Source organism: Anolis carolinensis, chromosome 5 (assembly GCF_035594765.1).
Source record: "Anolis carolinensis isolate JA03-04 chromosome 5, rAnoCar3.1.pri, whole genome shotgun sequence".
NCBI classification, from domain to species: Eukaryota; Metazoa; Chordata; class Lepidosauria; order Squamata; family Dactyloidae; genus Anolis; species Anolis carolinensis.
Genome location: NC_085845.1, coordinates 30,718,013 through 30,862,191, shown reverse-complemented (window position 1 = coordinate 30,862,191; position 144,179 = coordinate 30,718,013). Strand labels below are relative to the sequence as shown.

The following is a 144,179-nucleotide window of genomic DNA, read 5'->3' as shown; positions in this document are numbered from 1 at the left end:
CTACTCACATTTGCATGTTTATGAACTACTAGTTTGGCAGGAGCTGGAGCTGACAGATGGAAGCTCACCCCATCTCGCGGATTCAAACTGTCAACCTTTAGGTCAGCTGTTCAGCCAACTTTCAGGTCAGCAGTTCAGCAGCACAAGGGTTTAACCCATTGCGCCATTTAGTTTCATGTCACTAAATTCAAGCTAGAATTGTACTGAATCCGAAAACTGCAGAATATAAAAAATATCTGAAATAATAGAGGACCATTACTCTTATGCCATTTATGCCTTTTTCTGTATTTCCCTTGGCATATCTCTAAAGCACAAGGATTCATAGAGATTGTCAATAAAAAATCACAACCTGCTCTGAATCTCTTTTAAGAGAGAAAAAGCAGGATTAAAATACAAATAATAATAATAATAATAATAATAATAATAATAATAATAATAATAATAATAATGTTCAATACCACTATGTACACATTATATGTTCATGCACTTCTTTCCTTGTGCCAAAGTGTTCCTGGGTTGAACTGTGAAAATGTGAAACCAACAGTGTATGATTGCATTATCAGTGACATCATATGACATCACATGAATGCTCCTTGTGTGTCCCACTAGTTTCCTTGGACAATATAGTGATCTAAGAAAGAATATTAAACAAAAAAAGGATAATTTATGGTACACCAGACATTAGGGCAACCCCTCCACAAACTATCACCCAGGCCAAGGCAAAACAATGTTCTTAGTATTCATACAAATGAAGGAGAGTATTATCCCTTGGACTACACTATACCATAAGAATTCCAATGATCAGTGTTTGTGTATAACTAAAAACAGCAGAAATAGTAACCTTTTAAATGTTTTATTGGCAGTACCTGAATTAAAACTCAAAAGACTGAAGATAGGCTTCTTACTTTGTTTGGAGGTATTGACTGTATTTTAAAAGGAAGACATCAATATAGTTGTTTTACAATGCAACTCTTTGATGTTTATATTAAAGTGGCTACATAAATATTCAGTTACTTTGTGCTCTAACCAGTTCACAAAAACAAACAAAATGGAAATGGTTACAATGACAAGACATCAACTTCCTGTCTTTATATTGGGAAATGAGAGCTGAAAACAAAGAGTGCATTGACACTGTAGAATTAATGCAATTTCCTACCACTTCAGTTGTCATGGCTCAATGCTAAGGAACGATGGAAAATGTAGTTTGATGTGGCACCAATGCTGTTTAGCAGAAACCTCATGAAACTGTAACTCCCATAGTTGATCCATAGCAGTTAAAATATCAGAATGCATTAATGCTACAAAATAAATGCACCCAAAAATAGCCAAACTTCCAAAGTCAGGAGCTTACTAGACTTCATATATATTCACACATGCACACACATAGCAGAGAACGTCAAAGAAATGATAAAAAGGAAAGTATTCAGACTTGTGTGTTGCACCTTAGCAGGAGTTCACCTTGCCCTTAACTCCAACCACAAATCCAAAAGTAATAGTAATAGTAAAAGTAAAAGTAAAACAGTTTATTGATAAAAACTCATGTAAAAAGGGAAAATCACCATAGAAAATAGGAAAGGCAAAATCCAATGAGGAAAAATAGTCATACAAGCAATAAGCCAGACCAAACCACCAAAAGGAAAACAATTCAAAGGTAATAATCCAAACAGTTCAAAGCTGTTTCAGGAAACAAGGTACAGAAATCTCAAAATCCAACATGAGAGTAAATCCAGAGAAACAACAACCAAAACATGAACATGAATCCCGCTCATTTCCTATTGTTAAGAACTCTCCTGAGCTTAAAATGGCCCAGGAAGACCCCAAAACATGGTGTAAATATCCTTATGAGTGCCTGGGGACAAAAAATATTCATTTTATGTGAAGTGTAGTATAGATGCAGCTCTCCAAGGTCTCAATCTTCCCAGCCTCTGACAGTCATTTTAGATAACATTTCAATTATGTAAGTAGGAGAAACCTTATTTATCAGAAAGCATTTTTGTACGCTTAATTTTTGTACATTAACCTAAAGTGACATAAACCATATTGTAAACAACACTTCTATCCATATGTCTATCCAAATATTTTGGGTCTCTTGCAAATGTTCCAGAAGTAACTGACTATGCCAATTTCGAAACACAGCTTAAAGGAAAAGGGGGGAAACTCAGCTGATACTGTTTTCATATAAGAATATTTTTTAGCATTTTTTAAAATGAAATATCTAATTTATCGCTTGACATATTGGCTCTAACATTATAACAATTCACCTCACAGCATCCAAAGAGTGGAAACTGTATCACGAAGCTCCCATGTCTGAAGATAAGTCCAAAGGGGCAATCAATAACTATAATGTGATTGAGACATTTAGATGGATAGGCTCCATGCCCAGTGTGCTGTAATAAGTCTGAAAAGCCTTTGGCTCAAACTGTGGACACATTAGCATTAACATGACTCTGCTGCTTTATTTATGCTACGTGAGATACCCACTTGTTCTTTCTGATGATACCGTGACCAGCCTGTCCTAGAACAGACTTCAAAAGCAAAGATGGAGAATATGCTGCTTTTTTGTTGTTAAAATGCCGAGTTGGCTTAGTTTTAATAATAATAATAATAAACAAAAAAAACCAAGAAAACTCATGACCATTCATCATTCACTGCACCCTCGCAGTGATGTTGACCGGCTATATCTGCCTAGAAGATCAGAGGGCAGAGGACTCTTACAAGTAAAACAAGCAGTCAAAGAAGAAGAACATGCCCTGGCAAAATATGTAAAGCAAAGTGAAGAACCTGCTTTGATTGAAGTCAAAAATCAGAAACTCCTAAAAGCACAGCAGACAAAAAACCAGTACAAGAAAACCACACTACAAACTAGAGCTGACAGCTGGCACAACAAAACATTGCATGGAAAGTTCCTTGACAAAATTGAAGGAAAGGATGATAAGGAGAAGACCTGGCTATGGCTCACAAATGGGACCCTGAAGAAGGAGACAGAAGACCTGATCCTTGCAGCCCAGGAACAAGCCATCAGAACAAATGCAATTAAGGCCAAGATCGAAAAATCAGCTGATGACCCAAAATGCAGACTGTGCAAGGAAGCTGACGAAACCATTGATCATATCCTCAGCTGCTGTAAGAAAATTGCACAGACAGACTACAAACAGAGGCACAACTCTGTGGCCCAAATGATTCATTGGAACTTATGCCTCAAGTACCACCTCCCTGCAGTAAAGAACTGGTGGGATCACAAACCTGCAAAAGTATTGGAAAATGAGCACGCAAAGATACTGTGGGACTTCCGAATCCAGACTGACAAAGTTCTGGAACACAACACACCAGACATCACAGTTGTGGAAAAGAAAAAGGTTTGGATCATTGATGTTGCCATCCCAGGTGACAGTCACATTGATGAAAAACAACAGGAAAAACTCAGCTGCTATCAGGACCTCAAGATTGAACTTCAAAGACTCTGGCAGAAACCAGTGCAGGTGGCCCCGGTGGTGATGGGCACACTGGGTGCCGTGCCAAAAGATCTCAGCCGGCATTTGTAAACAATAGACATTGACAAAATTATGATCTGCCAGCTGCAAAAGGCCACCCTACTGGGATCTGCGCGCATCATCCGAAAATACATCACACGGTCCTAGACACTTGGGAAGTGTTCGACTTGTGATTTTGTGAAATGAAATCCAGCATATCTATCTTGTTTGCTGTGTCATACAATAAAATAATAATAATAATTTTATTTCTTGCCCGCCTCTCCTCACAGCTCAAGGTGGGTTACAACATTACTAAAATACAAACAAACACATAATCATTTTAAAACATTCTGTAAAATATACATATAACATAAAAGACGTATCAGAATAAACAAAACAAAAACAAGGCATACAGTGGAGTTTAAAATTCACCATTAATTTTCCTTTATATGTGAGTATCTGAGTGTGCGACTTCCAAGTGGCCTGATGATTTATGACAGCCCATGAATTGTATATGGGTTTCTTTTGGCAATTAATACTTAGAAGGGGTTCTGCCAGTTCCTTTCTCCGGTATACAGCTCACACCACCTGATATTCATTAGCACTCTCCCACCAATATACTAACCAGGGCTGACTCTACTTTACTTCCAAGATCAGACAGCATCTGTTGCTTTAAGGGTATGTAGGCCATACATACACATACAGTCCACGCTCCACATGGATTTGACTTTTGCAGATTTGATTATCATGGATTTGATTAAAATGTTATCTCTAAGAATCTCTAGATCCTCCAGATTTCTAGAAAAAACTATCCCTAGAGAGGTGTTCTCTCAGATTAAAAAAAAACAAACCACAAATGTTATTATTTGCAGTTTTTTACTTTTGCAGGGATCTGATTCCTGTAAGGGGTTCAAATCAGCATGAAATTCGCTATTGTATAGAGGATGGGACTCTTCATTCCTGTTAGTAAGCCAAATACCTTATTGCAGGGAAGTGGTTTCCTCAGAAGCAAAAACATCATGCGCACACAAAGCTGTTTGTTCCAACCGGAAGGCTTTTCTTTCTTAAGTTGCAGTAATAGTACAAATAGTTTAAATACTAACACACTATTTACAGTATGTACAAACTTTCTCTTTTCTATCTTCATCCACCAACCTCCAACCCACATCAATATCTCATTGGGTTTCTTCTTCTTTATTCACTCAGTCGTTTCCAATTCTTTGTGACCTCATGGACCAGCCGACGCCATCGCTCCCTGTCGGCCATCGCTGCTGCCAGTTCCTTCAAGGTCAAGCCAGTCACTTCAAGGATACCATCCATCTATCTTGCCCTTGGTCGGCCTCTCTTCCTTTTTTCCTCCCATTTTCCCTAGCATCATGATCTTTTCCAAGCTTTCCTGTCCAAAATACTTCAGCTTTGTCTCTAATATCCTTCCCTCCAGTGAGCAGCTGGGCATTATTTCCAGGAGGATGGACTGGTTGGATCTTCTTGCGGTCCAAGGCACTCTCAGGATTTTGGGTTACTTACTACTACAAATGTATATACAACAGTCTCAGAACTCTGCTACCATATCCAAATTATAGTGAGACCTGTGTTATTCCTGAGACATTGATTCTGTTAGAACTTAAAATATACGCTGAGTCATTTACACATTCTGACAGTTCCCCCATTAAGTATAGAGGACATTCATGATCTTGTGGAAATATAGTTTTATTTTCTTTTAGAACTTTTACTCAGTTGCATCATAGAATTCATTCAGACCCTGCCCTAGGTGGTGGAATGCAAGGCGTAGTCAACAGAATCTATCTTGACTGAGAACTCTGGTGCAAGTTTCTCTAAAAAGCTTCACTCACTGCTCTTTGTCTGCAACAAATTCCTGCCAGCCAGAAAACAGCCAGTCTGTTCAGAGCAGAGTATTGGCTGGTATTGGGGACATATACCAGTTACTTTCCTGATCTGGCAATATTGCAGCATATGAACAGCTGGCAGACACCTCCACTGAGCTAGATAGCCCTCAAATGCCTCCTGTGAAAAGCCCAGTGATCTTCTGGGGACACTTACATGGCCCATATGGTCTCTTCCAACTTTATTATTCTATGATTTTTCAGAAAGTTTTTTCAGGAAGTCCAGGCTTGATTATTGTGAGGCAGAATGGGGGCTTGAGAGCTAATAGATTGGAACATGATTAAATGTCATAAGTAGTAGTTTCTTAAAAAATAATGTAGTAGAGAAGAGCTTGGTCCAGGAATCCAGGACAGTGAAAGTCTATAATGCCTCTACAGTTCCTCTAAGGCTTGAGCAGTGAGAGCCATTGTAATTGCAGACAGAAGAAAGCTCTGTTTTTTTCTTGAATGTGGGAGCAGCAGCCAAGCAATGGGAGGCAATGAGAAAATACCAGGAATCCCAAAGTAAGGCAACAAAACAATTCTGCCCGAATCCTTAACAACTGGTAAAATTGGATGGAGACATGGTTAAGGTGGCTTCCGTGTTCCAATAAGCTTTACACTGATTCAAGGGATCCACTCCAATTGAGATTAACAATTTGATGTATGCCACAGAATAACTACTCTTTCCAAAGATGGTGCCCTCCAGATGCGTTGGACTATATATCCCATAACCCATAGAAGACAGTTCTAGGGTATAGACCAGCACATTTAGAGAACATGAGGTTGACGAAATAGTTATCATGACAATGAGACCCACAGAGGACGCCACTCCCAGCATCAAGTAGGCACCCATATGACAGATAAATTAAAACATGTTTTCACAATACAATTATTTAATTTAGTTATGACACTTAGCAATGTGCCAGAAGGCATTCAAATAAGATTAAAGTCTCATTGTACCATTGAAAGCATCAGTATATAATAGGGTGCGGCAAGTGCTTCTACTGAGGAAGAAAGCAGGTTGCTCTTTACATTTTCTTTAAAAGTGAGAAGTTTCAAGGGTTCAGTTTCCTTGTGAAGACAAAGTACTGAGAAAGATATAGTTCCTTTTGCAACAAAATTACAATCCAAATGTTATTCTATTTTAGTATAACAAAACAGAATGGGGAAAAAAGAAATCTTCTGGAATCTTTAGCAACAAGTAGTTCATTTCAGCAAAAGATGAGCAAGGCGTATACAGTGTTGGACTCTTAGCCATAAAAACCTATGATTGAATCAATTAGTGAGTCATGAAGGTGTTTCATCTAGACCAGATCCAACTGCTAGCCCCATGTCTGCCTCCATCTTCATTCAGCCTGTATATTTGTGAAATGCATAGACTGATGTTAAAAGTCTTATTGATTCAGTGGATTTATTCTTTTTCAGAGTAGCAGCAGGATTTAAAGGTTGAACAAAAGGGAGATGACATATAATCATATTTATCTCCAAAGCAAAAGCGCTCTCCTTTGTACATTGGCTATGACATGTCAAATCTTTTCTTTCTGATTCATCTCTGTCCCCAACATAACACCAGTTTTAACAATAATCAGAACTGCATCCCCATTTCTTGTTACTGTGTGCCTTCAAGTAATTTCCAACTCAAGGCAACCCTAAACCAAACCAGTATGGGTTTTTCTTGGCAAGATTTATTCAAAGGGGTTTATCTTTGCTTTTTTTTCTGAGGCAGAGAGTGTGATTTCCCCAAAGTCATCCAATGGGTTTCCATGTCTGAATAAAGATTCAAATCCTGGTCTCCAGAGTTTTAATCAAGTATTCAAACCACTGTATCATGCTGCCTCTGACTACCCATTGGTCCAAATTAATTTCTAAGCTAATACACATATGGGCTATAAAAGCATAAAACCTATTACTTCAGTGCCCATGTAAAAAGGAAAGAAGTAATTATTAAGAAGTAGTTATTAATTCCTCAAACCCTTCTGTTACCTCATTCCTTCCTGCTTGTACTGCAGCATACACTGTGAGCAAAATCCCAAATACAGATTTTTTTTCCAAACAGAGGCAAAATTATCCCTTTAAAAACCCAAAAGTTAAAATCTGATTACAATCAGCTATTTCTACAACCAGAATAATCCATGGCACATCAGGTAGGTCTCGCGAAGTCTGCAAATGCACAAAGAAAAAAAGGACATAGACGTGATTTGTCATTACTCAGCATGAGACACATCTACCGAGTCCCCGAACTGCCAAGAATTTTAAAATAAAATATAGCTACTCACTGCCAGCCCTAGTCAGTTCTCCCTCCACAAGCCGTAGAAAAGCCCCCAGGCTCTCTTGCAAACTGATGTCGGAGAGATAGCAGATTTTCCTATTACAGCCCTCTTACTGTAATCCATGTGCTTGCTTCTGACCAGTCCCTGCTGGCCACATAGCTCTGCATGATCTCCCTTGAATATAGCAGTTTCTCCACAACACACCAGCAGCTTCTGGCAATAGGTGATTCTGGCTCTGATCAAATGCATTTACACTTGGCAGCTGAGAAGCAGCAGCTTGTCTGGCTGAGAAAGCAAGTAGGCTGTTCCTCTTTTTTTCAGTTTGTATTTTGGGAGAACAAATAATATTGTGTGTGTTGATCCTGAATATGTACTTTAAGGCAAAGGAATCTGGGGATGCCATCATCATTTCTATGGCTCTTTTTAATGGAAAATAACTCTTTAGCATCCATGCCTAATTTATCCTAAACACAACCCAGTAACAGCTAGACAATGGCTATGTAAGAGAAGCAAGCAGTAAATTGTACATTGAATCATGAAAATATTATCACAGAAAAGCTGAACTTGAGAGAAAACGTGGGAACTGGATGTCTGCAGCAGCATATAAAGGGGTGGCTCGCTCTATCTGAGTGTCTGAAAATTATACAAGTCCACTTGCAGACAGTCAAAGGCTGATAAATAAAGTAGAATGGAATAAAATCCCAATTGATGATGTTGCTGATATTGATGGCAGTCACACATTTTGCTTGAGCAAAAGCTCTTAGATGCATCTAGAGACTTAGCTGAAGCTTTAGAACCTAAGCTGAGGGAGATCCGGAATAGAATACATGCCCTGCAATACATAAGAAGGCATTTTTCACTATAGTGACTCAATACAACATACAATCCTGTGTTGTACAGCACTGCTATACTCTTCTGTAGCTAAAAGACAAACCTGGTACCTGGAGTATTTTGTGGTAATGTTCATCTAATAAACAATTCCATCTTATTAGTTGAATTTGAACATGTGCTGATTCTGTTATCTGTTAAGCACTGACTAGTCAGATTTGTAGCACACCATAGCAGATTTTATTCTGTTGTGTTGGCACTCTTCCATTTGGCAGTTGTGTAGACCAGGTTCACAGTAAGAAGGTAAGCCAAGTGGCAATAGAGGGAAAAGTGGTCTGAGACTCTATATCTCCATTTGATTTTTCTCACCAAGAAAATATGCCTATACCCCAAACCATGGCAATTGGACCAGTTTGATTTTTTTTTTTGAACTAGATTTTGACTGAAAATGATCCAGGTGCATCAGTGCAGCTTGTTTCAGTTGTCTGGCCCTGCAACCGATAGTGGTGGCAGTCTTGTGGAGAAGGTGGCCTTACTTAGGTTGGATCTACTCTGCCATGTAATACACTTCGAAGCTGCAAATGTATGTGTACCAGTTTTCTTACAAATTACAATTAATTTCCTTCTTATACACAGAAGACAGTGTTTGCTATAGTTATATTATCAGTAATGCCATCAACTTTGCTGAGCTGGCCATGTTGTCTGAATGTCCAATCACTGTCTCCCAAAGCAGTTACTATACTTTCAACCCAAGAATGGAAAATGGAATTTTCATGGACAGGAAAAGAGATTTAAAGATGGGTTTAAAGACAACCTTAAAAACTGTGGCATAAACACTGATAGAGAACTGGGAAGCCCTGGCTTTTCAGCATTTTAACTGGAGGTCACCTGTTACCAATAGTGCTGTGGAATTCGATGAGGCACGAATTGAGGGTGAAAGGGAGAAATATGTCAAGAGGAAAGCACCTCAAGCCAACCCTTGTCGGGGCCGCCTCCCATCTAGAAAATGATATCCTCACTGCAAAAGAACATGTGGATCAAGAATATGTCTTGACAGTCCCTTGCAGACTCACCACTAAAACCCTACACTTGGAAGGCAATCATACTTGGTCATGAGTGATAGCTAATGATGGTGATGATGATGATGATGATGATGATAATAATAATAGCAGATTATCAATAAAAGGATGGTATTTTAAGAGGTATAAGGAGGAAATCATACTCCCCCAATTGCGCACCTGTCAAGATTAAAACTGCAATTGTTTCCAGCCATTATGAATCTCGGTTACTAGTACTATACTATGTAGTCCAGTGGTTCTCAACCTGTGGGCTGTGGCCCAACAGTGGTTCGCGAGAATGAAAATCCAGTCTATGAACCTCCTTTCACTTTATTTATTTTATTTTATTTCCACTCCTTTCTGCAGAGCTGAACATTGCATTGGATAGACCACATCAGCTCTAGATTATTAAATATGGTTTTCAGTGGGCAAGCAGATTGTGACTACTGGATGGCACATGTTCTGTATCAGAGACTAGAGCTGATATTGTCTATCCAATGCAATTTTCTGAATCAGCACCCCAAATAACCAAACCAAATCTAAAGTTGACCAAAAACTGATTCGCAACCCTTTTAGTACTGATCAGTCTGTTTTGAATGTTTAGAATTAAAATGAAGGTTGTAGTGAAGCTTTCTACGAGAAAACAAAGCATTTTTCCAGTTTTCTCCAGTTACACGTGTTCTCCAAGTGTGCTGGGATGCAATTCCTATCATTTAATACTAGGATAAATATTAGAACTCTTTCTAGGTGCCATTTCAATTTATGTGGTGTTATGCCAAGTCCTAATAAACCCAAGGTGCATCTACATTGTAGAGTAAACGTCATTGGTACAATTTTCATGGCCATGACTCAATTCTATTGTAGTTTTACAAGGTCTTTAACATCCTCTATCAAAGAGTACTGGTCCCTCATCAAACTACAAATTCCAGAACTCATTAATCACAGAATTGGAAGAGACCTCGTGCACCATCTAGTCCAACCCTCTGCCAAGAAGCAGGAAAATCGCATTCAAAGCATCCCCCGACAGATGGCCATCCAGCCTCTGTTTAAAAGTCTCCAAAGGAGCCTCCACCACAGTCCAGGGGAGAGAGTTCCAGCTCTCACAGTTAGGAAATTCTTCCTAATTTTCAGGCAGAATCTCCTTTCCTATAATTTGAAGCCATTGCTCCACGGCCTAGTCTCCAGGACAGCAGAACACAAGCTTGCTCCCTCCTCCCTATGACTTCCCCTCACATCTTTATATATGACCATCATGTCTCCTCTCAGCCTTCTCTTCTGTAGGCTAAACATGTCCAGATCTTTAAGCCGCTCCTCATAGGGCTTGTTCTTCAGACCCTTCATTATTTTAGTTGCCCTCCTCTGGAAACCTTCGAGCTTGTCGACATCTCCTTTTAGTTGCGGTACACAGTATTCCAGGTGTGACCTGACCAAGGCAGAATAGAGGGATAGCATGACTTTCCTGGATCTAGACACTATACTCCTATTTATGCAGGCCAAAATCCCATTGGCTTTTTTTAGCCGCAGCATCACATTGTTGGCTCATGTTTAATTTGTTGTCCATGAAGACTCCAAAATCTTTTTCATATGTACTGCTGTTGAGCCAGGTGTCCCCCATTCTGTATCTTTGCATTTATTTTTTAATTCCTAAGTGGAATATATTGCATTTGTTCCTGTTGAACTTCATTTTGTTAGTTTCGACCCATCTCTTTAATCTGTTAAGATCGTTTTGAATTCTGCTCCTGTCTTCTGGAGTATTAGCTATCCCTCCCAATTTGGTGTCATCTGCAAACTTGATGATCATGCCTTCTAACCCTTCATCTAAGTCATTAATAAATATGTTGAACAGAACCAGGCCCAGGATGGAACCCTGTGGCACTCCACTTGTCACTTCCCTCCAAGATGAAGAGGAAGCATTGGTGAGAACCCGTTGGGTTCATTCACTCACTCAACCACAGATCCACCTAACCGTAGTCTTGGCCAGCCAGCATTTGACTAGTTTGTCTGCCAGAAGGTCATGAGGGACCTTGTTGAAGACCTACTGAAATCCAGATATGCTACATCCATGGTGGTCCCTGCAGCTACCCAACTTGTAACGCTGTTGAAAAAAGAGATCAGATTAGTCTGGCATGACTTGTTTTTGATAAATCCATGTTGACTATTAGCGATGACCGTATTCATTTCTGAGTGTTTGCAGACTACTTCCTTAATGACCTTTTCCAGAATCTTGCCTGATATCGACGTGAGGCTGTTTTTTCCCACTTTTTGAAGATAGGGATGACATTTGCCCTCCTCCAATCTGCTGAGACTTGTCCCGTTCTCCAAGAACTCTCAAAGATTCAAAAGCATTGAGGCACAGCAGTTAAAGTGGTGTCAAACTGCCATAATTTTACTGTATAGATGCACCCTTAGTAAATCTTACTCCTTGTATAATATGACATTGTTAGTCTACAATCTTATTTATGTTTTTTTTTTTTACTGAACTCAACAAAACAAAATTTACCACTGAATCGCTATATATATTAGGCTTCATATGTATTATTTAATTGTATATATTTAATATGTATCCATATATATTACAAAGGATTTTTTAGCCAAAATAAGTGTTTTAGTAGGAGGTTTATGGCTTCTTAGATGTAAATAAAGACTACCATGATTATGACAATTATGCTATTGAGTTTATTATGCAGTCTTGCACACAATGAATAGTTAATCACTAGTATACAAGTCATCCAGTCAGACTCTCCATATCGTTTTATTGCACCAACCAAATGTTCAAGAAAATGCAATGCTAACAGTAAAAAAAAGTGTTCCATTTTTCTCATAAGTGGAATTTTGGCTCACTCTTTAATGTCTTGTAGACTCAGACAACACAGGAGACAGGAATATAAATTTTATGCCAAGACCTTTATGGCAGGATTCCTACTGCTTCTATCTTTATTAAAATCTCTAGGGATGGTAAAGGCTGAACAATCCTATCTGTACAGATTTCAGTGAAATGTCCACTTCTCTGAATTCTACCTATTCCTGATATTAATAGTTTTATAAAACTTTGCCTTGTGAAACTTTAGATTAAAACCCCACAGTCTTATAACAACTTCACTTGATAGTGGAATATGCTGTCCTGGAGTGTCGTGGGGTCTTCATCTCTGGAGTTTTTTAAATAGAGGCTGGATGGTTATCTGTCGAGAATGATTTGTGTGTTCCTACATGGCAGCAGATTGGATTGGGTGACCCTTGTGGTCTCTTGCAATTCTATGATTCAAAGCTTTTTATGTATTTGGTGTCAATGAAAAAATAGCAGACTAATATTTTTTTACTAAAAGGGAAAGGAAACATATGTAGACTTAACACATGTGTGTTCCTCATACCTGCATTTTTAAAGTTTATAAAGGGCTCAGCAGCAACTTGTAATATGAGCTTTTTATGCTTGTACCAATAATACAAATAAAAACAACTCCAAAAAAGCCGCACCCAATCTCTTGCAAATCTTGGAGCCCTTAATGAGATTGTCCTTGCTGAGAGACATGGAAGCCAATTCATTTCCTGTTAGCCTGACTCATACTAATGTATTTTCAAAGTGCAGCCTTCCCACTAGTTCTTAATGACTTGTTGCAGTGGAGATGGGAGAGCAACACACAGCAATGGCATCTTCTGGCATAGTTCCGGTGAGAAAGAGAGTTTGCTGAATGCAGCTCAAAGAAAGCTCCTTTTCTTTGGAAAAAGAAACTCAAGCAGCCTCATAATAAATCTTGGAAGCTGCTTTCTCCCTAGTACAAATACGATTGGATTGTGATTGTTCAGAGAATGGTACCAAAATAAGGAGTGAGAACACACAGTCCCAAACTGGTACAGCTAACTCACTTGTGTGGATGAATTCAAACTAAACCTATTTGCAAGTGAGTAGAAGGCTGACAATTTATACACAAATGCTGTAGAGAAATTAAAAATCTTGCGAATGCAACCTTCCCACTCATTCCATGTTACCATCAACTCAGTACTGCTGCACAATTATTTTTAATGTCTGCAACAACAAAAGTCTCTGGGAATATGGTTGTTTAAATAAAATAGAATAGGTAGCCACAATCACTGTAAAAGGGGGAAAGGAGCATCAAAAACACATGATGTTGTTAAATTAGAAATGTTAATTTATATGCATACGTATGAAATTTCTATAGTATTAGAGTACACCTCATCCTTATAAAAGACTGGGAAGCATGTGAATAGGTTACTTGTAGGTCTGCTCAATTTTCTATCTATTGATGGTCTGGCCTCTTATTTTCTAGTTACTTAAAATTCTTTTTCTTGAAAATGGATTCAGATTGAACAGTCTTCTCTGAGATACTTTCAAACAGGAAATATCCTATGTAAAGGAAGAAGCATGGCCATACTAATTTAGCAGCGTAAGATTTATTTAGAGATTCATGTGGCCAAGTGGTCAAAAAGTAGTTACCAGTGACTGGAAGGAACTTCAACTGCTGAGAAAAGAACTTACTTCACCAAGTGGGGGAAACAGAGAATATAAGAAAAATAACAGCATCCAATTTTCACTTCCATGTTGAGAACTGTTTTCTAGAGTTATTGGGATTACTTGGTGAAAGCTTCCGATATTTGTGACTTCGTGACAGCCACCTTCAGTAAATGTTTTGCGTAGGCCTCTTGCACTAACCAAAAGTGGCCTTTGTAACACAGAGATCTGAACAGAAAATTATGAGGAAACTTTTCTTTCAGTATTAATACTGACCAAGATCCTACGTCCTCTATGTATTTATAAATGCACAAATAAGCATTGCTTCTTGCTCAGTTACCAAAAGTTATCTTAATAGACAGCAGCCACTCCAAGTAATGGAGGTCTGTTTTGCTAGAAATCAGGGAACAGCATAATGACACTTTCAGCTTCCCACCACCAGCAATTGGTTGTGTGATAAGAAATGGCAACAAGGCTCCTGCTTCTGACTGCCGTAGCCCCTCTCACTAGTGAGAGAAGACTGGAAACGTCATCCTGCTGTGCCCCTCTCACTAACAGAACAGACCGGCATCACTTGAAATATTTCCTTGGAGGTTAAAGTGGAATTTGGAGGGTATTCATGATCATGGGAGTATGTCGTGCTTGTGAATGTGTAGTAGACCTGAGAGAGCCAATGTGGCATAATAATGTGAATGTTGGCCTATGACTCTGGAGATCATGGTGAACCACTGCAATTGAACTGAAGTCTAACTGTATTAATTAGACAGTTTAAAAACATGCCTAGGATGCTGGAAGAAAAGGGTTCAAATCCCTACTTGGCCATGTGGTGACCATGGACATGTCACACATTCTCAGCCTCAGAGGAAGGCAAAGGCAAATGCCTCTGAACAAATTTTGCCAAGAAAAACCCGATATGGTTGCCATACATCAGAAATTACTCGAATGACTAACTGAATATGAAGCAGTTATGGATTTGTAACAACATAGCATGCGAAATGCTCTTTCCATCTGATGAGTAACCAGTACATATAGTCCTTCAACTGCCACGAAAGAGTAGCAAGGAGGGCACTATTCTCTGGTGAAGACGTTCTAAAGCTGGGAGCAGTCACAATGAGGCCTCATCCCATGTTCCTACAGACAATAGGGCCTCCTGAGACAATATCAAGTCACTGGGACTCTAATGTGAAGACTGGTGAGTCTGATGGGAAAGGGAGCTGCTTAGCTTTCTAGAGTGGCCTTATGCTGAATCACTCTTACTTGTAAATCTCACTTAGCTCATCCTCCTGGCAGAAATCACCATTAAGTTGTGACTTAGCAATTCCTGTTGGTTTGAAGAGCAGAGACACAAAAGAGTCTCAGAAGTCTACATGCTGACTAGAGTCCTTATTAATATGCAACATCCTTGCTAAGACTTTTGGAGCAAGATACTGCAGTTTTTTCCAAATCCTATAGCTAGCTGTCTTGCTGCCACCTACTGACTGAATTCTTTATTGTAACACATTCCACTTGCTGCTGATTGACCTACAACAATGCTGTTAAGATGACTCCCCTTTGAGAATCATATATGGGAGCCCCTCTGCATTAAATGCATTCCAGGACTATGGCACATCTTACCGGAGAGAGGAAAGAAGGGGTGGTAAGCACTAGAATAAAATATCTTGTAATCTCTGTGTTTCATATATTTTGCGATTTGTTAAAATGAATTACAAGTCAAGGAAAAATAATGACATTATATGCATTTTTGGGAACAGTGCCTTGCAACAAAAACAGTTAAAAAGCTAAGATCTGTGGTTGCTTACTGTGACATCTCAACCTGGGCATTGTCGGTGTTATTCTCCCAACAATCCAGAGAAAGAACCCTTAGTTTGTTCTATGAGTTCTTACTCTGGTTTGATAGAATAAGCCAGAGTAGTGGTTGCTGCCTGATGTGGACAACACAAACACAATTACTGTTTCTACTGCAAGCAGCAACCTTCAAGTTCCAGTTTCAGTACACTGTTAATCCCCATTAAACCAGGGTTCACTGGTTTGTTGTGTCAGCCCAATGTGATCTATGTTAATGGTTCGACACCATTATTTTTTTCTGTGACCAGTGTACAAACACCCATGTTTGTGATATGGTCATTCAATGTGGTGGGAGGGGGGGGACTAAATTTGTGTTTTTATTTCCTCACACTATGAGAACAATTTCCTTTACACAAAAAATATTGAGAGAATAACAGCCATACCGGGAGGAGTAAGTTTGGTGTAGTGTTTTGAGTGTTGCTTTTGACTCTGGAAATCCAGTCACACTATAAAATTATAGCACTGCCATGGTTCAATCCTATGGGATCCTGGGGTTTGTAGTTTGGCATCTCACTGGGGCTAAGAATTCAAAATAGCCTTCCTTCCACTGCGAATCCCAAAGGTCTGTGGGATGGTGCACTAGCAGTTAAAATGGGATGTAGCACTATTGTGTAAAATGAATGGGCCCCAGGAGGGTTCAAATCTCTGCACAGCCCTGGGCACCTCCCTGCTTATAGAATCATAGAGTTGGAAGAGACCTCGTGGGCCATCCAGTCCAATCACCTGCCAAGAAGCAAGAAAACTGCATTCAAAGCACCCCGACTGATGGCCATCTAGCCTCTGCTTAGAAGCCACCACCACACTCTGAGGCAGAGAATTCCACTGCTGAACAGCTCTCGCAGTTAGGAAGTTCTTCCTAATGTTCAGGTGGAATCTCCTTTCCTGTAGTTTGAAGCCATTGTTACGCGTCCTAGTCTCCAGGGCAGCAGAAAACAAGCTTGCTCCCTCCTCCCTATGACTTCTCCTCACATCTTTATATATGGCCATCATGTCTTCTCTCAGCATTCTCTTCTGTAGGCTAAACATGCCCAACTCTTTAAGCCACTCCTCACAGGGCTTGTTCTCCAGACCCTTCATCATTTTAGTTGCCCTCTTACAGACACACTCCAGCTTGTCAACATCTCCCTTCAATTGTGGTGCCCAGAATTGGACACAGTATTCCAGGTGTGGTCTGACCAAGGCAGAATAGAGGGGGAGCATGACTTCCCTGGATCTGGACACTATACTCCTATTGATGCAGGCCAAATTCCCATTGGCTTTTTTAGCCACCGCATCACATTGTTGGCTCATGTTTAACTTCTTGTCAATGAGGACTCCAAGATCTTTTTCACACGTACTGCTTCATCAAAGTCCACATAATTGGCTATATCTACAAATGGCATGTTGGAAAAGAAGGGCTGCTAGAACATTTTATGAACAGTTCTCATTTGCATTCTTAGATTGCAATCAATTAATTATCCACTATTTAGGGTGATTTTTCAGAGTTCCCACCTGAGATGTTTAGCATGATATATCTGATTTAGCAATCTTGTTTCACTGGTTCCCCAGCTTCCAGGTCTTTTAATCTTGTCATAGCTTTAGTACTGATCTTAGCTCTCAGGTTCTGTTCTTCACTCTGTTTTTGTCATTTATTTAAAGCTTTTTCTAATGCAGCACTACTTTTAAATTTAAAAAATTCATTCTTATGCCTGTTTTATTTGAGAAATGCCAACCGGCAATATTTTTTTTTGCAATAAAGTGACAATTATTGAAAAGAAATACATAAATTAAATGGTGAATAGGGAGTTCTTTTTCAAACACCCTGTATTTCAACACACCTCAGCTTTGGGGAAACTAACAAGGATAGCTTGTACAGAAATTGTCTCCTCACCTCCACACCCCAACAAAAGGAATTTGTGTCATTAATGCTAACATCTTTCTAAGCAATCTTAAGATTGTAGCAAATAGAGCCAAAACAGGTGTCTACAACTTCACCTGTTTTAAAGAAACTGGCAAGAGTTGTTTTACATGGCCATCAATTACAATTGCTTCTTAATTCAAACCCACACATACTTTTGGTGTGGAAAAATGGAAAGTAGCTTCAGTTTCTTGTTAACAATGATCACAACTGCAGTAGTTGTTACTCCTGATTTTTTTAAAAAAACATTATCTTAATTTGCCTAGGTTTTATCAAAATACACACATACTTGGTAAATATCATCAATCTATCCTCATAAACAAAAAATCACAACATTGTATGGATCATACAAGGTTTGAAAATGTCTTTATATTAACAGAAGTGGCTACATGCCTTTAGAATTTTATTTGAGCCTCTGAAATTGATATTCTTCATCCCCTTGCCTATTCTTCATCTCTCCTAACCCTACATCATTTCTTTCTCCACTCCTGTATACACATTTCTTCTTGTCCTACAATCATTTCTATCTCCATTGAAATTAAACATAAATGACAGCTTCTGTTGTGCCATTATAATGAATTTGGGAAAAAATAATCTTATCGTGCATTCAATAGAACCAGGCACCCTCTGGTGGCTCTCCTGGAAAGTACAAATTGAAATGATGCTACCTGCAACTTTCTGATTAATTCCTTGCCAAGAGATGAGTAAACGGAGCCAAAAGCCACTTCATGTTGTCCAAATTATTTATTGGTTTGGATGTAATGCCAGCTGGTCTGCAGAAACAATTAACATCTATAGACAAACCCACAGGCAAATTAATGCTGGAAGTTCTGCCCTTTGCATTTGCACCAATAACATCATGGTTCACTCAGAATAAGTTTCTATAATTGTGTATGTGACCTTGCCCAGCCAAATGCCCTCCAAACATGTTGGACAACAATTCCCAACAGGAACAACAATGACAGCCTGGCTTGAAGGATCTGTAGTCATATAATCACAGAGTTAGAAGATACCTCAAGAACCATCCAGTCTGGCCCCCTGCCAAGCAGGAACACCCAATCAAAACAACCCCGACAGATAACCATCCAGCCTCTTTTTAAAAAGGAGACTCTACCACACATATTCCACTGACGAACAGCTCTCACCACCAGGAAGTTCTCCCTAACTTTAGGTAGAGTCTTTTTTCCTGCAATTTGAATTCATTGCTCTATGTCCTGGGGAATCTGGTTGCTGCCACATTGCACTAAAGAAAATATCAGGAGTATCTTAAATTATTGTAGGTGTTTGTTCCATTTTCATCCTGTCCTTTTACCCTCTTATTCCATGTTATATATTTCCTGAATCATTTTTCTCTTCTTTTCCATTCCTCCTCTTTTTTCCCTTTCCCCTTCCCCTTACTTTCTTATATCTAATGTTATTTCCCACATGCATATTTTTTCAAGATATCTGGTACATACCATTCATTTAGAATAAGAGGAGTGAGGAAGAATAAATACTCACAAAATGTGCAAATACTAGTGGCTGATGTAAAAACAACAAAAAGTCTATACTAAGCCTATATGCAAATCTTTCATTTGAGGAAGTTTAAAAAATGCAAGTTGAAAGCAAAAGACAAAGGAATGACTAGCATTGTAGATGGACTACAGTGCATGAAAAAATGATGACTACAGGTATGGCCAATAGTCTGAAGATACACAACATTTGTTGTTAAATGGGTCTGTCTTGGCCCTTTTTCATGGGAGGAGAGTTCCATGTGTAAACTGTTCTGAAAAATTGAGAATAAAAAATGGGAAGTATGTGGAATAAATAAACAAGAGGAATCTAAACCTTATGTCATCACAGTGTTGCTTCTAGTGACTTCTTTCTACCCTTACATGAATTGTTTGTGAACCTCTCTAGGGATGGATTTACACTGTAGAAATACAATTTGATACCATTTTAATTGCTGTGGCTCAATGCTATGCAGTCATGGGAATTGTAGTTTGGTGAGGCACTAACACTTTTTGACAAAAAAGGTTAAGAGCTTTGTAAAACTATAACTTCTATGACTGCACAGTATTCTGCCATGTCAGTTAAAGTGGTATCAAAGTGTATTGATACTACAGTGCAGATTCATCCTCATTCTGCCATTTCTTTTATGGTATTCTTTTGTTCTAAGCGTACCCTAGAAAAACACTGGAGAGAGCCACAAATGGATGTGTTTGTGGCCTTCTCTAGGTCCTCCGGTCCTATTTTATGGTGGGCCAAGTTTAATCAAAATCTATGGTTTGTTATTATCCATGGTTTCAGGGGTGTGTGTGTGTGTGTGTGTTTGAGTGTATCCCAGCTGACATGAGAGGTCATAGTGTAGTGTATAGCAATGGGCATTACAGATATTTTCTGGTCTTCAAGAAAAAGTATACTATAATGTATTATTTGTTTTTTCACAATCCACAGGCCTGGAGTTTAGGAAGAAATGACAAAAAGCTTTGACCATCAATGGAAATCAAGGATATCTATAATCTTTGCTTTCAATTTCTCAGAACCAGAATGAATTTGCAGGCACATTAACCTTTACTGAGGGGATTACATTCCAAAATATTGAGAAATAGCAGAAGGCAACTTTCTGATAAATAGAACCTCCAACACCTTCTTAACAATTATTGGCGTAATTGGATGGAATTTTCAGAGACAGCTGCTAATTCTGAGAGAACTGATGCTTTCAAGTTTCTGGAGCATAGAAAGGATGGAAGATTTTAGAATAACGGGTACATAGGAGTTTTGCAAGAACCATTTGGAAGAGTAAACAGGACAAACATGCACCACCAGCTTTTCGATGGTCAGATAAAACAGAAGTAGTCCTAGTTTAAGGAATCTGCAAAATTTCAGAAGGATGGGAACAGAACTTTGGTAGAGTAATAATAAAATAATAATAAAACCTTATTTATATCTCCCTGGAGGGACTCAGGGTGAATTCCAAACATAAAAGGCAAACATTCAATGCCCGAAAACAACAACACCCACATAATAACGAATATTGACAACAGATAAAAACAAATTATGACTTAACAACTGAAATTAAATTAAAAACACAACCTATTATATCAGACATAAAACAAAACATCGAACAGAAGTCGTTCCAGTTCCTTGGGGGCAAATAGATTAGTCATTGCTCAATATGTCTATTGAGCTGGTGGGGCCAACAGGGCATGGATACAGATGGTAGCTAAAATCCTAGGAATAATGGTAATATTACCAACTATTCCTCCTCCTTCTCCTAAGCCAGTGAGCAAAGGTATGACTGCAGTGTCTGAGTTGGTCTATAGTAGGAGGACCCGAGCTGGGAGTAGGGAAGTTTAATGATGTAAGAGTGTTTTATTTCCTGATTTCCATCCCCATGATTTTGAGAATAGGAATATTTTTTCTGAAAACAGTATGTTTAATAGAACTAATCTTAGAAAAAAAATCAGACAGACAGATGCTTTGTATGCACAACCATGCCTTGAAATTGCCAATTTTACTGATGGAAACCTTATGATTTTCATAAGGGTTTCTTAAGCCAGGAATACTCAGAGATGGTTTTGACCATTTCTTCCTCTGAAATATAGCACACAGCACCTGGTATTCATTGGTGGTCTCCATCCAAATAATAATGAGGGATGGCCCTACTTAGCTTCCGAGATGAATCACAATTGAGTGCCTTTAGATTATTTATATTTAGTGAATGAATTATACGTTTTCTTTTGTTTCTGCCTCAGTTGGCACTCAAATAACAGAACATGCAATACATCAGAGGTGAATTATGAATATGGAGCATAAATTGGCAGAGGAAGAAATATTTGAACCCCCACCATTATCTAAGCAAACTTAAATCAAATGCTATATTTCCCCAAATCCCAGAGAATCCATCCAAACATATTCCAAATTCCTGGGAGAGAGAACAGGCAAAAAGCACTGCATTCTGGATCAGCCCAATGATACATACAATCAGCATTGTTCCCTAAAACACGGCAATTTCAAAACTCGCGATAAAACAATTCATTGTGGGTTTTTAAGAAAAGCATGACATTTTAGAGATCATGACCTTTTAGAAAAGAGTCAAAAACCTGTTTGAGTATAATCTTCTCAAATGGTATACAACCAAATGTCTTTATGCAAGGCAATTGGTTTTAGTTGTTAGACTAAATGACCTTTTGTCTCTGATCTGAAACAGAATATGCTGTGTTCGTAACCAGAGTAGATCATGTGGTCTGCAGCCCCTCCTACAACTTCTCAGGGAAAATATAGAGCAAGGAACAAAAGCTGCATACAGAGCATACAAATAATAAGAAATTATAGATAAACAATTTACTTGAAGAAGGTTGTAATTTCCAACAGATTGGAACCTAGACATGTCAGTCTCAAAACTATTTAAACCCTTTTCTGAATACCTCGGAGCCCCGGTGGAGAAGTGTGTTAAAGCACTGAGCTGCTGAACTTGCAGACCGAAAGGTCCCAGGTTCAAATCCTGGGAGCAGAGTGAGCGCAGCTTCTGCCAACCTAGCAGTTTGAAAACATGCCAATGTGAGTAGATCAATAGGTACCGCTCAGGAGGGAAGGTAACGGCGCTCCATGCAGTCATGCCAGCCACATGACCTTGGAGGTGTCTACGGACAACGCCGGCTCATTGGCTTAGAAATGGAGATGAGCACCAACCCCCAGAGTCAGGCATGACTGAACTTAACGTCAGGGGAAACCTTTACCTTTACCTCTACCTCTGAATACCTCAATAGAGCTTTTGTGTCCTTTCAAATCCCAATAATTAATTCTTTTTCAAGAGTGTTCAGATTCAAATTCTGTCTGCATCAGTGAAGTTATACTTCATTTCAGACAGACTTAAATCGGTTCGGGCCAGTTTGGTCTCATTTTGAATTCAGAGTTAATTAGAATCCAAAGCACATCCCTACTAATATAATACCATAATATAAATCATGGTGTAAAGCCTATTAAGTATGATGAAAATTAATTTGGAGGAAACTTACTTGTGACTAGACTGTAAACCAAAAGAAAATATATAATTAATATAATATAATGTAATATAATATAATAGGACCTAACACAAAACACCAGCTGGAGCCAAGGCATACAGAAGAAAGTTGCCATTTTGCAAAACTACACAGAAAGTGGAGGACTTAGACAAATGGAGTTCACGCAACAGAATGAAATAGTTGAAATCATGCTTCTGCAAAACCATTTGTTACTTGTGACCTACTGAAAATTAACTCCAAAGGAAGAGAAGCAACAAGAGACTCATCAAAGGAAATTTTTATTTTGAGTCACTTCCTTAGTAAATGTCGGAAATCAGTAGGATAATATCTCTTAGTGGAGTCAAATTGTTAGCATTTGTGAAGTTTGTATCAGGATGCATTTGTCTCCCTGCAGAGGATGCACTATAGCAAATGTCAGGTAAATAAGATTAAAAAGCACTTAGGAGAAGGCATAGCAGTTCCACAGACTGCTAGCAGAGCACCTTTCCCCCCAGTCTGAGTCATCTCTTCACAGACGTGAAAACAGGAAGACATCCTGCATGGATAAATAGATACAACATTAAACCTATGTCTAAAGCATTCCTCCAAAAACACGAAACTTACTTATATTACAGTTTGAGAAAGCAAAGGATACATTAATGTGTCAGAACCAATAATGTGTGCCTATAAATGTTGTACATGATGCAAATAACTATCAACATTTCAAAAACAATAAAAAGTATTAGTAAGTAAAAACTATATTAATTATTTTTGTGCTGAGAATAACAAAAAGCAATTTACTCCTTTTGTTATGAAGTTGCCAGTAAACGTCAAATATAATATGGCAAACTGACCCATGAATTCCAAGCGTTGCCTCCACAATTTGAAATGGTATGTTTTGGCTGAATAGTAACATAAAAGCCTTAAACTGTTTTATCCCATTTGCTTGATAGGCTGCTTTGATCCAGAGTAGTTTGCCTGGACATAAGAGGTCAGCTGCCAACTGCTCATATGTTTGCCAGTGAGGACCATCAGGTTGTCAAGAATTTAGGGAGTGGATTTTTCAGTCATGCCAACACAGATGAAAAACACATCACTATTTGGAGTATTTTTTTCTTTTCTTTTCCCCTTTTCCTAAAATAGTTTTTATGGGACATTAAAACGCATATTGTTTTAGTTACTGTTGTTGGCATATTTACTGCAGTTTTACATTTTCTGCACAATTTTTATTTTTTGCTACTTTTTATTTCAGTATAACTCAAAAAGAATATTGCTTTTTTATTGTGATACTCTGGGCCCCTGGTGGCACAGAGTGTTAAAGCGCTGAGCTGCTGAACTTGCAGACCAAAAGGTCCCAGGTTCAAATCCCAGGAGCGGAATGAGTGCCCGCTGTTAGCCCCAGCTCCTGCCAACCTAGCAGTTCGAAAACATGCAAATGTGAGTAGATCAATAGGTACCGCTCCGGTGGGAAGGTAACGGTGCTCCATGCAGTCATGCCGGCCATATGACCTTGGAGGTGTCTACGGACAACGCCGGCTCTTCGGCTTAGAAATGGAGATGAGCACCAACCCCCAGAGTCAGTCACGACTGGACTTAATGTCAGGGGAAAACCTTTACCTTTACCTACTATGTCACATTATTGAGAATACTTTTTCTTTAGGAACAGTATAAAAATATCTCACATGATTAATAATGAAGTAAATAAATAAAAATTTTATTTTTAAAAAAATTAAGCACTCAGTATACTCTAATTCGAAACATTTAATTGGGGCTCTAGCATTTAATGGACCTGTTGAATCATTTTAATTTCAAAACATATTGGTATGGCAAATCATGCATGTCTTCACAAAATAAGCCTCCTTAAGGTGGTGCAGCAGGTTAAACCGCTGAGCTGCTGAACTTGCTGACCAAAAGGTCAGCGGTTCAAATCCAGGGAGCAGGGTGAGCTTCCGTTGTTGGCAATCTTTTAGTTAATAGAAAGATGGAAATAGATCAAATTAAATTCACTGCACACCAGAAGAAGAAAAAACAAACTGGGGATTGTTGAAAAACAGAAGGTCTGTGGGAAAAACCAAGATATTAAATTTAAAACAAACCAGACCAGATACATCTTTCTGACTATATGTCTGAGTCTTAAACTTTAGTCTTAAACAGCACAAGATATTAAAGGCCAAAGAACAGGGCAAAATGTTAATAACTGTATCAACAAATTCATGATTCATTTTTGTCCTATAGTCAGCCCTCCACATCCATGCATTCTGCATCCATGGATTCCACCATGAAAAGAAGGAGCCCCAGGTGGTGCAATGGGTTAAACCCTTGTGCAGGCAGACTGTTGACCAAAAGGTCAGTGGTTCAAATTCAGGGAATGGGGTGAGCTCCTGTCTGTCAGTTCCAGCTCCCCATGCGGGGGACATGTGAAAAGCCTCCTACAGGATGGTAAAATATCAAACATCAGAGCATCCCCTGGACAACGTCCTTGCAGACGGCCAATTCTCTCACAACAGAAACAACGTGCAGTTTCTCGAGTCGCTCCAGACATGAAGAAAAAAAAAATGAAAAGAGTAAAAAAAATTCCAAAAAACAAATCTGCTGTTTTATATAAGGAAGAGCATTTTACTACACCACTGAGCATAATAAGATTTGAGCAACCACATATTTCATTATCCACAAGGGTCCTGGAACCAAACCTCAGCAGGTACCTAGGACCCACAATACCCTCCTAAATGTATTGTTGACTACTTGATGCCAGTAACAAAAAGATTTGATTCAAAGACCCAAGCTGTTTGCTGGGGAAAAGTCACAATAAACCCACTTGAACATATGTGTAATTTAAATTATGTATGATTTAGGTAAAGGCACAGGTTTTCCTCTCAATTAAATCTAGTCGTGTTCTCCTCTGGGGGTTGGTGCTCATCTCCATTTCTAAGCCAAAGGGCCGGCATTGTCTGTAGACACCTCCAAGGTCATATAGTCGACTTTACTGCATGGAGCATCCGGTCTTAATTTTTACTGTTTAATCATGTTGTAACTTTTGTATCTTGTGTATTGTAAGAAATGTAATTTTTTATTGTTAACTGCTTTAAAACATAATCTGGGTGGGAAGGGACAAATAACAGTAATAAACATGTATAAAATGACACTACTGATCATCAGATCACAGTAAATGCACACTGAGTCTTCAGTTGATAGATAGGATTGCAGAAAAATAAGGGGACAGTATTTGGGTTATCAGGAGTTCATACTTTTTAGGAACACAAGATAAGCTTGCATGCCATTGCTCAAATGATCTACAGTGAATTAAACGTATGTCAGATATCAAAGGATTAGAGAGCTGAAGAGGACTGTGCAGATCATCTAGTTCAATCTTCTGGTGAATTTAAGATCAGCAACTCAGAATGCAGATGGTTGCCCAGTCTGTATTTAAATACCTTCCACTACTCAAAGTAGTACTTTACACTTCGATGTCAAAAAGGTTTTCATAAAGTTCAGCTGAAATCCATTTACCTGCAATTTCAGCCCATTGATTTTAGTCCTGCCTTCCAGAAAAGGAATGGGCAACATTAGCATGTCTGAGGATCAAAGCTACCACAGTCCCACAGAACTGTGATGACATACAGAAAACACCTATTTTATTTTAAACAATGCCTTCTTGTTTTACAGGTTATTGTGGTGGGTATGTTTCACAAAATATCTCAAGCAATTGTGTCAACATGCCATGAAAATCCATTTACAATCAGCATTTCTTGCTTTTTCATATTCCATGCTGCCACATAATTTCAGCAATTGTTTTGCAGGTACTGTATAGGGATACATGCTTTACAGAAGCAACTCTGCCTTGGGGCAACAAAGAATAACAACCTATCATTTGCATGGCAGTCTAAAGACTATCATTATTTTTATTTCCTTAAGAAAAAAAATACCACATTCCTCAGATAACTTATTCTAGTGCCCCTTGTAGCTACAGTCAACTTTGATCATGTCCTTAAAATGTGGTTCTTGTGCTCCAGTTTTACAAAAGTGATTTGACTGATTCAGAAGGCCTCAGAACTATTACTTCCTGTGACCTGATCTCTATGTTTCTATTCATGAAGCCAAAAATGAAGCAAATGATTGCATTTGCTTTTTTAGCTGTCTATGAAGTGAAATTAATTCTGAGACAAATTTTTTGGTCCTATTCGTGTTCATTCAAAAGCAAGTCCTACCACTATTTCATGTTAACTGTACATGTGGTATGTTTAGTCACTGCTATTGTTTTAATGTTCTCCTAAGAATAAGGTTACTAATTCCCCAAAATGCCACCAGACTTTTTGTTTTACATAACACATAAACATTTTATTGCTTTCAAAATCTTTGTCTACTTCAATATTTTTATCTATACACATAATAAAAGTGAAAATCTGTATGTGTGTATGTGGCACAGGTGTCCGCTCACACAGACAGCCTCCGGCCTCCACAAACAGACTATAGTTCCCAGTGTTGGGGAGCCACCAAGTCACTCCCTCTCAGGACATTGCAGGTTACAGCGAGCATATCCCAGTGTTCCTTTCTCTTTCTATTTGCATGACCCCACCCACAGCCTCTCCCTTAACTCTTTCCTATGGCAACAGCAAACAGAGGAATTGATCGGCAACTGAACATAAGGGAGAAGTCTGGAGATAATTCAGCATGATTTATAGGAGGTGTAGGGACTGGGATGTATAGTTCACCTGCAATCTAAGAGAACTCTGAATCCCACTAAAGATGGACCTGGAACTAACTTGGCACACAGACCAAACATGGCCAACTGTAAATACTAGCAGGCTTTGTGGGTGATTGACCTTGGCATCAGAGAGTTACAGTTCACTCATATTCAGAGAACACTGAACTCAGCAAGTGATGGATCTGGACCACATTTGGCACACAGACCAAACATGGTCAACTGTGAATACTTGGGGAGTTTTGAGAAGTTGACTCAAGATTTTTGAGAATTGTAGTTCACTCACATCCTTATGCATTTTCTAATGGGAGCATTCAGAAAAAAACAAAAGCAAATGTTGAGTTCTTTTCTAAGACATAGCGTAACATATGACCAAACTGATATTATCTAACATACAAAAACAAACAGTGCCCTTTTCAAATAACCCGGGCATCGCCGGGTACCCAAGCTAGTTACTAATAAAAACATACTATCTCCTTCTCATCCGTGTTATAAATTAACATTACTCTTCCTTGTTGAAGATGTTGCAGTTGGCGATGTATTTGCTCCTGATTAGGTTTTCACCCACTCAAACATGTCCATCTCAAGGATATTCCCTCCCTTCCCTTTCTACGCTCTTATCTCCAATTTATAATTTTAACAGGGGTGACCCACAGTTTAGGTGAAGCAGGGGAAAAGTGAAATCTTATCTCAGAACATGAACTCAGTGAGTTGTTAGGCTTTATCTGTGTCATTGGACACTCTGAACTGTAAATTAAGTGCACAAATCTACTCTAAATAGTGAAACCTGAATAACTGTCCTCATGCCACCTCTGTGTTTTTCTTGGTAATTGTAACTGTAGTATACTATAGTGCTGCTAATTGCTATTAACATTCCTGATTTATTTATAATACAAGGATTGAATGTTTTGCATATATGTGTGTGATTGTATGTATGAATAAATGTAAGATCTTAACTACAGGGAGGAGCCCTCAGTGGCGCAGCAGATGAAACTGCTAAGCTGCTGAACTTGCTGACCGAAAGGTCGGTAGTTTGAATCCTGGAAGCGGGGTGAGCTCCTGTTGTTAACCCCAGTTTCTGCCAACCTAGCAGTTCAAAAATATGCAAATGAGAGTAGATCAACAGGTACCACTCCAGTGGGAAGGTAACGACACTTCATGCAGGCCACATGATCTTGGAGGTGCCTATGGACAACGCCGGCTCTTCAGCTTAAAATTGGTGATGAGCACCAATCCCCGGTCAGGCACGACTAGACTTAATGTCAGGAAAAAACCTTTACCTACCAACAGGGATGATCTGGTAAATGGGACACTGGGATACTTATAGTAGGGAATTGACATATTATCTTGAGATTTGTTAAAACAGAGGAAAGGGGAAGTCAAATGTGGTCAGACATTTGATCTGAACTTCAAGATAGCTGATTTTAGTAAACTTTTTGGATTTTTTTCTGGGCAGGGAGAGTATTTTCAAACTGGGATTGGTTGAATCCTTGTATGTGCATTCTTGTGGTTGTGGCCTCCACGTATCATTGCACTACTTGGTACAAACCAAGTATACTATAATCTACAGTTTCTTAGAGATGCCAAGAAGTTCATTCTTTCCCTATTTATTTCTTAGCCTAGGTCAAGAGAATTTCAATTTCAAAACATGCAGAGGCAAAGTTTGATTGCAATTTAACCCAGATCTGCAAAGCATTACCTGTTGATTACATCTATGCATACCATGCACACTTCCAATTAAGCTTATTAGCATAGGCAGCAAGCTGTTTGTACATCAGCTCCCAAAAATGAGAGTATTTCCTCTCCCCATTCTCGCTGTAGTGTACTTTCACCAAATATATGCAAAGGTAAGAATGAATGCCTTCTCATATGGAGTAATACTGGAACTAAGCTGGAATTTCTGAACAAGACACAAAGCAGGGGTCAGTCAGATTCCACCAAGGCTGCTAGCCTTTGCATAGCAGAAAACCTACATGCTGAATATTAAGGAGGTGGCAAACAAAAAAAAGACTCAAGGCAAGTCACAAAGAGGAAGCAGTGAGATGATGTCTATAAACCGCCACAACAAATATCAAAAAATCATATAAAATCAAATCAAAATCAAACAAATATTATAACAAAAAAGGTTGGAAAAGATTGTAAGGCCACTTATTTTTACCATTTCATCGGAAACATTTATCTACTACTAGGGCACACTATGACAAATAAAGACATGTAAAACATTAATTAGATCTACAGAAATAAAAGCATTCAGAAACAAACTAAAATGGCTTAACCATCTTCAGTTTAGAGGCTAAAGACAGATAAAACAATTAAACTCCCAACCCCAGCTTTTTAGTTCAGGAAAACTAATCTTAGGCCCCATCTACACTGCCATATAATCCAGTTTGAACTGCATTATAATGGGTGTTATAAACTCATATAAAGCAGACTGAACCGCACTGAACTGGATTATATGAGTCTACACTGCCATATAATCCCGTTAAATGCAGTTTAAGGACCTCATCACATGAGTTTGGATTCACTTTAAATCCACTTTAGGGAGGGGCCTTTAAACAGGATTATATGGCAGTATAGATGGGGCTTTAGAGGTCCACTGGAAGCTCAGATGGAAAGGAAGCCAAAATGAAACTGGAAGAAAATTCAACAAGGATGCTATTAACAGGGAAAGCCCCATAACATGTAAAATTAATACATGTGACATACTCCACATATTAACTCTTGCATGTATTAATATCTTCCAGTTTGTGTGCTAAGAACACAGAGTGTGCAGCAAGCAGCATACTTCCAAGTAAATCTGAAAGGAAGGAAGTAGAAGCTCAGTAAAACCTATCAAGATGCCTTTAAAATTTTAGCAAAGCCATATATCAAAGAATGTTGGGGGAGGATTCAAAATGGGCAGCCAGAGTTTCATTAAATTATGCAATGTTCAATTTGAGTTGGTATGAATGCTTAATAAGAAGAAATGAGAACCAAGAGGCCAAAGAGGACATCAGTAAGTGTTCTGTCTATCAAGTGTGGCCAAGGAAACATAACATGAAATTATGTCTTCCAGGTATACAAAGGGAACAAGCAAGACTATTGTACATTATTTCTGGAAGCAGCGGCATCTAACCCTCCCCTGTGTTCAAAGGGTTAAACACAGCAATCACTCATCTCAAATGTTTGGCAGGCTTTCTTTGATGAATGAATCTTTTGTTGCACAAACAATGATTCCTTTAGTATTGGGAAGTCTCAAGTTGTTGCTCCATTGTACTCTTCATACTCTAAAGGAGCAATTAAGGCATGTAGATAAGGCAGAATACTTCACAATTACACAGACTTCTTAAAAAGAGAGAGGAAACCATACAAGTGGGCAGAGTGAAAAAAATACTTCATAAAGTTAACAGACTGCACAATGTTGTTGTGGTCAGATTTTTTTCCCTTTCGTAGTGAGACTCTCAACTGTGATGTATGACTCAACCATAGCTTTGGTTTGATTACCCAGAAAAATGTGGAACAGTTATACATAATTGGTCCCAGCAGCTGGGAAGAAAACAAACACAACTATTATTTCACAGTGTTATCAGACTGTTAACTGAAAATCCATCTTCAAAAATTCCACAACCAGATTTTGCAAACAGCTTAGACTTTAAAGTCATGAACATAACACAGCAGCTGACAGTCAGTCACTATATTAAACCACATACTGCCTACCAATGGTGGTAGTTGTGGTTTTTTAAGGAAACCACGAATTGATATTTTGTTTTACCAGCAGTGTTGTCAAATGATATATACAAAACAGTAAAATCCATTTCATTACTTTTTAAGATGAATAACTGCAATCTTCTAAAATCTTTCTTGGAAGTTAGTTTCACTGAACCCAATGGGATTTATCTCCGATTAAAGATGCTTAAGCTTTAGCTGCAAGGAGGGCAGGAAAATTGTGTGTCTGGAGGGTGGGAAGAGTAGCTTTAGCTTACTGTGAAGGGGAAATTAGTCCAGAGAAAGTTTCTTGTGTTTCTACTATTTCTTCTATGTATTACTGTGCAAATTACAACTCAAGATACAAGAGTTAAAATTCTTTTTTTTTACTACAGTATGTATGGACTCATTGTCAACTTGCAAGAAGCAGACAGAAAATCACAAGCCAACCACCTGTACATAGACATAATTTGTTCCCATTACAGTTTCTACTCCCACTTTCAGCAAACTACACACTTATAATACTATTATTGCACTCTAATTGTCATAGTTCTATTCTATGGCACTTGATTTAAAAAAAAATCACTCTGAGCTATGTTCTTTTACTCTTTCACAAATGACCTATTTTTACTATCTATCCCAATCTACAAAAACAAGAAATGTGAGTTGTCAATCATTAGAAACATCAGTCACACAACATGATCATAGACTACATTCAGTTTGGTGAAGAAAGGGGGATGGGAATGGGTCTGCTATAAGGAATTTATGGCTGAATCATCCACACCTGGATTACTACTCGATCCAATAGCTCTCAGATCTTGCTGAACTATCTCTTCCCCACATTTGTACCAAACTGTATCACACACATGCACTCACAATAATGGCGCTCCATGCATCCTGCTGGCCACATGACCTTGGAGGTGTCTACAGACAATGCCAGCTCTTCGGCTTGGAAATGGAGATGAGCACCAACCCCCAGAGTCAGACTAGACTTTACCTTTACTCACAATAACCATAAGACCAACTACACAACTTAAGTAGTACATAATAAACATATCTATCTGTCTAATAAGAAAAATAAACATTTTCTATGCCTGGGAAGTTATTTTTCTCTGAAGGTCTGGAGAGATTCATTTTTGAAAGCCACTCATGTTGCTGGTCATATTATTTCTATTTCATTTTTAATGCTGCCTTGTAGGTGGTAGACAATACAATCTGAGGCCCTTACTTGAGTTGCCACAGTTTCATTTTCACCTCCAAATTTAGAAAAGAACAAAGTCACTAGTTAAATTTAGCACTCCAGGGACTGTTTCTGATTACAACCGGTTGTATCAGAGAGCCAACCAGTTATATTAGAAACTGCTCACAACCAAACCAGGTACGATACAGAGTTCCATATTACTTTTCCCCATAATCTTTAAGCCATGGTAAGCTGCCCTCATAAACAAGAGAGGGCAAGTAAGGAGACTGCTTAAGATACTGATAACCTGGGTGTTTTCTTTTCATCTTATAGATATACAAGCAACTAGGATGTAATTTTTAAAATGGGGATATGGCATACTGGAAAACTGTTAAGCAAGGCTTCCTTCCACATCTCTTCCATTTCCTATTGCAGTCATTTATTTCTTTTTCTTTAAGTGAAGGTAAAGAAAACTATAAAGAACTCTGTGTCATATTTAGTTTGGTTGTAGTTTGACTATCCATCTAATCCAAAAGCAGCACTACTTAGCAGGTTGCATGACTATTTTTATCCCTCTGTGTTTGTTGGTTTACCACAGTCTCTTTTAAATTACGTAGTCAGCTCAAGTCCCTACATCACACTGATCCTTGTTAACTTTCAATGGCCACGTGCATGATAGCTCTTACACTACTAATGAATTAGGCAGCATTCAGGAACTTTTGTTGGATAATACCTAAAACAGAAAGTCTTGTTTTTAACTTTTCATTCAAAACATACTTCAAAAATTCTAACTCCAAACCATATTCTTCAATAACTTGACACAAAGTTTTGCTGTTTGTCAATAGCTTTCTTTCATTCTTCATATAGTAATAATAATAAATCTTTATTTGTATCCCACAGTAATTGATTGATAGCATTCATACTCAACTTTCTATAAAATATCTTGAAACAAAAGTAAAATCATACATTATAATTAAAATTAAAAATACCAATAAAACTAAAAGATAAACATTCTAAAATATTACTAAAATATCAAAAAGGTTGTAGCTGCAATATGACACAATAAAAGATACCACCGTATAAAAACATGCTGAAACTCAGCAGCCACCCCTGCTCTCTCTCTCTAAGCTAACACAGGTTTAAACCCATCTCTAATGTACTAGATATGGGCAAACAAATTGAAGTTGAACCTCAACAAGTCAGATGTGCTCCTCATCAGTAGAATGGAAGAATATTTATTAGCTGGTTAGCTACATTTACTTGCCTTTCCACCAGTGAGCTCAAAACAGAGTGTATAGCACTTTGCTGCAATTATGCTGTTACAACTCTGTTTTCAGATTGAGAGTGACTGACTCCAGAAATGTCATCCAGTGAATTTCACAGCTCAGTGTCTCCCCCATTCCCAGAATTATACTCTAACCCAGTGTTTCTCAAACTGTGCTCCTCCAGGTGTTTTGGACTTCAGCTCCAACTATTCGGAGCAGCTGGTAAACTGGCTGAGATTTCTGGGAGCTGAAGTACAAAACACCTGGAGGAGCACAGTTTGAGAAACACTGGTAACCATTACAGGGATTACAATTCCCTTGAAAACTTCGAGTGTACTTTTGAAGTTAACCCTGACATTTGGGTTTCAGCAGTCCGCTTGTTATTTTCAAATAAAGCCATTGAATCAAGTGTTGGTAAATCACAGGTGTTGATTTACCCAGTTCCAATGGAACCAGTGGGTCTACTTTAGTTGAGACTAATAATTGAATGATTTATGCAGTTCTGCCCACTCCTTTAAATGTCTGTTTTTGCCACAGAAACTCAAATTTCATTATGTGCACCACATGGGACAGCCTTTTTAAAACTAGCTGAATAGTTCAGCTGTTCCAGATAGTTGACCACAGCCAGTCACAAGGAGCATACGACTTCCTTGTTTGTTCTATATGAATCTGAATAGATTTCAGATTTTCAGGAAGCCCTTCTTTCAGTTGAACCATTTTCTGCTATAAGACAAGACCCTCTCAGGAGCTGCTCTGTAGTGAGAGAAATCAGACTGAGTCCTGTTACATTCTGGTGGGAGACTAATACCTATTTATTCAGGAAGGCTTTTGGCAACTGACTTCACTTGCTGTGGAAAGGACTTTTAACTGGAGAATATGCTGTATTCCCTTTTATTGGTGTGCTTCAACTTGGGGTTTTAATCATTACATTTAAATTTGGGCTTTTAATCATTTTAGCTTATTGGTTTTTTTAAATTTCATTCTTATTTAGTTTCATCATAAGCTGCCAGAAGTGTTATTTGGAAGAACATCTGTTTCATGTTTCATAGTATCATAAAGTTGGGAAAGACCACAAGGGCCATCTAGTTCCATCCCCTGCTATGCAGGAACGCACAATCAAAATACTCCCAACAGATGGCCATCCAGCCTCTGCTTAAAAACCTCCAGAGAAGGAAACTCCACCATGCCCTGAGGCAGCATATTCCACAACCGAACAGCTCTTATCATCTGAAAGCAATTCCTAATATTAGGGGGAATTTTTTTTCCTGCAGCTTGATCTTTTTGCTACATATCCCAGTCAACAGAGCAGCAGAAAACAAGCTTGTTCCCTCCTCAGTGTGACATCTTTCAAATATTTAAACATGGTTATCATCTCCCCTCTCAGCCTTCTCTTCTCCACACTAAACATACCCAGCTCCCTAAGCTGCTCTTCATAGGGCTTGGCTTCCAGATCTTTGATCATCTTGGTCTCCCTTCTCTGGACATGTACTAGCTTTTCAATATCCTTCTTGAATTGTGGTCCCTAGAACTGAATACAGTATTCCAAGTGAGGTCTGACCATGCAGAAAAGAGTGGGACTTGAAAAACATAGCCTTTCAGTGTTGGATGCATCAACAATATTGAGTAACAAGCTCAATAAAACTTGAGCCCTGGCTAGCCCATCCTGCTATTACTTTGTGTGCCTACCTATAGCTGGCAATGGGAACAGCAGCTGCCTCCAGAATCCTTTACCAGGAAAGCATGATCAGCAAAACACAGAAAAAGAGGAAAAGAGAAAAGTAGAAGCCTGCCTCACCAGCTACCCCCAGCATATGTGGCCACCCAAATTGAAATTATGATAAAAGTACAGGCTATGAAAGCGGGAGGATCCCACCCTGCATGTATTTTGAAATAAGCTTTTTTAAGTGGTCTCTTGACAGTTTTAAACATTGGAATATAAATTTAAATATTATAAATATTTTATTCTACTCTATTCTAGAATGTGCCACCCAACCAGAATATAAAATTGACTTTAGTGTTATGAAATTTCTCTTCCACAAACAAAATCATAGCTATTGTTGAATTATGGTGGGATGGGTTTGATATTCAAAGAATCCATCCTTAGTAGTGGCAGAAGAATCAGAATAACACACATAAAACTAAAAACAGATCAATTAAAAAAGCACTGCCAGCATCAAGTTATCACAAGATTGCCTAGAATTGGAACTATACAAATCTAAGAATGTTTATATATGGCTCTTGGCCAGTCAAAAGACTGGGCAGGGAACCAATGAGGCTCGAGGAATTATTAAGGAACTGAAAAAATATGAGAAATTCCTGTGATTTCACAGTCCATTCATGCCTCTGGTCCTTGACCTTAAAGACATGTTTTCTTACCCTGACCAAATTGCGTATTAATATTCTAACATGAATTAATGTATCTTAATGTTTCTATTTTTGACATGCTCAAGTTTGAAATGGAAGAATTATGATTTTTGACATGTGTACCGGAGATTCTTATATCATAATTTCAGAATCTATTTTCTTGTCACTTTCCTCCACATCTAATTTTAACACTCATGGTTCATAATCACACATAAGCTTTCTACAGTTACAGGATATTCTCTGCAACTCTAGCACAACTGTCAAGTTGTGCTTTTTACTAGAACACAATAAGTCTGTGAAATCCAGCTCCATTTTGACATGAGAGAGAAAACTCTCATTCAAGGTTTAAGGTCAGTTCATACAATCATCAGTTTACATGGAAAAGCTTTTACTACTTTGTGTCATGCCTGCTGCATAAGTAAATGGTTTACCCACAGAAGAGGGAAAACTCCCTGCACCTAGAAATATAGCAGTACAGTAGAGTCTCACTTATCCAAGACTCGCTTATCCAAGGTTCTGGATTATCCAATGCATTTTTGGAGTCAATGTTTTCAATATATTGTGATATTTTGGTGCTAAATTCGTAAATACAGTAATTACAACATAACATTACTTCGTATTGAACTACTTTTTCAAATTTGTTGTATAACATTATGTTTTGTTGCTTAATTTGTAAAATCATAACCTAATTTGATGTTTAATAGGCTTTTCCTTAATCTCTCCTTATTATCCAAGATATTCGCTTATCCAAGGTTCTGCCGGCCCATTTATCTTGGATAAGTGCGACTCTACTGTATGTCATTCTTTTGAAGTGCTGGGGCATTTATTTTGCATACTTATTCAGAATGCAAACCTTTACCATTTAAATCTACTGACTGTGTATATTGAATTTTAACCTAGAGATGGAAATAAAGGACAACCATAACTAATCAAAAGTCTTTTTCACTGTTCCTTACAGTCCTGGGATTAGCAAATTCACAAAGGGGTTTCCTTCATTTTTCATACTTCTAAAATAAAATTCAGAATGAACTGTCTGGAATTTAGTTTTCTTTCACTGCTTGCAGTTTCCAGAAGATAAAAACAAGAAGAGCCAGGGGAAAAATACTGTCTAGAGATTAGAGCCTACTCTTACAATATACCATCTCTCTCTCCCTTTTTAGTTTTAGAAAATATCACCTTAACTTCTGAATTTTTACCTGATCTTGCCCAAATTATTACAAGCTTTATAACAATATATCTCTAATGCATGATACTACACACATTCACGCACAGTACTGTATGTATTTTACAGTAAATACATATAGAATATTTTACAGACAACCAAAAACACCTGCAAACTTCAGTAGTTCTTTGAGAATATACAGGATGTTATTCTGCAGTTTCTCTCTTCCATTTCCAGAATGTTCTTCTGAAGCACCTTCAAAGTATGTGTATACTCCAAAATGTACATTTTTAGCCATCTAAAGCTGATAGCAGTTTTGTAGTATCAGGCTAGATAAAGCTCAGGTCAAGGGAGAATGACAAGCAATTCTAACAAACATTTAAATATATATGCAAATTGATGCACCATTCACTGCAAGGTCCATCCATCTCTCTTCTCCCCCTTCTCTGCAATTCCAAAGAATAATGGAAAAGAGAATAAACCATGACATGTGTCACATTCTTAAAACAATTTGTATCTCTCTGCATCATTGAAAGCCATCTTTCAAAATGGAATGCACGACAACTCGTGTGTCAAACTGTTTAATATAAACACAGATGTTTTAACCAGTATTAGAATGATATCCAGATCTGGCAGATATAAGTTGTTGCATGATTGATTTCAAAAGCACACAGGTATCATTTCTAATGTTCATAATCTTCTACAGAAGCAGATGTGCATCCATGTACACATTTCCTAAAGTCATATGGTTACTGTCAGAATCATAATAGAAATTTGCAGGGCTGGCCTCTCTGTAACAGAAACATTCATTTTAGTCATTTTAATGGATGAGACTGGAAATCAAATTCATTAGATTTCAGATCACATAGCTAGACATAGCGTTTTCCCATGACACAGTCTATGAATATGAGAAAGCTTGAAAGAAATCAAGACAACAAAAAAGGTAGATGCAGGCCAGAAGTCTGATATGAAACAACAAATTGCAAAAACAAAGTAAACTGTGCTCAAATCAAATGGTTCTCCATATCAAATGTATCCACAACCAATAACAACATACTAGGCAGTTCAATTTTGTTTTAAAGGGCTAGATGACAATGTGATTATCACTTTGTCTTTGTGATTATTACAAACATTTTGACACTGTCACTGAAATTTCCTTTTGGGCTCCTTTCTAACTCACTTACAAATGACATTTCCCTTTTTCCCATTTCCAACATTGTTTACTGAACGCCAAGTCCAGGCTCAGCTGGTAACCAAGGAAAGCACCTTACTTTCCTATCCTAGTCACACTCTGTATCTTACTGCCAGAAACATGCAAAATGCTAGGAAAGGCAATAAAATGTCAAATTAACTCCTCTAAATTACCCAACCATCAATACTGCATTACTGATTCAATGACATTTTTTAATTTTCATCCATAAACATAGCAAATAGAGGTCTTCGATATCCAAACTGCATCACTGCTCTGTTTTAAACAGCAATTGCAAACTAAATCCCTCAGTAATACATTGACTATGATGTGTATTGATGCCTGTCAAGTGAAGCTTATCTCTATCAAATGGCAGGCTTCCCTTGAGTCATTCTAGATGCTGTCTGTTTGAACATGTCCTCTCCAGCAATGGTTTATGATCTTCAAGTGATGTGCATTTTCTCCCTTGATTTACATTTTACCCCATGTCATCTTGCCATTCATGAGAAATGTATCCATTGTGGGTGCTGTCAAGTGTGGAGTTAGACAGTTGTTTGATAAAAACAAAGGTAATTGCTTATGATGTCAGAACAAAGTATGTGTTCTTATGAGAGGTGGCAAGCTGAATTCATGCCCAAACTGTTCAGTACTGAATCTGGTGTGTGGCAGGGAGTTCATACTACAAAACATGCACATACGTACATGTACCTTGTTCAGCATTTTGTCTGTAGGTTAGGCAGAATTTGTGTATGTTTGCATCTAGAAAGGGATGCAGCACTAGCATATGTTGCTCTTTGCCATACTACTGCTATGTGTTTTTGAATTCAACCATCAGTGCAGTTCCACAGAAATCTGTTAGGTGTAGGAGAAAAAGTGGTTTGGCAGCTTCAGTTGTATCTGTTTGTTCTGCGTTTTAGACAATGGAATAGCATGCAATCTACGGTATGCTGTGTTATAAGTATCTGCACATGCAGAAGGTCTTTATGTTCAGTAAAGAAAACCTCTTCTATTGCTATCTGTGTAGAACGTGTTGTTTGTATCAGTGCTGTGTTCTTATTAAAGACTGTGTTCTTGTTTGACATGCAGTGTATGGTTAAGCACCAATTTCTCAAAGGCTAGAAACTATGGTGACCGTGATCTGTTCCTTACAGCAAACAATGAGTGAGAGATAGCACACAGTCATGATGAAGTGATGGGTCTCTCGGCTAGTGGAGACAGGCCCTATCTAGACTGATCATTTAAAGCAGTTTCAAACAGGTACTGAAGTGGTTTCACTGTGCAGATGATTATCTAGATGATCCTGGAACCAATTTGGAGCTTGGATAGTGATGACAGAAATTACAGTATACTGATCTTTTGCATGCCTTTATGGGAGTTTGCTGTCTGGCTTCCACAGCTCAGGCTGCATTACATGGTCCATAGCAAGGATGACTGCAATCCACAAGCCTGCCTTGCTAAGGGATGATAGAGCAGAAAAAAGCAAAGCAGTGCAGTCCCTGTGCAGCGTTTGGGAGTTGATGAAACCATCCCCTCACTGCAGCCCATTGAGACCAGGGAAGCTCATGCCACAAGCAAGGGGTTAATCCCGAATAGATTACTGCAACGAGCTCTACATGGGATTGTCTTTGAAGACCATTTGGAAGCTTTGAATAGTCCAATGGGTGGCAGCTAGATTACTCACTGGAGCAACATACAGGGAACACACAAGCCCCCTGTTACGCCAGCTCCACTGGCTGCAAGTCTGCTACTGAGCACAATTCAAAGTGCTGGCTTTAGCCTATAAAGCCCTAAACGGTACCTGCCCAATGTATCTCCCTCTATGACCCACCTCGGAAGTTAAGATCGTTTGGGGGGCCCTACTCTTGATCCCACCACCTTCACAAGCGCGATTGGTGGGGACAAGAGACAGGGCCTTCTCAGTGGTGGCCCCTCGGTTGTAGAACTCTCACCTCAATAAAATCAGGTCAGCTCCCTCCCTCCCTCCTGTCTTTCAGGAAGAAACTTAAGACTTGGCTGTGGGACCAAGCATTCAACCAGTAAATAGTGAAATAGGGATAATGGACTAATGGAATTGACAATTTGACAGGTCATGGACTATGATCTGGATTACATGATATTAATTGATGTTTTAATAATTAATGTTTAATTGTATTTGTTACCTTTTATATTTCTATGTATTACCATTGAATTGCTGCCTGTTGTAAGGCTGCCCTGAGTCCCCTTTCAGGGCAAGAAGGGTGGAATACAAATATGTGAAATTAGTTAATTAATTAATTAAGGAGCACCACAAGCCCGTGGAATTCATGCAGGATGACACCACACAACGTGCCCCAGGGCTCAATGCTATGGGATGATGAGAGTTGATCCCATGGCATTGAGCACCAACACTGTTTCACAGAGGTGGCTGGTGAAACCACAACCCCCAGGATCCCACAGCATTCAGCTATGGCAGGAAAAGGAGTGCCACAGTGGAGATTGTGACGAAATGAAAATAACGTGTAGCTCTCGTTTGGCCAGTCCACTTGGCAAGGCAGTGTGTGGACTGGTCAAATGCGAGCTACACATTATTTACATTTTGTCACAGGTTGTGGGCCTAGTCTCACGTCCAGTTTCACATCTTCTTGTGCCAGTGCTACTACCAAAGTTATTTTGAAAAGACTGTAGTAAAATTTTTGGAGTTGTGCTTTTTTGCAAGAGGAACCAGGAAAGATGGAGGTGAACCTTGCAGATTTCCCAATGGCAAGATTGAATGCCAGTAACTCAGGCATAGGCAAACTTCGGCCCTCAAGATGTTTTGGACATCAACTCCCACAATTCCTAACAGCCTACTGTTAGGAATTGTGGGAGTTGGAGTCCAAAACACCTGGAGGGCTGAAGTTTGCCCATTCCTGCAGTAACTAGTCTGGCGATTGAGAATGAAGCTACCTAAAGAGGAGGAACAAGGAAAGATGGAGGTGAATCTTGCAGCCATCCCAATGGGAAAATTGAATGCCAGTAACTGAAAATTGAATGCCCCTGGTGGCACAGTGTGTTAAAGTGCTGAGCTGCTGAACTTGCAGACCAAAAGGTCCCAGGTTCAAATCCCAGGAGTGGAATGAGCTCCCGCTGTTAGCCCCAGCTCCTGCCAACCTAGCAGTTCAAAAACATGCAAATGTGAGTAGATTAATTGGTACTGCTCCAGCGGGAAGGTAACGGCACTCCATGCAGTCATGCTGGCCACATGACCTGGAGATGTCTATGGACAATGCCGACTCTTCGGCTTAGAAATGGAGATGAGCACCAACCCCCAGAGTCGGTCACGACTGGACTTTGCGTCAGGGGAAACCTTGACCTTTAACTACTGTACTCAGTTTGGAGATGGAGAACAGAGAGCTACCTAAGGAGGGAATCCTTATGTGAGAGGATGGAGGGGGAAGATACAGAGAAACAAGGAAGAGCTGATGAGCGAGCCAGATCAATCCTCATCCTGAGTGTGGATGAGGAACAGTTGAGCCAGATCAGCAGCCCATGAGATTTGGGTGAGGCTGAGAGAAGTCCATGCTTTTCATGTTGGCACACACACACCAACAGATTTCTGCACAATTCTAACAGAGATGCACCCCAAGCCTTGCTTGCTGCTCTTTGCCAAAGCAATGCCGGACTCTTTCCAAGGTGTGAACCAGGACCTCCTCCTTGGGGATGAATGGAGAGAGCGTGTGCTGGTGGCTATGTGCGCATGGGGGGAGCAGGAGTGCTGGTGCCCCTGCCTTTACACACATACACCGCCCGCCCTTGAGGCCCCTCGGAGGGCGTTCCCTCCCCACCTCCCTCCCTGGCTTTCGGGGGTCCGGGGGCGCGCACCCACCTGCCGTAGGCGCGCCTGGCTGGCTTGGGGCGAGGTCCCTCCTCCTCCACCACCGCCACCACCTCCTCCTCCTCCTCCGGGGGTCCCCGGCGAAGAAGGGGAGGCCATCTTCCACGCCGCCGGGGCTCCTCCTCAGTCCCAAGGCGTTGAGGACCCAGACAGATCTCTCGTTCTCTCTCTCTGCCTGCCTGCCTGCCCCCGACTCCGGCCTCAAGCGCTCCGGCGCCAAGGGAAGCAAGCAAGGCTGGGCTCCTGTCCCGCTTCCCTGTCACCTTCCTCGGCAGCCTTCTCTCTCTCTTTTTCTCTCTCTTCTGGGTGGAAAAGCGGAGGCAGGAGGAGGAGAAAGGCACCAGCCTCCTGCTCAAGGAATGACCTTCCTTCCTTCCCTTCGCCGGGATTCGCCTCTCCTTCTTGGTGCAGCTCTTTGGGCGCGTGGGTCCGGGCGCGTTCACGCCGCCAGTGCTGTGTTTTGTTTCGTGCCTCGCGGAGGGAGGGAAAAAAAGAGGGGGGCAGGTTTGCCGGGAGAGAAGGAAAGAGACGGGAGGAAGGCGCCTGGGTCCGCCTGCAAGCCAGCGAGCGAGCGAGCGCACCTCTCCGCGAGTGGGAGGCCGTGGGTGGGGAGAGGAGCCTGATGAGGTCATGCCTGTGGACTGGACAGCGCCGGGACACTCGCAAAGGCGCGATGGGTCTCCGCCAAAAGAGAAATAATAATAATAATATGAGGATTTAAAGATGGAATTGCAAAGACTCTGGCACAAGCCAGTCAAGGTGGTCCCAGTGGTGATCGGCACACTGGGTGCAGTGCCTAAAGACCTTGGCCTGCACTTAAACACAATCGGCGCTGACAAAATTACCACCTGCCAGCTGCAGAAGGCCACCTTACTGCAATCTGCATGTATTATTCGTCAATACATCATACAGTCCTAGACCCTTGGGAAGTGTCTGACCTGTGATCCAATACAGCAGCCAGCAGAGTGTCTGCTGTGGACTCATCTTGTTGTGTTTCAAATAACAACAACTGTATTTTGGGGGATAAACAGTATTGTAGTTATGATCCATAACAGAACAACAAATCATAGCAGATGGTAGCAATAATTCAACAACAACAACTGTATTTTATGGGGTAAACAGTATTATAGTACATAACAGAACAGCAAATCATAGTCAGGTAGCAATAATTTTTGTGTATACATGCATATCTACGTTAGTCAATCGACCAGTTAATTCTGACACTGAGTGTATTATTAGTAGTAGTAACTTAACTTAAAACATATAGTCTTGCTATTTCTACATGTTACCCGCTATTTTCAGGCAAAGCTTTCTACTCATTTAATTTTTTTTTAAATGAGTTCACCATAACATTCAAACAACTCACAACATATTACACACCAAAGACCATAGGTAAAGGTAAAGGCTTCCCCTGGTGTTAAGTCCAGTCGTGACCGACTCTGGGGGTTGGTGCTCATCTCCATTTCTAAGCCAAAGAGCCGGCGTTGTCCGTAGACACCTCCAAGGTCATGTGGCTGGCATGACTGCATGGAGCGCCGTTACCTTCCTGCCAGAGCGGTACCTATTGATCTACTCACATTTGCATGTTTTCGAACTGCTAGGTTGGCAGGAGCTGGGGCTAACAGTGGGCGCTCATTCCACTCCCAGGATTTGAACCTGGGACCTTTTGGTCCGCAAGTTCAGCAGCTTAGCGCTTTACCACACGGTGCCACCAGGGGCCCATACACGCACCCAAAACCCCTATCTCACATAAATAAAACCTCTTCTGTATTGATACCATTTCTTATACAAAACTAGCTCGGGTCCCAGGCGTTGCCTGGATTACTTGAAAAAGTCAGTGCTTTAATTGTACAAAATGCATAAGGTTGTGGGTGAACTAATGTTTGTGATGTTGGAGAAGTTTGCTCTGGATGCATCATGAGTGGGATTCAGTGAGCTCTCTGGCTGTAGGGGAAACTACAACTCCCACTGTGGTGAGTCAGTCCCCTGAAAACCCTCCACTAGGTTGAGTTAGTCATGGGGGTTCTGTGCCAAGTTTGGTCCAATACCATCTTTGGTGGAGTTCACAGTGCTCATTGATTGCAGGTGAAGTATACATCCCAGTCCCTACAACTCCTATAAATCATGATGAATACTCAATAGAGGTGGTTTTGCTAGTTCTTGCTTCTGAAATAGAGCCTACAGCCCCCTCCCTCATATTCATTGGTGGCCCCCATTCCAAGGATGTGTATGTGAAAAACATGAATTCTATACTTAGCCTTGGCTTCCACCTCCAAGATATATTCAGTGTTCCAAAATCTGAAACACTTCTGGCCCCAAGAATTTCAACTAAGGAATACCCCACCTGTATTAAGAGCTGAAAGAACCATTTGTTCTCCCCACCCCCCAATCCTTTCTTTATTGTACCAGCTTTTATCACAAAATCCTTCAACTGACCCTTTTCCAATGAGCTCTCACGTTGTCTAGAAGGGATACTGGAGGGCAAAGATGAACAGGAAATGCCTGTACAGGTCTCATTAGAAACCACAAGTTTAATGATGCTTTGTTCCTACTTGCTAAGAGTTAGACCCCACGTGCTTAGAAATAAACTCAATTGAGTTTAATGAGATTTAGCTTCAGGTAAGTACATATATTTTGATCTATATGATCTGACTAGGACAACTGGTTGGGGTGGGGGGAAGAAATCTTACATGTGAGTGACCTGCCCATTTTCATCCTTCCAGTTTCAATGATGAAGCAGGGATTCATAACTTGGAATCCAAACTCATAGTTCAACTCTCAGACCACTAACCCCCACTGGCTCATAGGGTTGACATAAGTCAAAGTCAATTTAACAGCAAATATAAAAACCCTGTATGTGTAAAAATTCTAAAAGCTATGTTAACTCTCTGCCCCGATCATTAGAAAAAAAAATTGCTGCCTGGGCAAACTCTGCTATTGGAGTGAGGCTGCTGCTTCAGGTGATAGATGCTAACTTGTTTATTTTCCATGCCTATTTCCTCCTCTGTAGAAGGACTGGATTGTGTATTCTATACCAGCCTGTCTAAGGGCCCTTCCACACAGCCATATAACCCAAAATATCAAGGCAGAAAACCCCACAATATCTGCTTTGAACTGGGTTATCTGAGTCCACACTGCCATATATTCCAATTCAAAGCAGATAATGTGGGATTTAATTCAGCTGTGTCAAAGGGGCGCTAGATTTCTAAGCTTCCTTGCTGCACCTGGCATGGCAAAGGATACTATCCCATTACCAGTGTTGAAATAAGATTCAGCTGCCAGTTGGCTTCTATACATGGAATGCAAATGTGGCTTCCACCTTGACCTTTGCAGCAAGCAACAAAATACCTTGGAACAACACTGACAGGAACCCATTTTGGAAAGGATAAAATGTTAGTCTCACAGCCCCCCCCCCCCATATAGTACCACACACTGTCCTATGATTCCTAAATGGTATACAATAAACAATGTAGAACAGATTGTGTTGTTTATATCCATACCTGTAAATTGTTGCACTTCTATAGCTATTCACACAGTCTGCCTAGAAAGGTTTGTTCCTAGGCACATCACTCCGTGTATGTGAGGAAGCAAATTTTCAGTGTATCTATGCTGTAGAATAAATGTAGTTTGACACCATTTTAAGTGCTTTGGCTACATACCATGGAATCCTGGGAATTGTACTTTAGTGAGACATCAGTGCTCTTTGGCAGAGAGGGTGAAAGACATTGTAAAATTCTAGCTCCCAGGATTCTATACATTGAGCCATGGCAGTTCAATTGGGGTTAAACTGCACTAATTCTACAGTGCAATTCTAAGAAAGCTTATTCTACCAATGTCATTTTCTGAGTCTCTAAGTTGTTACAAGATCCCTTTGCATATTCTTTTTAATCCAGTTTATTTTACTGGGTCTATATGAGTATTGTTAAATGTGTGTCATGATTCACACATAATCTCTGGACATACATTGCCTCTATTAAGACCCATTGAATGCTCTTGGGAAGATCACAAGTAACATTAGAAGGCAAGATCTTAGAAGCCCATCTGAGCCTTAATTCAAAGGAAGATGGCAAAAACCTTTCAGTCAAGCTTCTGATTTTTAGACTGGCTGAACTGTTGACACAGGTCTAAATCAAACTGATAGTCTCATGAGTAGACTCATTAAATCAATGGTATTCAGGTAAGCATTGACTTAGGTCAAGGTAAAGGATTTCCCCTGACATTAGTCCTGTCCAACTTGGGGGTTGATGCTCATCTTCATTTCTAAGCCAAAGAGCCCGTAGACACCTCCAAGGTCATGTGGCCAGCATGACTGCATGGAGCACCACTACCTTCCTGCTGGAGGGGTACCTATTGATCTACTCACATTTGCATGTTTCTTCTAGGTTGACAGAAGCTGTGACTAACAGTGGGAACTCACCCCGCTCCCTGGATTCGAACCTCTGACCTTTCGGTCAGCAAGTTCAGCAGCTCAGCGAGGGCTCTTTAGCATTGACTTAACATTCAGCAATTATGTCAATGAGTTTACTCTAGTTACATCCAGCAATTAAATCGGGTTGGAATTATCTGGCTTTCCAAATGTTGTTAGATGGTGACTTCTAGTGTTGCTCACCGCACTGGCAAAAATCGATGGGGTTTGTAGTTCAACAACCTCTGAAGGGACACAGCATCTCTGCATTTAGATTTAATCTACAACTCTAACAAAAAGGTTATCCTTGTTTCTTAATACAGTTAATTATTTAATTTTTTAATTGCATTCTTTAATTTCATATATATATATATATTCGTGTCAGGACCGACTTGAGAAACTGCAAGTCACTTCTGGTGTTAGAGAATTGGCCATCTGCAAGGAGACTCCCAGATGTTTTGATGTTTTTAACATCCTTGTAGGAGGCTTCTCTCTTGTCCTCACATGGAGCTAGAGCTGATAGTGGGAGCTCATCCATGCCCTCCCCGGGTTGGATTCAAACAGGCAACCTTCAAGTCAGGTACCCAACCTTCCAGTCATCAGTCCTGCCTTGTATGAAAGTTAGAAGTCATGCATTAGTATATATCTTTCTTTCTCACCCAATGCCTACAGTACATGTATCTCAGTATAAAAAGAAATTAAAATGAGGCTGGAAAAATTAATCATTTTTCTCATGTTTACATTTATCAAACCTGTCACGTCTTAGAGAGAAACTTGTACAGAGTAATCCCTTGAGAATGTTTTATAGATTGTACAAAATAAACAGTTACCTTCACATACTTACATTGGTGAGAGCAACATGAAATATAACAGTTATATTTATAATTTATTTCTTTGTACAGAGAGTGTGCCTTTGTTTATAATAGTGGAATCAATCTAGTATATGTAGAATATTCAGACCTCAATCTGGATGTTATAAATAACTAGAGTAGGCCCACTGAATCAAGAGGAACGTGGTAAACCCATTCATATAGATGTCAATGAATCTATTCTATCTGAGAGTTACAGTTGGATTTTCGCCAAAGCATTTTGCCCTTACAAATGATTTGAAAGCTGACTGCACATCTGGATAATGCATATCATCCTTCCTCAGGTCATTTCTGCTCTTAGTTTTAATTCATGACAAGAAGTATATCTTAGTTTAAAAGCAAGGCTATTGCATGGCTATGTTGTGAGAAGAGGCACAAATTAACACTGGAAAATATAAAAGACCAGTTCCATGGAGGAATACAGTTTTGAAGAGGTATGGCTAGAAATGTGAAAAGCCTAAGGAAAAACACAGATAATTGACCCAACATTCCTCCAAACTGGGAGGAGGAGGGTCTTTAACTCCCCCCCCCCCAGCTTTTAAAATGATACAGAACTGATAGGAAAAAAATGGGAGAAGTAGTAAAACAGATTTATTACATGAAAAAAATATAATACAACTGCCACCTTAATTCTAAATATCTGTGGTAGGAATAAAGTACAATCGATTTCAATATTGTTTATCCCTGTAGATCTGCTTAGGACTGCAACCTGCTCCTTCAAGCAAGTGTAAAAAGAGAAGCAGTCAACAGGAATGTGTTGGCATTTGGCAGCCTTTGCTTGGCTTAGCAGAGAAGGTTCCCAGAACCACTTGGATCAACGTATATTAAAATATCACATTATCCTGTTTCCAAAAATCAATAGTCATTACAGTACTTTGGGGCATATAAAAGTCTTCCATTCCACAGACAACTCACTTGATGCTTTGGAAGAGGGCCTTCAAATTGTGTTCTAAAAAATGTGTTAATGTGCATTCCCTTTCTCCTCCCCACCCAGGGCTGGCCCCACCATGGAGGCCACCTCGGGCGCAAGTCCCCGGGGGCACCGTCAGGCTTCCCCCGCCCCAGCGGGGACCATGGGCTCGCTCGCCGGTGAATAGGAAGGCCTGTTCGGTGACGAGCGAGCTCCACGTGGTCGCTGCCGGCTGGGCAAGGCCAGCCAGGCCGGGGCGCACTGGGCGGGAGGCGGGACATCGCCCTGACAGTGCCCCGCCTCCCGCCCAGTGCGCCCTGGCCTGGCTGGCCTTGTGGCCTGGCTGGCTTTGCCCAGCCGGCAGCCGGCCGGGCAAGCCTTGTGGCCTGGCTGGCCTTGCCCAGCCGGCAGCCGGCTGGGCAAGGCCAGCCAGGCCCGGGCACACTGGGCAGGAGGCGGGGCACCGTCAGGGCGGTGCCCCGCCTCCCGCCCAGCGTGCCCTGGCCCCGCCTCTCATGCAGCGTGGGAGGTGGGGTCAGGGTTGGGGAAAATGTCATATCGCGGCCTGGAGGGACCTCCGCTGCAGACTGGCCTGCTGGAAAAGGCCAGACTGGCCCCGCCTCCCGCACTACTCGCCCTGACCCCGCCTCCCACGCTGCGTGAGAGGTGGGGTCAGGGCGAGCAGCACGGGAGGCGGGGCCAGGGCGAGTAGCACGGGAGGCGGGGCCCGCAGGCACCACAGGAGGCGTGGCCATGTGCCTCCTGCAGCACATGGCCACGCCTCCCGCGGCGCCGGCGGGGGGGGGATTTTCCCCACCCCCGCTTAATACAGTAGAGTCTCACTAATCCAAGCATCGCTTATCCAAGCCTCTGGATAATCCAAGCCATTTTTGTAGTCATTTTTTTCAATATATTGTGATATTTTGGTGCTAAATTCGTAAATACAGTAATTACAACATAGCATTACTGTGTACTGAACTACTTTTTCTGTCAAATTTGTTGTATAACATGAAGTTTTGGTGCTTAATTTGTAAAATCATAACCTAATTTGATGTTTAATAGGCTTTTGCTTAATCCCTCCTTGTTATCCAAGATATTCGCTTATCCAAGCTTCTGCTGGCCCGTTTAGCTTGGATAAGTGAGACTCTACTGTATTTAAAATTTTCTCCGGCCGGCCCTGTCCCCACCCCTAATTTTTGAAACACTAACATAAATGCATTTATTTTGATAACGTTTATACTTGGGCTTTGTATGAACTACAGGGATTACTTTGCTGTAGCCTGAGCTATATCCAAAAATCACTTATGCAAATTTCAACTGCTTTTGCGTGTTATGCACATCATACTCAATATTTAAACAGGAAATTGTCAGATGTTAGATATAATCCCATTTATAAGGAAAATAGATTCATTTCTATCAGCAGGACTTAATGGATCTACTCTAATTATTCCCGAGTCTTCATCCATGTCCTTTATTCCCACCAGCTACACCTGCGAAGGGGGTGGAACTGAGAGCAGGGCCTCCCCAGAAGATCTTAACATCTGGGCTGGTTCATAGGGGGAGATATGTTCAGACAGGTAAGCTGGGCCAGAACCATTTAGGGCAGTGATGGGCAACCTTTTGCGCTTGGTGTGTCAAAATTCACCAAAAAACCTAGCATGACTTGGGTGGTGTGTCACTTCAAGAAAAAAAACCATAATTTCGCAATAGGTATAGTTTAAATAACAAAAATGTATAATTTAATATATAACTGTATTTAGTAAACCAAAAACTATTTAACTTACTTGCTTAGTGACTTTTTTGTTCATCCGTCAGTTGGTTTCTTTTGTTGGTCTTGATATGATTTAACTTGTGTGGGGTGCTGTGAACTAAGGTAAGTGAGGGGGAGGCAGAATTCTTTAACTAACCTGACTATTAATGACTTTCTTGTTGCTGAAAAAAGTCATTAATGGACAGGTTAGTTAAAGCCTCCTGATGGATAGTACAATGAAAAGGCACAATCGGATGTCCAATAGCTTCCGTAAAAATTTGACAAATCTGACTTTTTCCCCCACCATGTTTGGTGCCCCATCTGTTGTCACTGACACAACTTTAGAGATGTCAATGCTTAGGTCACGGAATGTTTGTGTAATAACCTTACATACTTCGCTTCCTGATGTACTTGTTGGCACTGATACTAACTTTATCAACCCTTCTCTCATTGTGAGACCATCAGAATACCGGCCAATAATGGCCAACTGAGCATGTGATGTGACATCAGTAGTTTCATCAAGAGAGATCGAAAAATATTTACAATTACAGTAGAGTCTCACTTATCCAACATAAATGGACCAGCAGAATGTTGAATAAGCGAATATATTGGATAATAAGGAGAGATTAAGGAGAAGCCTATTAAACATCAAATTTGGCTATGATTTTACAAATTAAGCACCAAAACATCATATTATACAACAAATTTGACAGAAAAAGTAGTTCAATTTGCAGTAATGCTACGTAGTAATTACTGTATTTACGAATTTAGCACCAAAAATATCACGATATATTGAAAACACTGACTACAAAAATGTGTTGGATAATCCAGAACATTGGATAAGCGAATATTGGATAAGTGAGACTCTACTGTACTTATGTCTCTCTTTAATTGATGTTGTACGTTTGTGTTGAGTCTCATTATTCGGTCCTTTATGATATTTCTACTGAGTGGTAACTCAGATATTCTCTTAATAATTGCATCTTTATTCTGCATATCGTGAAATAGAACTGGTGCACATCTTAGGAGAGTTTCTTTAATAAATTCTCCCTCACTGAGTGCTTTTCCATGCTGAACTATGGAGTGAGCAATGCTCAAACCTGCAGATGCTAAATTTGTAGAGCCTTTTACAAAATTAAAAATGGAATTAGATTGGCTCTTATAAAGGTGTAGCTGCCTGGAAATGTATTCCTTCCTTTCAGCCTCACTTTTTTTCAAGAGCTGGGAATGATTAGTCTCAAAATGTCTGTTTATATTCCATGTCCTGCTTACTATAGTTTCAGTACATAGAAGGCAAAAAATGATCTGCCGTTTTTTTCTATGCCATACACTTAGGTCCATGTCTCTTGAATGGGACAGTTACTACTACAGTAGAGTCTCACTTATCCAACACTCGCTTATCCAACATTCTGGATTATCCAATGCATTTTTGTAGTCAATGTTTTCAATATATCATATTTTGGTGCTAAATTCATAAATACAGTAATTACTACATAGCATTACTGTGTATTGAACTACTTTTTCTGTCAAATTTGTTGTATAACATGATGTTTTGGTGCTTAATTTGTAAAATCATAACCTATTTTGATGTTTAATAGGCTTCTCCTTAATCTCTCCTTATTATCCAACATATTCGCTTATCCAACGTTCTGCCGGCCCGTTTATGTTGGATAAGTGAGACTCTACTGTACTACCACTTCCTTTACTGAACCTTGGTTTTTTATGTTTAGGGTTCTCCATGGGGCGGGGAGGGGGGAGCAGTGACAGAAGATATGATTATACAAAGCCTGTTAGCTCTGCAGGGAATTAGGGGTTAACTAGTCTAACTGGCCACAAAATGGCACATGTCTTTTAGGAAATGGCAGGGTTAATAAGCAGAAATAGGGGTTAATGGGGATACACAACAGCAATAGTGGTGAAATGGAGTCTGCACTATGCTGCAAGATGGCGATCCTTTTGTAAATTAAGATGGCTGCCACTATTTCTAATGGTGGGAAATGGCACCCATAGACAGGCCCTTGCCTCTTCCAGCCTCCACCTCACTTATCTCAGTAATGATGCTCAATTAGAAATCCACGACACCCCAGAAAAGTAGAATGGATGATGGTTGCTGTGGTTATGTGGTTGCTGGTAATGGCGATCACAGGGCCTCCAGAGACGAGTCCCTGCAACATTCACTGCTTCCTGCTTGCTGGGAGGAAGTGAGGTCAAAGATCACCTCCTGAGGCCCTTACTCAGTGATGGCAACCTTTTGCAGCAATGTCACTCAGTCTTGGGATTCATGGTTCTGCCTTCTCTGCCAGGAGCCCTAGTGCCAAGCTAATTCTTTGTTGCCCTCTGAAATAGCATTGAATAGCCATGCAGCTTCAAAGCCTGGATGTTTCCTACCTAGGGGAATCCTTAGTTGCCCAACTTGGATGGCACTAAATAGCCTTCCAGCTTCAAAGCTTGGATGCCTCCTGCCAAGGGGAATTATTTGTTGGCTATCTAGAATAGCACAGAACTACCTTGTAGCTTCAAAGCCTGGCTGCTTTGAGGCTGCAAGGCTATTCACTGCTATTCCACCTTACCAACAAAGAATTCCCATAAGCCACAGCAATAGAATAAGAATATCTGTTGTCGAAGGCTTTCATGGGTTGTTGTATGTTTTCCAGGCTGTCTAGCCATGTTCCAGAAGTATTCTCTCCTGACGTTTCGCCCACATCTGTGGCAGGCATCCTCAGAGGTTGTGAGGTATGGATCATGGTTTCCTCCTTTCTGTTGAAGTTGTCCACATGCTTGTCCAGGATTTCAATGGCTTCTCTGTGTAGTCTGCCTTTGTTTTCACTCTGAAAACTGAGGCAGACTACACAGAGAAGACATTGAAATCCACAAGCATGTGGACAACTTCAACAGAAAGGAGGAAACCATGAAAATGAAAAAAATCTGCCTTCCAGTCTTTAAAAAACCTCTAAAATCAGGACAGTAAATAAAGAACAACACTCAGTAGACAGGGGAATTCCAGACCTGAATCAATCAGGGCCAGCTGACACCTCCCAATAAAGGATTCCCCCCATGCAGGAAGCAGCCAGGCTTTGAAGCTGCAAGGCCATTCAGTGCTAATCCAACCAGAGAAGTCAGCCATAGCAGAGCACTTGAGGGACCAACCTGGATACAGCATATTATTTGACAACACAGAAATGCTGGACCTCTCTAACACCCATTATGTCAGACTACCCAGAGAAGCCACTGAAATCCACAAGAAGAAGGCAGACAATTTCAATAGAAAGGAGGAAACCATGAAAATGAACACAATCTGGCTACTGGTATTAAAGACCTCTAAAACTAGGACATTAAATAAAGAAAAACACTCAGAAACAGAGGAATTCCAGACAGAAAACAATCAGTGCCAGCTTACTCCCCCCCCCCCCCCCCAAGACAGGAAGAAGCCAGGTTTTGAAGTTGCAAGGGTATGCAATGGTAATCAAACTGGCCAATGGCAACATTCCCACTTGCCTCAAACAGACAAGTTCTTTCTCCCACCCTGGACCTTCCAGAGATTCACAAACGTCGCTTGCCTAGTTTCCAATATACCTCAAAACCTCTGAGGATGCCTGCCATAGATGTGGGCAAAATATCAGGAGAGAATGCTTCTGCAACATGGCCAGACAGCCCCCCCCCCCAAAAAAAACCCTGGAATAAGAATACTGTAGTTTCATGGCACACAATAGGAAGAATTCCATGCGTCCTGTGTCTTTAAGAAGCAGAAGGGGCGGGGCAAGTGAGGAACGCGTTCAAGCCCTCCTCCTTCTCTCCCACCCTCCCTGGCCATGTGTCTCGGAGGCAAGAAACGCAGCAAGGGAAGGAATTTAAAAAGGAATTTCTGCAGAATGCAAGTACAGTAGAGTCTCACTTATCCAACATAAATGGGCCGGCAGAACGTTGGATAAGCGAATATGTTGGATAATAAGGAGAGATTAAGGAGAAGCCTATTAAACACCAAATTAGGTTATGATTTTACAAATTAAGCACCAAAACATCATGTTATACAACAAATTTGATAGAAAAAGCAGTTCAATACGCAGTAATGCTACGTAGTAATTACTGTATTTATGAATTTAGCGATATATTGAAAACATTGACTACAAAAATGCGTTGGATAATCCAGAATGTTGGATAAGTGAATGTTGGATAACTGAGACTCTACTGTACTTTCCCTCCTTCCTACTCGTGCCGCTGCGTGTCAGCCAAAATGGCTAGGCGTGTCACTGCTGACACGCGTGTCATAGGTTCGCCATCACAGATTTAGGGCTTTATACACTAAAGCTAGCCCTTTGAATTGTGCTCCGTAGCAAATTGGTAGCCACTGGAGCTGATGTTGCAGGGGGGTTGTATGTTCCCTGTACGTCACTCCAGTGAGCAATCTGGCTGCCGCCCATTGTACTACTTGGAGCTTCTGAACAGTCTTCAAAGGCAACCCCACGTAGAGCATGTTGCAGTAGTCTATTCAAGATGTAATATGGATGACCTTTCCAGTAATTTTGAACAGGTCCATCTCTATTTCTGTCCAAAGAGATGGTTGTCCATGGCTGTGGCATCTTGAAATGGTCCGTGGCCTGGCTGGATGATAATCTGCATCCACGTTTGCTTAAAAGGAGTTTATCAGAAGTAAAATGTCCATCATGAACCTCTGGCTAAACGGATTCTGCAAATGCCTTGCTTTTCACATGAGGGATATATATGGTCCCCCAGGAAATAACACTTCAAGCTATACCACCAGTTTTGAGGAGATATCTGTCAATGGAGTAGATATTCTTATTCCTTATCTTTTTCTGCAAGATAGATCCATAGCTTTAGAAAAAGGTGAAATTTTTCATTAGTTTTAGCACTAGAGGCTTTTAATGTTATTAGCATAGAAATACAGTAGAGTCTCACTTATCCAAGCTAAACGGGCCGGCAGAAACTTGGATAAGCGAATATCTTGGATAATAAGGAGGGATTAAGGAAAAGCCTATTAAACATCAAATTAGGTTATGATTTTACAAATTAAGCACCAAAACATCGTATTTTGCAACAAATTTGACACAAAAAGCAGTTCAATACACAGTAATGTTATGTTGTAATTACTGTATTTACGAATTTAGCACCAAAATATCATGATATATTGAAAACATTGACTACAAAAATGACCTGGATAATCCAGAAACTTGGATAAGTGAGGCTTGGATAAGTGAGACTATACTGTATATTCTTTTTCTCTTTGTTAACAGGGTCATGTAAAGCAGCACAGGTGCCATTCTGGGCGAGGTTGTGATTTCCTTTAAAATACCAAGAAGAAGTTTTAGAGCTCACTTTTATTCAGCATTGTTATTTTTACTGGAGGTCATGGTGGCCTTGCTGGCTTGGAATACCGCTTCACAGCTTCAGCAGGGTCATAGCCATACTACTACAGCTATAACTTGGGAACAAATTAGCAAAGTGAGTTATTATATCAGAGCCCCAAAACAGTGTCAACTATTCATTCACTTCTGAGTCCAACTGAAGGAGTAATACTGTTTACCCTTAAAATTCTGAATCGGGTCCCCACACTAAGGCCAGTATGACGGATGTGGCCTTCCAAGGTCATTTACCTAGCCCAAACCCTAAACTTTAGATTTTGGGTCGTCCTAAGTCTGAAACGACTTGAAGGCACACGATAACAGGTTCACACTTCCCATTGAAATATTGTTAAGTTTATGTCGGTTATAATTGTTCTTCATTTTAAATATTGTACTATTCTTTCATATTTTTTTGCACTACACATAAGATGTGTGCAGTGTGCAAAGGAATTCATTGATATTTTCTTCAAACTCTAATCCATCCACCCCCAACAGTCTGAACCGGCCCTCTGCTTAAAAAGTTTGAGGTCCCCTGCTCTAAATGGTATAGGATCAAAATACCTCAAGATGTACTTCATACCATACTGTCGCAGGGAATTGACCTCTCCATATCAGTTGGCAGGGATTCTAAGCAGAGAAATTACAATATGCGGATATCTTTCTTGTGAGCTTTCCATATTCATTTCTTTGACCACTGTAGAAACAGAATGTAGAACTAAATAGGACAGCACAATAGGACTTATGTTCATTCTGTTGGTGCATTGCAATCCTCAGGTAAGGTTTGTTTATTGTCATGCTGTCATCTTGTCTAGTTGCTTTCACAAATAAACTGTTTTTATTGTATTATGATACTGCAGTTTTATTTCACGGTGCACCAGGAATTTTTATAATAAAGGGAAAGGTAGACATCTTTTTCAATATACATAAACAAACACCATTAACGGACAACTCAAAAATATATTGCTGCTTTAGCATGAGCCGTGGTGGCGCAGTGGGTTAAACTCTTGTGCTGGCTGAACTGCTGACCAGAAGGTTGGGTTGCTGACCTAAAGGTTGGCGGTTTGAATCCGTGAGATGAGGTGAGCTCCCATCTGTCAGCTCTAGCTTGAGGTGATATGAGAGAAACCCCCCAGCTAACACATCTGGGCATCTCCTGGGCAACGTCTCTATAAATGGCCGATTCTCTCACACAAGAAGTGACTTGCAGTATGTTCTCAAGTCGCTTCTGACACGATTAAAAAAAAGTAAAACTCTGTCTAAAATAGTTAAGTCTGAATTAAAAGTTTAGAATTTCCCTTGGTTTACACATATTATGTCATCTGAAAAAATATTTGACAGCTACACTTTGGATTAGTCTGGGCTCCATTATGATATTTAGATGTGCATTCCTTTAGACATAATTTTCTCCTGTAACGCATCCCTCCTCTGTGTGTGTGCATGGAAGTTCAAACCCCTTTTAAATTCAAACCAGCCCATTTACTTGCTTGTTTCAGCAGAGCAATGATTTCACAGTCCAATTGTTCTATTTTGATAAGTGGCTTGTAACATTCACAAAGCATGTTTGTTTGGAATCATTTCAATTATCAGTCCATAAAAACTCTTTCACCGTTATCAGATTCTTCCAAATCACTTCTTGCGTGAAAAATGCTTATATAATCACAATTAATGTTCTTCTAACCTAAATCATTTTCTCTCCATATGTTTTACTATACTAAGTATAGAGTTCAAAGATATCTTGTCTATAATAAATAGGATTATATATACTGTAGTAAATAATGTCCAAATATTATTATGCTTTACTGTTAGATATGCCCAAGTACATGTGGGACTATTATATATTGATTGCTCTTTCTCAAACATATTTCTTTACAGCAGTTCTACCAAGCCTACATCATCTATTTAACCAAACATGCAAAACTATTGCTCAAGAAATTGACCCTCAAAGAGGGGAAGCATTTGGAAAAATGAATGTTCTGTACATAAATGCACAACATGTTCCTAAGAAATTATGAGTAAGGGGATTGCCTTTGAGGCAGGCATATATGTCTTACACATTCAGCCCACAGTACAGTACTATTATTCTACCACTTCTTATTTAAAAGCTCTTATTGGTATTTTATTTTTTTCAGTGTTTTTCATGGGATTTTTATCCTTCAGAAGCCTTGGGGCTGCTCTGAGCATGTTAGATTATTGGCATCTTAAGACCTAGAGTTCAATATATTATTATTTAGAAATCCATACCTTTTTACTTCTAAGCACACCCTTGGAAAAAGCTGAAAGAGTGGCTTGTTAGGAATGCCATGAAATGGCTGTTCTAAAGTACTTCTGGTTTAGATCCTGAGATACACCTTCTCTACTCTCCTTAATAAGTAATGAGTAATAGAGTTCTGAGAATTCTGAGCCCAGTGGCTTGGATGATGATGAAGGCTCTTTACTTATTCATCTCTTTTGGCTAGTTTTTTTTATTATATTATTTATGCTCTGCAATTTTATTGCATTTTGTTTGTGTTTATTTTTAGTTCTTGTTATTCTTCTATGGACAGAAGCATTGTCAAAACCATCATGTTCAGAGGAATAACCTAACAAATGAACACACTGACAAGCTTGTTTCTGTTTTACAAAAGGCACATGTACAAGTGAAGACAACTAGACTGTGACCACAAAGTCACACTATCCTTTAGTTAGATACAAGTTGTTGCTGTTATATTTATTTATTTATATCCCACCTTTTACTCATAATTGGGGCTTGATGTGGCTTGTGTAATTAGTTGTGCTGTGTGTGTGTGTGGGGGGGGTGACTTGAGAAACTGCAAGTCGCTTCTGATGTAAGAGAATTGGCCGTCTGCAAGGACGCTGTCCAGGGTGTTTTGATGCTTTTACCATCCTTGTGGAAAGCTTCTCTCATGTCCCCGCATGGAGCTGGAGCTGATAGAGGGAGCTCATCCGCGCTCTCTCTGGGTTGATTCAAACTGGCAACCTTCAAAGTCAGCAGTCCTGCCGGCACAAGGGTTTAATTCACTATGCCACCAGGGGTTGTGTTAAAACAGTTTTTTTCTCAATATGAAACGCAACCTGCAAGCCATGCAGAGAGTGATTGAAACTGAATATACTATGGTTATATGTCAGCAAAAGTTAAATTCTCTTTCGTATTTGAAGCAATAGTTACTTATAGGTATAAGCTGGTTTCATTAAATACAAGGGGAAGGATATGCTATTCTCTTTATATATTTTTACCAGTATTTCCATACAGTAATCTATGAATAAAGCAATGTATGTGCGTGAATATATTCAAACCAAGCATGCTAAATCAGATCACATAATTTAAAGCATGAAAAGAATTCAAGAAAGTTTTCTATTTTCTTTCCAGACAACATATATCACTGTTTTTAAGCAGTCATAGAATAAACTTAGCAATCTTAAAATGGTTGTGGTATTATTTATTTACTAACTTCACTTGTATACCGCTTTTCTCAGTCCAGTGGGGGACTCAAAGCAGTTTCCAACATATTTATGGCAAATTTTAATGACTCACATACATAGGAAACCTAACATGAAATAACAATAACATATAATTATCAGTTAGATCATTAAAGCATAACAACATTTACACATTAAAAAGTGGAGTTAAAAGCATACTAATATAAACATTAAAATCACATAATCCAAAAACCATAATCCAAGGCCGTTCCAAATATCAATTGCATGTATTCCCTGACCATTCCTTGTATTGCTTACTGCCCAAAGGCTTGATCCTATAGCCAAGTTTTTACTTTTTTTCTGACTGCCAGGAGGGAGGGCACTGATCTAATTTTGTTGGGGAGGGAGTTCCATAGTCGAGGAGCCACCACTGAGAAGGCCCTGTCTCTCGTCCCCACCAGTAGCACCTGTGAGAGAGGTGGGACTGAGAGCAGGGCTTCCCCGGACAATCTTAACCTCCAAGATGGTTTGTAGAGGGAGATAAGTTTGGACAGGTAAGCTGGGCTGGAACCGTTATTACCAATTACTCTCGTGGGGAATGGTCGTTGTCATTAGTTTGAATTCATTTAAGGTTTCATTACACAAAACGTGCAGTTCATGACTAATTGATTCCACTGGATGCAGTTTTGTTTTCTTTATATCCACATAAAGAAAGGTGTTTGAGAGAAAGACATGTAGCCCTACCTACAAACACACACTTTAACAAATGATCTGCCAACAGATAACAACACTTAATACATATAGTGATGTCCATGAAAACTTGGACCATAATATTAAATCCTTCCTTTCCTCTCTCCCATTCTCCATCCCCTCCCCCATCTCTCTTTCACACACATAATATCTATGAATGTGTGTGTGCACACAGAAGGAGCTACAGGAAATGTGAATGTGTATGATGAAATCACGCTTTCCCTCTCCAGAACAAAATTGGTTCAGGTATTACTGCTCTGCAAATGAGTCAGCCTTTTGTCTCCAGGAATCAGCTCTTTTCTATTAAGATGAAGCACCTCAAGCAGTCATTCATCAGAAGTCTGTTCCAACAGTGCAGCTCAGGTGACATCACTCTTCATACGCAAACAGCAAGCCTGAAATACATCCCCTCGCTTCTCTAAGATGCTCGATTCTTTCATTACAGAAGGCACACAGAGCGAAGAAGTAGGAGGCACGTCAATAGTAGGGAGGTGGCATACTGTGAGATACACATAATGACAGGCAAGTGTCCAAACATATAAGGAGCTGTGTTGATTTATATACATATAGCAAGCAGAGTAAAAGAGCCCAGCAAAAGAGTTTCTAAGATTTCCTTTTTCCTATTAACAGAGGGGGAAATTATCTCAAACACAATATAATCTCAAGGTACCTTAAGAGTGAATCATTCTTACTGTGGTACATATTTTCATGAACTGCATCCCTGTTTATCCATAATCTAATTTCTGAGAATATTTACAATATACTCTTAGTTCTTAAGTAGGCATTTTTGCTACATTGGTATACCTTGTTTAATGAAGTAGATGTGTTTCTGGGCCTTACTATTTGAACACAATACTAGGAAAAACAGGGACAGCAACTCAATGTGATTTAGCAAACTTTTCATCCAAAACTAACAACATGCACATGTGAAATGAAACACCCAGGTCCTGTAAGCTTTGTATAACTAAACAAAACATTGTTCTTCAGAAATACATACAACAAAGTTATTTTCCATTTCACCTGGCTATAACTTTCTTATGATTTCCATTTGGAGGTGTCAAACTTGCAGATCTAATTTTTCTTTTAACATACTTGAGGAAACTGGCAAGGCAGGTAGCTTTCCCCTTTGCTTTCATGCATGCAAATTGGTGCATTCTCGGGGCAGCTGTTATTTACTCTCCCTGTGGTAGATAGGCACACTTGTCTACAATCAGGCCTGTAGCGGAGGGGGGGGGGGGTTAGGGGTTCAAACCCCCCCCCCAAATTTTTCAGGTTATTAAAAAAAACCTGGTTTACTCATGAATTTTAACTGGTTAACCAAATCCTCATGCTAAATCTATGAGACGCAAAACATTAAGAGTCCCTCCAGACACTATTTCAAGCAAATATTGACAGGTTTGTAGTGGGGGTGGGGGGTGCTAAGGGTTCAACCCCCCCCCCCAAATTTTTCTGGCTACGGCTCTGATTAGAATTGATAAATTGGAGTTACATTTTCTCTCAGCTCAAGCTTTCCTGCATTGCCTACTGCAGACATAATGCTGCAAACTAACCCCAAATGCCTTTGTGTCTCAAGCCTTCTTCACCATCCTCCTAAAGATAATGTTGTTAAAGAAAAAAAATCCAGCTACAGTAGAGTCTCACTTATCCAAGCTAAACGGGCTGGCAGAAGCTTGGATAAGCGAATATCTTGGACAATAAGGAGGGATTAAGGGAAAGCCTATTAAACATCAAATTAGGTTATGATTTTACAAATTAAGCACCAAAACATCATGTTATACAACAAATTTGACAGAAAAAAGTAGTTCAATACGCAGTAATGTTATGTTGTAATTACTATATTTATGAATTTAGCACCAAAATATCATGATATATTGAAAACATTGACTACAAAAATGGCTTGGATTATCCAGAGGCTTGGATAAGGGAGGCTTGGATAAGTGATACTCTACTGTAGTTTGATGAAGAGGAAAGTGCACAGAACTAAGCAGGCATATAAAGCTTTTTTGTCAGTAACTTTGTTAACTTAGGTATGCCTGAATAATAATGTACTCCTCCAATCCAAACAATTATTTAAAATGCACGAAACAATGTAAGTTAATTCTGTGATGCCAAATTGGATACCCCCCCCCCCCCCTTGATATAGCAGCAAGGCTGGCAGCATTTTTGAAATTGAAGATATTCTGATGTCTGTTCTGTCCCTGATTTTATTGTATTAGCAGCTGTGGTGGGAAAGGACATCAGGAAAAAGGGTCAAAATATGGTAAGTTGCAGTAGGGAATAATGCCACAGACACTTGTCCCTTGAGCAGTGGGACATGATGCAGTAATGTTGCCTCAGTTTTCCTTCCCTCCAAAATACTTCACCTTATGCATCTCAAGAGTCTTATAGGATTTGGACATTATTATTAGGACACACCTTACTGCTCATATTCAACATTCCATCCAAAAGAGTAAGGCTTGTTGCTGATGTCTGCCTTCAAGTCACTTATGACGTATAGCAACTCTATCAAAGGGTTTTCTTGGCAAGATTTGCTGTTTTCTTTTTCTGAGGTTTTTTAAAAGTCATGTCAGAAGTGACTTGAGAACATATTGCAAGTCACTTCTGGTGTGAGAGAATTGCTCTACAGAGACATTGCCCAGGGAATGCCCAGATGTGTTACCATCCTGCTGGGAGGCTTTTCTCATGTCTTTGCAAGCTAGAGCTGACAGATGGGAGCTCACCCCATCTCATGGATTTGATCCAGAATTGTTCAAGTCAGCAACCCAACCTTCAGGTCAGCAGTCCAACCGGCACAAGGGTTTAACTCATTGCACCACTGTGGCTGCTTCTCTGAGATCTTCTTCTTCATTCACACAGTTGTTTCTGACTCTTCATGACCTCATGGACCAGTCCACGCCAGAGCTCCCTGTTGGCTGTCGCCGCCCCCAGTTCCTTCAAGTTCATGCCAGTCACTTCAAGGATACCGTCCATCCATCTTGCCCTTGGTCGGCCTCTCTTCCTTTTTTCTTCCATTTTCCCCAGCATCATGATCTTTTCAAAGCTTTCCTGTCTTCTCATGATGTGACCAAAATACTTCATCTTTACCTCTAGTATCCTTCCCTCCAGTGAGCAGCCAGGCATTATTTCCTGGATGATGGACTGGTTGGATCTTCTTGCGGTCCAAGGCACTCTCAGGATTTTCCTCCAGCACCAAAGTTCGAAAACGTCTACCTTCCTTTGTTCAGCCTTCCTTATGGTCCAGCTCTCGCATCCATAGGTTACTATGGGGAATACCATTGCTTTCTCTGAGATGGAGAGTGTGAATTGCCCAAGACAACCCAGAAGTATTATCGAAGGTTTTCACAGCCAGAATCACTGAAGTGTTGTGTGGTTTCTGGGCTGTATGGCCATGTTCTAGCAACATTTTATCCTGATGTTTCACCTGCATCTGTGGCTGGCATCTTCAGAGGGTTTCCATGGCCATGTGCAGATTTGAACCCAACTCTCTTGAGCCTTAATCCAACTCTCAACCACTACCCCTCACAGTTTACATCCATATTGGCTGAGGAAGGGCAGTCCTCGTGTCATAATCATACTAGTCAATGAGTTTGCAATATCGCTGAATCTCAGTATTATAGTAAACCTAACCTTCCACTAAACTGATTTTGCTAAACTCCCTAAGACAGGATTAGACCACATAGTGCCCTTTGGATGTTGATGACTATATCTTTCATCAATACCAGTTGAGTCAATGGTCACTATTAAAGGAGATGTAGTTCCAAAAACCAGCTCTCTTATTCATTTCTGTTTCCATGGAGCTTCAGGAATATGAGACAAGAAAAAAGAAAAAGGGGGTAAACATTACTTTTTCATTAAGCTCACATTTCTTTAATGCCATTTCAAAATGTCTAACCTACAAAAGAATTATTTAAAATTGAATATCAGCTAACCTTTACAAAAAGTATTTCCTTTCTTTACAGATATCCCTGCTTCATTCACTGGAAAGAGTGGCCCCATAATATATCATCATAATATATTCCAGTCGTTGGATGAGTCAGCAGCAATAGAGGAATCTTTGTCACTCCAGCGACAGATTGTGCTGCTTAGACAATGTCTACTTTTCTAAGCAGTTCATACAGATCTACCAAGAAAAAAATCCCTCACAGACTGGAAGCCTTTAACAATCTGGAAAATAACTGCTGAATTAAATCTTCAGGGCTCTATATGCTGTTTATAAATAGATACAAGACAACACATCAGACAGCAAAAATAGCAACATCTAACTGTGTCACATACAAGGGTTCATTCATTTATTTGGGAGATGTGAATCATATCCTTTTCTCTAATCTTTAAAATCAATATACGTAATTTGCAATTCCATCAAATCCCAGCAAGAGGACATTTGACTCAAAGAGGAAACACTTTTTTATTCCAGGGAGTTATTTTAAAGATATACAGTATCAGCAAAGAACAACTGGAAAGATTACCTTCATTGTAATTGGAGGAATATCTCACACACAATGTTGATCAGTTAATTCAGTTAACAGTTGATCAGGTAATTCATGTGGCAATGGGTTATGTCACAATGTTCTTACATTGCAATACTGTAAATTTAGCCATAACATTTCACATTCATAGTTACCTTTGAGGAAGTCTTCTCGAGTAACATTTCCAGTTGTGTATTAATGACTGCATGCTGAATTCTAGTAGACCCATTGAATTGCTGGAAACAGAATGTCAACATTGACCAAAGTTCCATATATCAAATGGATCTACGGTACTTTAGTTGTTGTTAATATACGCTTTTAGATTTTTATTTTTAGTGCTACTTCCCCCTCAGCCAACCCCTACAGTCTTGAAGACTGATTAAAACACTATTAAAATGTTTCAGCACCCCTATGTAGTTGAGATCAAGGCAATGATCTGGCTTATTGTGTGAGAGTTAGGAAAATGAAATTTCTGCCATCCTTGTATTATAATCCATGTGTAAAATGTTTATATTAAAAAACAGGTTCTAATTAAGGGCATGTCATGATATTGACAAACATTCATAGGGTCTTTGTGGATTTCTTCAGAGATTACCATTGCTTTCTTCTGAGGCTCAGAGAATGTGACTTCTCCAAGTTCACCCAAATAGATTCCATAGCCGAGTTTGAACCTGGTCTCCCAAAATCCTAGCCCAACACTCAAATAACTATGTTATGCTGGCTCTTTAGGTGTGATTTATGAAAAAGATGTAAAAGGTATTTTGCCTTTTGGCAATTTCAGGATGCAATGTGATACTTATATTAGGTCAACAACATATTTTTACCTATTTATCAACTGAATGTTTTACCATACATCATCTCTCACAATTTTTTTTATCCTTTCACTGTTAAATGCTCATCTCCCTCTTCAATCACTTGCAATTGTCTTCCCTGCCTTCCCCAAACTTTAGTCTGTATTTGCCTCATTCACACTCCATTGGAAACATGAACCCTTTCATTTTCTTAGTCAGTCTCCATCCATATGCAAACACACCCACAGTATCCATAGGCAAATACAGTCATTTCACAACTGGCATTCTTTCACACACAGCACTGGAACTAATTAGTATATAAATATCCTTCACAGTGGTACAAACTTAAGTTAAATCATATTGGTGTGGTTTATCTGTTCAACAATTGTTGGAAGGTGACAAAGACATCCCAATGCAGATAAGCAGTTGCATGTAGAGTGATGAAATCTTAGGCCAATACAGGTCTAAGGTACAAAGCTCAAACTCTAAATTAACTCTTGAGTAAGGAATTATCAATAGGGCCAGAAAGAAAGCAATGCAAAAATCATAAGCAACGGAATTGCAAAGACAGTGGTCATTACATAAACAGAACTTGGATGGCAATTGAGATATCTTGTGCTCATCACTATGGTGTACTATATTTTTTGTCCAATTTGAGTTGCTAGACCTAAGTAAGGTTTGTTGTGCGTGCCTTCAAGTAATTTCTGATGCAGGGAAAACATATCAAGGGATTTTCTTGGCAGAATTTGTTCAAGGGGATTTACCTATGCTTTCCTCTGAGGCTGAGGAAGTGTGACTTCAGTTTCCTAGTGGGTTACCATGGCCAAGTGGGAATTTAAACTCTGGTTTAGTTCATCACTCAAACCACTATTTCGTGCTAGCTTCCAAGTAGAATAGAACCAGTGGAATTTAGACATGGTAATTTACAGCTCAGCAAATAATTCAACAGGTCTACTCTAGTTAGGACTACAGTCAGTCACTAACCAACACCCAGCTTACATACGATTCATAGGGGTGAAACAACAGGAAGTGAGAGAAACCTATCCTGCAGAAGGGAAATTCACTCCTAAAAGAGTTATCATGGGAAAAAAGGTGTCTCCACTAAAACTTTATTACCAGTTCTTGTTTCTACAAGTCATTTTTTTCAAAATCCAATTATAATAGGAACAGAAAGTGAAAAGGGGTAGAGACAGCAAAACAAATACCATAGGGGTGTTAACCCTTCCCTATGCTATCAAAAGCATGTATGTATGTATGTCTGTCTGGAGTTACACTTGAAAATGTACCTGTTCCAACTTACATACTAATTCAAGTTAAGAACAAACCTACAGAATCTATCTTGTTTGTAATTTGGGGATTAGCTGGACTCCCATTCATGTTTCCTACTGCAATCTCTCTTGTAAGATGATGGTGATTATTCAAGGGCAGCCACTTTGCAGTCAGTGTCCTAAGAGACTGAAATACCACTGTTGTTGCCATCAGATGTGCCCTTTTACTCTTGCAGAGTACGCCCTTTTGCCCTACAGAAAATATAATAGGGAATTTCTGGCAAGTTGTATCACATCAGAGGATGAGCAGAATTATGAATCCCTGATATCATGGAGGTATTATTGTAACAAAGGTCTTGTAACAATGCATGAGAAGTAACAAATAAATAATAGCATCTAAGTTGGGTCTCTGCATCTGTCTGTTCATTAGGAGCTTAGTCTATAAAAGTTGCCTCAAACATCCTTATTTTGACTATAGGTAGACAATCTTTTACTTGTACACTAGCTGTCTGTAAGCCAGAACACATCAACTGCCCAGAGCCTGTGACAAAAAAACATCATTGCTCAGGGTGAGCTGTGAATCACTGGTAAGTTTGATGATTCATTTTATTAACCTGACTTACCTGGACTGAGCCAGTCTAGTTTGAATGTTGGACACTTGAATCTCTGCTGAGCCATGGAACCTCGATGGGTTACCTTTGGTAAGTCACACTCTCTGAGCCTCAAGGGAGGCCTGAGCAGCTCCCTTCTGACCAAACTCTGCCAAGAAAACCCTGTGGTAGATTCATCTCAGGGATTCCATCAATCAGAAATGACTTGAAGGAACACTATAGAACATAAAACATTATTCCCTTAACTCTGACCATACCAAAAATATTACTCGCTCTGCTTGCAAATTCATGTTTATTTTTACATGACTTATGATTTCACAGGCAAAGCTTTGCAGGGATGACATGTTGCCAGGAGAGCAAAAAGAAGCATCACAAACAATTGCTGTCACAGTAAAAGTAGAACTGAACTAATAAACTATGGGTAAGCTCCATGCTTGTGCTTAGTTTTCAAATGAAAAAAAAAAAAGAATGGAGTAGCAAATTATGGCACTGAAGGACCTTCTTGGACTCCATGTAAGGAGGTCTCGATATATGTGGAGAACTGGTAAAAGCAAAAATTACCACCTGTCCATTTTTCCAGTAGGTCTCAGCTGGATTCCAGTTCCTTTGTAAAATAAAGGACTATTTCCAATTGCAAAAAGGGAAGCCTGGATCTAACTCTTATACTATACAGCAAGTAACAATGGCCTCGTAAATAAACAATCTCATAATAGTAGCAGCCCGAGTTTTCCTTCAGCATTATTCATTGACAGATTTGCAAAACTTGCTAATGAAAAGAAAATAATAAATGCATGTTTAGAAAAAAAAAGTAGACTCATTTTTAGCAATCTTTTATAATGGATTTTTTTATCTTTGCTTACAAACTTTAAAGAAGAGATCTACAAAGATCCTTACAGTTTTATTTGGTTTGTCCTTAAACTCTGACTATAAAAACGCAATGTACAAATATAAGTGACAAATACATTGGCTTCAGAACCATTTATTTGTGTCCCATAGTATTATAAGGCAAATAAGAAAATTCGTAAGATAAATTATTTTTTCTTTTAAACAGCTGGTGAATGTCATGTTCCACCTCTTCTTTCTACTGATAGGTGAGAGGGCACATATCACGTCATTAGTTGCTTTTTTAAAGAAAAAGATTTCATTCAAGTGAGATACTTATTCATCTTCAAAGAAGTGGATATGTTTGCTCATCTCTTGAGTCTTTGCCAGTCTCATTTTTTCAGCTTTTGCAATTAACTGTAAAAAGAGAAAGAAATGTCCTAATTATTTCATAAAGTTGAGATCTTCAAATTTCTTTAATTTAGCATTTAAAAGCTAAAAAGAATAACAATGAGAGGATCATGGCCATAGTTCCTTTTCAGAATTGTAAGACATAATTAACTAAGTTTTTTTTTCTAATCCCTTAACTATTTAGTCTTTATTCTAGAAGGACTTGCTTTTGAAAAATGGTAAATATTTTAAGTTTAATATTTCAAATAGTCTTAATCTCAGAGTTTTGAAGATCGTGTTTCTGAAAGCATGGATTATAAAATTATGGAATAAAGTCAATTTAAAAGAAGGAAAACGGTAAGAAAAAATATGTTCCTCTTAAAAAAAAAAAAAAAGATTGGCAGTCATATAGAGAAAAAGGTATCAACCAAAAAGCTATAAACCTCTATATACCTAACTGGCCATAACTGCCATGGAATACAGTGTACCTTAATTCCGAGTAGAGTAATTTACCCAATGATTACATTTTGTCTTAAATTTATTATTTTGTTTAGATCCCACTTGCCTTCCATACAAGAGCCTTCAGATTAAAATAAACATAGCTAAAAACATAATATTAAAAAGTAATTTAAACAAATTGAATTATTACCAGGGCTAAATTAGAAGCTATTTAAAAGCATTGAATGCGTAAGAAGAAACTCCTTAAAAGCCTACAGATCTTTCTGCAGTAATCCACTAACAGCGAAAAGCCTATTTTTAAATTATTTGTTTAATTTACATCCATATCTCTTCACAGTATAGAACCCAAGGTAGCTCACATCTTATATTAAAACACAGCTAAAAATCTAATGTGCCAGTAAAAAAAATTAAGCCTTTAATTTTTTCCTATTAAAAACAGTACTACTTTAAAACAGTTCAAAACCATTTACAAGGCAAAAATGGGGATAAAACAGAGCAGTCCCCAAAGCAGAGGCCAAGCAGACATCTTTCTGAAATGCTTTAGTTGTGTACTCCTGCATGGCAGTGGGTTCAACTAGATGGCCTTTGCGGCCCATTCAAATCTATGATTCTATGCTCCTCTTGAAATTCAATCCCTGAAAACAAGTAATGCAAATCATTACTGCTCACTATTTCTGAATTAAGGCACCCATCCTTCATTTTCCAACTAAAATAAACACTGGCAACGAATGCAGGAAGAATTTATTTTTATAATTCCATACTGGCAAGTATACTTTCCTTTCATGTAGAAGATATTATTTTCAAATATATAAGACAAAGGCTTGATATTCCAGGGGTTCCTCTAGTATCGGTTGAAAAAAAAACTCTCATCTTCCCACCCTATTCAGGAAGGAGATCATTTACATGACTTCAAACCAATAATTAACACTATAGTGATTCATGACTATGGAAAAGTTACTTAGGGAATTAACACCACAAGAGGATTCCAATTCCTGAAGAAGTTTCACTGCATATATTCAAAAAGGTCAAAGGATGAGAAGCAATAGGTTGCAAAATTCATCAGACCTCCAAGGTTGTGATTCACAGCCTAGAAAATCTATTGAAATGTATTATCTATTATTTTTAGTTAAAAATGTACAAAAGATAGTCTAAAGACTTTTTTCTGACCTAGATCACTCTCCCAATATTATAGTCACATTATAATGTTTCCAAGCCACCTTGGATCTTATCTAAGGAGAAAGTGGGATATAAATAAAAACGAACACCACCTTGTTGCTTTTAGCAATGCATTCATAATGTTTCTCACTCAGCATTAGGCATGCATGTGGACCAAACTAATGATTGTTTATACTGAATCATGGGAAAATAACACTATTTTATGTTATAACTATTATAATTTAATCAAGTACTGCACAGAACAAAACCAAAGTTTTTCCACAGCTTTTGTTGCACAGAAAAATGAACATATATCTCACAACTGTATGCTTAATCTTATATTTAATCAAATAAATTGCTATCTATTCCAAGTAGCAGTTATAGTTCAATACCAAACTGATTTACACTTCATAATATTTTATAAAATGATTCTTGAACAATAAGATTTAACACACGCAAGGCATGTGCTCCACTCCAAAATGTAAACTTTCCAAAAAATGAAGCTGTTTTAAATTGAGTCACACACCATTAGCTTGCTGAGCCCAGTTCAGATTATTTCCACTGGAAACAACGAGTTTCCAGCCAGTTGTGGTCTAAGTATCTCCTGCTAATAGGACATTGATTGGAACCTGTCAATATTAATATTCCATCACTGCATTAGACTTTCACAATCATATCCAAGAAGCCTAGAGTGCTTATCTTACCTTTTCAGTGCCTCGCTTCTTTTCCCGTGGCTGATTAAGTTTGGCTTGTCGGTCCACCAATATTTTCTGCCAGTATCGTTGTTCATGATCACCTTAATGCAAACATATTGGGACAGTTTGTTATATAAATACAAAGGATGAACTGAAGGAATGATAAAAAGCAAATTAGTGGAGATGTAATGTCACAAATGCCTCCTTAACATATATATTTGGGAGTTGCTTAATAGTTGGCTCATTTTGGGTGGAAATAGTTAGGCAGATAAAACTTGGTACAAACAAAGGGCCAGCAGAAGTGGGCTTTGGCGCCCTTTTGACTGATCAAAAATTGATATTTCTACACTGGAATGATAACTTCCTTCCTTCTGTGACTCAATGGACAGAAGACTTAACAAAATTCATTTAATAATTCAATGAAAATTATTATTTTTAATGATTTGAACTGACCTGAAATAATCTCAAGCTTCCAGTTACTTTTAGTCTGTAGCTCTTTGTATCCTTTTATTAGAGTTTGCGCATCCTCAGGTGTTTTAAGCCGCACATGACATTCTGTATCTCCTTCCAGCAAGTCAACATAAGCAACATTAGCTAGTGTTGCTAACAAGTCCTGTTTCAAACAAAGAAGACTCCATATTAATTATTCGGTTACTGTATCCACTAAACAGAAGGTAGCTCCATATGAAACAATTATTTCTGTGTTATAATATCTTTAGTATTCATTATTCTCTATGATGATGATGATGATTATTATTTTATACATATTTTGTAATATTTCGCAATTAATTTTTTATTGATGCTTTCAACATATAAATAAAATCACACCAATATAAGGTAAGGTGGGGGAGGGGGGGTGGAGGGAGGATCCGACAAAGTGGGAGAAAGTAAAGAAAGAAAAAATATCTATACATATATATAAAAAAAAAACCAAAAAAAAGAGAAAAAAAAACCTCGATCCAAAAACCAATAAAGATATACAAAGACAGATATACAGACTTTTGCTTAAAATTGACTTCCATCTTTGCACAGTGTCCTATACGACAATAAATCACAAAATTTTGTTCCTTCAACCATTTCCATCTAGTGTCCTTATTATGTATGTTTCCATTTATATACATGTTCTATTCCTTTATGAGACTTTTATTCCTTTCTAGATAATTACCTTATGTTCTATTTCTTTCAAATAGTTTATTACCAATTCCCAGTTTGTCTGTTTTTTTGGTCTCCCTTGATTGTTTTGTAGCAAATAGGTTAATTTATCCATATTCATCACATCCCAGATCTTTGTTAACCAACAACTTACATCCGGTATTTCTTTATCTTTCCAGACTTTGGCAAAGTTCATTCTCGCTGCGGTAGTGAGATAATTAAAAAGGATCTCCTTGTTCCTATCTTTTTCTATATTTAACATCCCCAAGAGAAAACATTTTGGGTTCAGATCAATTCTAATCTGCAACATCTTTTGAATTCTTTGGTGCACTTCTTTCCAGTAGGACATTGCCTTTTTACATGTCCACCAACAGTGAAAAAAGGTCCCTACTTCCTCCCCACACTTCCAGCATTTATTTGATGTTTTATTGTAGAATTTTGCAATTTTTTGTGGCGTCCAGTACCATCTATAAAACATTTTTATCCTTCATATCTGTGGCATATGTAAATTTGAGTCTAATATTCCAACTTTTTTCCCATTCAGCCAATTGTATTGGTTTCCCAAAATTTTTTGCCCATTCTGTCATACACGTCTTAATTGGTTCTGTTTCTGTTTCCCATTCCAGTAACTTTTTGTAAATTTTCGATATTGTCTTCTTTTCCAATTGCATTATCTTATCCCAAAAGCTCTCTTTGTCCTCAAATCCTAATTTTTTGTCTTTGTTATAATAGTCTTTTAGTTGCATGTACTGGAGCCATCCTATGTTTTTGAATTCTGTATTTAATTCTTCCTGATTTTTCAAATTGTAAGAGTTATTTTCCCTAATTAATATGTCTTTATATCTTGGCCAGTTTTCCATACCCAATTCCCTTCTCTGGCACGCCTCTAACGGGGATATCCATAACGGTGTTTTTAAGTATAGTCTCTTCTTGTATTAATCCCATATTTTCAACAGTGATGATCGAATAAAATGATTCCCAAAAATTTTTTCTATTGATTTTTTATTATACCATAAGTATGCGTGCCACCCCGATCTTAAGTCCGCCCCTTCTAATGCTGTGATTTTTGTTTTTTGGAGTGTGGCCCAGTCTTTTACCCACATTAATCCACAGGCGTCATGATAGAATCATAGAATAGTAGAGTTGGAAGAGACCACATGGGCCATCTAGTCCAACCCCCTGCTAAGAAGCAGGAAATCACATTCAAAGCACCCCCGACAGATGGCCATCCAGCCTCTGCTTAAAAGCCTCCAAGGAAGGAGCCTCCACCACGGCCCCGGGGAGAGAGTTCCACTGTCGAACAGCTCTCACAGTGAGGAAGTTCTTCTTGATGTTCAGGTGGAATCTCCTTTCCTGTAGTTTGAAGCCATTGTTCCGTGTCCTAGTCTGCAGGGCAGCAGAAAACAAGCTTGCTCCCTCCCTATGACTTCCCCTCACATATTTGTACATGGTGATCATGTCTCCTCTCAGCCTTCTCTTCTGCAGGCTAAACATGCCCAGCTCTTTAAGCCGCTCCTCATAGGGCTTGTTCTCCAGACCCTTAATCATTTTAGTCGCCCTCCTCTGGACGCTTTCCAGCTTGTCAACATCTCCCTTCAACTGTGGTGCCCAAAATTGGACACAGTATTCCAGGTGTGGTCTGACCAAGGCAGAATAGAGGGGGAGCATAACTTCCCTGGATCTAGACACTATTCCCCTATTGATGCAGGCCAGAATCCCATTGGCTTTTTTAGCAGCCGCATCACATTGTTGGCTCATGTTTAACTTGTTGTCCACGAGGACTCCAAGGTCTTTTTCGCACACACTGCTGTCAAGCCAGGCATCCCCCATTCTGTATCTTTGATTTCCATTTTTTCTGCCGAAGTGAAGTATCTTGCATTTGTCCCTGTTGAACTTCATTTTGTTAGTTTTGGCCCATCTCTCTAGTCTGTCAAGATCGTTTTGAATTCTGCTCCTGTCTTCTGGAGTGTTAGCTATCCCTCCCAGTTTTGTGTCGTCTGCAAACTTGATGATCGTGCCTTCTAACCCTTCGTCTAAGTCGTTAATAAAGATGTTGAACAGAACCGGGCCCAGGACTGAGCCCTGCGGCACTCCACTTGTCACTTCTTTCCATGATGAAGACGACGCATTGGTGAGCACCCTTTGGGTTCGTTCGCTTAGCCAATTACAGATCCACCTAACCGTAGTTTTGTCTAGCCCACATTTTACTAGTTTGTTTGCCAAACTTAGAGTTGGAGGTTTGGGAAGCCTAGCCCCCCCCCCTTTTTTTCTCATCCGTCAAATATATTCTTTTAATTCCTGGTTTCTTCCCCATCCATATAAATCCATATAAATATATTTTGTAATATTGAGATATATTACATTTTCACTGTAGTGCTTGCCTTGAACAACACTCATGAGATGGGGAAAGGGAGTTCTTCTAATCAGACTGATTTTCTCATCACACATTGATTTTTCAAAATAATGGCCAACAAATACGTATGTCAAATGAGTATCACAAAATCTGGATTTTGGGGAAAAAACATGGCCATTGCAATGTAATAATGAAATAAGTTTTCACCTTCACCACCTACAAAAACCCTTCCCTAATAATTTTCCAAAACTCTTCATATATATAGTTCTGTTACAAACCGTACAATTATAAATTTTTCATGAATAGCTTTTCAATCATACGGTGCTACAGATCGAACATTATTGGTTGTTCCAACTTGTTGAATCAGTAGGGTTTAAAGAAGCGATTAGTCATGATTCAATGAGTGATTCAGGAAATCTACTCCAATTGGGACTAATGAAAGGGTTACATACATTAGCATTACTGTTTTGCTTATTTTAATTTATGGGTGAACATTTCACTTCAGGCTTTCTTCCAGTCCATACCTTCTGTTTCATAGAATTTTTGTCTGTGGGAAGTCTAATACACATTGTTTCCCAATACAAAGTGATTTGTATCTCTTGTTTTGCTCTAAAATGCTTAGACCAATGTTTTAGGTATTCTGTGAGGCATGCTAGACAGGAACATTTGGTCAAGGTGACTGAATGAACATTGTGGAAAAGGAAGCATGGTTTTACCATTTTCAAAAGATAACTCTCAAGCCACTGCATAACCCTAATAAAACATCAATTGCTTAAGATGACATAATCTTTATAGACACAAAGTAGATAGGATAATGATGTGTACACAACTGCTGGACCTAAAAAATGTATTTAATCCAGATTTAATCCAAATTATAGGCTTTAAACTGGATACTTCCTGGTTTTAGATTCTGACATTCAAAAGCATGCTATAGTTCACAACCAGAAATTAATGCAATGAAAAATTTTCTTTATCTCCTTTATTTATCTTGTTCTTTGACCATATTGTTGTTATGAATAACCTCAAATAGCCATTTCATATTTAGATGCCAAGGTTTCCTTATACAGTCTAGAATATTAAACCTGAAGACCCTTGAGAACATGGTTGGATTTGGGCATCTAGTCCTCAGAACATATATACTTTATTTCAGGCTTTGCTTCCAATATTTCAACCTTAATACATAGGTGCCAAACAAAAAATAATAGGGAGAGAATAACCTGAATTTAGAAAGATTTATGTTTCAGTGCAATAAATCAAGTAATATTACAGTTCACAAAAATGTAGTGGGTGAGAATCAGAAATGCATTCCAAGTTTGGGAACTGAGATACAATTTTAGTGTAAATAAGCACTATTATTTTCTATCCAATGTAATTAGCCAGTAGAAACCACATTTGACTGTAGATTGGGGGAGTGTCCCTTTAAGTTGTTTCTAAGTTAAACGGCACCGAGGCAAAACTATTTTTTCTTGGAAAGATTTGTTCAAAGGAAATTTTCCATTGCCTTTCTCTATAGCTGAGAGGATATAACTTGCCTAAAGTCACCCAGTGGGTTTCTAAAGTCTAGCAAAGCCTACTCTCTCAGAGACTTAGTGCATGACTCAAATCAGTATGCCAGACTAATTTAAAAGTTTGTATTTAACATATTTGTATTTAACATATGAACTACTACGTAATTTAAGATCTTCAAGGGAGGCCCGGCTCTCGGTGCCGCCAGCCTCACAGGTGCGGCTGGTGGGGATGAGAGACAGGGCCTTATCAGTGGTGGCTCCTCGGCTGTGGAACTCCCTCCCTACTGACATCTGGCAGGCTCCATCCCTTTTGAGTTTTAGAAAGAAAGTGAAGACCTGGCTATGCGAGCAAGCATTCAAAGAATAAGTTTCGTTGGCTTCGACTCGGTCTGGACTAAGGTTTATGTACAATGTTTTGTGGATGAATGGCTCAAGTATTTTGTATTATTTTAAATCTGTATTTAATTGCTTGTGTTTTATTCTTTTGTATTGTTGTGTATTGGCATTGAATTCTGCTAGTTTTGTAAGCCGCCCTGAGTCCCTTCAGATGAGAAGAGTGGGACAGAAATAATGGAAATAAATAAATAAATAAATATTTGATTTAAGTTTTTATTATTATAATGAATTAAAGCCAATAAACTGTTTTATAAGTCCTTTTTATTTCTCTACTGCAATCATTGAGGGTGACATTCTGCAACCTAGAAGTCTGTGGGGAAATTACACTGATAACAAAATATGTGACAAGATCTTTCCTGTACTCAACCCTTATGAAAGCCTTTTTTGCATTGGAATAGATTTCCTCATATTGGTTCGTCAATGAAATTACCCATTCACAGATAGTACTTGAAGTATGTGTACACCTAGTTAACAATCAAGAACTGCATACATTCAAGAAGTTAAAAGATGTCAAAGAAAAAGATAACAACTAAACTGAGGTTACAGGGGTATTACCTTGATGTGCTTCCTGCCAGGCAAAGGTTCAGCACTAATTATCTTCACAATTACTCCACTTTCAAACTGAGGCCCCATTGAATGAACCTTCTCAGCAGGGGCTGAACCTTCACTTAGAGCTGTTCATTTCAAATGGAGAAAAAAAATTACATGTAACAATTTAGCACTGAATAATTTAAAAGCGGCATTGGTAAAAAAAATTATTAATAGTTTTTATATTATGTACAAAATTGATAAAATGCATATATTTTTGTTAACCACTTGCCATATATATATATTACAACTAGTAGCAGCAATATATACTTCGACTTGACACAAAGTCACCAACAGGCTTGACTTATAAAACATTATCATTATGTTTAATTTCACTCAGTAGTATAAACACAATCAGACAACTTTTGTGACAAACAATATCCATAATATTACTATGCTTTCCCCCATCAGCCTTTTACAACCTGGTTGGCCTCTAGAGATGTTTGGGACAATGATTCCTACAAGCCCATACCAGCACAGTTAGGCATGATTTACAATATATAAGTTAACTGTTTTATTTAATGATGTCAAACAGTTTGATAAAATAATCATAATTTAATAGTCTGTGGTTACTAGATACAGGGTTTAGTAGTACATGTAGGGGCAATACAGAACAAAGCAACAGATTGATCTCTTATTTTTGCTTGTTACCTATTGCCTAGAGGAAGAAAATCCAGCATTATGTTGTGATCACCTCTCGATTTATCATGTGTAAACCAATAATTATGCTTTAAAATAAACTGTATTTTGCTATACAAGACAATAAAAGAAAACCAAAACTGTTTGGGGAAGACTGCATTAGATCTTTTAAACTATGATTCTGGATAACGACAAATCTGCAAGTGAACAAGTGGAATTAAATGGCTATTCTTCCTCCAGGCAATAGAGTAGAGGAGGGGCAGCACACAAGATTACATGCCACAAAGGTAGTACTGAAGATTTAGCATTACATATAACCCTCATATATTTACATCCAATATCAATGTTAAACCTTTTGCTTCTGGAGATCTTCTAAAGTTGACCTTGGAGAGTGAATGTAAGTTTATTTAACATATATGTTTGTAAGTACCCTGTGTATACACCCAAGTATACAGGAAGTTCCCAAGTTACAAACACCCGACTTTCAAATTACTCATAGTTAAGAAAGGGGATGAGACAATAAGAAGTGAGAGAACTACCCCTTGGAATGGAAATGCACTCCTGAAAATGGTGTCTCCACTGAAGCTTTATCACCAATCCTTGATTCCACCACAAGCCAAATTTTTGAAAGTTCAATTCTCACAAGGACAGAAAGTGAGGTGCACAGACAGTAAAACAAACACCGTTGTTAACCCTGTTAACTCTCCCCTAAGCTTGCATATATGTATATGGAGTTATGCTTTAAAAGTATCTGTTACAACTTACATACAAATTCAACTTAAGAACAAGCCTTCAGAAACTATCTTGTTCATAACTTGGTGAATGCCTCTCTCTCTCTCTCTCTCTCTCTCTCTCTCTCTCTCTCTCTTTCTCTCTCTCTATATATATGTTATTTCTCTAAAACTATTAATATAATGTCACAGAATCTCTCTTTCTCACTCACATACATAAATATATGTTTGCCTGCCTTATCCGTTTGTGACATGATATTACACTAAGTCAATTTTGCCTCATGGCAGATAAAAACTATTTACAACTTTTGAAATTACTTCATTATCTCCTTTTTGTAGTCTGGGAAACATCAGAAAATTCTCAATTTTCAAATTTTGTTTGAAGCATTTAACTCTGGAACCTTCCACTTAAAAAAAATCAAGTTATGACAACATGAAGAAAGAAATAATATTGTTTACATTTGCCATTTCTGGTTGGCACACAGGCATCTGCTTCCATTTGTTCAACAGCTACATCTTTCGTCTGGGCCATTGCTTTTTTCAGGGATGACATGCTGGCTTTCTGCAGAGCCAAATACTCTTGCTTCAGCTGCATCCATTCATTTCTATAGAGTTAAGAAATTAGCAGTGTCACTAAAAATAACATTAAAATTGCTAACATTTAAAACAAAATCTGCAAATTGATAAAAAAAAGCTTTTAAAAACACACCACTGGATTGTCCAAGGAGCATGTTACCAGCTTTATAATATGGGATAGCAACTGCAATATCAATGTAAGGATATTTTAAATGATCTACTTGTTCAATTATACCAACGGGGACCTTCAACTAATTTCACTTGCTATAGAACAGACCTTTTATCAAGTGGATGCTATATTTTCATTTATTACTGGATTTATTTTAGTTTTTTGGTTATAAAAATGTTTATATAAAAATGTTTGTTGTAAACTACGAGAAAGATGGTTTATGATCCACTGGCATTTTTGAGTTTTTTTATCTTTAATTATTGTGTGATTTAAGTTAGATTTGGTTGTATGTTTACTATTACTACATTTCGTTGTTTCTGTTGTAGATCCCCCAGAGTTCTTTCGGGGAGAGGGGGGCGGGATATAAATAAAGATGATGATGATCATAATGACGATGATGATTATTGAGTGTATTTTTCCATCTACTGCCAGCTAGGAGTCCAACAAAGACTTACTCAGAATTGGAACACAGATACTAGTTATAAATTAACTGTTAAGAAGTCGAATTATAACACATATCATAGTGTATCACAGAAATTATATTTTAAAAGGTAAATTACTAAAACTGATCTGCTTCTTTTTAATATACATTCAGTTTTTATTATTTGTTTTAACATTTGGTAATTTTTCTGGTACATTTGGTGGTTCTGTAACTAGAGTTTTACATATACAAACAGAAGTGAGATAATGAAACTGAGAACAATTAATTGCTAATCTAATCTGTGAAATCAAATAATCAAATATAGGATTTTTTTAAAAAATGTATTTTAAATTTTCTCTTAAAAACCCAATTGCTTGGGATAATAAGCTTTAAGTCTTGGAGTTGCCTACTTTGTTCTCTCGAAAAGATTTAATCTCATCCAGGAACAGACAATCTTGGAGGAAAGACATTAAATAACAAAAGATCCAGCTAATGACCGAGATAAAAAGCTGCTGTTACCCTTTGAGAAAGTACCATATAAATAGATGCTAGAGGCAGTGCTTTGTTAGAAGATGCTAGAATCAATGGAAAGCAAGGTAAGCAATATGTGAAATCTTTCTTAAGTAATCATACATCATATATTTTGTTTTTGTTTATTCCTTATTTGATTTGATTTGGACAGCACAGGTAGATAGGGGAATCTGCAGTATGGACTGCTTCTACTTTAACATGGAGGTGCTTTCTGTGCATATAAAAAGTAAGTGCTTCCATGTTTTAGTAGAGGTGAATCCTGAACTCACTCTCAGTTTACCCCTGTGTTTATTTCACCATGTGTCTCACCATTGAAACAGCTATGGTAAACATGCTTATTTAACTGCAACATCAGTTATATTCATGTTCTACCAATATATGCATTAATTCTGAAATAAGGCAATTAAACACATTCTTCCTAGAGTAACCTTGAACATGTTTTAGTACAATGACTGCAGCCAAAGTTAATATTTCTCTTACCACTTCCAATTTTATAAGTACTTTTTTTTACATTCCAGTGATGAGAAATATTGGTTTCTTGAACAGATCATACCTGTTATTTATGGATGGGTTATCCTCAACCTATGAATAGTGACTTATACTAAAATATCATTTATACTAATGGGACTATTCCCCAAATAGGTCTGCTTAGGGGTTTTAATCATAACAATATATGTATTTACTGCATTTTCATCTTCCATTTCTTTTCAGGAGCTCAAAGTGAAAATGATGCCCCATCATATCCCTCTTTTCCTAAAAAACATGGAAAACTGGAAAAATGTTAAATTTTGTCATTCAGTTAATGTGGTTTTTTTTTTTTAAGTTAATGTGTTAACTGTTAAATAGCTTGGACTAGTTGAGACTTGTACGATTTGGATTTTCTAGAATTCTGTAAAATGACCTTTGTATTGCTAGGAAAGTAATTCTACAATACAAATATATTAAGCTGTCATGTTTTAAAATGTAACTTTCTCATCCACGTGGTAAAGGATTATCCACTACTTTAATATGAAAGTACTTGTTTTTGTTCCTTTTAAAAAGTGCTTTCATATTTTAGTGATGGCACATCCTATTTTAATCAACTATGCAAGATGGAAAGAATGCATAATTTAGTGGAAGTAGAACAGCATACATGGAACTACAACCTGTCTGAAGATGTATTTGCTATGTTGAAAGAAAACAACTCATTAATGTGCTCATTTGTAAGTGAGATATTTCCAGAATAAAGATGAAGCACAAGGACTTTCTGGCCAGCAATGCAGCCTTTTCATTAATTTTCACTCATGAAACTATGCTAATCTTTTGATTCATAAGGAGACAGAGATCTTCTACAGATGTGTATGTTGCTGTAATCCTTTACTGTTGCTAATGTGCAACTCTGTTATGTATAATCTGGAATTGCACTTTAGCAATGGTGATGGACTACAAGCTTTATAGAAAATACATATGTGGACCCTTGCAATATGGCTATAAAATGTATTAATGCATAGATCAAATGCCAATTTAATTATTGCTCCGACAGAGATTCTGTAGTTCATGGCCAAATAAAAAACATTTTTGTGAGAAAACGTATCTCTATTTTTTACCACTTTCTCTGCAAATGTCTATTGAAGTAACAATACAGTTGTAGATATAACAATCTCAACTCCTACTTACAACTAGCCTAAAAATAAACAATGGCCTAAATCCAATAGTTAGGCATACTTAAGCCCACTGATTTAAATTATGGTCTTAACCCAGTCAAAGGCACTTACATTGGCATCATAGTTTCAAGAGGGAAACATTCAGTTTAATAAACATAAATTAACATCAGTTGGCTGAGATATGCCTGTAGATTTTGCCTGTAAATGTAAAACACAGTTCTTGCTTTCGATTTAGAAAACATACTCTATAAATTTATTCACTAAGCCACAAGAAAGCATAATAATAACAATAATATTAATGTGGCTCAAGGTGGGATACATAATTAAAACAAGAAATAAAACACTAGTAAAAGACATAAGATACAGAGTTAAAATACAAGTTACAATCCATTGATAAAATGTAGTATGATGCAACACTGAAGAATCTTTGCACATCCTTCATTATTTTGCAGATTTATTTTAAAATAACTAGCTAATGGGCATCAACTTTCACTACCTAATCATAATCCAAAACACTACCTTCCAAGGGTTGAGGAATGATTTTGTGTTGCAAAGGAGAAAACTCAATTGACCTTTTGCTCAACACTATTTGAATCAAGATAGAGTCATAGTTGAGTAGATCAAATTATTTTAATTGAATTGGCCACAGAGTGTGGTTCAGGCTCCTTCTAAGAGGTTGGGTAGAAATCTGTCAGGGGTGCTTTAATTGTGGTTTTCCTGCATGGCAGGGGGTTGGACTGGATAGCCTGCATGGTCTCTTCCAACTCTATGATGCTAAGATTCTATTATTCAATTAAGTTTCCTTAAGGCTACGACTACCAGTGTCAACAGGCCTATAACACACACACTTTGGGCTTTTTGAAGTCAAAGAGTTACCACATGGAATGTTCATAACACTAGCATTGTGCCCTCCCCCCGCCCCCTGAGCTATACAGTACATCTATAAATTTCATAAATCAAGTAAGGTCAGCTTAGTTAGTTCTTGGCCAGAAATAAGTACAGTAGAGTCTCACTTATCCAACGTATAAACGGGCCAGCAGAATGTTGGATAAGCGAATATGTTGGATAATAAGGAGAGATTAAGGAAAGGCCTATTAAACATCAAATTAGGATGTGATTTTACAAATGAAGCACCAAAACATCATGTTATACAACAAATTTTACAGAAAAGGTAGTTCAATACACAGTAATGCTATGTAGTAATTACTGTATTTACGAATTTAGCACCAAAATATCATGATATATTGAAAACACTGACTACAAAAATGCGTTGGATAATCCAGAATGTTGGATAAGTGAGACTCTACTGTACTATTGAAAATCAGCAATTTCCAGGTAGAATCCTGGAACCAAAACAAAATAAAACAAACACACATAAATCACTTTCTGATCTTGAAACCTCATTTTATATGAGTAAATATTGACATGCACAATGTAATTGTCAGTATGTAGAAAAGACAACAGACAAGATTCAGGAATCACAAGTTTTCAGTCCTGGCTAAGAAGCCTGAGTGATGAATGGCTGCCTCAGAACACCACAGTTTCCTCATACTGTTCCTGTTTGGAAAATGACAAATAGCACGATTTCTAGCTGCACAAGCTCAGTATCACCCATTAAAAAGCTCCACTGGCTGCCATTTATTTTCCGAGCCCAATTTAAGGTGCAGGTGCTTACCTACAAAGCCCTGAACGGTTTGGGACCATCCTACCTCCGTGACCGCATCTCCGTCTACGAACCCACGCGTTCACTTCGGTCATCTGGAGAGGCCCTGCTCGTGATCCCGCCTGCATCGCAAGCGCGGTTGGTGGGGACACGAGACAGGGCCTTCTCTGTGGTGGCCCCCCGACTCTGGAACACCCTCCCCCAAGGATCTCAGACAGGCCCCTACATTGGCAGTCTTCAGAAAGAACTTGAAGACCTGGCTGTTCCAATGTGCCTTCTCAGATTAATAGGAAATCTCCAATACCAAGTCCCATAAGCACTTTATTAGAACTAAGATCGTATATCGCACTCTGCACTTGCCCTAGAAGCCTTATATATCACCTGTCACATCAGCACTTTTAATCTTGTACCCATTACTCTGGCCCGGCCCAGTTTTATTGTGTTTTAGCGTATTGTTTATTGCTTGTTGTTTATACTGTTTTAATTGTTTTGAATTTGCCTTTTGTTTTGTATTGTTATATTGTGTGTTGAGGCCTTGGCCTTTGTAAGTCGCATCGAGTCCTTCGGGAGATGCTAGCGGGGTACAAATAAAGTTAAATAATAATAATAAAAAGCTGCAACTTTGGTTGCAAGCTCATTTTTATTTTAAGCAACCAGGAACAGTGAAAGTTGAAATACTTTGCTTCTCAATTGAAAGTTAATATATAGATAAGACATATTACAATGATTAACTGAATTAAAGAACAAATGTGTAGAAAATGCTGCTTACTTTTAAAAATTACATATACACATAGTGTTATGATTGAGCCTTATGGCTCCGATACTGGGAGACGAGGTCGTAAGACTCCTCGAGAGTCAGACTCTCTTGAGGAGCGCGAAAGGAAACGGCTCCGAGACTTATTTGCAGAACCAACAGACGAAGACTCCTTTGAGGGTTTTACCGAGGGAATGGAGGAAGAGATGGTTAGCTCAGAGGAGGATGACATGGAATGGACTCGTGTGAGGGAGGATTTGGGTGTCACCGGCAATGATAGCATGGGAGGCGACTGGCGGGTTGCAGGATCGGACCCGTGGACGGGCTGGAGGGACGGAACGGGATCCACAGCTGGGGATGCTGTGGGGCGTAGTCAAAGGTGTTTTAGCTCTGATGAGGATGATGATGATGAGGCACCTGGAATTAGGATAGCAGCTGATAGTGATGAGGAGTTATGAACTGGCATAAAATGGGGTTTAGAATCAATGGCTAATTACGTTGGGCAAGGTAATCTGGACGAACGCTTGGGCTCTTGTTGGGGAAATTCCTGAAGACGGGTGTGATTCGTTTGCTGAATACGTAAGTTACCAAGGACACTGGGCATAGACGGCGGGAGGAACTGTGTGGGCTTTTGCTGTGCAACCTGTGTTTAATCTTAATAGCTTGGACCTCCGTCGTCTTTTTGACGGACATTAATTGCCTACTCTGGATTGACGCTGGACTGACTGACTGACTACGACCTCGGACTATCCCTTCTGTGGCTATCGGTGGAACTGGTGAACTAAAGACGGCTGCACCTGGCTTTCGACCTTGGACCGGACTGGGACCCTGCTGACCGCTGCTACCCTGATTGATGTGTTTGGACCCGGAGTTCGCTCGTTGCACGGAGGAGTAACAACTTAGTTACTCAATCGTAGCTTTTGAGTAGCAGAGAGGAATCTGCTGCCAGTTATTTGTGTTTCATTGAATCTTTGTTTATCAACTTTTGTTTGTTTAAAGTGCCAGGCTGAAGTAAGCATTTTTGATTTAACCCGGATTAAACTCCTGTTTAATCCGGTTTATCTTTTGAACCGTTTTTTAGTTCCAGCAAAGTCTTTTGTATCTTTTCATATTGAAGGCAAGTGTTTGCCTAGCCCTTTGTTTCTTACGGGCATTTTTGGTTCTGTAACTTTAATAAACTGTGTTGAACCTTATTTGGTGGCGTTCTGTGACACATAGACTGCAACATTTCACTGTACATAAAAACACTCTGCATGTTTTAACTTACTTTGAGAGAACTCTCAATGGAATAACCTCTTCTCCCATCTTGTGTCTCTCTTTATGTTTTTTCTTATGCTTCCTTTTAGATTTTGAAAGAGATGTATCTTTCTTATCCCCACCATCCCTCTCTTCTTCAGTAGAAATTTCTAAGTGAAAAAGCAAGAAAAAGTTTTAAAATGGCAGTGACTGCTTCCATAGTTCATGACACTTGTATAGCATTAGATGTGTACTTTCAAGTTCTTTAAAACTTATGGCAATCCCAGGGTTTTTCTCTGCAAGATTTGTTCAGAGCTTATCTTTGTCTTCCTCTAAGGTTGGGAGTTGCCCAAGGTCACTCATTTGGTCTCCAGGTCCAATTGGGGTTTAAAACCTTAGTCTCCAGTGTTGCATTCAACATTCAAACCATTACACCATATTTATTCTCCAATACAGCACAAATAGCTCTCTAATTTCCTCTCCAGATGTTCTCACAAAAATCATATAAATCAAACAGGCATAGAAAGAGTAACCAATTCGTAAGCTTGGTAACAGGATGAAACTTTGAACTTGTATCTCTTCAGTACGATGTATCCTATCTGCTAAAACTGGTGAGTTTCCATTTGATCATGGATGCGAAGTAAGATCAGCTCTGTTTAGTACTTGGATGGGAGACTGCCAGTGAACTTTGTAGGCAATATTTCAGAGAAAGGAACTGAGAGAACCTGCTTATTATCACAGTGTGGGAAGGCCTTCTCAATAACAGGAAAATTTTTATAATATTGGATAATACATTGCCCACAACATTACTGCCAACAGCACTTTTTATTACTCTGAAGTGTAGTTTATGGCACACACACACAAAGAAAACACCTCTCAGATTTCCAACAGTTGACAGGTTGTTTTAAATAGTTTATAACAGATTCACAAACTTCTCCATTTCAGAGAGGAATGTCTACTATCTGCATTGTCTATGGAATATGCCAAAATATGAGGGTGTCACGATTTTAGAGGGAAGAATAAGATGGGACATTTCTCATTCAATCTTTAAATCTAATTGTTTTGCATACATTATGCTAACAATGAGAGAAACAAGGGGATTTGTCTCAAGTATTTACCTATTTGGCAATCAAAAGCACTCATACATAGCCAACAGCAAAAGCTTATCACAAAGAACAAGTGCTGTGTTATCAGCATAAGAATGTCCAACCTTGTGTAACCCTCATTTGCATATTATCTGACCACCATAGGCTCCTGTTTGAAACTGATTCAAATAAGTTTAAATTTCTGTTAAATTCAGTGACATGGAAGAAAATGTGATAGTTACCTTTGAGATCTTCTGGACCATCGGTTGGTTCTTGTTTTGTAGAATGGACAGTGTCTTTCTGAGAAGTTTTCTTTACTTTCACTACTGATACTTCAGCATCTCCAGAACGGCTTCTCTTCCTTTTTCCTGGTCTATTTTCTCCTAAACTTGTGCTTTCAGTTCTATCAAGTTTCTTTTTCTCCTTCTTTGAACACTGTCTCTGGACTTCTGATAACGCTATTTCAGAGTTCTCTGATACTGTCCTACGCCTCCTTGGCTTGCTTGTGGGCTCTGCAGTGACATCCATACTTATGTCTTTTGTTGCTGCAGTTGATTGATTACTATTTTCCTTCTTTGTTTTGGATTTCTTCTTCTTCTTTTTCTTCTTTTCTTCTATGTAAACAAAATAATTGATTTAATATTCTCACTGTATTGCATTTTATTCAACTTTGCTTCCTTACAGAATGATGCCATTCTTTCATAAATCAGATGAAGTGGGCTCTGTCCCATGAAAGCTTATGTCACAATAAATGTACTGTGACAAAAACATGTTTACTAGTAATTCTAGGGAATTGCTCGCTGCAATTTTAATTACTATTGTTTATTTATTTATTACCACATATTTTCATGGCTGTAATTGATCGATAATCTAACCCAGCCAATTTATCTAATTTAAGAAGCTGAATAAGCTTGGATCTGACAAGTACTTGGTCAGGAAACCACTTAATACCAACTTTCTCAAGGTAGAATTAAGAAGAAAATCATATCAGGGTATCTGGGGATCTGCTATTGCATCCCATATCTTGATTAAAGGAAATAACAATCAAAGACTGAAAAGAAATACAAGCTGAGCATCACTTATCTAAAATGCATGGGACCAGAAGTGTTTTTGATTCTTTCAGACTATGAACTACTATCATATAAATATAATAAACCCTGGAGATGTGACCAAGGCATAACTACACTGATCATTTCATGTATTTCAAACCTCTATTGAAGAAAGTGCTCTTGATGTGCATATAATTACACAGGAAATCATAGAACCAGTTTTGAGGCCAAGATAGTGATTACATAAACCACAGAGCACCAATGCACATCAAGGGCTTTCACATCTTTCACATTAAGTTATGGGAGTTTGTGTTCTAGCTTTGAACTGCATTAAAATGGTCAGTGTAGATGGGGCCCAAGTCAAAAGCATAAAATTGATTTGGTCTTATATAATACACGTAGCATGCAGGTAATTTTATACACAATATCTTTAAATAAATTCCAGATGCTTGATCTGTAGGACACACCATAAAACTTAGGGAGGGAGCTATTCTATCCCAATGAATTTCCTGAAAACATTTTGTTTATATAATGCCACATTCCTTAGTGGTTTAAAATAAAATAAAAACCCAATCCAAATCACTACATAAAAACAAATACTACAGCCAAAATTGTATGAAAAAGCTACAAAATTAGAGTATGAATCCAACTGTTATTTCCAACTGAAATCTTCAGGTATTATATCAGACGTCCCACTGTAAAATCAGATGCTGGTTTGGTTTTTCTTCATATTTATTAAGAGAAAGTTTAAAAATGTAATTTTAAAGTGACCACCTTCTAGAAGAAACTAAACACCACTGGTTGGCTAATAGATCAACTGTCCTCATCCATAAAAGTATCCACAGAGAAAATCAGGTAGGTACTCACCAACTATGCTGGCATCATTTGTAGGCAACGTTGGAACAGGTTTGTTTTTTACTGTTTTGGGGAACATACCAGGTTTTCTTGGTGCATCTTCTGGTGGGTTATTCAAAAACTTCAAGGAAAAAAAGAGACAAGAGTTTTAAGATAATGGCTATTAGTTGTGAACAAATTCACTGCTTTCAAGGCCAACTTGAAAGCATCTCTGCATTATTTAATATCTAGAATTTGTTGCAAGGAAGGTGTAACTAAGGTATGACACATTAGGAGATCAGAATCATAGTGTTACATTTAAATACTTTGGTATTATGAAAAAAGCAAAAAGAATAATAATGGCCTAAAGAGATGAATAGATAATATAAAAATGCTATATTATATAAAATGTGTATATTAATAGTTGTCCATTATCTACTTACAGATCGTGATATTATGTACTTAATAAAAATGACTAAAAATACTCCGGTATTAGGCAACTGTATTACATGAAGAAAAATGATAAATTAAGATGGCAGTCTATAAAAGTGATGCACCAAAAATGGAAAGAGTTGGATCCAGATTATATTCTCTAAAGGGAAAAAAAACTTTTTGCCATGGAACAGGAACTGACATTAGTTTCAGGGAGGAATAATGTTATCCATTTTAGTCCCAAAATTGTAACCAATCCAACCCTATTCCAAGGGAACTGTCAATCCTTCCGAATAAATTTAGATGGACACATGGACTACAAGGAAGAATGAAAAGCCTGCCAACGTCATTTCCTCATCTTCATGAGTAGGAGCATCCAATATTCAATTCCATTGTTTCCAGTAAAAATTACTCAAGAATCTTGGATATATTTACAAATTCATCACATTCCAAATTGTACAGTTTCTTGAAAACTGCAAATCCATTCAGACTAAATTGGTTAGATCCACTGAATCTGGAGAAACCTGCTACAGTAAATGTAAGACTAGATAGTAATGTGGGAGCCTTAAGGATATAGTCAAGACAGCTTTCACTTTATAGTCAAAGATTAGAATTGCCAATGGTAGAAAACTAAGAGCTCTGCCACACCAGTAAATCTATTTTCTAACTAGCAAAACTGCTATTTGTCATTTTAGTACCTAATTTCAAAACAGTTTCAGTCCACTATAAAGGGCTGGAGACCCATTGTTTGTTCCCCAATGTAAAATATTCCATACTCATTCAGTCCACTGCATACACAGAAGCTTGACATATTCAGTGAAGTTACATAACTACCATCATAAAAGGATTCATATTGAACTATTTTTAAAAGGTGGAACACACACAAAAGTCTGATGTCATCCTTAACTCACCTCAATTGCTTTTTCAGCTTGTTCCTTTGTTTCAAATTCAACAAATGCAAATCCTTTTGGGTCTGCTGTAGTCTTATAACGGGGAATGCTAACATAAACTACATTGCCACATTTCCCAAATACCCGTTCAATCCAACTGTGATTGACATTTTTAGGAAGCAATTCCTAAAACAAATAAAAAAACCCACAAAGCAGATAAAGATTACTATTATATACATGCACACATATTATATATATATTCACTCAGAATCCTTGATCCTGAATGCCTCATAATTTTGTACATTATCATTTTAATAGGTATTTACTTAACATATATTTTATAGTCAGCTGTCATCATAGAGATCTCTGAACTTTGTAAGGGTTTCAAAAGTCTTTAAAAGCTATTTTTGTGCTCTTTCAAAATAACATGAATATACAATGTAATAAAATTGGTTTACTATGGCAAAACATATAAATATTTCTATTTTGCAATTCAGTTTTGACAACTGAATGACATTAAACTGTAGTCTAAAAGGAAAACAAAGCTTTTTTGCCTCGTGACTATGTTGGGAGCATAAGGAAAAGGAAATACAATCTTTTAAGTACGCTAATTTATTTCTTCTGACTTGAATGGGCTTGGGCTTCTGGGGCTTGAAATCCTAAACTCCTGAAGGAACTAAGGTTGTGAACAACCGTTAGAATAATACAGATCTAGTGGATATAACTTGGGCCCATGTTTGTCCAGTGATAATAGTTTCTTTTCACTTTGCACAGCCCAACAATAGAGCCACCATATTGGATCTTTTGATGTCTTGCTTTATTTAAAAACAGTCAGGAGACTGGCTAAGTGAGTAGATGGAGTAGTCAATACACTGCCAAAACAGAGCAGAGTTCCAGCATGCCTAAAGGAGACACTTACAAGCCCACTGTTGCAAAAAGTCCCCTTTAGGTCCCACTGAAGTAGATAATTACTATCATAAATTACTGGAGCTCGGAGGCCACCGTATATTATTGTCATTGTTCTGGTCTTCAAAACCTTTTTGATTTACAATGATCTAGTGCTTACAGCTTGCCCCAAAATGGAAAGTTGAAAATTGGCTAATATCAGTATCTATTTCAGCATGTTTTCAGGCATTGTTCTATAATGAAGATATAATTGGTCACCTTGGTGGGTAACCTATATGGCAACTGGTGACTGTGTCTCTGCTGGGATTTATTAATATCAGTAGTGGTATCCTTTTCAGCAATGTGACAAAGATGGGCCTTGGAAGCTCTATTTTACAGTGGTTCCATTCCTTCTGGAGACAACCCCATACATTGCTACTGACACAATGTATGTAAGACAGAACAGGTACATTTTAAAATGTAACTCCAGCCATTTTTTAGTTTTGAATAATATAGTGAAGGTTTAACACCTCTGTAATGTTTGTTTGCTGTCTATGCCATTTCACCTCATTTTCTGTCCCTGTGACAACTGGATTTAGAAAAGTTTAGATTGTCATGGAGACAAGGATTGATAGTAAAGCTTCAGTGGAAACGCCTCTCCCTCTTCCAGGAATGAATTTCCCTTCCTATGGGTAAATTTCCAGTCACTTCCTGTTTGTAATTAGATGTTTGCTATTTGGGAACTCATAGATGACACACAACTCTACTACTCCTTTCTCTTTAACATGTTCCAATTTTTGAGAGCTTCATTGCTTTTACTTATTTTAGCTTGTGAATGCACAGCTATGATTGTTTTAACTATTGTAAAGCTCATTCAGTTCCAGGGCTCTTCTACACTGTCACATAATTTAGAATATCAAGGCAGATAATCCAGATTATCTGCTTTGAACTGGATTATCTAAATCTACAGTGCCAGATAATCCAGTTCAAATCAGATAATCTGGATTTTATACAGTTGTGTGTAATGGGCCCCTGATGCAAGTGGGATATAAACAACAGTAACACTGCAGAATAATATCTGAATAAAACCTGGGAATATGAACTGAACAGCAAACTCCTGAAACACATACACGGTGCTTAACCATCGAAATGACAAAATAATCTCAGCCTTCAAAACTGCCAAAAAAAACATGAAAAGAAGTTTAACCATAGTTCATTACTGCTTTCTGAAATTAGAGTAATAATAATCACTTCAGTTTTAAATATGAATAAAAGGGGATTAAAATGAAAGCCTTACCACATATACTGTACGACTATCCACATCTTTTGGTTCCTCACCTAGTGGCTGTCGTCTTCTTATCCTAATTCCTTCTAAATCCAACTATAAGGAACAAGTGAATTAGGAACATTTTTGCTATAACTGTTCTTTCATTCAACAATTCAGAACAAAACAATTAAAACAAAAAACAGCTGTATACTTACCTCTACCACAGATGAACTTTTAACTGCTCGTGCAATCAATTTTCTGTCTGTTGTTAATTTTTTCATTTTATTAAAAGAAACCAGAAGCGATATATCAACATCTAAAAACAAGAATGTTAAAATTAAGTGAGCAGAATATAAAGCTATCAAGAGATTGGTCTAGAGTTGTCTGTCAGAAGGGATTGTTTCTCCTCCTTTACAAAAATCCAAGTGAAGAGCTGAACAAGAATAAAGACTGGCTTTAATGCCTTCAGGCATTAAGATATCTTTGTGGCCACTTATACATTGCCATATAAACTCTAAAATAAATAAATTATCTGGTAGACGCATATAATCCAGTTCAAACCAGATACTATGAGTTATCAGTGTAACGGCATCAATTGCCACTTGTAAGCCGCCCTGAGTCCCCTCGGGTGAGAAGGGCGGGGTATAAATAATTGAAATAAATAAATAAATAAATTTGCTTTGATAATCTGGATTATATGGTAGTGTAGAAGGGGTTCATGAGAAACATTAAAGTCTGAGCTAAATAACTTTATACAACTCCTCTGCCCTGTCATATTTCTAGACACTACATTATGACATACAATACATGAAAACTTCTAGATCCTAGAATTGGAAACATGAATGAACAAGGTTAGTTTCTCCAGGGATACAGAAATAATTTAATTATTATAAAGCACAAACTCACATCCATCTCTAGATTTTTCAATTTGTTCTCGGAGAAATCGGTCCTTGTGAAGATTTACATCACCAAACCAGAAGTCCACTTGCTTTGCTATATCTGAAAGCACTTGTTTAACTCTAGAGCGTTTCTTTTTTTCTCGTTCCTTTTTTTGTTCAGTGGTTTCTTTCTCCACACCTTTGTTTCTTACAGCTTCAGTCTCCATTTCCATCATGCTATCACCTGAAAATGAACAAAACATGGCTCTTATTTTTAGCATTAGAACTATCCAGTGATTCCTTGAACCTTTACCAACATCAAAGTTGTTAAATGCTTTTAGAAGCCTCACCTTTGTTCCTTTATCATGTATGTCTAATGTAGATTAAAATATTTACCTTTTACTGAAGAGAAAGATACTTTTTATGGTCATTACGTAATTCTTATATCTAATTCTTAAAATAATTAGATATCAGTACTTTTGAAATGTCAAACAATTCATAGAAACATTAATGATACAATATATAGTGACACATGCTTCCCTGTAAGGAACCTCTAGCACTAGTGAGATTGATAATTCTTCATTGGATTGTTAGCATTTCTCAGCCATTAGAAATACAAGTAAATACAACTAATACAAGGTTATGACAATGATATTACAAGACCCCAGTGTTGTACAAATGGAGAGCTAAATACAATTTTGGCAAGATATATGTCCCATTTATCTGAATGGATTTATTCTAACTAGAACGGATAACACTATGTAACACGACTTTTGTTCCTGGGTTATAAATGTAATTTCTTAATTGGTTCTATCTTAAAAACATGGAAAAGGTTTATTAAACTGCAAAACCTTTGTTTTTGCAGGACATTCTGCAACATATTTTGCTATAGCTTTTCAATGAATATCTCATCGAGTCTCAATCAATTCAACATACAGTAGTTGAAAAATAACGTTTCTGTAGTATAACAACTACTTTCAAAGTACAGTAAGTATTGCACAATTAACAGGAATAACACTTTCAAACCAGGAACAGAAGTTTTTTCAAATCTTGTTGCAAAGTGTAATCTACCCTTAAATGTACGGGTCTTCTGTAAATGTCAAAATATTTTCATCTTTTTAAAGTAAAAAATGAATTGGTGAGCCTTAGATCCAAAGAAAGGCATGAATATGTTATTAGAACATATTAATTGCTAAACGTATATTTCTGAATTACTTAAAATATATTTTAAAATTCTAAAAGCTTTTTTTAGAATTCCAGTTTAAATCTATATCGGTTCCAGGTAATCATGAAACTGATTTTTAGTGTTACAAAATGCAGCATAACGTGAATTAAACATATGCTTTATTAACACTTTCTAAATAGATGAGACCATTCTGGTGCCCACTCAGCAAGCAGTGTAATGATTTTTCCAATAAATTATTTTCTGAAAGCAGATATAGCTGTATTAGTACAATACAATGTGAAACCTCTCGAAGTATACCTATATCACCCAAGTTCATAAATATGGACACGGAATGAAACTTATACTGAAAATCTGGTTTCTTCTTGCTGTAAGATGACTGTTCCAAATGTCTGAGATCAAAGTGTTTCCAATTATAGTTTAGAATAAAAGAGTTCATGTACTCTTCGACAGGACAAAAGTACAATATCAATGCAACTATCTCACTAAGATCCTTAAATACCAAGACATCCACATTGCACTTTATTGTCCATTTTAGCTGGGAAACCTCTCCCCATTTTGGAATATTCTGCACTGTGGCCTAGATCTGTGAATTAGTCTCCTGTTTTTAACATTCTATGCTGTATGTTGATTTTAATGACTGTTTTATTGATGCTGATGTTTTTATTGTTGGGATATTTGTTTTATTGTTTTGTTGTTGTTGTTGTTATATGGTTGTATCGTGCAAGGCCCCATGTAAGCCGCCCCGAGTCCCTTCGGGGAGATGGGGCGGGGTATAAAAATAAAGTTGTTGTTGTTGCTGTTGTTATTATTATTGTTGTTGTTGTAGCTGACCACACAATTCTGTCTATGGAATTTACCGACAAGATATATAATCTACCACACTCAGGTCTAATTCACACTGGCCCACAAAGCTGTAGGAATCATAAACACCCAATAGAGAAAATTAACACTTCTATGATAAGGGATCATGGAATTATTTCACAACTATTTTTCTTTATAACAGAAAATAAAGTAACAAAAAGTTAGCAGCACATTTATAAAGCATTAGATAAAAGAATTGGGCAAATTAATCAAAGACAAATCTATTAATGTCTATTAGCTACACAGCTCAGTGGGTGCATTTGTTGTTGTTTATTTATTCAGTCACTTCCGACTCTTCATGATCTCATGGACCAGTCCATACCAGAGTCCCTGTCAGCCGTTGCCACCCCCAACTCCTTCAAGATCAAACCAGTAACTTCAAGGCAACGGCTTTGATCGCCTTGGTGGATGACCTCCACAGGGAACTGGACACGGGGAGTGTGACCCTGCTGGTTCTCTTGGACATCTCAGCGGCTTTCGATACCATCGACCATGGTATCCTTCTGGGACGGCTCTCCGGGATTGGCCTTGGGGGTACTGCTCTGAGTGGCTCCAGTCCTTCCTGGAGGGTCGTTCCCAGTTGGTGAAGCTGGGGGACACCTGCTCGGACCCCTGGCCATTGACCTGTGGGGTCCCGCAAGGTTCCATTCTGTCCCTCATGCTTTTTAACATCTACATGAAACCGCTGGGAGAGGTCATCCAGAGTTTTGGAGTTCGGTGCCATCTCTACGCAGATGACACCCAACTCCACTACTCCTTTCCACCGAACTCCAAGGAAGCCCCTCTGATACTGGACCAGTGCTTGGCGGCTGTGATGGGCTGGATGAGGGCGAATAAGCTAAAGCTTAATCCCGACAAGACAGAGGTCCTCCAGGTCAGTCGTATGTCCGAGCGGGGTATTGGGTGGCAACCTGTGCTTGACGGGGTCGCACTCCCCCTAAAGGCGCAGGTCCGCAGTTTGGGGGTCCTCCTGGACTCAGCGCTGACGCTTGATGCTCAGGTGTCGGTGGTGGCCAGGAGGGCCTTTGCACAATTAAAACTTGTGCGCCAACTGCGACCTTACCTCGTGAAGTCTGATCTGGCCATGGTGGTCCATGCCTTAGTTACCTCTAGACTGGACTATTGCAATGCGCTCTATGTGAGGCTTCCCCTGAAGATGGCCCGGAAACTCCAACTAGTCCAACGTTCAGCAGCCTTGCTTCTAACTGGAGCTAATTACAGGGAGCGGTCAACCCTCCTGCTTAAGGAGCTCCATTGGCTGCCGTTCACCTTCCGGACCCAATTCAAGGTGCAGCTGATCACCTATAAAGCCCTGAACGGTTTGGGACCCTCCTACCTTTGTGATTGCCTTTCCCCCTACGAACCTGCATTATCTCTTCGTTTGTCGGGGGAGGCCCTCTTCTCGCTCCCACCTCCGTCACAAGCACGGTTGGTGGGGACAAGAGAGAGGGCCTTTTCTGTGGTGGCCCCCTGGCTCTGGAACTCGCTCCCTAGGGAAATCAGGCAAGCCCCCACCCTGGTAGCATTCAGAAAGAGCTTGAAAACCTGGCTCTTCACTCAGGCCTTTGGATAAAGATTGCTCATGCCCATAACAATCCTATATCTGTGACCATTCTTGTACCAGTTTGCACTTTTACTTTTGTCAACTTGATCTAGACACAGGGTCTATTCCCATCCCAATTTGCACTTCCAAGAATTTGTAGCACTTTATCAGTCACCTCGTGTTTACAATATTTATATGGTGCACCTTACCCAGTCTACTTTTACAACCTCTCCGTTTTAATCCATGTTTTTATTAGTTCTTGTCATTTGTTTTTAATTGGCTAATGTTTAAATTTTTATAATTGTGCATGTCTTTTGTCTATTGTTGTGTTTTATATTGCTATTGTTTTTATTCGGGCTTGGCCCCATGTAAGCCGCCCTTAGTCCCCTTTGGGGAGATAGAGATGGGGTATAAAAATAAAGTTATTATTATTACCATCCATCCATCTTGCCCTTGGTCGGCCCCTCTTCCTTTGGCCTTCCATTTTCCCCAGAATCATTCTCTTCTCCAAGCTTTCCTGTTTTATGTGGCCAAATAGTAAATGATACATTAGCCTTATCAAAATGGGTAATATAAACACAATATTCAGTATACACCAGGTCCAAGTAAAATTACATATAAACAGCAGAATTAGTGTAGTTTGACACTTGTTGTGCTTTTGATTAAAGTCATAGGAAATTCGGCCCCAACTATAACTACCATCTGTCCTCACACTTTATCACTGTCTTTTGTCCTATAGGTTTAGCGTTAAATGACATTGCTCCTTCAGTCCTAATTCATACTCTTAATTGATGTTGTCCCCCAAACCTATTTTAGAAGTATATTGCACTATTCCCTTAACCCCGGTTTTTCAGTGCTCATTATGTGATGGGTTGTTGGTTGATGATGCTGTTTTATGTTTTGCTATTGTTTCTGTAATCTTATTTATTTTATTGTTTTAATCTATGGTTCGTTTTAATTGTTGTTGAATTGAGTGTGTTACCAAGTCCCTCCAGGGAGATGGAGGCAGGATATAAAAATAAAATAATAATAATTATTATTGGCTATGGATTTCTGGGAGTTGTAGTTTTGCAAGATTCTAGCCTTCTCTGCCAAAGAGTGTTGGTGCTTCACCAAACTAGAAATCCCAGGAACCCAGAGCATTGAGCCATAGCATTTAGGCCCCTTCCACACAGCTGAATAAAATCCCACATTACCTGCTTTGAACTCAGTATGGACTCTGAGCCCTTCCAGATAGACATTATCTTCTCTGAACTGAGTTATCTGAGTCCACACTGCCATAATATCCCAGTTCAAAGCTGAAAATGTGGGATTTTATTCAGTTGTATGAAAGGGGCCTTGGGAAACCCTAACTGCTGGAATTCTAAGGCAAGCAAAAGGAGGCGAGGCTCCAGGCGCTTGCGCACAGAGAATACATGCCACGACCCCCTCAGCCAATCAAAGGACCCCTTAAACACCCCTCAGTCCGTTACCCGGCGCATGCGCACATAACCACCTTCTGAGACAGAAACGAGCCAAAAGTAACAGGAATGCTAACGCCATTCCCTTTCTTCCACACATGTACACACACATAAGCACACACACCACTGACCCAGTGAAAGTCACGAGGGAAGGTCTCCAAGACGCAGCAACGGCCCCGCCCTCCTCGTTCGTCGCCAGGTTGAATTCTCGCGCGACAAGCAGGAGACCCCGCTCTCCCCCGACCCTATTGGTCGCTGTGTGAGGGGGAAAAAAACCCCGAGGCTTCCTTCTGCGCAGGCGCGGCCAGGGGAACGCGTCTGGTGCGCGCTTCCTAGAGGAGACGCGAGGAAGCAGCCGATGTGCATAGAGATAGGAAAATGTGGAGTGATATATGCACATACTGGAAGTGACGACACCACATTTTGAAACTCCGTGGACTCCGTCGTCGCGCAGACATGACGTCACCTCCAGCTGGCTGAGCGGGAAACTTGAGGAGGAAGGTAGGGACGCGACAATGGTTTAGCTCTCTGTCAGAGGTCGCGGAGGAATCACTCCTGCGGGAAGGTTTTTTCCCCCAAAGCTGCAGTTCCTTACTTTTCCTGTTTTTCCGACGGTGACTGTTTATTTAATGATTCCCAAACTCTAGCCCTCGAGGTGTTTTGGACTTCAACTCCCAGAAGTCTCAGCTGCCTGAGCCAATGACCAGAGATTCTGGGAGTTGAATTTCAAAACACCTGGAAGGCCAGAGGTTGAGAAACTTGCTTAATGTGTAAGCTGAGTCTTAGGGTTATTTATTTATCGTGTCAGAAGTAAATTGAGAATAGAGTAGAGTCTCGCTTATCCAACATAAACGGGCCGGCAGAACGTTGGATAAGCGAAAATGTTGGATAATAAGGAGGTATTAAGGAAAAGCCTATTAAACGTCAAATTACGTTATGATTTTACAAAGGCTCTACCAGTGTGCCTTCAATAATTGACTGCAATGATAGTCAATTGATAACCTCATAGCCCGATGTATTGTCTCTGCCCCTTTTAGTTGGTAATAATCTCGTTTACCCCACCTCCGAATTCCCCAGTTAACACTGCAACACTTTATTATCTACCTCATCAGGTTTTAATTATACACTCCTCGCACTTTTGCCCAGTCCTCTTTTATTAATTGCTGGTTTGTTCTCATATGGTGGTTTCTATTTAATCACTACATTGCTGTTTAATATGGTGTTTTATTCTGTTTAATTTTTTGTTGACGATGCTTGTTTTATTCTGTATGTATTTTATCCAGTTTTACTGCGATTATTTGGGCTTGGCCCCATGTTAGCCGCCCCGAGTCCCTGTGGGGAGATGGAGGCAGGTTATAAAAAAAAAGTTAATATATTATTACTATTACAAATTAAGCACCAAAAGTTCACGTTTTATAATAAGTCTGCCACTTGTTTGGGAGCATGTCTGCATTTGTGTTGTAGTTGGGTGTGTTGGCTCACTACGTGTTGCTGCCTAGAGAAACAGCTGTGGATCCGGGCAGGAGGCAGACTGCATTGGATAATACAGAACGTTGGATAAGCGAAAGTTGCATAAGCGAGACTCTACTATACAGTTATAATGTATATGTGCTGTTGCACCCAAGCTGCTTTAAATGTCTTCAGTGCTAATGTGTCTTAACTTTCTATCAACTTGGGGGATGCTGGTTTGCCTTCCTGTTTGAGCAAGGAATCTCAGAATCAACATCCGTTCTATTGCTTTCAAGGAACGGTAACAATTTATTAATTGCTCTTAGGCCTATCTCTACCCAGGCACTATCTTGATTTCCCCACAACAAAGTCAATTCTTAAAGCTCGAAGGTAACTGGTTGTTCTTGAAGTCACTGCTCGTGTACGAAGGATAGATGAAAGCTTCCCTTGATCACTTTCTCTGGCAAAGGGGCCTCTGGAGCGCCCAATGCCCAAGGTGATCAGGCCGGAAGCTGAGAGAGCAGGTCCCTCCTATTGAGGCCTGGCATCTTGCTGAAGGTGCTGGAAACTCCCCAGCTTGCCACTGATAGTTGATTGAGTTCCCAGTATAGTGGTGGTTATTGGCTTGAAATGGCTTGTCCAAGCCTGGATTTCTCTGGGACCAACTATAAACACGTCTTGCTTCCAAGATTCCCTGGTGGCAATAACTCTAAAATTGCTCCCTTCCCCCAGGCAAAGGAGCGGGCAAACTTATTGTTACAAACCAGGGAGCATTTTTTAAAACTCCATCTTCATAAACTAACAGAAAAAATGGTTACTCTCAAGCTGTGTGTGAGGCAGGCCTAACAAAAGGAACTGGGACTCGTACAGTTCAGCACAGTATAAATCTTAGGGCACATCCTTCACCACCTTCAGGGCCATGACTCAGTGCAATGGGATTCTGGGAGTTGTAGTTTGGAGCAGTAGTAGTTAAAGTGGTATCAAATTGCGTTAATTCTATTGTGTGAATGCACCCTTAATCAAAATTCTTTAAAATTTAAGGTCATTGAGACTTCTTCTTTAAAAAGTATGCTGGTATTAAAGGAATTAGGGGGTTTACATCCAAAAAATAATCTCAACCTGGGGATCACAACCAGATACAGTGAAACTACAGCTGTCTACAAAGACATTACCCAGGGGACGCCCGGATGTGTTACTATCCTGCAAGGAGATTTCTTTCATGTACTGTTAAGCTGGTATTGTACTACCTGATACCTGTTGGGAAGTAGCAGCCAGCAATGAAAGGACCAAGGCATTGACATCTCTGGCCCATTCTCTGTTTGGATATCAGCCAGCATGCCAATGTCTTAAATCAAGAAATAGCTCCCTAAGATCTACAGAGATACTCACAGGAACACCTCAGCATGCGAGAGTCCAAAAGTGGCAGGTTAAACCTGGAACCTCAACCAGTGGCTGATACCAGATGAGAAACTCCCTCCTTGGGCACATAGAACTGGACAACTTGGAAGGTGTTGAACAGACTGTGCTCTGGCACCATGAGATGCAGAGCCAATCTTAAAACATGGGGCTATAAAGTAGAGTCCATAATATGCAAGTGTGGAGAAGAGCAAACCACAGAACACTTACTACAATGCACCCTACCACATGCACAATGGAGGACCTTCTTACAGTGACACCAGAGGCACTTGAAATGGCTAGCTTCTGGTCAAAGGAAATTTAGTATAAGGCCAAGTTTAAACCCCGTTTAAATCTCTAAAAGAAATGGTACTGGATCATCAGCATCTACACAGAATGAAAACAGTCACAATTGAACAGAAACAAAGGGTATCATATAAAAGAACTATGTGATATAACCTATATACTGTGGGTTTTTTCAACTTCAGAACCTAAAAATACATCAAATGGTACAATATTGAGAAAAAATGTTTTAGACCTGTGATTTGGAAACTGAGTAAATTAGCCCTTTGATGCTTCTTTAGTTTTATCTCCTCATCCTCCTCTCTGGGATAACAGTGATATTGGGGGACCTCAAAGGGTGCACATAGAATTAATGCAGTTTGACACCGCTTGAGCTGCTGTGTCTCAATGCTATGGAAGCATGGGATTTGTAGTAGTGCAAGGTCAAAGAGTGATAGTGTCTCACCAAACTAAAACTCCCAAGATTCCATTGCATTGAGCCAATTAATGTGGTGTTAGACTGCATCAAGTTTGCAGTGTAAATGTCCCAAAAGAAGCGAGAAGGAGCAAAGGCAGAGGTAATAGTTCTGGAAACAGTGACTAGAATTGATGTTTGTATTTGGCGGTAACAAACATGAAGAACTTTTAGGAAGCCAAAGCTAAATATATGGGCAAAGCTTCATTTGTTAAATTTTTGTGTGACTACTGTTTCCAGATTATTGCAGGTTTAGAAACTTCCCTGCCTCCAACTGAGAATCCTTACTCAAGAGAGAAATAGGCAAAATATTAGAAATTCTTGAATCAAGATTGATATAGAGATTCTCTGCACAAATGGAGTATGCCCTATGTAATTTTAAGCAATCACATTTCTTGTTAAATGAACTAATCCGCTAATTTGCAGATAAATCTTTCCAGTTTTAATGGTTCTTCAGCCAAACTTGACTCAAAATGTGAGTGAGACACCTTGTGGTAGCTTTATGAAATTAAAATGATTGAAAGAAACGCATTTATATATTAATGTAAAGGTAAAGGTTTCCCCTGACGTTAAGTCCAGTTGTGACCGATTCTGGGGATTGGTGCTTATCTCCATTTCTAAGCTGAAGAGCCGGCGTTGTTCATAGACACCCCCAAGGTCATGTGGCCAGCATGACCGCATGGAGCGCCGTTACCTTCCCGCCGGAACGGTACCTATTGATCTACTCACATTTGCATGTTTTCGAACTGCTAGGTTGGCAGGAGCTGGGGCTAACAGCGGGCACTCATTCTGCTCCCAGGATTTGAACCTGGGACCTTTTTGTCTGCAAGTTCAGCAGCTCAGCGCTTTAACACACTGTGCCACCAGGGGCCCTATTTATATATTAGATTTTTTTAAAAAAAATAAGAGTTTAGGGATGGGAATGTGCTCTTATGATTAATTATTCAGACACAGTTTTATGTTATCCATTAAAAGCCATAAGAAATCCAGTAGCATTTTATGGAGTAACTGGAAAGAAGAAAATTGTAGCATAAGCTTTCACTGACTCAGTCCACTTCATTAGATACTTGAAGTGAAGCCACTGCATTAGATAAACACATACACACATAGAATCATAGAATAGTAGAGTTGGAAGAGACCTCATGGGCCATCCAGTCCAACCCCCTGCCAAGAAGCAGGAAATCGCATTCAAAGCACCCCCGACAGATGGCCATCTAACTTCTGCTTAAAAGCCTCTAAAGAAGGAGCCTCCACCACAGTCCGGGGGAGAGAGTTCCACTGCCGAACAGCTCTCACAGTGAGGAAGTTCTTCCTGATGTTCAGGTGGAATCTCCTTTCCTGTAGTTTGAAGCCATTGTTCCGCGTCCTAGTCTGCAGGGCAGCAGAAAACAAGCTTGCTCCCTCTTCCCTATGACTTCCCTTCACGTATTTGTACATGACTATCATGTCTCCTCTCAGCCTTCTCTTCTGCAGGCTAAACATGCCCAGTTCTTTAAGCTGCTCCTCATAGGGCTTGTTCTCCAGACCCTTGATCATTTTAGTTGCCCTCCTCTGGACGCTTTCCAGCTTGTCAACCTCTCCCTTCTATTGCGGTGCCCAAAATTGGACACAGTATTCCAGGTGTGGTCTGACCAAGGCAGAATAGAGGGGTAGCATGACTTCCCTGGATCTAGATGCTGTACCCCTATTTATGCAGGCCAGAATCCCATTGGCTTTTTTAGCAGCCGCATCACATTGTATGCTCATGTTTAACTTGTTGTCCACGAGGACTCAAAGATCTTTTTCACATATATATGTTTACATAAACACAGAGAGGAACATCACGTTGCTGATGAAATTCAGTATACGTGATTTATATACAGGATACACGTGTGGTTTTGCAATCCAGGTGTCAATTTTATTTGACTTAAAACATGTATTTTCCCCTTTAGGTGGTATGAAATGGGAAAGAAGTGATGGCTTGCCAAGAGTTTACTGTGAGTTTCTGATATTTTAATTGTTTGAATACTTAATATTTTACATTTATCTGTACATTTGAAATTAGTTATAGATTAAAATATAATGAAAATATTGTCATTATTTGATATTGTCATTATATTATCATTTATCTAAATAGGTTTTATATACGCATCAGAAGACTAAAAAATCCAAAGTATGGCACGATGGAACTTTGAAGGCAACTGTTGGGGGAAATAAGGTAATGGGGTTATTACACAGATAGCATTGGTGGTTGTCAGTGTCATGTTATGTGATAAAACACTCACCTGTTTTGTATTTTGTTCTTGCTCTGATACAGGCAATCTTATGTGATGAAAGAGGACAGGTTTTGGATAGTATTTTTGTGAAATTCAAGGTATATGCTTTCCATTCCTTATTTGAAGTATGCAGTCATCATTTTGGTATTGAATTGATCTAAATTTACTCTGTCAATTTATCTTCCTCAAATGTTCCAAAATTGGGGATTACCCAAATTAACAAGAGAGCAAGTGTATTTGTATGCATGTATCTTAAAAAAACATTTTTTCACTACTCAGTTTATTCATTCAAGGACAAATGTATGTAATATTTTTAAAATAATGCCCCCAGTCAGCATGCTGTGTTTTACAACCAATTTGCCAAGTATGAGTGCAAAAACATGACAGAACATACCTCATTGTCTAAAGTATTTTTGCTAAGATTTTATGAATTTCCATCAAAAGTTACATCCAGATATTAACTGATAGGATCATGCTCATGCTGTGATTTCTGACAACTTAGTGTCATCAGAGTATATAATACTCACATCAGTTCCTGAAAATCTCCGCTTTTATAAACGAGGGGTTATTTCACATTGCTTAAACACAGAATTAAGTGGTTGTCTATTATTGTAAATGTTTTGAGGTTAAAATAATTAGAGTTTGAGTTCTTGTGGCCTTCCAAACATTGTTAAATATAGTGGATAAGGCTACTAATAAGAAACAAGGAGCAAAGCTGAATAGATTCTGTTAAATCTCAAAATTGAATCCTTACAAAACTAGCTTAACTTAGGAAATTATGTGAATAATCATAATTGGGAAAGATATAGCAATATAATTGTTATATTCATGTAAACTTGCTACTGTATAATGTTTTGTTATTCTCCCTCTAGGTAAAACCTGGAGATGACTTAGAATGTGATAGATACTTGATTACAGTTGAATCTGAAAAAGTTTCTGAAACTGGTTATAGTGAACAGCCGAAGAACACAGAAGGACCAAAGTTAAGAAATAATTTGAAGTCCTTTGGCTCTTCAACCATACATCTTCCAGTTGGCTTAAAGCGAAAATATGTGGTATGTTGCTTGTCTTTTTATGTGTATTGATGCATGCACACCCACGCCAAAGGGCTTAGTAAGTCAGAAACAGCTAGCTAGGTTGAGTTTGTTGTATTAATAAGCATATACACTCATTTCATTTCCATCCATCACCACCCCTTATCTATTTATTTGAATGCCACAGTTTTACTTACTCATACTCCATAAAACATTTTCTCCCTTAGTGTTTGTGGGACTCTCTGGGTCCTCTGGTGTGATAATACGGTATGTTTCCAGCCCAAGAATAGTTAAAATATAGAGTTTGCTATATTAATGTGAGGTCCTGAATGTATCTCCCATTGATACAGGGGTCGCAATTTGTTTTTAATGTCTGCAACATTATCTGTTGGAATCACAGATGCCTTAAAGGGCCAGACTTAAAAGTGTCTTCAAAACGGAGTTTATTGAAACAAAAAGAAAAAGACGCAGGGATACTTAAATGCAGTTCCACTGGTCAAAAACACAAACCAGACCTGGTCCAAAAGGTAAACAGAAATGTAATCCAGATCAACTGGATGCAAAAAGCAACAAGTCAAACAAAGTGCTCTAAGACAGAACAAAAAAGGCACAGTACACAAATGGTTAACAGAGGGAGTTGCAAGAAGAGAAGCGTTGTCAGCCAAAGTCCAAGGTCGAAGCAGGAGGAATCCAAAGCAGCGTTGCTCTAGTGTCCGCAGAAGCAGTGTCTCCAGCGTCACCGGTTCACGTCCAAACTGCAGATCTGAGTCCAACGACGAACATGAAACAGGCAGCAGCAAGACTACAAGAAACTTTCCCAATACACAGTACCCAGCACACAAACCCACATCAACACCTTGCCTTCTGCAAATACTCCTCACCCCTGAACCACTTTTATCTACATACCATCATCAGAAGATGAACTTACCACCGCCCCATCACCATCCCCCGCAGCTGCTCCGAGCTCTTCACGTGAATTCCCTTGACTCTCCCTCCAATTCCTCCATCTCCTGTCAAGACTTAGATCCCCCCCAAGAATCAGTTGGATCCCGATTGCCAGTCTTCACTCCCAGAGAACCCCATAAATGTATCACTAGTTGTTGGTGCCTCACAAATAGCTTGCACTTCTCTTATCTTAGTCCAATCCATGGTGTCTCCTTCACCTTCACTCACTGACCCATCATCCCCAGAGAATCCCTCAAACGACTCTTCATCTGTAGGTGCTGTAAGTATGTCCCAGATCCTCTTTCTCTGCTGTTCATTATCAGATTCCTGCTCCCGAGTAACCCTTTTCCCCCTTCTAACACCCATACTACTGTCTGCAACATTATCATCCCCAGAGAATCCATCAAACGACTCCTCATCTGTAGATGCTGTAAGTATGTCCCAGATCCTCTTTCTCTGCTGCTCATCATCGGATTCCTGCTCCCAAGTAACCCTTTCCCCCCTTCTGGCACCCATACTACTGTTTGTAACGTTACTCACAGGCTCTACTACAACACTATCAGAGTTGGTAGTTTTATTTGTAAGTATCTTCAACATATAATGAGTTCCATCATAGGGTAATTAAAATCATCTGCCAAACACTTAGTATGGAAAGTGCTATGTGGAGAGCCATTAGCTAAAAATAAAATACTGGCAGATTAATTGGCAAAGGGTACTACATTACTGGAGTTAATGTTACAACCTATCAATAATTACAACTTGATCATTTGACATCAAGTTTTATGAAATGACTGCCTAGTTCTGATGTGCCCCAGAAATGGAATGAAAAAAACTTAATTATAACTTGTGCCAAAATGAAGCCAATGTTGGTACAATTCAGTTTTCCAAGGAGAGACTGTTGCACAAACAAGGTTCATGACAGACTTTCTAAAGTTGAACAATAATGTATGTATATATACACTCTTGTAACAATCCCAAGAAATGTAATACAAATCAGGTTTCTACAAGTCTATATTAAAGTAATTCTCTTCAAACTATATTGCGTATAACAAAATTGCTTGCAGGATTTCATAAACAAAGGTACAATATCCATGTCATACTCTCACAAAGTATACTATATCAGAAGTAAATAACAGACATAAAGAGACAACCAAGTCCATATTATTCCTGGAGTTGCGTAGAATCTTGGGCCAATGTCAATTGTAGTAAAAATATTCAGTGTCCAAGATAACAGTTTCTATATTCAAAGGAATTATTCGTTTGCTTCGCAACACCAAGAACTGGTACACAACAAGGTCTCCTGGGTTGTTCCCCTTGTTTTGTTATCACTTCCTCGGGTGTTGTGTCTGTTTTAATTTTATTGTGCTTAGCATGCTAGATAAAGGAGTAAAAATAACATACACAATAGATATATGAAACTCCCATATTAACATTACTAAGGAAAAGGTTTTTTTTAAAGAAAATGATAAAAAAACACGCTTCTCTACTTATATTCTTATTAGTAGCTCTTGGCTCTGTTTTAAGTGGAGTTCTATAACGAGCAAATGAAAGATTACCAGGATGCCTCTTAAGTAAGGTTACATGTTACAGAAAACAAGCGGATTCAATTCTATCGTTTAGCCCCTGAGGAATTAATGTTTTTAGTTTGAAAATCCAAAAGGATTCTCTTTGTAGAAGAAGTTTTTTCACATCTGCATTTGGTCTGGGTAATACTTTTTCTAAAGCACAAAATTTAATGCTATGGTACGCATGGGCTTTTTCATTAAAATGTAAATACAATGAAGAGTTAGTGGATCCATTCCTTATGCGTGAACGATGTGTGTTTATCCTAGTTTTAAGGGGTCTGGTGGTTATTCCAATATTAAACAAGGACATTGTATAAGGTAAACAACATTATCAGTAGAACATGTTGTCAAATGTTGCAATGTGATATTAATTTTAAGTGTTGGATGGGAGTATATTTTACCCTTAAGCGATTGCTGACAACAGTTGCAGTGGCCACAGCTAGTGTGACCCTTAATGGTAAGTTTATGGGATGTAGTAGGAGAGTTGTATTCTGAATGGATCATAAGATCTCTTAAATTTCTGGATCTTTTATGAGCAATTATTGGTTTGTTTTGGCATCCAGGAATGTCTTGTAATAAATGCCAGTGTTTTGAAATAATCTTAGTGATTTTAGATGAATATTGTGTCAGAGTCAGGGGCCAAATTATGTGGTTATTGTGCTTCCTAGGGCGTTCCTGTAGTAGCTCACTTCTGTTAATGGAGTTAGCCTTGCTCATGGCTGTGTTGAGTATCCTATTAGGATATCCTCTCTCTCTGAGTGTTTTTTCAGGATACCTGCCGTACAATCAAAGTCCTCTTGAGTACTAGAATTACGTTTTAATCTTAGGAACTGAGAGAATGGTAAATTAGATTTAAGAGAATGATGATGAAAGGCACTCAGGGCGGTTTACAGAAATAACAAAATGGCAAACATTCAATGCCAAAAACCAAATAGACAAATAAAAAAAAAAACATAAAATAGAGTGAATTCAGTATAACTTAATAAATAATCAAAAACAAGGGATAAACTAAATATAAAACACAAAGAGTCATACCAATTAATATATAATACATTAAAAGCACAATATAATCATCAAGCATCAAGAGATCAATGGATGTAAAGTTTTTCACATAGGGTAAGCAATAGTATATGAGCCTGCTTAATTTTAAGCGAATGTGTCACAGACTGAAAATGTTCTTCTTCTAGGATTTCAAGGGTCCACGCCAGTTGGAAAAGAAAGCAGCAATAGAAGAAACTGTTGCAGCAGTATCACCTACAACCAATGGACCCCGCTCATCCTTTCCATCTGAATTCTATGGCTCTTCCCCATTATTTTCTGTTCCTTGCAAGAAAAAGAAAGAATGTCACCTCATTCCATCAAATGAGGATGATTTCGTGAAGAATTATGGAGACACAGCATGTGTCACTTTCTCCCACTTCGTTGAGGAATCTAAAGTGGTATCCAATAAAAACTGTAATACAGATTATGTAAATGCTGGGCATTTAAAGCCAGTGTTACAGGTGAATGATGGAGTGGTCAAGACAGACTGTTCAAGCTGTAGTGAAGTGGTTTCGCAGAAAATCAGAAGTAAAGCACAAATTTTAAGACTTCTGAATAGGGTGCAAAAACATCCCAAAGACCCAGGGATGGAAACTACTGTCTCACCAAAAAAACTACCATTAATGAAAGCAGAATTTCACCCAGAAGAATTGCCTCCATGTGAACCATTCAAAGAGAAGACGTCACCTTTCTTGGGATGCACAAGCAATGCTAACGAAACCACTGGACACAGCCATCCAGTATGCTCCTTAGAAAACAGTGTGCAAACAAAAAGTCGACGGGATGCTTATTTGCCCTCCCATTTAACAAAGCAAATAGATGAAACAAAAACAGATGGTCCTGCATGTAATAAATATTTTGGTGATATGCCACCTGTTTTAAAGGATTCAGAAGAGAGTGACAATGGGGATGGGTTCAGTGAAGACCAGGAAATTATTTCACAAGTGCCTCTTTCGGAAATGAGTATATCTCCTGTTACTGAAAGTTCTGTTCAAAACCATCTGCAGAACTTTTTACCACATCAATGCATCATGACTAATGAAAGTGACACTGAAGCTGTGTCATCTTTGGATAGCATTCATTATGCAAAATGTGTAGGTGCACCAAAAACACTGGAAGAAAAACATCCAAATTCAAATAAAGACACAATGACTGATAATTTGGAAGCATTTTGCAATGAATCACAAAATGAATCTTCTCCTGTAAAAAATGTGTCAGATGGCTCTGTATGTGGAGATGTTCATGGCCCAACTCAGCAGTTTGCAGAGGTTAACTTCAATCTGTTGGAAGCACTAGATTTTAGTGATACAGAGGTTGAAGAAATTGCTGGAAATGCCATGGTTTTACAAGGCACCACATGTTTTAAAGAAGAGCCTAAAATAAAAGGTGAAGTCGGTCTTCAAACGAGCCATGAAAAAAAGGAAATTAGTGATCAGAATAGTCATTCATCATTTTTACAGGATAAAGAGGTCACTCGTATATCAGGATCTCCGTCATTGCAACTTTGTGATGAAATCTCTGAAATGTCTAACAGAATTAGGGAAAATAATGTAAATCTTCATTTCCTAAAAGAACCAGAATTTTCAGATGTTACAATTGTTGACAAAAAAAGAGATGCTAGTTCAACAATTATTCAAAACTTAGGTCATCGTGAAAATCTTGATTTATTAGTGGAAAATGTCTCTTGTAAAGTAGTTGCTGAAGAATATTCTGATCAAACAACTCAATTTCAGACAACAAATACACCTCTTCATGTTACTGCAACTTCAAATATTTGCTTTATGAACAAAAGCAATGAACAATGCAGGGAGGTTAGAGAACATAATGTTGAACCCTTAGTTAGTTGTGATAACATGAAACCTGTTAATTCTTTGCTGACTATCAGTGAAAAATGTAACAGTTCTGATAGTTTCCCCCAGTATGCTTCATCAAAACATTTTGCTCCAGAAATAAACGATGAGCTGGATATCAGGTCAGTTTGTCAAGCCATTACTTGTAAGAGTTTGCATAAACCACAGATGGGTGAAATTGAAATGGAAAATGCAGCAGATGTCTTGGACTATTCTTACAAATCTAATGAAGGAAAGGGAAAAGATTCTATTTCTGTTAAACCGTCTATGAATTCTTTTAGCATCCCTCCATTGGGAAGTGGTTTCCAATTAATAGGTTCACTTACCAAACACAGTACAGCTTTAGAGACAATGGAAGAAATGAGAGGACAATACAGACATCCTGTTGCAGAGAGATGAACCAAGAGAGATACACAAGTTAACTGCATCTAAAGGTAATTAGCTTCTATTTTTTTTAAAAAAATACTAACATGTGACATGTTGAAATACTACTGTTCACTGATTTACCTAGTTCCCTCTCACATATAGACCATAAATATTATATTTAAGTTTATTATAGTTGCATTTGAATATGCCTTTAAAAGTGCTTTTTTAAGTCTTAACATTCCAATATGTAATTTGCTTCTCCTTATACATAAGATGTACAGTATCGTTTAAATATTTTGTTTATATGTTTTTCTTGTGGATCAGGCTAACTATGCTTTCCCCCCTTTTTCCTAGATAAGCCAAACTTTGCTGAAGTATCTTCTATAGATGTGCAGATATCACCTCCTGTACATTCTGGTGTTCCTAAATTGGTAATCCTCCTGCATTTTAATTATAAGATTAACGAGATAAAGAATACAGTCAACTCTCAGTATACAAGGATTCTGTATCCAGATTCCAAGTTTTATAGCTTTCAGATATTTTGAAAAATAAAAAAAGCAAACATTGATTTTTGCAATTTTATTTAAGGGACACCATTTTATTCCGCCAGTGTTTATAATCGGACTTGAATATCCACAGATGTTAATATCCATGGGGGTCAGGGTCCTGGAACCAAACTCTAGTGTATACCAAGGGTCCACTTACTGTATGTCTCAATATTATTAAAAAGTGTCAAGTACATAGTAGTTGTGTTTCTCTTACATCATTTTTAATTATTTATTTATAGATTTCCTTTTCAGATAGTTATGTAGAGAAGCCCACACCAACAAATGAAAATCTGCTTCCTGACAACAGTCCTTTTGTAGTAGAAGGTGGTTCATCAAAGGTATATTCTTTTCATTATTTAACAAAACTAACAAGTAGGAAACTTCATCCTCCCTGCCATTTAAAGCAGGGCTTAAGTTTATCAAACTGCTTTCAAAACTGCGGATTTTCAACAAGTAGATGTAATATGGCATCTTGGCCTTTTTACCCTCAGCTGTTTGTAAGCAGTTTGTGAAATTGAACATTAATAGTAGCTCAGATGATCTTGAGTTCTTGTTTAACTTTAACTGGAATTTGCTCTGGAGAGTAATTACTATAGAAATGTGCATTTTTAAGATGCTTAGTTTATTTACTCCAGTTAAAATGAAGCAGTTCTGCATTCTAAGCTGCATAGTTATTTCCAATATTTCTTTAAAAACATAAAAGAGTACATTGTCATTGTTTTCTTATTGCATCTTCCCTTCTCTTTTTATTTTACATTATCTGTTTAAATAAATGTATGTAGCAAGTTGAATTTCATGGGTACCAGCTGAAAGGATCAGCCACTAGTGAGCTAATGATAAGACAGCCCAGCTCACCTGTTATGTTCTATCCAGATGGTGATATGACAAATTTTGAAATTGCTGCAAAGGATCCTTATTTTTTCTCAGCAAAAGAACCAGAAAGCCCTGTGCTGTCTGGATTTATTAAGGTAAACTGAAGAGATTATTATTTTTAGACAGCTTTTAAAAATTCATGAAAACCTAAAAATATGACTCTTAAAAAAATAATAAAGTATCTATTCAAAGCATTTCATGACAAAAATACTTCCTGTCTCTAAGTTCATTTTGGGTCATCAGGGAAAACTGAATTTGTTAACAAGTTTGCTAGAATACGGTTTCAAGAAACTTGCTTATCTGTTTTTCCTGCCATGGATTTTCTCCTTGATCATGTAGTGGTACCACTTCTTCAGATCTCTTCTCAAAACATCACTTCATGTACACATATACATATACATTAGAGTGTTTAAAGTGCACCTAAAATGAGCTTTTTGGGGGGTGCTTGAGACATAAAATTCACCAATTGTCTCTCTCCCTGGGGGAAAAGTTACAATAGAGACCCACGGCAAGCCAGGAGGGACCAGAATAATCTGGATTCAAAAGTGGCTACAGTAGAGAGATAAATGCCTCCTCCCCAAAATTTGCTGATGGAAGCAGTTTCATCAATAAAAGCATCCCACTGGAACTTGGCCAATAACAGTAAAATAGGTAACATTTTGTTACTCTTTCATGAGCCCTCTGAAATAGGCACTGGGTCAGTTTAACTGATGTATATTTTTTGGAATAAAAGTAGCATTGGCTTGATTTAATAGATCCTTGAACAGAGTGTTACTAGCAGCAAAGAGTGCTGTTGGTGTTTAACTAGAAGGGGCAGATTCCCCTCTTAACCCTTTGGATCCAACTCATTTGAAATTTTAAGAAAATGAAGTTTTTATCTCCCTTGAATGAAAGCATTCAGGATAGAATTTTGTCCTTAAATTATGTGGCCTTGTAATCATGGGGTAAAATAATTACTGATACATTCATATTATTTAACTTTGGGTAGTGTATTACAGAATCTGAAGAACAAGATGCTTTTCATTGTTGAAAGAGCTAGATCCCTTAGGAGTTTGAAGCTAAGTTGATATGTCTTGGGTGATGCTCAGAATTTATCCAAGTACCTTTGTGTGTCTGAAATAAAATAAGGATATTGATTTAGCTTTTCCTGTCCTAGATTCTAGGTTCAAAGAATCTTTTGGAAGATGAGTTCCATGTTGCAGATGAAAATGTTAACAAGGAATTCAGTTTTGCTGAAGAAGAAGATACTAGTAATGAGTTTTGTAAGTGATTGTCAGTATGAACCAACAGAGACCAAAGCTTAATAAGATGTGCAATTTTGTTTGTATGTTCTTCTTAACAGTGACATTCAATGAGTCTTCTCAACCTGGAAACCAGATGATGACAAATTCTCCCTCAAATCTAAATTTGGATTTCACAACATGTCCTTCGAGGGATCTTAATATGGTATGACTGAACAGCTTACTTCATTTCACCATCAATAGGGAAATAACATGACCCCACAAACTACTTTTGTACTAGGGATGTGCATTTTTTTTCTATCCGAAGTGTAGTGTTCCTTTTTAATGAGTTTGTCAGGAGGTTGTGTACAAGTACTGGGTGAATCAGAGTCAACTCAATAACTTTTTTATTGGAACATCACTGCTCCCCACTTCCTTTATTTTCATGAGAGTAAAAGAAGGTTGGGTAATCATTGAAGTAGCTACTAACTTTAAGATTATTCCCTGTCCTTACAGATAAAGAGACAACAATCAGTCTCTTCCTATTTTCCTTCCTTCCTTCCCTCCCTGCCTTACATATAGAGAGATAGAGACCGACTATCTAAGTATTTTTCCCTCTCTCATGAAAATATGGAAATGTGATTTTTAGTCCATAGCATATTTTATGTAATTGGGATTAGAAGATAAGAACCTGGAAATGTATGTTTATGGGGATTAGTAATAGAGCAGTTCAGATTCTTCTCACTCATTTTGTGTGAAAATGATTGCAAATTTTCTCATTATGTATATGAGTGGGGAGTACATTTTTCTGGGAAGCCTCTCCCAACTTTTTAATCTTATGACAACCCTTGAAATATTTTAGGTCTCAAGGAACCCCTGCATAAAATTACTGTGGCTGTAGCTTTTTTTGAGGGTTTTTTTTCAGCTGTGATTTTTCATGGAAATTCTAGAACTCTAATTAAAACATACTGCTCTAGAGTTTTTTTCTAATACAAACCAGTGTTGTCATTAGTATGCATCCTACAATCACAGCATCGCCTTAGAAATAAAATATTAGGAACTGGGTAGTTTAAAAATAATCCTGTGTATTTCTACAATTTATTATATATACTTAATTGCGTTTTCTGCAAATAGCCTTTTTATTTTTGTTGTCATTAATTTGTTTAATGTATTTAAGTGTTTTATACTACTTTTTCAGGCAAAGCGTCCTCATTGCAGTTAGAAAAAATATAGAATATATTTCTTGGATCTCTCAGCTTTATAAATTGTTATTATGCAGATATTCTCAACACAATGGAATGCTTTGCAATCATCTGACTGTCACGTTTCTTCAAGTTCAAGTAGTAAAAAGACAACAGAAGACTTGCTAGAACAGGAATTCCAGGTGTCCAGAATTGTTCCAGATTTGCCTGCAGACAATACAAGAAGTCTTTTCAGTTAAGAATGTTTCCTTTCTACTGTATATAGTTAAAATGCAAGGATCTATACAATTTAGTGTGCAAGGTGAATTAAATGTTTTTTTAAAAAAACCTTTTCTTCCAGCATCACTTTGCTTTATATTTGTTAATATGTATACTCTGAGCCCCGGTGGCGAAGTATGTTAAAGCACTGAGCTGCTGAACTTGCAGACCGAAGGGTCCCAGGTTCAAACCCCGGGAGTGGCAGGAACGACCGCTGTTAGCTCCAGCTTCTGCCAACCTAGCAGTTCAAAAACATGCAAATGTGCGTAGATCAATAGGTACCGCTCCGGTGGGAAGGCAACGGCGCTCCATGCAGTCATGCCGGCCACATGACCTTGGATGTGTCTATGGACAACGCCAGTTCTTTGGCTTAGAAAAGGAGATGAGCACCAACCCCCAGAGTCAGACATGACTGGACTTAATGTCAGGGGAAACCTTTACCTTTATACTCCGATAATTCTCAGCCGAATTTTAGGGAAAAATAGACTTTTGAACTAAATATAGTGAGATTTCTCCCTTTTGCTCTGGATTGGTATATAGACTCAGGGATCCATGCCAGGATCTTTCACCTCCTTGTGAATTATTTTCTCTAGTACAGAATAATTTACAAATTGGGGAATCTTATTAAGACTTTTTATATTAACAAACAGGCTTACAAGAAAGAGTGCTGACATATCCCAATATCCTTGTTCAGGGCTTTATAGGGCTTAGGATACCTGTAGGTCAAAGTTGACTATCAAGACATAGAAGTCCTTGTATCGCTAAGTATCACTAAGATATGCATCACATTCCATATCAGGATTCTTACTCATGCTAAGTTCATCTTAACTTCTGAGAATGAAATGTAAACTCACTGAAATAACATATTGAATACAATTGCAACAAAGGTGTTGGGACCAGACTTTGGAAACCAGTTGAAATAAAGAGGTTTTAAGTTAGTCATGAACCTGCTTTAAATAGTCTAAAGCTCTGTGTGTTGTGACACATTTGTGTGTTGGCTACAATGTGTAGGTATGTCACAAACATAATGAGAAATGACAAAAATCTTGGAAATGTATGTTATTATGTTACAAATCATATGTTTTAAAATATAAATGAAAGGTTTTCATGAAATATGTTGTGTCCTCATCCAAGTTGATATTACAATAAATGTAAGTGCTCAAATCTCTAATAAGGAGTTGGTTTAATCTCTGCTTTGCTAGTAAAACAGAATTACTGTGTCACAAAATGATGCATGTCTAAAAAGTGTCTACCCAACATGAAATACTTGGAAAGCTTGGGTCTAAAGGCTACCGCAAAAAAGTTGAGTTTCAAGGAAAATCAAATGTCCAAGGAGGGAAGGGTCACCAAAATACTGATCTGTGTCATTCCCAAGCACTTGTTTTAAAATGTTGACTTTGTAGCTTTTAACTCTCTTCTTTGTAGGAATGGAAGAATCTGCTAGTCCAGGAAGTAATGACATGTTGATATGCCTACCCAGTTTTAGAATGCGAACTCCCTTTGTGACTGTACCTATAGATGAGGATTTTTCAGACTCAGAGGCTCATTCTAGTGTAAAGATATGTGAGCAAGACCAACAATCCTTCAATTTATCAGAAGTCAACATGTATGACAAGCCAGAAATATCAGGCTCTGAAGACAGGATGTGTGAAACGTCTGTAGCTAATAACAGTCTAGAAGAAAGACAGCGAGTGCCTACAGAGTGTGCATTTCCTGATGTGGCCGAACAAAAGAAAGAAAGCAAGTGGCAGAAATACCAAAACACATCTTCTAGTAACTTAAGAACTCAAAACACTACTGAAGTGGTCATGACTGATGACATCCGAGATGAGTGTGTCTTAGGAATGCCACTGGACGACACAGGAGCAAGTTGGAGTGATGCCTTCAATAACAGTACTCCAGACTCTGGGCACCCACAGACAATAAAAAGCATGCTTTGTAAACAGCCACGAAATTCTAGTAGTCAAGATTCTATTACAGAAGGAAATAAACTTTCTCTGCACTTAAATCAGAAGTTTTCCACCAAGGAAGCAGCAAAGGTGTTAAGTCGACTGAACTATAGCATAAACAGACACATCAAGGTACATGACTATTCCCAAAAGCCATAGAAGTAGAATATGCCAAAGCAGCTTCCTAAATTAGTGGTGAACATGTAGTACTCTGTTGTTGTTGTTGTTGATAATAATAATAATAATAATAATAATAATAATAATAATAATAATAATAATATTACCTTGCTTTATCTCTCCTGAAGGAGACTCAAAGTGGCTTAACATAAAAGTAGTTACATATTTCTCATTAGTACTTATATAGAATACTTGGGTATCTTTATCTTCCCTATTCTTATTCCTATAGTAGTATTCTTGCATATTCTTGAAAGCTGCCAAGATATTTCTATCCATAGGCATTTTTAGAATATCAAATGGCTTTTGTGTCTATCTGAAATATTGAGTTGGTTTATCTGCTTATTAAATCGATATATGTGAGCCTTTTTGCTGCAATTAAACAAGGGAATCTTCAATTAAATGTAGCTTTCCATTTTGATTCAACTAGAGAACTATGGTTATCAGCTTTGAAACATGCATTCAACACTGTATTAGATTTTTATGAATGACCTAATAAAATGTTGTGGTCATGAATGCAAAACAATAATAGTACTGCCTCAGTCAACAAACAGATATTAGCTTATGTCTGCCCATGATATTCAGTAACTCCACTGTCATGAGTGACTTGAGAAACTGCAAGTCACTTCTGGTGTGAGATAATTGGTCACCTGCAAGGATGTTGCCCAGGGGGAGGCTTCTCTCATGTCCCCAACTCCATATTACAAAGGAGGGAAAGATAGGATACTGAATGCATGATATTTTATTTTCTAGAATGACCATGGACTCATCTTTCCCAGTGCAGAAACGGTGAAATGTGCAGATGTCCCTAAAAGACAGGTGCATATCCCAGCTGAATTTCAGTCTCTTGCACATTACAAGCAAGTCTTTACTACTGCTTTGATGGGTATGGCTAATGTTTTTTTTATTCTGTTATTGAGTCTGGGTTAGATTATGAGTATTTTTATTACCCTTTTTTTTCTAACTGGGGCAACACAAGAGTCAACTGTAAAGATGCAGTATATTTTAAACATGCTGTGGCCAACCAAACCCCTCCTTTTGTTGGGATGAATTCACTCCCATCCTTTTCACTAACTAAATTAGCAAAAGTAGTTCTAAAACTGTATAAAGACCTAACCCTCTTGCTGTACAGATATTAAATTCTGCACCATAGGGTTCTGTTGCTACAGTAGTTCAAATTAATGTATGGCATTGTTGTTGCGTGTTGCCAAATCAATTGGGACTTATGGCAATCCTGTCACAAGGTTTTCCTGGCAAGTTTTGTTCAGAGGGAGTTTGCTAATGCCTTGTTGTGAGGCAACTTGTCCAAGGTCACTTGAGACCTTATCACATGGAGGGTGGCCTCTTTTTCTACACACTTTCAAGATGAAATCCTACGGGTCCTATCAAACAACACTAGACCAGTTCTGTGGGTTGCCTGTGGGATTCCATCTCTGCAGTGTGTAGAGATGGGTGCATTTTAGAGATGAGCAGGAATCACTTAGATATGAGTATTTTTCCTTGGGGTGGGAAGTGGTGGAGTTGCCCGTTTACTTTGTTTTTTGACATTTCAATGTGGGCATTCATGTGGTTGGTTTCATGTGTGTCCCCCCCCCCCCCCCCCCAATGCTCCTTCTGCTGTCATTACCCTTTGGACACAGGGAAGGACTGGTAATAATTATTTCCTCTTTATTTTTAAAAGCCACTACAATTTCAAACCAAAACATTTGTGACATAAGCAATACACGAATGAGGAATGGAATGAAACAACAGCCTCCTCCTCCCATTCTGACACCAGTGTAGTGCCCATGTCAGAGTTTAAATATTGGGCAATTGCAGAATTTCAAAGATTTGAAATTGTTCAGTTACAGCAAGTTTTTTTAAAAAGAAGGTTATGTGATTAGGAATGAAATACATGGTTAAGTAGAAATGGGCAGAGGCATATCCTGTGTGATGGGGGCAAGTAAATTCTCCGTCTTCTTTCAAGATGGAATGCCATGGAACTCAACAGAAAGAAGACACTGCCATCCCCAGTGTGATTAGGTCCATAGTGAGTTTCCATTTCGAAGCAGGAATTCAAATGTGATCTCCAGGTTCATAGTCCAGTGCCCAAACCCACTACATTGCTTCTTACTTTATGATGAAGAGTCACATGTAGAGTCATTCATTGTTGTTTCTTTTTTTTATTCCATAAAGAACACTTAAATATATTACTGTTTGAGCTGTCACAAAAATTACATAAAGCTCTTGAAAAAGCGGATATATCATTCTATACCTCAGTAAAAGAAAGGGAAGGAGAATGTTTTGCACCACTCTGCAAACACAAAATTGTGGCTAAATTAGTTACAGTTAAAAAGGAAGGACGGAATAAGGTATGTTTCTGGAGATTTAACTAAAGCCGTGAAATTTGCACATTTGTCTTTTTACATGGCTTGACAAATAGAATTGACATGATGGTATCTCAATGTACATAAATGTGTGTATTTTTAAAAATTGTGAAAATTTGTAAAATAAGTTTTACAAAAAAGCTATTACATGTTGGTTTGAGTTCTTTGTTTAAAATCTGGAGATCTTCAGGTCTTCAGCATCATCTGGAGTCCTTTTGAGCTAACCTAATAAAAGATTCTGGAATGAATAACTTCATTTAACATATGTATCAGTCTAATTACTGAAATTAATTACAGTAGAGTCTTGCTTATCCAACATAAACGGGCCGGCAGAACATTGGGTAACGAAAACGTTGGATAATAAGGAAGGATTAAGGAAAAGCCTATTAAACATCCAGTTACATTATGATTTTACAAATTAAGCACCAAAACATCATGTTTTACAACGAGTCTGCCACTTGTTTGGGAGTGTGGCTGCACTGTTGTTGTTGACCCGCTGCTCATTGCTGCCTAGAGAAACTGCTGTGGATCCGGTTGGGAGGCAGACTGTGTTGGATAATGCAGAACGCTAGATGAGCAAAGATTGGATAAGCGGGACTCTGCTGTATTATGAAAGGAGATTTGACCATCACAATGCTAAGTTCCATAATGCGCCTCTGAATGTTTATTAATATGGATGTTTTAACTATTTTAACTTATTATTATTGTTGTATTGTAACTGTTTTTATATATTCTGTTTTTATATCTGGTTGTAAGCCACCCTGAGTCCCCCCTCGGGGGTGAGAAGGGCAGGATAGAAATGTTATAACAAATAAATAAATAAAGTTGATGTAGCTTCTCAATTCTGTGCCCATTTAATTAGAGCTAATTTCCGTATGATGTTTTCCAAAATAAATAGCTGTAGGACATGACACAATGGAATGTAAGATCGGGTGACCCATTACTGGAATTTCCATGTACGTTACTTTCTGCTTAGCTCATGTTTTAGTAGAATTATATCACATAATTTAGCAAATTTCACATAAAAATTCCAAGTTCTGTGCAGAGGAGATATTTATGGAAAATGAGATCTATTATGTTTTAAAATATAAAAGCATACTCGCACAGAACAATGTGTTTTTGTCACAGCCTATGTGTATTGTAATGGTAAGGAAAAGAAATTGCTAAGCCCTTTCCCCAACTAGCTCTGCAATTCTAATCCAATTTGGGGAAAATGTAGAAAACATGGGAGATCAGTTAGCTGATCTAACATATCCAGTTTCACCTTAGAATGGAATCCTAAATCTGTTCAATTAAATACTAGTTCCCTAAGTCAACTGTTTTTTGCAAGTTGGTTTTATGTTGCTAGGAATATCTCTCATGCCCTTGAAGAGCCCCTAGTCTATGATGTATTTTCAATCAGCTGTTAAAACAAGCTGCTTGAAAAAATGCCTTACCAACTGATAGGTTTGTCACATATTTATGTTTGCATATGTGCACATGTGTGTTCTGCTTTTTAATGTATGTTTCTTATAGTTTGCATTTTGTTCCAGGGGCGCCTTTTCTATGCCTGTGATGCTCCTAAAGCTGATAGGTGTGATTTTTTTAAGTGGCTTGATGATGTACAACCTGCCCAGATGGAGACTAGGCCTAGCGTTGTACTTCATGATGTGAAGAGTATTGGAACCTATTTGAGGTGTCAAGCAATTCCTCTGTATGAAGAGTGCCAACTTTTGATAAGGTATGCTAGAATGTTAATGTGATGTTCATATATATAGTCACTTCTTTGGAGATGTATTTGCAGTTAGCGAAGTATTGAACTCACAAAATTCAATCAGTTATTTTCCTGCTTTATTTCTTGATCCTAGATCAAATTTTTCTACAATGTTTGATTCTCCTCTGTATCCTGCTTTTGCATTCAAATCATTTGTGATTAAGAACAAATTCTGATTTGGTGTGTGGTCAATTTTCCCCTGGATTCTAGCATAGAATCTTATAGGTTTATTCTTCTGCTTCTATAGTTGGATCATGGATAATGGTTATATTGATAAGTTTTACCTGAAGTTGTATGGATATTATTCGATCAGACTTTACATTGTATTCTTTGACTGCCTTTGCTACATCTTTCTTCATTATTAAAGTCATACACATACATAAACAAATGAAATGCAGCATGGAAAGGTGCTATTGAAGAAATATAATTGATCCCACAACCTCTTGAATGCATGGTTAACCAGTTGTTTTAATCAGTATTTCTTGATATTAATGAATAATTTAATAATGATTTTTGCAAGTACAGTACTAATACAACATGACATATCTGATTCACTCCTTTTTATAATTTCTCCAATATTCTATACAATCATATGCATTCATACTGTTTACTTGTTCTCAAAATAAGTTCTAGTTTCGTGGTAAATCACCACAATTATTTGTTTAAATATGTTAACTGTGTACAGAAATCATAAATCTTATTCCTTGTATTTATGTTAATTATTTCCTCAGGAAAACTTTTGAAATGCAAAGAAAGAAATTTGGTAAACTGAAAAAAATAAATATTGAAAAGGCTAGCTTTGATGACGATTCCAAAACTAAATTATATCTTAAACTGAACCGAAAAGAGCACTCCTCAATGTATAGCAAAGGTTGGTGAACTTTATAATATTTTTGAATTTGGGAAAATATATAAAAGTTTTAGTTAGACAAGAGAAATGACAATGGGAACAACAGATAACATTTAGTAAATCTTAATAAATTCTAACCATTCCTCCACTGACTGTTTGCTTTTAGTTTCTCTCTCTTGTTTTTTCTTTAAATGACACATTTAAACATACCATGTTAAAATTTGTGTTTGAAAATAATATGTAAGTCAGTTTATGCATTTGCAAGATAATTGATTAACATAAAGAGGAAAACTGCCATTCCTAAGATGGAATTGTTTGATTGTAGATTATAGATTTCTCTGCAAAGGAACTGCATTGTTATGTACTGTATTCCACTTTCAACTAGTGAACTGAGATTATGTAGCAAAATGGTATTTAACACAAACAATCATTTTATCAATGTCTCATTCCCAAATAAGTATTCAATATTTGCTTGCCACTCCAGGTTAAATTTATATATGCTTGGTTTTGTTTTCATGTTTAAGGGTTTTTTCCCCCCTTCAGGAGCATATGTTTAATCAATTTTATAGCATAGTACATGCCATCAGTTTTTATTAACTTCATCTTTCAGTCAAAGACCAAGGGAACAATAGCTGTATGATAAGAACATTCATTCCAGGCTTTATCTCAATCTATTGAGGAATGGGAGAAGAGACCCAAGTTTTAAAAATTATAATACCTTTTGATACATTGGTTTTTGGGAAAAATTTTAAAGCTCTGATACAAGTTTGGTGAAGCACATCTTCAGTTGCAGCTTGTTCTCTGGAGTGTGCCTCAGAAGATTTGAAACAATATCTTCAGTTCTCTCTGAACAAAAGGAAGAAATGTGAACTTTACCTTTGAAATGCTCTTATGTTTCCTAGTCTGCCTCAAGGCTTGTCTAGTAGAAATCTGTAAAGATACAAGGTCTATGTATCCTAATTTTTCATGCAATACTGCCAGCCATTTTAGAAGCTGAACAATAAAGGATATCACATACAAGACCTTATTAAACATGAATATTAAAGCGGATGAGGAAAAAATACCACAGTAGAAAGCAGTATACTCCCACTAATCTCTCTCTAGATCAGGGGTCCCCAAACTTTTTAAACTGGGGGCCAGGTCACGATTCTTCAGACTGTTGGAGGGCCGGACTATAGTTGGCCACCAAGCAATAATAATTATAATAATAATAATAATAATAATAATAATAATAATAATAATAATAATAGGGATTGGAAGAGACCCTTTGGGCCATTGAGTCCAATCCCCTTCTGCTTTTGGGCACCAAAAGCACAAGCAAAGTACCCCCTGACAGATGGCCCCCAGCCTCAATGTTAATAATAATAATAATAATTGGAAGAAAAGAAGAGAACCCTTGGGTTAGCCCAACTCCCTTCTGCCTTTGTGCCGTGGGGGCCAGATAAATGGCTTCGATGGGCCGCATGTGGCCCCCGGGCCTTAGTTTGGGGACCCCTGCTCTAGATGATTAAATAAATTTATGTAGATTAGAGAAGAATGACTCTTATATTCACTTTTCTTTCTTCACTGTCACTTTATCCTCTATATATGACCATTCTACAAGAAGCCTAAGAAATTCTTAATTCCTCAACTAATCAGTGGAATGTAAACTGGACATCCAACAGTCTCATTGTTCGAGCAATGTTATAGTGCAATGCTATTGTGAATTCCTAGTAGACATATTAAAGAACCTATAAGGCTACTAGTACTTACACACTGTCAGTTTCAGTGGAAAGCATGGGGAAACCTCTAGATAAATCTCACCAAAACAAAACAAAAACCTTATGATAGAGACAAAGAAAGTTGAATCCATTTTGAAGGCACATAACAGTAATAGGTCAGTTCATTCCATGTTATTAATTTATCTTCTCTTTTTTATTTCTTTTGTGCAATAACAATTTTGATACCTTACAATAAGCAGCATCAAATGTTATGGAAAATATATCAAACTTAACTAGTAGTTTTGAACATAGACAATTACATAATATGAAAATGGCACAATTCACATTAAAAAAGCAAAGCACACAACACCAGTTTATATCAAGCTAAAAGAGATTTACTTTCGGCACTACAGAAATAATTTGATGCAACTTTTACAAACTTGTTTATTGTTTTTGGCAGATGATATTTGGGTTGTTTCCAAGACTCTAAATTTTGAACCTTTCGACACTTTCATTGCATGCAGTGTTTTTTATGGACCATCTTCTAGCAGTGAATTGGAGCTAATGCCTCTGAAAGGCTATAGCCCCTCAAACTGGCGCTCAAATAGTAAGTCTGTTTCTCAGTGAGCTTTCTTAACATAGCTCACTTAAAATGCAATAATTCCACCTGTTGACTTAGCTCAAGTCAAAATAACTTATACCTTAGGAACAGTAAGAAAGCAGGTATAGAAGTGGGGAAAATATGGAGTTCTTGAAGGAAACATGACTACCTGCTTTTTTCATGGGATCACAGCTGTTGGTAGAAGAGATAAATGATAGATTCAGGGGACAAAGTGGTTCAAGTAAATCTTCCATGTGCGGAATGTGAAAAATGATAATTCAAATTTAAGTACTGCGATGTAAAATGAACTCTTGTCTATGACTTGAGATCATGGATGAAAGCAGGGATTCAAAGAAATGTGTGTGTTGAATTACAGAGGAATGCAAGTGTTCTGTAAATGGATGTTTCAGCTCCTGTGCATCCAAGAAACCCCTAAATGTTAGGTGTGACAAAAGTTTCTTTTTTCCAGACTATTTTGGGGACAAGATTAACATTTGTAAAAGAGCAAAGGAAGCTGTGCAGTCCAGTCCTATGCAGGCAGTCCCCAAATTACATACGAGATAGGTTCTTTAGGTTTGTTTTTAAATTGAATTTGTTTGAAAGTTGGAACAGGTACATTTTTAAGTTGTAACTCCAACCAAATATACAGGGTGTTTGAAAAAGAACTCCCTATTCACCATTTAATTTAAATGGTGAACAGGGAGTTCTTTTTCAAACAGTGTTTGTGTGTGTGTGTGTGTGTGTGTGTGTGTGTGTTGTAGCTTGGATAGCATAGGAAGGGTAACATCCCTGTGGCGTTTGAAAAACTGGAGGTGAGACAACAGGAAGTGAGAGAAATCCACCCTTCAAAGGGGACATTTACTCCTGGAAGAGTTAAAATGCGGAAATTGTGTTTCTACTGAAGCTGTATCACCAAGTTCCCAATTTTGAAAAATTTTGCCATGTTGTGGAAGCTTGATGATACAGCTTCAGCAAATGCTGTAAATAAATAAATAAACTAGATCCTTTATTTATTTATTTACTAGTTCCTAAGTACTTTTACCCCGCCTTTCTCACCCCGAAGGGGACTCAAGGTGGCTTCACAGCATGGCAACAATTCAATGCCTTTAAAAAACAGTACAAAAACATCAAATTAAATTAAATATTAAAATGCAATTAAAACAATTAAAACATTTAACTCCATCCATTAGGGTAAGCCACGTGATCCATAGGCTTACATCCTATATCCAATTACCAATGACTTAATGGCATTATTCACTGAGTACGCAATGAGTTCTGTGGTTACTCTTAAAAAAGGCATCAGAACTGGAAAAGGGTGTGGAGCAGTCCCCTATGTAAAAAAATTCATGTTCAGAACTTTTTAATGTAGGGAAACGTGTATCAAAGGAGGGTGTTACTGATGTTGGTAAAATTAGCATGAGTTGTATTTTATGTAGTATGGCCCTAGTTCATGGTGTAGATTTTTCTGTAGCTAACTTCATTTATTAACTCTTGTGGTTTTTTCCCTTAGTGATAGTTCATGCTTTGCTAGTCTGTAATGCTCGTACTGAACTCACAACTTTGAGGAATATAGAAGAATATCTCAGTTCAGCCACTTTACCAATACTGCAGCATCTACTTGCAAAGTATGTATTTTTCTAGTTATATCCCCATGCAGATTTTAAAATTGTAAATGCTGTACGATAGTTTGAAAAAGTAAAATAAATATATGTATCTTTGCTGCATATAATAAATATTGCAGATTAACATTCTTGTGGAGAAGTTTTCTGTAAGGCCATGCAATTAAAAGTGAAATCTTGCTTAAGAATTGTGATTTGTAATCACTGTGTTCTCATGATCTTTTTTCTCAATAACAATTCTCTGAAAATTAGGTGCATAGAAAAATTAAGTGGAGTATATTTTAAAGTTATTTTGAACAGTTACTTGTAGAAAGCAAAGGAAATATATCTATACTCATAAGATTATTAATTATTTCTGTATATCTACAAAACTGGTTAATAGTAGATTGCATTAATACATGTCTTGATATTTTGTTGTTGTTTATTCGTTCAGTCACTTCCGGCTCTTCATGACCTCATGGACTAGCCCATGCCAGAGCTTCCTGTCGGCCGTCACCGCCCCCAGTCTTGATATTAATTTTGAACAATAATATTTCCAACACACATACCAAAATTCTTGATTTGAGAAGTGATTGAAAAATGGAACCTTGTTAAGATTAAAATTAAAACCGCTTGAAACGTTACTGTGGAATGAAGAAAACATTTAAGCGTCATTAAAATGGAAGCAGATTTGTATATATAGTGAAGGAAATGAATTTCCATTGACTCTCTTGATTAGAGTCCTAATAAATACAGACGTACCTCCCCATTTGTGGTTTTGTTCTTATAGAATTCATTATTCGTGGATTTAATTTAAAATGTTCTCTCCAGGAATCTCTAGGTCTTCCAGTGTGACCCTATGGTTAATTTCGTCCAGATTTCTAGAAAGAATTCCTCTTTAGGAATCTCTAGTTCTTCTATTATGATACTACGGTCAGCTTCCAGAGGAAGACCTAGAAATTTCTAGAGCAGCATTTTCTCAGGGATCTGTACCCCTAACACCAGGGAATGTGGAGGGTCGATTGCATAGATGTTGTTTAATCATAGCACTGTGGCTCAAAATGTACTTATTCTTGTCTTTGGTGCTTTTTAGGCCTTGTAAGAATATATCTCTCAGTAACAGAGTTGTGAAACAAAAATTCAAACCACCAACTTTAAACACAAATATAATAACCTCTGGTGTCTTGAGTCCAGAAATTATGATAAATTTGGCAAACAAGATGATCCAGACATTTCACTTGAATAATGATCAGGCACTGGCATTGACTCAGATAGCTGCCATGATGACATCACAAGAAAATGATAAAGAAATAGGGAAGCAGGATGCTCTCCCTATAAATGTGATACATGGTAAGTTCTTTTATAGGAATGTAAATCCTTTTGTTTCTATAGCTCTTATGTCTTTAATCCTTATCTTGAGTAGCTCTCTTCAATTACTATTCATTCCTTTTATAGCTGTTCATCTTTCTTCTCTTATTCCATTTTTTTCTGATGCTCCTTCTCTGTTTTGTCTATAGGTACTGTGCTTTTCTTGAGTGTACTAATATTACTCACCATGTGAAAGGAAAGGGCTCGTCCTTCTTGCTTTAAGTGTGTTCTGTGTCATTACTACATCAGTTTTTTCTCAGGAGGGCTGAAGGAATAAACCCTTGCATTGAGATGTTTCCTCACACCATTTGATCAAGGCAGGAGACCAATATTCAAGCCATACAAATCTCTCTTTGAGTTTTTTCTTCGGCTGATTGTTTCTCTTTTCAATTTCTCAGACATGAAAATCTAACTTAAAGTAAAACTAATTATGCAAGTGCTTGAACTGTTCAAAGAATATTACAAAGGTTAGAAAAGTTCTTCAGCATGTGGCTGATGCAGGTTATGGTGCTGTAGCATTTTCAGTACATTCAACCATAGCTACTACAGTTAGAAGACTACTGTAGCATAAACATTGGGAAGCTGACCAAAAGTCAAAAGCCAACTTGGTTAATACCCCCTTCAAGAGAAAGTTATTATCTGCTGAAAAAGCAGCAGAAAAGATTTTAGTGTAAGGGAAAGATCTTCTGACAGTTTTAAAAAATGGTTAGACAGGAGATACTTCAGAGGAGAAAACTATTCCTTTTGAGGTGGGAGAGGTTTTCAAAAACAGGCATTTCAAACATTTCAAACAGCAATAGAAAAAGCTAGATTCTAATTCAGACAACAAGGCCAATTAAGAAGAGGAGACAGACACTCCAATAGGGATGGCAGACAACAGCATTAATTAATTACCAGGGAATTCAGCTCAGATTTGAGAAAATTTATTCCATTTTCTTAGCGATTTCAAAACACAATGGGAGACACAGACTTGTCTTTGACTCAAAATTCCTAAATAATATTCACGTTTCAAATATCAAAGATTCAAGATGGATACTTTGCACATCATATAGGTAATGTGGAGCTGATTGATTACTTATTATCAATATATTTACGAAATGCTTAGTTGCATGTTCTTATGCATTAAAGCTATAAGACATTCTTAAGATTTCATTATAGCAACAGCTATTACCAATTCAGGTGCTTACCTTACAGCCTGTCTTCTGTACCCGGGACTTTCACCAATGTACTGGTTCCATTTATAGTTATTTTGGAGCAGCAGTTGTTCTGCTATTCAAATTACAGTAGAGTCTCACTTATCCAACATAAATGGGCCGGCAGAACGTTGGATAAGTGAATATGTTGGATAATAAGGAGGGGTTAGGGAAAAGCCTATTAAACATCAAATTAGGTTATGATTTTACAAATTAAGCACCAAAACATCATGTTATACAACAAATTTGACAGAAAAAGTAGTTCAATACGCAGTAATGCTATGTAGTAATTACTGTATTTACGAATTTAGCACCAAAATATCACGATATTTTGAAAACATTGACTACTAAAATACGTTGGATAATCCAGAATGTTGGATAAGTGAGACTCTACTGTATATGGTATTTTACTGAAATAGGGTTCAGAAAAAGGCCAAAACACTACCTCAGTCTGACATTACAATATCTGCATAGTTATGGTTTCCAAAAATATTGTGAGCTAAATTCAGTGAATAATGGAAGAAATACGGATGTATGATGTATTTTACCTTTTACAGAGAAGAATGTATAGGACTGTGGTCCAACACGTTAAAGAAGCAGGTTGCAGCTTTGTCATCTGTGCTGTTAGTTAATGAAAAGCCTTTGCCAGCTCATCCTTGTGTCAAGAGCTTCTTGAGGCAGGCAATTTTACAAGCTAAACCAATCATTCACAAGTTCCTTACATGGGACTTGAGTTTGGTACTGAACACTTTTACAGGATCCCCTTTTGAGCCACTGAAGCATCACTGCAAGTAAAGACTTTCAAAATGGAATTTATAGTAGCAATTGCATCAGCAAGGTGGGTGTCAGAAATGGCATCATTTTCAGTAAACCCAAGCCTATCTGGATTTGAAAGAGACATGTTATTTTTAACCATCCATCTGTTCTTCCTTCCTAAAACTGGCTCATACTTATGTATGACTCAGATATTAGAACTGCTGACATCTTGTCTGAATCCAATACCCTCTTTAAAAGGCAGCATTCATTCAATGTCAGGACAGCTATAAAGATTTATATTGAAAAAACAAAGGCAATTAGGCATGCAAAGGTATTATTCATTTCATTTCATCTGAGTGCTTTCAAGGCCACTGAAACAATGATTTTGAGTTGGTTGAAAGGTTGCATTTGTTTATGTCTTAACTATTCACACATGCCAAGGCCACAAGAAGCATGGGCTCCTTCAGAAAGATTGATGGCAAGTACAACATGTTCATGGTAACATTTTCATGGGAAGAAATGTATAAGACAGCATGATATAAAGAGCTATTGATATTTGTCAGTCATTATAACGTGTGCAGGGGCTGGCAGCATTTGGGCAAACTATTTTACAACCAGCAGTTCAAAAATCAAGCAGCCAAAATTATTCCATGAGGGCTGAAGGAGTGGACATCCCCACCTGTAGCAGCACTTTCAACCAAACTTTACAGGTCCATTTTCTGTCTACTTTAATTATTCATCTGACTGATTTTCAAAGCTGGCAGCTTGCAACACTATGTAATACAACTGAAAGGAAGAGAGAAAGGAGCAATGGATTAAACAATTGGAATTGTGGTATCCTACTTTGATTATCTGGCATGAGGAGTAATAACTCTCAATTTATTTATTTTTTTGCAATGGAGTAGTTAGAGCAGTGGTTCTCAACCTCGGGTCCAACTCTCTGAAATCCCAACCAGTTTATCAGCTCTTAGGATTTCTGGGAATTAAGGCCAAAAACATCTGGGGTCCCCAGGTTGAGAACCACTAAGTTAGAGGTATACAAGACATTCTAACTGTGTGTTTCCTGGGGATGAGGTTTTAATATATGCTTTCCTTTACTTCCCTATGAATCCGCGCAGGCTCTTTAAGATCTGCCAGCAAGGCCCTCCTCTCGGTCCCACCTCTCTCTCAAGCGAGGTTGGTGGAGACAAGGGAGAGGGCCTTCTCGATTGTGGCCCACCGGCTCTGGAATGCCCTCCCCAGGGAAATCAGGCAAGCCCCACAATCCAGTCCTTTTGGAAGGAACGGAAGACATGCCTTTACAAACAGGCCTTTGACAATGGTTAATGTAATATCTAAAATTAGAGAACCTAAACAGAATGAAGTTCTACCCTGATGCTGATATTTTAACCCGATCTGTGTCTGGGATGTTTAATCTGGTTTGTATATTATAGTTTTAATTATAATTTATTGTTTGTGTTGAGATGTTTCTAATTTCTGGTGTACATTCTATGTGTTTTGTTTTGCACTGTTGTCTTGTAAACTGCCCTGAGTCCCTCCGGGAAGATAGGGTGGGATACAAATAAAGTTTATTATTATTATTGCATTTTATTTTTATTTTTTTCCATTGTGAATAAAAGCATAACAACCTTAATTATAATATAGGAAGTAAGATAATGGATTACATATTTTCTTCTAAGTCTTTATTTAGGTAATTTCTCAATAAATTTACTAACTGGTATGCTTAATATCTGACATTGAATTAACCAGCTGTGTCATTTCAGCAGTCTGATAAATATAAGAATTCTTCTAGCCAAAATGGACAACTGCAGAGGGATCCAGAGGACAATTTTTGGTCCCGGGGGTTTTCAGGGGTTGGATAGACCCCTTCAATAAAAACCCCAGCAGAAAAGTTAGTGACAAGATGGTTTTGAAAAACAGCTATCTTTTGTATTAAAAATTCAGCAGGGACTGCGACCTATTTAAAAGTGATAACCTCTCCTGGAAGCATCTAGGAGAGCAAAATCATGTTTTTGATGGCTAGAAATGTAGCCCAGCAAGCCTAGAAGGTGAAGGCAAGAAGAGCCTTCAGGGACTGCACATTTCCCCAGGATTGGACTTTACCCAGCCTTGTTTTAAGCTAATCTAGTTTGCTTTTTCATTGTATTAAATTGCCTTGTTTCAAACAAACCGTAGTTTCTTGCTTCAGTGATTAAGAAAAGTGACAATTTTAATCAGTTCTTTGCGATTGTGCTACAGGGGAAGATGGGGAAGCAGGTGGTCTAATACTTGCCTAGATTTATTCATATGATAAAATTGTGATTGAAGGTAGTATGTGGTCATGACCATTGCATTACTTATGTAACCAAAATCATAGCTTTTCATCTTCTCCTTTAAATGTCATAAAATAATAGTGCTTCTGAGAAATTTTTGTTCGCTAAAACAGCCTGAAACAGGATCTAACAGGATCTTGGATTTGATGAATTTATTAGAGCGGGAAGTGTTAGAAAAATTGCTAAACCAGTTCTGCCCTATAGGTAACTCTCCTAAATTTTAAGCTAGCCCAGAAGTTTACTGATATTAAATAGGCAAAATATGTTATTTTTGGTTATTTGAAAATGAAATACAACATACATTGATGCCTAAATTCCACTGCTGAAGCACTTGAATATACAGGATCTAACAAGTACAGTTCATACTCAGATAAAATATGGAATGATAGAACTTCACACATTGAATTTTATAGACGGATGCTCTTCAACTCTTGCATCCATTTATGGAAACATGCTGACTTTGAAGATGGAACATACAGGTTAAGAGGAAAAGCATGCATGAATTCTCAATATCTAAAAGAGCCATTATTACATTTAAATGATGTTAGCAGCATTTCTAGTGGAGTCCCAAGATATTTTATATTTCTGTGTGGCTAAACATTTTTGCATGTTGTTTTTATATTTACCTGTGTTCAGTGTCGAGATTATTCTATACTCGTTCATGCTTGACATAACTTCAAACGTAATAGTTGTTTCAGTGTACAGTATATCATGCAATATACTTGTCTGCTTGTGTAATTTACAGTTTATTTGTTGATTCCTATCTACAGGTGTATTCGGATCTGGCAAAAGTTATTTGGTGGCCATAGTTATCTTGTTCCTCATAGAAATCTTTGAAACCAGAGAAGCAACTAACAGCAAGAAGTCAGTGCCATGGAAGGTGCTAATCTCATCTTCCACAAATGTTGCTGTAGACAGAATATTGCTATGGTAAGTAATTTTCCTTGTTTTTTATTAATCTAAACCCATGGTTAGCTTTTAATTTATTTTCATAAGTAATTTTGAGGTTCTAAATTATATGAAATTAAAAGTAAACTTGAGGATCTAAATGATCTGCAGTCAAGTATTTCTGGGTGGGCTAATAATGTTGGGAAACTATAAGATAGAGTTGATAAGATATGACATGGATTAATGGAACAGACTCAGAAAGCACTTTTATCAAAATCCCCCCTTCAAGAGTTACCTTGGAAGTTAGGAGGATTCAAGCTCCTCTTTGTTCCCATAGCAGTTGTTGGAACTCCTCCTGTGGTGACTTTAGAGTTAACATTAGTAAAGGGTCTCAACAGATTGCTACTTTAAACTCTTTATATCCATTTTACAATGTGGAATATAGAAAATCATCTTTAAATGTTACGTCAGAGCAGAAGAACTAAGATTCCTTTTAATAAATCTTGATTGTCTTGTTTCTTTTCTAGCCTACTAGATCTTGGATTTGATGAATTTATTAGAGTGGGAAGTGTTAGAAAAATTGCTAAACCAGTTCTGCCCTACAGGTAACTCTTCTAAATTTTAAGCTAGCCCAGAAGTTTACTGATATTAAATAGGCAAAATATGTTATATTTGGTCATTTGAAAATGAAATACAACATACATTGATGCCTAAATTCCACTGCTGACACAATTGGATATACATAAGTTTTGACTCACTATCAAACTTGGATTCAGTTTTTTTAAGATGATGATGATGTAATAGTAGCTAGATTTATTACCCCTGTTTCTTCAGAGTTAAAAAGAATTGGAAGTGACATATATGTCCTTCTTCCACTTTCCTTTGTTTTCACAACTACACTGTGTGAAGTAGATTATGCTGAAGAGGTATATCTGGCTGAGGTTCACCCAGTGTATGTCATTGCTCAGTATGGATTTGTATCTAGATCTCTTAAGACTCTAGTTGAAGTTTAAGTCTCTAATCACTACACTGCACTAACTAGTTGTAACTATCAATTGGATTTAGTCTTGGGACCTGAAATAATTGTCCACTGAAATTCTGAAAATCAAGTCAAATCCATTAGTTGTAATTTTCCAAAGTGTTAATTTTTATGAAATAAATAACGAGCACAACAGCAGTGTTCATATATTTTGAATGTAGGTATTGTGGCCACATAGGCATGACTAATCATCTGTATGTGTGCTATCTTCTTCAAATGGGTGATATTTCCAAGTATGCTTCTGAGTATACCCTTAATCCTTAAGCCATCTTGAGTGGATGTAAGCCATCTTGAGTGTCTCTTTTGAAAGAGTAGTTATAAATGAGCCAAATAAATAAATATTTGAAATGCTGTCCTTAGAGAGCCTCATAGATGTCTACTCTTATGTCCTTGTGACAGGCAAAGACCGCTTTATGTTCCAAGACTTAAAAACGGCTGCATTTGTTGAATTTTCTGTTTTTTTGTCTTGATTTTTGAAATTATAATTTTAATTTGTATAAACCCCTTTGAAAATGATTACTCATAGTTAACAATGTACACTTTAAAATGAAATATATGATATATTGCTGGAATATTTACATAATGTTTGGATGTCCCCACAGATTAAAAATGCTGTTCATATACAAAAGTATATTCTAGCCTGCTTGAAAAGCATAGTGTAGTGATTTGAGTATTGAATTAGGGCTCTGTACTGACCACTGTTCAAATCTCTGCTCAGACATGGAAATTCATGGGTCACTTTTAGGCAAATCATACAAACTTGGCTTGAGAGAAAGGCAATAGCAAAATTTGTTTAAGAAAACCCTGTAATAGGATCACTATAAGTTAATGATGCATGGCTATCCGCCGCCTCCCAGTAGACTCAAATCAAAGAAAAGCTTCCTGAGAACTACCACTCGTCTTAATGTTCCTCCAACAACAGCAAGAGTATCCTTCTGGGCAGCTAAACTAGGAAATCCAAAATGGATAGCCCCCATGTGGCTCTTCTTCCAGTGGCAAACCAAGAATGGGCAACTTGGAAGTCCCTGAACAGACTCAGAAGCAGAGTGGGCAGATCAAAAGACAACCTGGCAAAATGGCACTACCTAGAAGGATCCTCCACCTTGTGCGACTGTGGAGCAGAACAAATAACTCTGCATCTGTATGCTTGTCCTCAATGCCCTGCCTCATGCAGAGAAGAAGAATTGTTTAAAGCTACAGACAGTGCAGTCGCTGTTGCCCGTTTTTGGTCAAAAATTATTTAACCGCTTGTGTTCCCTCTATTTTTATCAGTTTTATACTTATTTATACCAAATAAATAAATAAACAATACTTGAAGACACACAATAACAAACCCTAGCTTGCTCCTTGATGTATATGCCATGGTTTTTTTTTTTTTACATGTCTTGCCTTTTGTGTATTTTGCAAGGGACATCAATTCACATGAAGATTTTATGGGAGGATCTTCCTCTTGGATAACCTCTTAAATTTTAGCATTCTGGAAGCCTTTTAAAATGAAAGAACGCACTTCTTTTAATAGAAAAAAATATATATTCAGGGGTAGTTAGATTGACCATGCAGCAAAATCCAACAAAATACAAAATTCACAAAAGTTTTCAAGGTTTCATTGGCTTCTTCATCAAGCAAATATGTTAAAATCATATAAGAGAAGAAAAATGATAATATTAGAGTCTCAGGCCTAATTTTGTGTTAGATATCATTTCTAATATCTCAAGATGGTCCTGCCATATTAATGCAGGGAAAGGTCCTTCTTGATCATTTTGAGGAGGGGATAAAACAATATAATACACATAATTTTTAATGTGTTGTTGCATCTTTTTACATATTGTTTATATAGTTCTCATTATGCCTTTGTTCTCATTATGCCTGAAGCTTGCATGCTGGCTCAGGGCCTGAAAATGAACACCTCAAGGAATTGTTTGCTCTGATGAAGGAGGATTTAACTCCAGCAGAAAAGGGCTACGTAAGGAAAACCATTGAACTCCATAAGCTGGGGACCAACAAAGCTCTGCTGCAACAGGTACATATAAAGTAAAATATTTGGCATGTGTTTTAGGATTATTGTGCTGTAAAACTTGTGCAAATGTTATTATCAGAAAATCCTCACAAAATAATTTGATATAAAATAATTGGCAAAGGCTAAGATTTGGCAGAGAGATGAAGTGAATGGTCCTTGTGGTTTCTTCCACATCTTTTATTTAGCCAACGATGCCTTTATTACAGTCAACAAACGATAAGGCAATGCAATAGTTATATAAATTTTACACACATATAGAAAGAAGTGTGTGCACACTATGTTGGGAAACAAACATGTTGGGATGGTACAAAATTATATAATTAAAATCATGGAAAGACACTGCAAAAATGGCTTGATAAAATATGTTTAAAATTGAATACAAAACAGATATAATTAAAACCAACAAAAGCCTCCATCTTATGGACTATAATTAAAACATTATCATATGAATTAAATGTAAATAAGTTATTTGATTCCCTTTCAAAACAATTCCTCAGATGATAATATTTTAATTATAGTCCATAAGATGGAGACTTTTGTTGGGATGATGGGCAGTGGAGTTTGGGGAAGGGAAAGAAGAAGGAGGGGGCTGAAATCCTGGATGCTGCTTTGATAGGAAAGTGGGGAGAGAGCAACAGAGGAAAAAGTTTAGAAACCTGAAGGAAGCAAAGGACTGTCGGAATAACAGCAGCGTAGACGTGGGAAGGAAAAAGAGCTGGATGAAAACGTGAAGTTAATTAAGCAGTAGCTACAAACTCGTGAATAATCAAACCTGTGAAAGTCAAACCCGTGAATGTAAAGCACTAACTATATAAATAGCTTGTAAATGACTATATATAGATTATGGTCATCAAAATAACCCATGCAATTTTGAAAGTCAGTAGATGGAATTTTAAAAAAGTTATTTTCTTTCACATAGGTGAAGGTAGTGGGAGTGACTTGTGCTGCCTGCCCATTCCCTTGCATGAAAAACCTTACATTTCCCATAGTGATTCTGGATGAGTGCAGTCAGATGACCGAACCTGCATCTCTTCTTCCTGTTGCAAGGTATAGACACTGTGTTATGAGCAATGTGCTGTTAATGTGCTGTTCTGTGATTATATTCATAGTTTTCTAATGTCGTTGCTTTAACCACTTTGAGTCAATTAAGAAGATGGTAATCTGTTAGAGTGAATTTAGAAGCATGTTCTTGTGCTTCTTCTTGCATGGTCACTGTGGAATTCGCACCTGTGGTATCTCCTGCGTCTACGCAGCTGTTTTGGATGATCTATTGCAAAGCATTGTTTAGTTGAGGACTCCAGCCCCGCTCCTCCCCATTAGTAATAAAGCCAGGCTGCGGGGCTTGAGGCCCTAGTTCCTTTCGTCCGCTGAAGCAGCAATATCAGATATTCTCTATAGCATTTGACAAGCTAGGATTCACTGACTACTCTTGGGCAGGACTGGACTTACCTGTTCAGATCCATGCACATTCTACCTGGGCAATGGCTGCATCAACAGTATTCTTGCATGGAGTGCCATTAGATGATATTTGTTGTGCGGCTATCTGGTTGACACCACACACTTTTGTTACTCATTACAAATTGGATTTTGCTGCTAAGAGGGATGTGACTTTTGGAAGAGCTATTCTTTTTTCCACTCTGGCATGACGCCAACCATCCGTCAGACAGCTGGTTAGTCTACCACAGGTGCGAATTCCACAGTGACCACGCAAGAAGATATGGTTGCTTAGTCTTACCTGTAACTGTGTTTCTTCGAGTGGTTACCTGTGGAATTCGCACAACCCACCCTCCTCCCCACATTCTGTCATGACTAGTTGTGACTGCTTCTCGTGGTACAGAACTAGGGCCTCAAGCCCCGCAGCCTGGCTTTATTACTAATGGGGAGGGGCGGGGCTGGAGTCCTCAATTGAGCAAAGCTCTGCAATAGATCATCCGAAACAGCTGCGTGGACACAGGAGATACCACAGGTGCGAATTCCACAGGTGACCACTCGAAGAAACACGGTTACAGGTAAGCAAGTATCTTCTTCTTCTATTTATTTATACCCTGCTATATCTCCCCAGAAGGGTACTCAAAGCAGCTTAACATAAAACATTAGCATAACCATTAAAAAAATGCAAATATATGAACATTAAAACAGGATTAAATATAAAAGTGTTTTAAAATTCCCAGTTAAAAATCATTAAAACAAATCCAAAGTTAAAAACCGCAGCACCCCCTGAGTTGATTTTATACACCTTCATCTTTAAAAGCCTGCCTGAATAAAAAGGTTGTAGCCTGTCACCGGAAGGACAGCAGGGAGAGCGGCCATTCTGACTTCCCTGGCAGGGAGTTCCAGAGTTAAGGGGCCGCCACTGAGAAGGCTCTCTCTCTCTCATTCCCACCAACCAAGCTTGAGATGGAGGCGAGACAGAGAGAAGGGCCTCTCCTGAAGAAATGTGAAACGTTATGAAACTTGATAGGCTAAAAGTGGCAAATGTGTTCTACCATTGTAGCAAGTTTCGCCCCAATTGTTGTAAAAATGAGGGAGAAAGGAGCCCCCGAATTTACCCCACTTGAGCAATTACTATAATGAAATTTTGTTAGTCTTGTTATAGTAATAAAAAAATTCACTAATAATACCTTAGAAACACTTTAGAAACAAAACGCCAGCGCCCCCTAATTTTGTAATGAGTTTTGAAACAATGTTTATGCTGTGAATAGAATTATTTGTTTAATTGTATTGTCACACAGGTTTGCAAGCCTGCCTCTGCCTGTTATAGTGATTATTGTTTTGACAAGATCATCAGGGTAGAATCATATACATACACTAGTAAAATGTATTCATGTTCTATCTTTTGAAATATTTAGGAAGAAACCCATGAGGGAGGCTTCAAAACTCCTAGTTCTATAGCCGCAGGCAGTCTTGTTGTTGATGTTTTTTAGATAGGGAACAGCTCTGGAAAGTAGAATGATGTGACAGTTGCTCCAGGAGTCTTTGACCAAAAGAAATGTGGAATTGTTTAAAATAAAATATATAATATACAGTTCTTTAAATGGTATTTGTAGGTTTGAATGTGAAAAGCTGGTCCTGGTTGGAGATCCTAAGCAGCTACCACCCACCATTCAAGGATCTGAAAGTGCACATGGTAATGGTTTGGAACAGACTCTCTTTGACCGGATGTGTTTGATGGTATGTAATATTTTGCCTTCTGAAAAGGCGTAATTTTCTGTAATTTTAAAATCATCATATGACAGAATTGTTTTATTAATATTATGGGCAAAAAATTCTGAGAGATTTTCCTGTTACTACTACATATTTAGAGATTTCTTAGGACCTGATTACCATCCTGTTTACCCTCATAAGGTTGTTTATGGAGTTTCCTTGGAAATTATACAATGTGGTGAATATTGTGTCCAAATCGGTCATACTGACAGTCAGTAATGTTTAAAAAAATCTTAAATGAAATACAATATGACCCCTATATTGCAGTGGAGATATTTGTCTGAAGTCCTTCTCAGATAAGAAAAAAAAAAGTCCTCTGATTTTTGGAAAAATCATGGTACTAACAACATGAAGGTTTTTGCCCACTTACACATCTCTTTTTAAGTATTCATTTAGTGTTGCCAAATATAATATTTGACAATAGGTGTTCCCATTCTATAATGTGACAAATATAGCTAAAGAGTTTATGTATGTTTATAGTATTAATATACACTGATAGCAATAAGGCTTTCAGGGTTTGTTTTGTTTTGTTTGTCTCCCCCTTCCCATTTCATAGGGTTATGAACCAATATTACTTAGGACACAATATCGTTGTCATCCTGCTATCTCTGCAATAGCCAATGACTTGTTTTATGAAGGAAATCTATTGAATGGCATTTCTGAAAAGGATCGAAGTCCTCTCATAGATTGGTTACCAACACTGTGTTTTTATAATGTTAATGGCTTCGAACAGGTATGTATTATATTATTTTTGAACTGTTAACAGTATTATGTTTATATTTGGTATCCTTTATCTGGAATTCTGAAATACTCCATAATCCTAAATTGACCAGATGAGTGACTTAGAGTGACACCTTTGCTTTCTAGTGGTTCAATATACATAAACTTTGGGGGGGGGGGGGGTTTGCACAAAATTACTTTTAAAATTGTGTATTCAGTTATCTTCAAACTATGTAAATAAGATTTAAATTTTGCATCTATGAATTTTGTGTTTAATCTTGGATTCCATAACCAAGGTATGTCATTATGTATATGCATGTATTCCAAAATCTGGGGGGAAATCCTAACTTTTCTGGTTCTGAGTATCCTTATTTTGGATAAGGATACTCAAACAATACTTGGTAAAGCAATGTTGGATTCTTTGGGACAAGATTGACTTAAACAAACATTTACTTTAGATTATTTACTTCATTAATCTGATGCCATCCTGAAGTAATTTCATTTTGAAGGCTCATTGTGGAGTTCCATCAAGTGGCCATATTGTTTGGGGTTGAACAGAAGTGAGCTGTATTGCAGAAGTGATTCTTCTGCTGCACAGAAAGAATATAACTAACTACCTTGCTGAAATGGTTCCACTCAATTCCTTTCAGCATGATTCAGATTCATGTGACTTAAGCATTACAATGGCAGATAGATCATAAAAGTAATACAGTAACCACACCTATATTACTATGTGTTAAGTTTCCTTCCTTCCATCCAGTTGCAGGATAAGAATGTCTCATTGGCTACTTTACACTGCATTATTTGAAGTCTGTTTCTTGTTCTCTAGATGGAAAGAGACAACAGCTTCCATAATATGGCAGAAGCTTTTTTCATTGTGAAGTTAATCCAGTCTATGATTGCTAGTGGAGCAGAGGGATCTATGATTGGGGTAATAACCCTCTATAAATCACAAATGAGCAAGGTTTGTTTGAAACAACAAAGCATGTTCTAATAAAAAACTTAACAAGATATTATTAAAGACACATTTTCTCCTTACTGTGTTGCCTCTGTATTTCAAAGAAATCCATCTTACTTGATCTCCTAATTATGGGTCCACAAACATGGTGCCTAACAAGGCCTCTTGCTTGTCATGGCTATTATTTTTTGTTTATCCTGGTTCGTGCTGGAAATCATAGCATTGGTCTGTAGACGCTCAATTCTTACCTTTTCCTGACCTCAATCCTGAAGTACTCTATAAAGAGGCAATCCCCAATGGCCCAAGTGTTGTGACTAAGCATTACGTCTATGACAACTATTTTGTCATAACACTTTAAACATCCTTGATTTGGAATCTAAGCAGGGTTTCTTGTTTGCCTGGCTGGTACTTTTGGACAGCAACAGGAAATACTAGGGGTTTCCACTTGATGGCGAAGAAAGAATTTTGTCTAAAACCCTGGAGGCCGATGTCAGTCAAAATTGTTGATCCTGAGCCAGTATAAGTCAGCTTCTTACATCCCTATGGGGATCGCAGTCCTTTCTCGAATTTCAAAATATATGCATGTGACCTGAAAGGTTGGACTTTCAGCTCTCATAAATTGAAACTGATACATCTTGTTTCACACAGAGCTAACCAGAAATTAATTTTACATTAGTCACTTTCTAGTACAAGAGATTGCTGTTTCTCATGGTTGAACAGTAAGCAGAAAACCTTTACTTAATTGAGATATTGACCTGTCTCCGATTTGAATTTGTTATTTGTCTCTAGTAGAAATAGCTGTGATATATGAATGGCTAATAGTCAATAGTGTTTGTCTATTTATTGATGCTGTAAATTGATTTTGATTATTGTCTGTATCTGTTTTGAGCAATTTCAGAATGGTAGCTGCTGTAAAATTTTATGCAAGGGCCCTCAATTCCACTTAATTTCATCATTTGCAAACTGTAAAACCAATGTCTTGATCTATTTTGTCTGCAGATTTGTAATCTGCTTGGTGCTGTTCAGTCAGATGCTTCTCTAATAAAAGCTGTCCAGGTATCTACTGTTGATGCTTTTCAAGGAGCAGAAAAGGAAATCATTATATTATCTTGTGTAAGGACAAAACAAGTTGGCTTCATAGATTCAGAAAAGAGAGTGAACGTGGCTCTGACAAGAGGAAAAAGACATCTACTGATTGTAGGGAATCTGAACTGTCTAAGAAAGAACAAAGTTTGGGGAAGTGTCATTCAACACTGCACAGGTAAAGTAAAGCGATTTAAAAAGTGGACAGTTATTGCTACAATGGTCCCAAAAATATCAGCAATATAAATTAGCTTCATATATTTTTATATCACATTATATATAAATTCACACATTTCTGTTGTATAAAATATGGAGCTATGTCTAAATAATATATCTGTTCTTTTGATTCTATGAACAAAAGAAAACTATAAGCGGTCCCCAAGTTACAAACAATATAGCTTCTGTAGGTTTGTTCTTAAGTTGAATTTCTATGTAAGTCAGAGCAAGTACATTTTAAGTGTAACTCCATCTCCCTCCCTCCCTATATCTTTATCTATATCTATAAACTTTGGTTAGTATAGGGAAGGTTAATATCCTTGTGGTGTTTGTTTTGCTGTCTGTGCCCCTGTTCAGAAGATTTCACCCACATTCTATCCCTGTGATTATTGGATTTTGAAAAATTTGGCTTGTTGTGGAAACAAGCTTCAGTGGAAACATCTTTTCCCCATCATAACTCTTTCCCTTCCTAGAAGTAGATTTCTCTCACTTCCTGTTGTTTCAGCCCCGTTCTTAGCTGCGAGTCGTTTGTAAGTTGGATGTTTGTAACTTACAATTTCAAATCTACTTCAAGTTTAAAAGTCCTAAACCATTGCCAGAATTACTGTAAATGATAAATTGTGTGTCAATGGACCTCTTCACGCGGGGCAAAAATGCCCCGTTTTGCCGCTTTATTTTGTGGCTTGGATGGGGCCTGCCGTGTGCATGGTAGGCCGTGCCCACTTTCCTCCCAAAGTGGAGGAGAAGCGCTGAAAGGTGCTTTGTCCACCAAGGAGGACGAAAGTGTTGCACCCACACTTTTCTCCCCAAATCCCCATGTGATGGCCAAAAGGGCACTGGGGCAACTCCTGTTGCTTCCCATTTTGCCATCTGATGGGGGGGGGGGGAGAAAAGAGATGTCCCCTCCATGTAATGAGGGAGGGTGTGTGGCAAATGCTGTGTGACAAGGTCCTAAGTCTAGATCCTAAATAAATTATCACAATGCAATGACTGCTGAACTACTAAATAGAAGTTAATGATATTTAATGCAATGAATAGACCCTGTTAGTCATAACTAAAGTCCCATTGGCCTAAATCCAGTATTCAGACTTGAACAGATCTACTGAAACTGGGATTTACATACATGTTAATTCATTCAGAAACTGGTTCAGTGGATACATTCAAATTTCTATGATTGTTCAGTGCTGTTGGAACATTTTGGTGGATCTAGAGTTATGTATTTATAAAATTAATATTAAAAGTTGGGTATTTTAATACATAATTATATTATCTTTCTTCTAGAGAGAAAAAATGGATTGCAGCATGTTAACCAACTTGAGCAGCAACTGAATGATATTATAAAATCTTACATGGAAAGGAAAAAAGCCGAAGAAATTAATCAACTAGAAAAATCGAAGCATAAATCATGTTCACAAAGTGTAAATGGATAGAAATGCCCTTTGTTCATGTAAATTGTGTAAAATACCTTGAGATATATTTAAACATGCTTGTAGTGTTTTTAATTTCCACTGGTACTTACATTATATGTATTTTAATGTTTATAAAATTTTTGCATTAACAACTTGATAAGCAAGTTATTTGTAATCAAAACATCACTACAAATTCTTGTCAACATGTCTTTTTCTAACACATGGTTTTTAAAATTGTACTATTGTCTTAAATGCTCTTTAATACAATAAAGTTGGGATTTTTAATTGCTTTTGATTCTGCAGTTTTCAACGTGATTTGAATATATTTTAAATAGATTATAGTTTACAACATTCTTATTGATTAAATCTTTCTGACGCAATAAAAAAATTGCCAGTGATATTGGCAAAAATATTCTGCTAGGTACGAATAATGAATAGTTTGGGAACTGAACACACACTGCTGACCATTAGAAAATATTCTACAATATCATACCTAATTTCTGCAGCATTTTTATTATTGGATGGGTAGAAGGACATTAATACTAAAGGTCACCCAGCTTCTTTCTTTTGCTATTATATTATTTTGAACTGTACCTTTGGCACTTAAGATCTGGCTATCCAAGGTGGAACAATTATGTCAGAATTTCTACCTGTGTCCTGTATATGTTTTCATTTTTATTTATTTTGCAGTTTCAGAAAAATATTCTCACTTGTTTAAATTTAAGAATATTTTATCCTAAGGTCTCAGTATAACATAAATAAGAAAGGCTCTTGGTCCTGTTCTCTATACAGTTTTGATTATATTGATATGATAACAGGCCATGATCTGTCTGTTTAGTAGTCTTTAGCACCTACTGGATTAAACAAGTAAAGTACTTAAGGAATAAAGCTTTCGTGCATTACAGCCCAATTCACTGTCATGCCACAAATGATTGAGATTTTACTATAAATTAAAGCACATTTCAGGGGGAGGTAGATTCTTGTGTCCAAGATCCACTAGTATATTTCAGTGACAATAGAATTGTGACCTTTTCCCCCACTTACCAAGCAGGCTTTTATGCCACCAAAAACATACTTCAGTAGGCATCTAGAGCAAGATTTAAGTGTGAAAGAAAGCAGCATTACTGAATATTGTCCAGTGAAGTTAAAAAGAAAGGCTGATAAGAATCGCAATGTTGTTTTTTTTATTTGTTATGTCTGTAAAAGAAACAACCTGTTTTTAAACAAATCTATGGAATTAACATGGGTTACTACTACTGAAATGATACACATGTGCAAGCAATGCAACTGACTTTTTAAAAGTCGGTTGTATTGATGGCTAACATAGTACTATAAATCCATCACCTATAGGTTTATAGGTCCTATTTACCATAATGCTTCTTGCACTTCCCAATTATTTTTTGTGTGTGTCGGGAGCGACTTGAGAAACTGCAAGTCACTTCTGATGTGAGAGAATTGGCCATCTGCAAGAACGTTGCCCAGGGGGCTCCTTACCTTCAGCTTGTTGTGCTAAAACAACAGCACAGAAAACTGGTATCTGAATGAGGTCATATGGCCAGTTGAACTATGCAGTTTTATATTTTCATGAAAGTTATATCTAAACCAGTGACAGAACCTGTGGGTTACAGTACTTAGACTGCAGCTCCCATCATCCCTGGTCATGATGACGGGCTTATAGTAATCAGAGATCAACATCTGGAATTCTCCCCAGCTTAGAGGTAGATTTAGCTCCTCGTTTTTCCATAGACTTACATTTTATAAAGTTAAAATTATTAGTAGTTGTAATGCAGTTCAGAGTGTCTCATATACAAAATATCTTATTTTTTCTTATGCAACAAATTACTTATTTCAAATTACTTTTTTTATAAACGTTCCCTTCTTATTCAGGAAGGAATATCAACTATAAGTATTTTAAAGCGTATTAATACAGGAGTTTTCCTTGTTACATTTTTTTTTTTGCTCTAGGTTTTGGTTAAAAAATAAATTCTTATTTAGAGGAAAGATTGTCCAATAGGTGGTGCCAATGCACTCTCTGCGGTCCTTGTCCCAGTGTGACCTAGGAAGGACACCTAACTATTCTTAAGTGTGTGTGTGGGGGGGGGGGGGGGGGAGAATTTGCATAATCTCACATGAATTTAAGATAATTATTCAGATGTAATGCAGGTCCGTTGCCAACAGACTTTGAAGCATTGATCAAGAAAACAACCATCAGACAGTTATTTATAGTTTATCTATTTCTAGAGTGGAGCTAAACTTTACTATCATATTTTGGTTATTTTTAAAGGGTTTATATTAGTCCAAGCTGTTGCTAAAGCCATTAAT

General features: G+C 38.1%; 2 protein-coding genes and 3 non-coding genes across 6 annotated transcripts; 4 read left to right on the top strand and 1 right to left on the bottom strand.

The window, feature by feature from the left end:
- Positions 1 to 67,511: 67,511 nt before the first annotated feature.
- On the bottom strand, positions 67,512 to 97,218 carry larp7 (La ribonucleoprotein 7, transcriptional regulator). Of its 2 annotated transcripts, none has more exons than XM_008112095.3 (13): positions 97,077 to 97,218; positions 91,924 to 92,139; positions 91,233 to 91,333; positions 91,048 to 91,131; positions 88,887 to 89,051; positions 87,577 to 87,685; positions 85,903 to 86,274; positions 84,607 to 84,745; positions 78,042 to 78,187; positions 76,180 to 76,298; positions 70,669 to 70,828; positions 70,225 to 70,316; positions 67,512 to 67,933 (listed from the first exon to the last, which is right to left on the bottom strand). In XM_008112095.3, the coding sequence occupies exons 2-13, from the start codon at positions 92,129 to 92,131 to the stop codon at positions 67,853 to 67,855; spliced, it is 1,776 nt and encodes a 591-aa protein (XP_008110302.1). In that variant the 5' UTR covers positions 92,132 to 92,139; positions 97,077 to 97,218; the 3' UTR covers positions 67,512 to 67,852. The 2 variants fall into 2 exon arrangements, with proteins under 2 accessions (XP_008110302.1, XP_016849614.1); XM_016994125.2 differs by lacking the exon at positions 97,077 to 97,218 and adding an exon at positions 95,921 to 96,114.
- mir302b (microRNA mir-302b) lies at positions 79,460 to 79,536 on the top strand. The gene has a single exon (NR_129950.1). It is a non-coding gene; the product is annotated as a microRNA mir-302b (primary transcript).
- On the top strand, positions 80,275 to 80,342 carry mir302a (microRNA mir-302a). Its single transcript, NR_163047.1, has one exon. It is a non-coding gene; the product is annotated as a microRNA mir-302a (primary transcript).
- On the top strand, positions 80,633 to 80,700 carry mir367 (microRNA mir-367). Its single transcript, NR_129966.1, has one exon. It is a non-coding gene; the product is annotated as a microRNA mir-367 (primary transcript).
- A 94-nt stretch (positions 97,219 to 97,312) lies between the features above and the next one.
- zgrf1 (zinc finger GRF-type containing 1) lies at positions 97,313 to 142,142 on the top strand. The gene is given in 29 exon segments (XM_008112088.2): positions 97,313 to 97,446; positions 102,478 to 102,522; positions 102,663 to 102,743; positions 102,843 to 102,899; positions 103,674 to 103,856; positions 107,533 to 109,599; positions 109,601 to 109,670; positions 109,957 to 110,033; positions 110,390 to 110,488; positions 112,180 to 112,285; positions 112,366 to 112,469; positions 113,523 to 113,679; positions 115,129 to 115,784; positions 116,580 to 116,712; positions 118,002 to 118,177; positions 119,725 to 119,912; positions 120,677 to 120,816; positions 122,956 to 123,102; positions 124,607 to 124,721; positions 125,788 to 126,044; positions 131,094 to 131,253; positions 131,739 to 131,816; positions 134,123 to 134,270; positions 135,187 to 135,314; positions 137,315 to 137,438; positions 138,028 to 138,204; positions 139,021 to 139,155; positions 140,149 to 140,410; positions 141,730 to 142,142. Coding segments are annotated over 28 exon segments (6,195 nt in total). The 5' UTR covers positions 97,313 to 97,446; positions 102,478 to 102,501; the 3' UTR covers positions 141,879 to 142,142.
- The last annotated feature ends 2,037 nt before the right edge of the window (positions 142,143 to 144,179 follow it).

What these genes read in the sequence shown, in the direction of transcription:
- larp7 (XM_016994125.2), bottom strand. Translation starts at nt 96,035, where the DNA reads ATGTATCATTTACTATTTGGCCACATAAAACAGGAAAGCTTGGAGAAG. An exon ending in AAATGATGCCAGCATAGTTG is followed by an intron (nt 86,275 to 87,576) that starts GTGAGTACCTAC and finishes TTGTTTACATAG; the next exon opens with AAGAAAAGAAGAAAAAGAAG. An exon ending in CTGGCAGGAAGCACATCAAG is followed by an intron (nt 70,829 to 76,179) that starts GTAATACCCCTG and finishes TGTTTGAAACAG; the next exon opens with GACTTGTTAGCAACACTAGC.